General features: G+C 29.9%; 4 protein-coding genes across 4 annotated transcripts; 2 read left to right on the top strand and 2 right to left on the bottom strand.

The window, feature by feature from the left end:
* The first annotated feature begins 4,644 nt into the window (after window positions 1-4,644).
* Window positions 4,645-95,426, top strand: qsm (Zona pelucida superfamily protein qsm). Its single transcript, XM_065513500.1, has 7 exons — window positions 4,645-4,790; window positions 5,210-5,301; window positions 87,132-87,421; window positions 87,609-87,826; window positions 92,872-93,102; window positions 93,174-93,472; window positions 94,401-95,426. The coding sequence occupies exons 2-7, from the start codon at window positions 5,217-5,219 to the stop codon at window positions 94,646-94,648; spliced, it is 1,371 nt and encodes a 456-aa protein (XP_065369572.1). The 5' UTR covers window positions 4,645-4,790; window positions 5,210-5,216; the 3' UTR covers window positions 94,649-95,426.
* On the bottom strand, window positions 29,961-32,023 carry LOC135960816 (2-succinylbenzoate--CoA ligase-like). The gene is made up of 4 exons (XM_065512212.1): window positions 31,653-32,023; window positions 31,390-31,588; window positions 31,205-31,324; window positions 29,961-31,076 (listed from the first exon to the last, which is right to left on the bottom strand). The coding sequence occupies exons 1-4, from the start codon at window positions 32,011-32,013 to the stop codon at window positions 30,086-30,088; spliced, it is 1,671 nt and encodes a 556-aa protein (XP_065368284.1). The 5' UTR covers window positions 32,014-32,023; the 3' UTR covers window positions 29,961-30,085.
* Window positions 95,427-98,431: 3,005 nt separating the features above from the next.
* On the top strand, window positions 98,432-105,962 carry Mgat1 (alpha-1,3-mannosyl-glycoprotein 2-beta-N-acetylglucosaminyltransferase). The gene is made up of 6 exons (XM_065511590.1): window positions 98,432-100,356; window positions 100,417-100,566; window positions 100,634-100,738; window positions 105,338-105,428; window positions 105,554-105,724; window positions 105,789-105,962. Exons 1-6 carry the CDS (start codon window positions 99,560-99,562, stop codon window positions 105,900-105,902), a joined length of 1,428 nt encoding a protein of 475 aa, XP_065367662.1. The 5' UTR covers window positions 98,432-99,559; the 3' UTR covers window positions 105,903-105,962.
* Window positions 105,963-109,618: 3,656 nt separating this feature from the next.
* On the bottom strand, window positions 109,619-118,439 carry lms (lateral muscles scarcer). The gene is made up of 3 exons (XM_065512105.1): window positions 118,144-118,439; window positions 112,117-112,265; window positions 109,619-110,604 (listed from the first exon to the last, which is right to left on the bottom strand). The coding sequence occupies exons 1-3, from the start codon at window positions 118,415-118,417 to the stop codon at window positions 109,837-109,839; spliced, it is 1,191 nt and encodes a 396-aa protein (XP_065368177.1). The 5' UTR covers window positions 118,418-118,439; the 3' UTR covers window positions 109,619-109,836.
* Window positions 118,440-124,822: the final 6,383 nt, after the last annotated feature.

The following is a 124,822-nucleotide window of genomic DNA, read 5'->3' as shown; positions in this document are numbered from 1 at the left end:
CAGAAATTCATGCCAAACATTCATTCATTCCTACCTTTAAATAGAGTGTAATTATTTGCTGTTTTACTTTAGTGGCTGAAGAAGAAATAAACTTAAAAAGGAAGAAATTCTTTCAGCCATAAAAATTTCATATGAAGATCTCTTAATTTATTGCCATGTTATGGTCAGTTAAATTGTAATTAACCCATGCCAAACACCACCAACCATGTTTGACAGCCTTAAACTATTGAAACAGTTTCTTGGAAAATATCAGGAAACTACCTAGAAATACATAACAGTTTCATAACAAATCAAGTTAATAATGTAGACTTAAGGGCGTTTTATTAATACTTAATAACCACGCCCTTTCTTTAAGGGTTAATGTACTGTATGGATACGGTAAACATTGTAAACAAATCATTAACTGCATTAAAGAATCAAACACAGAAGTGAAAAACTGCTGGTTACTACCATTTTATTGTTGGGTCTGTCTATTCACTCGTATGTTTTAAAAAATGTATGGGGTCTTATCTAACGGCATATCACGTGCTATTTTTACACAAAATATAGAAAAAATTATTAAAAAAAAAACACATTTTAATTATTGCACTGATTGTATCAATTATGCTGGTTGGCTGGCTGGTTTGGTGCTTGTGTTAATCAGCACATAAATCAAATCACCATTAACTATGAAATTAAGTATAATTTGATTTTAAAATTTTTTTTTTTTTTGTTATTTTGTGGCAAGATAATTAAAATTTAATACAACTTGTGTTTCTAACAGATTGATCTTTAATTCAATGTTGCAAAATATTAAATTTTATGGAGTATTTTGTACTGCTTAATATTAAGAATCTGTTTAAGATGCTGTTATTAATGGCTAATCTAATTAATTATTTTAAGGAAATTTTATTTGTTACAATAAGGTGTTTATCAATGCTTCGATTTAATTAATTTAATTTAAGCTGTATTCCATATAATCTTATATCACACAGAGAAAACAGATTCGTAATGGCAACCGAATTTGTTGCACTACAATGGGTCAAAATCAGGAAAAATATATTTTAAGCTGATTTTTTTTTTAATAAAATTTTTTTTTGTCATAAATTCTTTCCAATTTTTTTTTTAATTTTTTAAAAATTAAAAAAAAATTTAAAAAATTAAAAAAAAAAATTTTAAAAAAATGGAAAAAAAATTTAAAAAATTAAAAAAAAAAAATTGGAAAAAACTTTCAAAAAGGGTATATAAGATTTGGCACAGCCAAATATAGCTCTCCTACTTGTTTTTCACTAACAATTTAAAAAAATTAAAAAAAAAACAATTTAGAAAAATTTTTTTTTTTTAAATTTTAAAAAGGAATAGCCTAACACCGATAATTATACCGATAGACTCAGAATCACTTTATGAGTCGATTAATTTTAAAGACATTTCGATAAAATGTGGTAAATAAAATTTTTTAGGCCCAAGGACGAGGCCTATTGAAACTAGCTGAAATCGGTCCATTATTTCCCCTAGCTCCCATACAAATGTTCTCCCGAAATACTTTATACTATGGAAATCATGTCACCTAATTTCATGCCAATCGGTTTTTAATTAATCATAGCTCCCATATAGGGCCCTCTTCCCAAATATAAACATTTTAATAAATCTTAAAAATGTTTATATATACAAAAAACTCAATGCAAATAACTTTGATGGCGATCGGTCTATAATTAGTCATAGCTCCAAAATAAGACCCTCTTCCGAAAATAACTTTTTTAAATTTTAAATGAAAAATAATTTTGTTCATTTACTTAGTGTAGGGTATTAAATGGTTGGGCTTGACCGACCATTTTTTCTTACTTGTTTTAATACATACATTGAACAATTTGACAGAAATGGTGAAAGTGTACTTTTTATAAGGACTTAGAGCTTTTTCTTGTGATAAATTGGACTAAGCGCTTTTGCTCATCACTACAAAACAACAACAAAAAGGGAGATAACTCCAATTTTTTTCTTTGTAATCAATGTATTTTTACTTATTGTACATTACTGCATTAAAATCTCAATTTCTAAAAAGAGTGGATAGAGCCTTTGCATGTTAAGCCAGCGATATGTATTCATTTTAGTATAAATTTGTATCCAGTTTTTGCTTTCATCAAATTCAGTGAATGTAAAATTTAATCTGAAAAAATAAAAAAATTAAAACTTTTTGGGGAATCTATGATTTCGTTTTACCTTTTTAATAAATAATATATTAAAATATTTGTATTATTCTGCATTCTCGAATTTACCATAAATATCCCAATTATCATAATCTTCATTATCATCATTATCTTCATCATCATTATTTTAATCTTCTTCATCAATATCATCATCACCATCTTCATCATTGTTATCATTTACTGGTCTTGTTCAATAAATGACAACCAGGGATTTTACTCAAAAATAAAAAAAGGGCCGGGCATTGTCTGAACTTTTTTCAAAAAATAAAAGCAGTTATCCTATACTTATCTAAAGTCCATAAAACTAATTCCAATTTTTACTAACTTAATACTTGTGGCTCATTAAATGCGGAAATTATCCCAATTTTTGACCTTTTTTAAAAAAATTATTAAAAATATTTTCACATAATTTATATATTTTCACATAATAATAAAAAGAATTACTATATACTCTAATACCTGATATTTAAGGTTCCATTATAAAATATTTACTTTTAATAGATTTAATACTAACAATAATAGATTGAATTTTAACGCTTTGACCACTCACTGAAAGGAAAGTAAACAACTTAGTTGATTGATTTTTACAGCTAGTGATGCAGAATTTTATCTACTTTTACCTTTACCGAAATTTATTATAAAAACTTTATTAACTTTATTAATTATAATTTAATTGATAAGTTATATATAGATAAGTTCTTTTCGTTTATTCTGTCAGGTTATTCATTATTGGGTGCATAACTTAATAATGCGAAATTTTTTTCAAATGTTTTGCTTTTATTTTGAAACATTTGTACAATATAAGTTTATTTAAAGTACTGGCCATTGATAGCTGTGACCTATAGTGGAACACGGCACGGTCTGGACTATAAAGCGGGTGAGGCAAATATTCCCAACCACTTCATTCTAAATACTTTTAAGAGGTATTGCATCATTACAGTTTCATGTCTGGCCGCATATTTTGGGCGTTTTTCGGCAAATGCTTGCTTCAAACGAATCAGTTGCATTTATTACAGGTTCCTGTGATGGCCTGGCCAGATTTTATCAGCTCGTAATAGATAGGAACCTTTTGCTCCCAACAAATACAGAGAATTAACTTAGCGCCATTGATAATTGGCTTTGGTGTAGATTCGGCAGGTGGCCAGGCTTCACGTACGATCTCTTACGCTTCGGGTTATTGTAATGGATCCATTTTTCATCGCCAGTAATGATTCGGTGCAAAAATGATTTTCTTTTATAGCGTTCAAATATCATTTCAGACATGCAAAATCGACTTTCAAGGTCTCTCGGTTTCAATTTGTATGGTAACCAATTTCCCTGCTTTTGGATGAATCTTGCTGCTAGCAACCATTTTAAAATTCCTGCTTGAGTAGCTCCCAATGATTTTGCCAGCTCTTGCTGAGTTTACAACAATATTCATGGAGGTATACCTCACATTCTTATAAGTAAACAGCACTAAGTAGAGTTTATGTTCTTTACCTATAAGCACTTTCGATTTATTGCCTAAAAATTCAGTGGTAAACAACACTACTATACTTATTTACCTTTACACAAGTTGGATTTGGTGTTGTTTTTAACTTTTCTATCTCACAAACTATATTAGATAGGACTTATTGGAATTCACCTATCGAAAAAGGAAAAAATTCTGATTCCAAAAGTATAAAAAAAATATTTTGAAAAAAATTTGGCTTTTTGTAGTTTATCTCCCACCAAAACAATTATAGTTTCATTTAAATTATTTTTTTTTTTTTTTTGAAAAGATTAAAATTAAAATTTTTATTTATGAAAATTAAAATTGCAATTAATGCAAAATACTTTCATAATTGCTACAATTATCCATCCATTACTAATGACTACTTTTCATCTACTGTCTTGACTTTAACATAAAACTAAAATTAGTAAAACTGTTTAATTCTTTTCCCATTTTACTTAAAGAAATTTAAAATTTCTCATACACTGGAAACACCATACAAAACAAAAGAGTTGAGACACAAACGCGCTTAATTTAAACAATTTGAAATTCACGTGTTTCGTTAATATTTTCCTTTAACAACAAAAAACCAACAAACTAATTAACAAATTTACAACTGGCAACATTATCTAACACACACACATACTCACTTTTAGATTAACAATAAATTGCAATATTTCATTGAATTTTCTCCCACTTTATTAACACAAATTCACCACGGTTTAAGGTTTAAACTTAAGAAAAAAAATAAACAAACTTTAAACGTTAGCAGAGAGGGAGAGAGAAACAAAGAAAGAGAACAGTAGAAATAACAATAAAAATGTGAATCATCAGCTGTGCAATTAAAACTAGTTTCAAACCAAGAGTTGAATAAAAAGATTTACTAAACGGACAAAGGCAAACACACAACACACGCTCATAAACCAAACAGAGACGTTTGCTATGAGTTGGCTTTTTTCACAAACGTTTCACATTTAGTTGGCGTAAAACAGGCAACAGCTAAAGACGTGTTGTTGGCAGCTTACAACGGAACGCGTTAAACGGTCTACAGTCTAAGTCTTGAAATAAATAAAAATAAGCAGAGAAGAAATACAAAAAAAATATAATTTATATTTATAATATAACAAAAAAGAAATGTACGTTCAATTTTAAATATAATAAATACAGGGGAAAAAGTGTGCTTCATTTTTTTCTAAAAGTGTGTGGCTTTTGTTTTCAATAGAAAACTTAACTTTTAAATGAAATACAGAAAAAATAAATAAAATATGAAGGTGTTAAACACAATACAAAGTTACATAAAACGAAAAATAAAAATAACAACACATAAAGGAAATTAAAAGAAGAAAGAAAAAATAAATACCAGAAGTGGTAAAAAAATTAAATAAAATTTACCAAAAAATACAACAAAAAAAATTTCCGGTGTTAAGAAAAAAAACCAAAAGAAAGAAATCATATAACAGTTTTCAATTTCTTATAAATATTCATTAATTTCTCTTATTGTTTATTAAAGAAAAATAAGTTTTCTTAATTATTATATATTTTTTTTCCTTTGTAGTAAAATCATGTTTAGTTTAAACTTTTGGCGTTTATTTTTAAATATTTCCTTAATTGGATTAACATTTTTTAATGGATTAACTCATGCAAAAGGTAAGTCAGTTTGTTATTTATTTTTTCTGCTGCTGCTTTCTTAAGAAAACCCCGGTGTTTTTTTATGACTCTATTGTACAATTTATATGAAGTTCTGTTGCTTTTTTTTTGATAAATAAAAAACATTTTTATTATGAAATATGATGTCATATTTTATACACAATCAACGTAGTGAATAAAAATAAAATAAAATTGCCCAATTCACAACTGGTGTTGTAGCGTTGTATCGTTGTATGTCGTAAATATTTTTCAAACAAATTTTTCGAAACAAAAACAAAACATTAATAAAAAAAATTACGACATACAACGATACAACGCTACAACACCAGTTGTGAATTGGGCAAATATAAAAAATATATTTGTATAGATGTATCGTATAGATACTTGTACTAGCATAACCTTGTTTCTGGCTTTGTATTTCTCTTTATTTAAAGTTTTTTTTTCATACAATCCGATAAGTGTGGAGTTGAGCAAAAAAAAAGAATACTACAAGCAACAGTTTATATGTGGGCAATATGAATTGATAAATTACCCTATGAACAAAAAGGGGTGGATATATTGAAAAGTTATCCAAATATTCAGAAATAAGTCAAAATCCTAAAATATTCTTAAGAAATTTGTATTTTTTTGTAGTACTTTATAGTACTTTAATTGACTTATATTATTGGGTATCTGACTTAAAAATGCGGTATTTGTTTAAATTTTTAGCTTTTGTTTTGAACCAATATAATGCGGGTGAGGTAGAAGTTTCTAACTACTTCACCATACACAGAAAAAAATGACGACAAATTAATTGTCATATTAATTACCAAATTCGTCAATACAATTAATTTTTTAATTAAAAAGGCACCAAATATCATTTTTGTTAATACAAAAAATATATTTGTTACTTAAAAATGCTAACACTCAACAATTTTTTTTAACCAAGGCGTATCTAATAAGGTGACGTCAAAAAGCCAGCTGACTATTTTTTGCTCGATTTGTTTTTTCACTTCTAGCTGTCAAAGTTTGTTTACATTTCTTGATTAATTTAAATTAACGTTTTTGTTTCTTTTAATAAAAAATATAAAATAGTAGAAAAGTGAATAATTGATAATATAAAAGTGAATGGAGTACTTATTGAAAGTAAATTTCACATATTTATTTATTTTCACCCTTGTTTTTGATTTTTGCAGTCTGCTGTTGTTTAGCTGTTTGACAGCTAGCAAATAATTTTACAAAAACAAAGTACATGTTGTTTTTGGTAAAGTTGTATTTGTTGTAGAATTGGGTATACCTGTAAATAAATTTGCCTTGTTTTTAACAATGATTTTGTAATATTGAATAAAAAAGTAAATAAATCAACTAATTATATTTTAACAATGATTTCGTCATATTGAACAATTATATTGTTATTTGTTAATAACACGGTGCTACGATGAAAAAAAAACTTGGAAAACGACCTAGCGTGGGTTATAGGTTTTGCTAAGTACACTACAAATTATGTCTAAAAATTTCAGAAACACCCTCAAATTCAGAAGTTATTCAGTGATGTTCGTCGACTTATCGACCAGTATAAACTGGATAAATTGCAGTTGTAAGAGCTGACCAGCAGCAAAGCTGCTAGCAGACTTATGATTACCATCAACATATTAAATAATTTGCTGCCATTACGAATATAATCACTGTCAGATAAACCAATAACAATAGCCAAAGTCTTTAATAAAGAACTTTGTTGACATAAGATACTCTGCCTGTTATTGCTATAGTAAATTACACAAAATATAACTAAAGCTATAAAAACCACAATAAACCAAACTTCTATATTAAAGGATTTGGTTAAATATAGACTATTATGTATCCCCTGGGCAGTGGGAACGATTAAATTACGATAAATTATCCACAAGGCATCGCTGGCGGTATAAAAAATATCTCCAAACATGATATTGGCTATGAAATGAAAACCATTTTTCATTAGTATCTTCATACCTTCCATTTCGGTCATATTAACTGCCCACATATCAACGTCATAAATATTCAATGTGCCATTATGATAAAGTAGAAATAATTCAACGATTTTATAGAAAGAACCGCTGCCCATTAATTTGCCCCAACGATCAGTGTAGCTGAAAACTCGAGGATAAAATTCAGTGAAAGGTAAACTCCAGGCATAGTGATGGAAATTTCTCAAATATGATCTCTCAGCAACCATGGAGAAATTCTGTAATTCTAATGTCTTAATGTGAGAAAAAGGATTATAGGTGAATAACTGCAATTTATGCCACAGCATTACATTAATGAAACCTTTTTGCCAGCAATGTTGAAAAATTGCTTCCAAAGAACTTATGTTGTCTGCCTTAGAATTCCATATTATCAATATATGTGACAAATGTAGTTTCCATAATAATTTATCCATTAATTCAAATGTTTCTTTAAAGTTACTTTTGAATAAATAAACCACTGTTAGAGAGTAGCCATTTGTAAATTCACGAATTGCCTTGATATCCGCTTTCAAATCGTTTAACGCTATCATGGGCATTTCAGTAATTTGCAGCATTTCCAGATATTCCTCTTCATATACCTTTGAATTAATTTTTAGGAAGATATTTAAGTTAAATGTATAGTGTTGATTAAATAGCAGCAGAGCTTCCTTAGCAGAATACATTTCCGCCTGTATGCTTACCAAGTTAAGCATTAGTAGAAAAGGCTTCAAGCTTATGAAAACAACTGGAAATGTTAATACCTTCACTGTTTATAGAAAACTGTCAATCATTATAGAAATATATTCAGCTAATGAATTAATATTTTTAGTAAAGGATTATTTATGCAGTTAAACAGCCACTTAGGTCGAAATAAATTTTATTAAATTAATAATAAATTATAGTCCTTGTCCTTTTTATTTATTACTAGTTAATGAATTAATAAAACATATTGATATATTATTTATTTATATATTGAAATATTGAATGAAAGCTTTTAATATAATAAATTAGTTTGGTTTAAGTCTTTATTAAATAAAAATAATAAATTTCATTTGAATTTGTAATTCATTAAATTACAGGGTGCTACGATGGAAAAAAACTTGGAAAACGGCCTAGCGTAGATTATAGGTCTTGTTAAGTACACTACAAATTGTGTCTAAAAATTTCAGAAACACCCTCAAATTCAGAAGTTATTCAGTGATGTTCGTCGACTTATCGACCAGTAGCTTAGTCAGTTTTTTTCCGACTTTAAATTTTTTAAGGGGTTTGGAAAGAAAACTGATTACGCTTTAAAACTTTACGTGCAGTTTTTTTATACATTTGTAAGTTATGAATATTGTTTTTCTTAAGAATATCTAAAAGACAAACAAAATTTATCAACTTTTTTGACTTTAGTCGCTTTTCATTGCTTATTTTGATATGAAAGTTTATAAAACTTTATACCAACATATAAAGGAAATTTAGTTCTTAATAAAACATGGTTTTAATTATTCAAATCGGATTAAAGTTGTAAAAGTAAAACTTTTAATTAACACCATTTTTAGTATTTTCTCCCCCAGCGCATATGAATAAAACAAAAAACTGTAGAAAAAAAAAATATTTGTAAAATTTTGAATTTACAAGGTAAATTTTTTCGAACTTTTTTCAAAAAAGTTTAATAACTTTTGCAAATATAAACCGATTTTAACAAGTAATATCTCATTTTTCCCCATATAAAGTTGTCTTTAAAACTCTGTGCAAAAAAGAATAGGTTTTTATAGAAAAAAATTAAAATAACTATTGTTGAATTTGAAAACTTACGCAATTTTTTCGATATACATTTTATGCATACATTTTATGAAAGCTTAATTCCTTGTCTAAAACTAAAACCGTTTATTAGGTCGCTTATCAAGTTCTGACAAAAAGTGTCATTTTGTAGCAGAGTGTAATTTTTTCTGTATGTTTTCAGCCCTTAAATACTAAAATAATGCAATTAACATTTTGTTTGACCTGTTGAAAAAAATTTTTTCATGCCCAAATTGTACACGTTATAAAAAAAAACTCATTTGAGGAGTTTAATTTTTCCCGTCAAAAATTAAAACTCATTTTATGTAAATTGACACCTAAAGCTTGCTGCAGGTCAGATCATTACAATTTGTAATGCACCATGCATTGCAATTGAATAAATCGTTATTAAAATAAAATTGTTGGTTCTTATTATCAATTTCTTAAACAAATAAATTACTACAAAAATTTTATCAGATAGACTCAATAAAGAAAGATACTGAAAAAATAAAAATAAACAAAAAGAGTTTTATTTTCCGATGGAAAAAATAAAACTCCTAAAATGATTTTTTTTTATAAAACTCTTTTTTTAAGAGTTTCATGCGAACTTTTATTATTACGTCGAAAAATAACTGTTAACTGTGGACTAGAGATCATTTTTGTAATATAGATTCTGAAAGAGCCCTATTGGTATATAACAGTATAGGACTCCGTTGACTATAACATAGAGAGTTTTTGATTTCAAAGTTTCGGGCTAACCGTTATTTACTGTCCAAAATCGCCTTCAACAGATACTCCATTTAATGTAATTCAAAGTGCATATTTATGTGCATTTTATCCCAATCTATATATATAAAAATGAAATGGTCCATGTATGTAATGTCATCACGTGAGAACGGCTGGAGCCATTTGGCTAAATTTTTTTTATTCGATTCGAAATTTTCAGAAGATGGTTTGTAAAGAAAAAAAGTTAAAAAATTACGGCTAAAACCGGCTTTTTTGAGTCCAGTAAACTGTAATATAAAAGCTCCCTAAAGTATGCAGTACAAATTTATATATTTTATATGCAAATAAATAAGAACAGAGAAACTTGAAGAACTAAAATTAGTAAATGCTACCGTGCGAAGCCAGGGCGGTCAACTAGTTGTTAATAAAAATATTATTTGTTGTCGTCAATGGACAATATTGTTATAGAAATAGCATCACATGTGGTCGACTAATATATTTCGACAACGTGAAACTGGCAGTAAGTCTTCTTCACTTCACTATTAGCAATTGAAAATAATGATTTCAAAATATTTTGCTTCAACAAGGTTTAGAGATTTACATACATATTTTAAAGTATAAAATATTCATTAATTGTATTAAAAACGAACCGTCATACTATGCTCACTTTTTCATTTATGATCAGTATACTCAGGAAAATAATAAAGAATTGATTGACGCTTGAACAATGCTACCTTAACCCTTGATACATGCAACATTTTTTTATTGTAAATTTTTTTAAACTCCCTAAGTTTTAAGCTATTTTTTGATAAAAATATATTCATACTGCAATTTTATTTGTATTATTCTTTTAAATACTTTGAAATTTATATTGTTTTTATGTTTTCGAAATAAAAAATGAAGAGATTATTTTCAAACGCGCCTATCTCTTATTGATATCAATTTGATACATTGCGACTAGTCTCGATTGAAAATGATTGCGACTAACGGAGGGTTAATTATTAAAAAATGAATCCGGAGCTCACGATGCTGTCAATGGAGAGCGTTACCGCACCATGATCAATGATATTTTGTTTGAAAATATTGATAATATTGATCCGGGCGATATGTGGTTTCATATATGTACATCGATTTATTGAAATCAACAATTTATTGAAATTGATTTCGAGAAATGGTCCTGTCAATTGGCCTCCAAGGTCGTGCGATTTGACATCTCCCGATTATTTCCTGTGGGGCCACATAAAGTCACTGGCTTATGCTGATGAACCAGCAACAATTGATGCCACGGAAGCCAATATTGTTCGTGACATACGGACAGCAATGCTAGAAAAAGTGGCAAAAAATTGGACGTCCAGAATTCGCATGTATTGATTTTTCGCTTATGTTCCAATAATAAATGCATGAAAGTCTGCCCCCTCCTATATAGTAATTTGAATTTATCTTAGAAATATACATAAGGGGGATTATTTCTTGTCAAGTGACCCAACTTTTGAAATCGATGTCTTCCGATTTGCATCAAGGTTAGTCCTATTGGATAGTAATTCGAAAAAAATTTAATTTTTTTTCCAAAATCAAAAACTTGTTTGACATTTTTTTCAAAAGTTTTTGATTTTGCAAAAAAATCAAAAATTGTTTTGATACAAAATTACAAAATATTTGTTTGGATAGATATCTCACTAATCGACCAAAAAGGTCTTAAAGGAAAAGACCTAAGGTTTCATTTGAGCAAAAAAGGGTACGATTTCGAAAAAAAGTAAAAAAAATTTTGATTTTGGAAAAAAAATTTAAATTTTTTTAATTTTTTTTTCGAAAGATTGAAGAAATAGCTATCTAAACTATTTGGTACACATTTTGCCAATAAGTTACATGGATGAGAAAAAACACGTGTTAGGACAAAATGTCAAATTTTGACCCCTCTAACTCAAAGAGTTCTTGACTGATCTTGTTGAAAATTTGAGCCTGAGTTACTATAATAGGATAGTCCTTGGTGCATCTTGGTTTCATCCCGATCGGAAGACATGAGATTTCAGAAGTTGGTTCACTTGATATGAAATATTATTATGTAAAAGGTGATGTTTTTGAAAACATAAATTACGGAATATACATAGTTTTCAAAAAAGCTTTCATTGCAATGTCACTCAATGAAAATCACTGTCAAATATCAAATCACTGTCAAATATCTAGTTAAAAGAGTTTATCGATTACTATTTACTTAATAGTTTATTATAATTAATTAATTTAGGGCTGTCGCACATGAACCATTACCTAATATTCCCCTTTTACATTCTCTATTTTGAAATAAAACACAAACTATGTGCTACAAACCCCTTAACCAACTTAATATAACCCCCTTTTTTATAAAATGGCAGGCTATAAAACATTTAGAAGAAGCAGCAATAGATAACAACAAAAACAACAACAACTAAAATAAACTAAACTAAAAGCTAGACATGCATGAAGAGCATTTAACTGTTTATTAAGTATTATGCAAATCAAATCAAATGCGGCTGTTTTTTTTATTCTCTCCAGTTTTTTTTTCTTCTCAATTTGTGTTGCTGTTGTTGTTTAATTCATGTTAAACTTCTATTGTTGTATTGTAATTAGTAAATCTGTTTTATGTGTTGTTGTTATGTTGATGTATTACAGTGGATTTTATTTTAGTTTTTTTTTTTGTTGTTTTTCACTATAAAACAAAACAGAGAAGAAGAAAAAAAACATATTCATTCATTTGAATTTCGAATGAAATTCGTTATACAACAATTTGGCCAAAAGCAATTTAATTGTAATTTTTTTCTTTTGTTTCTTCATTTTATGTTTAAATAGCTGCTAGTAGCTGAATAAACAATTCAAGTAGAAACTAAATAATAATATTAAAGATTTAGTAGTTGGTTTAAACAAAACAAAAATTACAGTTGGACTTCCGTTAGCCGAATGTAAAGTTATTTATTTAGAATGTATGATTACACACTCATGATTCGTATATGATCCGCTGTAAACAACAAAAAAAAATTAATACATGAAACAAAATTTATGCGTTACGGGCCACAAAGCGATTTAATTTGTGTGCAATGCAATTATTTGGAGTTACTAGGTACTTATGTCATGTGATTATTGAAGAATACCTAGTATATTTTCTTTTAGTTTTAAACTCAGGGTTAAATGACAATGAAAATGTATATGTAAATGCACAAAACTTTTAATCAACAAAAAATTAATACAAATATTGGGTGTATGACTTAAAAGTTCAGGATTTTTCATATTTTTTGCCTTAATTTTGAAACATTTGTACAATATAAATTTAATAAAAGTATTGGCCATCGTCAACTATCTTTCTGGCATCATATGGATTCCGCACCAAAAGAAATGCTCATCTTTTAGGGTCAAGAATGAATCAAGCCAATTTCGCTTACTCTGTTCTGAAGTGAAGTGTATCCCAGAAAGAGCGTTCGATCGAAACAAAATAGTATTTGGACGGGACAAGGTCTGGACTATAAGGAGGGTGAGGCAAAACTTCCAAACCACTTCTTTCTAAATAGTTTTTAACAGCAACATGTGGCCTAGCGTTGTCATGAGTTAATATTACGGTTTTCTGTCTGGACTCATATTCTAGGCGTTTTTCGGCCACTGCACGCTTAAAACGAATCAGTTGCGTTCGATACAGGTTCCCTGTGACGGTCTGGCCAGATTTCAGCAGTTTATATTAGATAGGAAATGTTTGGTCCCGTCAAGTATAGAGTCGATTCGATTGGTTGGCCAGCCTTCACATACGATCTCTTACGCTTCGGGTTATCGTAATGGATCCATATTTCATCGCAAAAAAGTATTCGGCGCAAAAATAATTTTCTTTTATAGCGTTGAGGCGTCATTTCAGACATGCAAAAGGCATCTCTACTTCAATTCGTATGGTAAGCTATTTCCTTGTTTTTGAATGAATCCTGCTGCACACAAACATTTTGAAATTGATGATTGAGTAGTGATTTTGCAAGCTCTTTTTGAGTTTGACAACAATCTTCATGGTGTAATGCCTCCAATTCTTGGTCTTCAAAATTTGTTTGGCTGGCCTGGGAGATGTTTATCTTACGAGTCAAAATCTCCACTTCTGAGCCGAACAATCGGTCTTAGTCTTAGTCTTAGTCTTAGTCTTAGTCTTAGTCTTAGTCTTAGTCTTAGTCTTAGTCTTAGTCTTAGTCTTAGTCTTAGTCTTAGTCTTAGTCTTAGTCTTAGTCTTAGTCTTAGTCTTAGTCTTAGTCTTAGTCTTAGTCTTAGTCTTAGTCTTAGTCTTAGTCTTAGTCTTAGTCTTAGTCTTAGTCTTAGTCTTAGTCTTAGTCTTAGTCTTAGTCTTAGTCTTAGTCTTAGTCTTAGTCTTAGTCTTAGTCTTAGTCTTAGTCTTAGTCTTAGTCTTAGTCTTAGTCTTAGTCTTAGTCTTAGTCTTAGTCTTAGTCTTAGTCTTAGTCTTAGTCTTAGTCTTAGTCTTAGTCTTAGTCTTAGTCTTAGTCTTAGTCTTAGTCTTAGTCTTAGTCTTAGTCTTAGTCTTAGTCTTAGTCTTAGTCTTAGTCTTAGTCTTAGTCTTAGTCTTAGTCTTAGTCTTAGTCTTAGTCTTAGTCTTAGTCTTAGTCTTAGTCTTAGTCTTAGTCTTAGTCTTAGTCTTAGTCTTAGTCTTAGTCTTAGTCTTAGTCTTAGTCTTAGTCTTAGTCTTAGTCTTAGTCTTAGTCTTAGTCTTAGTCTTAGTCTTAGTCTTAGTCTTAGTCTTAGTCTTAGTCTTAGTCTTAGTCTTAGTCTTAGTCTTAGTCTTAGTCTTAGTCTTAGTCTTAGTCTTAGTCTTAGTCTTAGTCTTAGTCTTAGTCTTAGTCTTAGTCTTAGTCTTAGTCTTAGTCTTAGTCTTAGTCTTAGTCTTAGTCTTAGTCTTAGTCTTAGTCTTAGTCTTAGTCTTAGTCTTAGTCTTAGTCTTAGTCTTAGTCTTAGTCTTAGTCTTAGTCTTAGTCTTAGTCTTAGTCTTAGTCTTAGTCTTAGTCTTAGTCTTAGTCTTAGTCTTAGTCTTAGTCTTAGTCTTAGTCTTAGTCTTAGTCTTAGTCTTAGTCTTAGTCTTAGTCTTAGTCTTAGTCTTAGTCTTAGTCTTAGTCTTAGTCTTAGTCTTAGTCTTAGTCTTAGTCTTAGTCTTAGTCTTAGTCTTAGTCTTAGTCTTAGTCTTAGTCTTAGTCTTAGTCTTAGTCTTAGTCTTAGTCTTAGTCTTAGTCTTAGTCTTAGTCTTAGTCTTAGTCTTAGTCTTAGTCTTAGTCTTAGTCTTAGTCTTAGTCTTAGTCTTAGTCTTAGTCTTAGTCTTAGTCTTAGTCTTAGTCTTAGTCTTAGTCTTAGTCTTAGTCTTAGTCTTAGTCTTAGTCTTAGTCTTAGTCTTAGTCTTAGTCTTAGTCTTAGTCTTAGTCTTAGTCTTAGTCTTAGTCTTAGTCTTAGTCTTAGTCTTAGTCTTAGTCTTAGTCTTAGTCTTAGTCTTAGTCTTAGTCTTAGTCTTAGTCTTAGTCTTAGTCTTAGTCTTAGTCTTAGTCTTAGTCTTAGTCTTAGTCTTAGTCTTAGTCTTAGTCTTAGTCTTAGTCTTAGTCTTAGTCTTAGTCTTAGTCTTAGTCTTAGTCTTAGTCTTAGTCTTAGTCTTAGTCTTAGTCTTAGTCTTAGTCTTAGTCTTAGTCTTAGTCTTAGTCTTAGTCTTAGTCTTAGTCTTAGTCTTAGTCTTAGTCTTAGTCTTAGTCTTAGTCTTAGTCTTAGTCTTAGTCTTAGTCTTAGTCTTAGTCTTAGTCTTAGTCTTAGTCTTAGTCTTAGTCTTAGTCTTAGTCTTAGTCTTAGTCTTAGTCTTAGTCTTAGTCTTAGTCTTAGTCTTAGTCTTAGTCTTAGTCTTAGTCTTAGTCTTAGTCTTAGTCTTAGTCTTAGTCTTAGTCTTAGTCTTAGTCTTAGTCTTAGTCTTAGTCTTAGTCTTAGTCTTAGTCTTAGTCTTAGTCTTAGTCTTAGTCTTAGTCTTAGTCTTAGTCTTAGTCTTAGTCTTAGTCTTAGTCTTAGTCTTAGTCTTAGTCTTAGTCTTAGTCTTAGTCTTAGTCTTAGTCTTAGTCTTAGTCTTAGTCTTAGTCTTAGTCTTAGTCTTAGTCTTAGTCTTAGTCTTAGTCTTAGTCTTAGTCTTAGTCTTAGTCTTAGTCTTAGTCTTAGTCTTAGTCTTAGTCTTAGTCTTAGTCTTAGTCTTAGTCTTAGTCTTAGTCTTAGTCTTAGTCTTAGTCTTAGTCTTAGTCTTAGTCTTAGTCTTAGTCTTAGTCTTAGTCTTAGTCTTAGTCTTAGTCTTAGTCTTAGTCTTAGTCTTAGTCTTAGTCTTAGTCTTAGTCTTAGTCTTAGTCTTAGTCTTAGTCTTAGTCTTAGTCTTAGTCTTAGTCTTAGTCTTAGTCTTAGTCTTAGTCTTAGTCTTAGTCTTAGTCTTAGTCTTAGTCTTAGTCTTAGTCTTAGTCTTAGTCTTAGTCTTAGTCTTAGTCTTAGTCTTAGTCTTAGTCTTAGTCTTAGTCTTAGTCTTAGTCTTAGTCTTAGTCTTAGTCTTAGTCTTAGTCTTAGTCTTAGTCTTAGTCTTAGTCTTAGTCTTAGTCTTAGTCTTAGTCTTAGTCTTAGTCTTAGTCTTAGTCTTAGTCTTAGTCTTAGTCTTAGTCTTAGTCTTAGTCTTAGTCTTAGTCTTAGTCTTAGTCTTAGTCTTAGTCTTAGTCTTAGTCTTAGTCTTAGTCTTAGTCTTAGTCATAGTCTTAGTCTTATTAACCTTAGTCTTAGTCTTATTAACCTTAAGATGTGATGAGCAATCGGTTTGCTTTCGCTGCACTTTTTTTCAAATTAAAGAAGTACAACAAAACTTCCCCCAAATGACGCTTTGTTGCCACAAAATTCTACATTTTGGAAGCAAAAAAAAAAACTTTGTCATTTACACAATAATTTTCAATAACTAAATGCGAATAAATGACATACATATGTATACCCCTGCCACTCATGGTGAAGGGTATAAAAACTACTTAAACTTTTTCTTAAGGCGGTTCTCCTTAGGACTCTAGAAGTCATATAAATACAATTACAGAAATTATTAAAAGTATTTATTATATACTGGCAGCTGGGCAAACAGAAACATTAAATCAAATTCTCTAAAATTTACTTTTTTTATTCCTCAAATAATTTTTTTTTCCTAAAGCAAGAATCATGTTTTTTCAAATTTCATGCCTTCACTGATTCTATGGAATTTTTTAATTTATATTTGTAAACACATGAGGCTGCTTATAATGATAAATTAAATATTTGAATAATGATCGAATACAACTTTAACCTTGTGGTTATTTGTAAATGATTTAAGAAAACAAAGAATCTCATATGTTTTAGAACAAACAATAATTAGCGAGTTAACACAAAATGACCCTGTAAAATAGCAAAAGTAATTAAAAAAAAAATTCTAAAAATTTTAAAATAACGCAAAAATTATGTTTTTATGTATTTCGCATTTAAAAACAATTCATATCAAATTCAATATTTTTTTGTTCTTCTTGTACTTCAAATACGTTCAAACGATATGACTGCAATAAATAACAAAAACCTAAAACGAAACAACCTTTAGGGTCTGAACTTTAACGTCAAAGAGCTTTGAAGAGGTAAAATGAAATAAAATATAAAAAAAAACAACAAAGGAGGATGAAGAAAAATTGTTTAAAATTGCCGCCAGACCGTGTCCGTCTAGCTGTCTGTTAGTATGTCTGGGCCAAAACAAAAGCGTGTTTGTCTTTTCTTGGCTGCTTGGCCAAGAATGATTTTTAATGTAAAATGTAAATACACATTTAGGTATTGAAGTATGGAAGTATGTAAATATGTATGGGCTAAGAAGTTATAAAGTGATGTTTTGTCTATCAGCCAGATAGAGAGACGTATGGACAGACGCACCACCAATTGAGGCAAAAATATCCATTGGCCTAATCATACATACCACACACAAGATAAATAATCATTTGGCAACTGTTTGTATATACTTACTTATATTGTAGTTATGTACGAATATGTTTCGCTTTTGTGGCATTTTAATGCTGTGCTATTGTCCAGTTTCTTTAAGGTATTTAAAATAGTTGTCTGTACCTTCTTTGATGTGTCTTGAGGAACAAACATGATGCCTTTAAGGTTCTAGCCACATCAACAATTGTATGAGGCTACAAGCATGTGTGTTGCATTTTCAGTATTTTACAAAAGTGGGTAAGGCCAAAGCCTTGTGGCAAACTATCTACATAAGTATGTGTTTCAATAAAAGGATGATCCAAGTTTGGTTTAAAAAAAAAAAACAGAAAATTTTAATGTTAAAAAAATTGTGTTTTAAACTAAGTCAATGAATTTATTGATATTTATAAGCTAGAATCTAAAGATACCAATCTATAAAGGCAGATATTTGAAGTCCTATGAATATTATGCAACACCACAATACTGCAACTACAAAATTACGACTCTCCCAAAAATGATGTGCCATCAGAATACGAGTAATTTAACAACTAAAAATGCTATATTCGACTGTGACACATATTATATACCATTCACCAAAGTGTTCATTAAAATAAAAATATAATGCAATTTCTGGTTAAAAAAATAGTAATGAAAAAATTTTTTGGGTGAAAAATATGGGTTTAAAAAAATATTTTTGAATGTGCCCATTGTAAAGTCCTATTTTTTATGGCGTAATCCAATCCCGACCATTTTCAGCCAAAATGATAGAGAGCAATTCGGACAATGTTTTTACAAGATATTTAGTAATAACTATTTTCTTTGAATAGAAGGTCACTCTCTCCCTGTTCCATTTCCTCAAATTTTTGTTTAGAACTCATGCACTGATAAGAAATTGAATCATGTAAAGTTTAAAGACCTTCACAATTATAGTTCTACAGATATTAAAAAATAAATATTTACTTTGTATCTATAAGTGGTGCCACGCCCATTTTAATTAGTGGGTGTATGACTTAAAAATGCAGGATTTTCAATAGATCGTGTATCTTTTAAACGCAGTTTTTGTCACAAAGTATACAGAGGCGTCAAATTTGACAGTTCAAAAACACTAAAATCAGCTTTTTTTGAAATTGTTTCGATAGAAAGAGAAAACAAATTTGCGGTTTAATACAGACAGTGCGTTAAAACAAACAACTATATAAATAAGCACAAAACCAAACCAGTTGAAATTGTTTCGAACGAAAGAGACAAATATATTTTTTTTGCCGTGTCGCCTCTGTATACTTTGTGGTTTTTGTTTCTAGTAATTTATATGACATTTTGAAGGGTACATAACTGTCATTTATTCTTACTTAGTTATTGAACATTATAGTTTAAATGACAAAGTATTTTCGTGCTTTAAATATGTCGAATTTTGGTGAATAAGACTAAGACTAAGACTAAGACTAAGACTAAGACTAAGACTAAGACTAAGACTAAGACTAAGACTAAGACTAAGACTAAGACTAAGACTAAGACTAAGACTTAGACTAAGACTAAGACTAAGACTAAGACTAAGACTAAGACTAAGACTAAGACTAAGACTAAGACTAAGACTAAGACTAAGACTAAGACTAAGACTAAGACTAAGACTAAGACTAAGACTAAGACTAAGACTAAGACTAAGACTAAGACTAAGACTAAGACTAAGACTAAGACTAAGACTAAGACTAAGACTAAGACTAAGACTAAGACTAAGACTAAGACTAAGACTAAGACTAAGACTAAGACTAAGACTAAGACTAAGACTAAGACTAAGACTAAGACTAAGACTAAGACTAAGACTAAGACTAAGACTAAGACTAAGACTAAGACTAAGACTAAGACTAAGACTAAGACTAAGACTAAGACTAAGACTAAGACTAAGACTAAGACTAAGACTAAGACTAAGACTAAGACTAAGACTAAGACTAAGACTAAGACTAAGACTAAGACTAAGACTAAGACTAAGACTAAGACTAAGACTAAGACTAAGACTAAGACTAAGACTAAGACTAAGACTAAGACTAAGACTAAGACTAAGACTAAGACTAAGACTAAGACTAAGACTAAGACTAAGACTAAGACTAAGACTAAGACTAAGACTAAGACTAAGACTAAGACTAAGACTAAGACTAAGACTAAGACTAAGACTAAGACTAAGACTAAGACTAAGACTAAGACTAAGACTAAGACTAAGACTAAGACTAAGACTAAGACTAAGACTAAGACTAAGACTAAGACTAAGACTAAGACTAAGACTAAGACTAAGACTAAGACTAAGACTAAGACTAAGACTAAGACTAAGACTAAGACTAAGACTAAGACTAAGACTAAGACTAAGACTAAGACTAAGACTAAGACTAAGACTAAGACTAAGACTAAGACTAAGACTAAGACTAAGACTAAGACTAAGACTAAGACTAAGACTAAGACTAAGACTAAGACTAAGACTAAGACTAAGACTAAGACTAAGACTAAGACTAAGACTAAGACTAAGACTAAGACTAAGACTAAGACTAAGACTAAGACTAAGACTAAGACTAAGACTAAGACTAAGACTAAGACTAAGACTAAGACTAAGACTAAGACTAAGACTAAGACTAAGACTAAGACTAAGACTAAGACTAAGACTAAGACTAAGACTAAGACTAAGACTAAGACTAAGACTAAGACTAAGACTAAGACTAAGACTAAGACTAAGACTAAGACTAAGACTAAGACTAAGACTAAGACTAAGACTAAGACTAAGACTAAGACTAAGACTAAGACTAAGACTAAGACTAAGACTAAGACTAAGACTAAGACTAAGACTAAGACTAAGACTAAGACTAAGACTAAGACTAAGACTAAGACTAAGACTAAGACTAAGACTAAGACTAAGACTAAGACTAAGACTAAGACTAAGACTAAGACTAAGACTAAGACTAAGACTAAGACTAAGACTAAGACTAAGACTAAGACTAAGACTAAGACTAAGACTAAGACTAAGACTAAGACTAAGACTAAGACTAAGACTAAGACTAAGACTAAGACTAAGACTAAGACTAAGACTAAGACTAAGACTAAGACTAAGACTAAGACTAAGACTAAGACTAAGACTAAGACTAAGACTAAGACTAAGACTAAGACTAAGACTAAGACTAAGACTAAGACTAAGACTAAGACTAAGACTAAGACTAAGACTAAGACTAAGACTAAGACTAAGACTAAGACTAAGACTAAGACTAAGACTAAGACTAAGACTAAGACTAAGACTAAGACTAAGACTAAGACTAAGACTAAGACTAAGACTAAGACTAAGACTAAGACTAAGACTAAGACTAAGACTAAGACTAAGACTAAGACTAAGACTAAGACTAAGACTAAGACTAAGACTAAGACTAAGACTAAGACTAAGACTAAGACTAAGACTAAGACTAAGACTAAGACTAAGACTAAGACTAAGACTAAGACTAAGACTAAGACTAAGACTAAGACTAAGACTAAGACTAAGACTAAGACTAAGACTAAGACTAAGACTAAGACTAAGACTAAGGGTCGTTTTCTCATTAGGTGATTATCTTTTTTCCCAACGAAAAACTGCAGATTAAAGAAATTTGGTTTTCTCAATGTCTCATTTGCTTCTATTCTGTCGCAAAGCTAACCCGACCTCATCTGCCAATTATCTATTTATCGTACAGATAAATTCAATCAGCTGACTGCTGTTCATAGTTTGTATGTGTTTGTGTTTTTGTAAACGAAATTAAATAGATTTTATAAAAAAAAAGTTTAATAGAGGAATAAACATTAATTTGATGGAGGATGAACACGAAGAACATGAGTTCCAAGTGAATGCTGAAAAATTTTATCATGCCAGGCCTAACTACCTGGCAGACATGGAGGATAATGAATATTTCAAAAGATTCCGGCTGTCGATGGCCATGTTAAACAGCTGATTTATGTAAACATGTTGTCAATTGAAGGCAGGGTTCCCAACTTTCACATCTATTTTGAGAGGTATTGCCAACTGAAAATAATCTTTTTTGTCGGTATATTGAGAAAAACAAAATTGTTAACGAACAGTTTGTCGGCCTAATAAATTTATGTCGACATTTAGTAACAGGCAGTTTGTCGATACATTGAGAAAACGGGCCTAAGACTAAGACTAAGACAAGGACTTGGACTCTAACACGTTGAAACCGTTTGTTAGGATGTTAGGCGTTACTCCATGACGATTGTTGTCAAACACAACAAGAGCCTGCAGAATCATTAGGAGCCACTCAGTCAGCAGTTTCAAAAAGTTTGCAAATAATACATTGGGTGTAATACGAATTGAAGCCGAGAGTCCTTGAAATACAATTTTGCATGTCCGAAATTGTGTTTCAACGCTTTTAAAGAAAATCAGTTTTGCACCGAATCATTAATTGCGATGAAAAATGTATCCATTACGATAACCCGAAGCGTAAGACATCTCATGTGATTCCCAGCCAAGCAGCCGAATCAACACCAAATCCAAATATCCATGGCACTCAGGTAATTCTCAGTATTTGGTGATAGCAAAAGTGTCGTATCTATTATCTTGTTAAAAAGTGTTTAAAATGAAGTAGTTGGGAAGTTTTGCCTCTCGAACGCTCTCTCTGGGATACGATTCTCTTTGGAACAGAATATCCGAAATTCAAAAATTCATGATCAAATACGAAAGAATTCATCAATAATAAGCTAGATTACAACATGAAAGTGTACAAGAATGAAAGTGCATAATATGTTATTCTCTTTGTGCCTACCACTGATTTCCTAATTTTTCGCATAACAAATTTGTAACAGCATTATTTTTGATCACTCAAACAAAAGTATTTTTTCTGCTAAAAACCTTTTGGAAATGATGAATTATACATAATATGATTTTCAAAGTAAAAAATTCTTATAACAAAATCATATTATAAAACCATTTATTTTCTTAATTAATTACTTGGCATTTAGCCTTCATTTAGTTATGAAACTCAACTTATTATTTGTATTTTTTCCGCCATGATTCACTTTACACTTTACATAACTATTTACCTTATATAGCCAACGTTCAATAATTAAATGTAGCAAAACTTTAATAATAAAAAACCCACAATATTTATACATTAAATACAACCCACATATTTTGTTTCCTATTTTTTCACTCTTCTAGTTATTTTCTTAACATTTACACTTTATCTCTATACTTTTTTTAATATTTTTTTTTCAAAGCCATCAGAGAAGCTTATTAAATTCAATTTTTTTTTACTCTAGTCTCAAGTATTTATAATAAGAGTGAAATAAAACAAACAATCATGGATGATGAAAAAAAAACCGAGATACCATTCAGTTATCTCGGCTTATTAGGCAACAATCATTCTAAAATATCAACGCCAACTGACACACTACATCATGAGATCATGGTTAGAAGAAAGAAAAAAAAAGCTGGAAATAAACTGTAATACTCGTATTAACAAAGTGAGCGTATGAAAAAAAAAATAAACTTTTTTTCAGCTGGCATCAGAGTAATGACAAGAAAATGAGAAGAAAAAAAGTTGAAAAAGTTACTTTTTTAGTCGATTTATAAAGACTCTAAATTGAGCTGCATGAATTTATAGGGAATCATGTCGCGTTCATGACAATATTTGGAATGTTCGCAGTAAAAACGTTCATTACCTAGTAATGAGTTAAAATGGTCCAAATCCGAGTAACAAAAATTTAAACAAAACAAAACACATGTAAAATTTAGACTCAAAGTACACGCTTGTAAGCACATACAATTTTCTAAAAATGAGCGAATTCATTTAATTGTGAATAAATTCGACAAGAATTCATCGATTTTTATGATCGATATTTCATTTTGTTGCTATTATATGTGGCTTTGCAGTATAAAATAAACCTGAACAATTTCTGCAGTTTTCGATTTTTCATGATTTTTTTAAAACAAAAAAAATTTATATTTTCACGTGAAAAATATATTTTTTGCTTCAATTTATTATCATAACTCCGAAACTACTGAGCTGATTATAACGCAATATATTTAAGAAAATTTGTACATTGCATAGGGTAAATGTTTTCAATATTCAATCAATAAAAAGGCAAACATTAACTACTCAATTTTATGTATATCAAACAAAAAAGTTAAATTTTGTGAAAATGAGCGAATTCACTTAATTGTGAATAAATTCGACAAAAATCCATCGATTTTTATGATCGATATCTCATTTTGTTGCTATTATACGTGGCTTTGCTATAAATAATAAACCTGAACAATTTCTGCTGTGTTCGATTTTTTATGATTTTTTTAAAACAAAAAAAATTGCTATTTTCACGTAAAAAAAAATATATTTTTGCTTAAATTTATTATAACTCCAAAACTACTGAGCCGATTTAAAAGCAATATAAATGCGAAAATTTGTATATAATATATGGAAAATGTTTTTAAAATTCAATCATTTAAAAGAAGAACATTAACTACTCAATTTTATATATATCAAACAAAAAACTAAAATTTTGTGAAAATGGGCGAATTCGCTTAATTGTGAATAAATTCAAAACGAATCAATGGATTTTTATGATCAATATCTCGTTTTGTTGATATTATATGTGGCTTTGTGATAAAGCAATAACCTTAAACAATTTCTGCCGTTTTCGATTTTTTATGATTTTTTAAAAAAAAAATTGCTATTTTCATGTAAAAAATATATTTTTTGTTTCAATTATAACTCCGAAACTACTGAGTCGATTGAAACACAATATATAAACGGATTTAAAGGCTATGTAAATCCTAATTTGTTTAAGTTTATTTTAATAATATTGGACTAAACCTTTTTGAGTTAACATTAATTATGTGGAGAAATGTCTAACAAAATTTATAATTTTACTTCAAAAATTTAAAAAAAAAATTTTCATAGAATTGAAAAATTTTAACATTTTTGTACTTATGTTGCCATTACGAATCAAATCTGTATAATGATTAGTCAAGCTTTTCTTGCTGTTGACCTGAGTAATTGGTCAGAGCTTCCAAAAGTCACTCACAAAAATAAATTATTGAAATCTTAAAAGAAAGTTTTATTTCTACTTTACTCAGTGTAGGGTATTATATGAAAGGGCTTGACCGACTATACTTTCTTACTTGTTAATCCTCATTTTATTATTAGAATGGAAAACATTTCTTTTTAAATTTTTTGAAATTTCCTTAAAAAGAAGGTTTCAAAAATGTAAAACTTGGGATTTGAGAATTTTTTTGGTATCAGTTTTTTTTTTTGGATTTTATATTTATATTTCAAATGAAATGTGCAACCTCTAAACGTTATTCAAGTTTGCAAAAATATTCAGTATTTGTGTTTTAGATGATGGAGAACAATTTTAGTTCTGGGGAGCATCGAACATCCAAATCCACTAACTACAAGTATTTCCTTCGCAAACGTAGCGTACCATTCCGATATTAAAACAAACAAAGCTCCAAACAAGCCAAGAAACACCATTAATGTTGTCGTTTAACCAGACTTACCACAAAACAAGTTCAAATAAATACTTTAAATCAACAATAATTGCAAAAAAATCGAAGGAAAAAAACGCACAAACTCTCAGAAAAGATAAAATAAATCTGAATTAAAAGCTCTCTCTCTCTCATACACACAGATACTCTTCTATACACTGACATTTTCGGTCAGTTAAATGACAATGACACAACGTTAATGAAGCTCAAATGAATTTCGAACAAAAAAAAAAAACTAACAAAAAAAAGAGGTAAAATGTTTAAAAGTCTTACAAATCAAGCAACAAATTAAAATCAACCAATGATTATATATTTTTTTACGTGATAACGACAGCTAAAGTTGTTTTTAATTATATGCAATTACTGTCAAAGCAATAAAGAATGTTAAATAATTACAATATATTTTTTGCTTTTTAAGTATAGAAAAATAAAATATTTGAAAAATATATTTATAACTACATATTACCTGAAAATAAAAAAATAGTAAAGATAACTATATATTTTACTTAGAAATAATAAACTGCAACAATTTTTTATTATTAATTTTACTGAAACACAAATTTTATTTAAAAAACAAGCTTGTTATTGGTTGAAAAACTTTAAATTTATTTGGGTTAATAACCAGGTTAAATGGAAAATAATACAAAAATTAAAATTTTTTAACTAAATTCCAATTAGTGCAAAATGATAAATGTAAATGTTGAATTTGAAGGCAATTGATGTGAATTGAGAGGCAAATAGGGAGAAAAACAGAAAAATATTAATTATGTTTTAAGAGATTGGAAATATCGATATCACTATAATTTTTGTTTTTAAAAGCAGTTATCTCCATTTTTTCATTAACTTATCTAATAATGCCATCTCGTTACATTTGTTAAATGCTTGTGGTTAGTCAATATAACAATATCAAATCGGGTCAAAAATTTAACGATTAAAATAAAGACAGCAATGTTATTGCAGATAGTAACATTTAATTTCTTCTCATTTTGATGAATAATATTAGTTTGTACATATCATACCAACTTCCCAAACAAATTGATCTCTTCTGATTGTGATCATATTCGGAAAACTCATACTATTTAGAGTAATTTGGACATTTCTATTTTTACTTTTTTTAATTACTAAAAAATCGAGATTTGAATTTCTTCTCGAATTTTGGTCGTAGACTGATAAAGTATATGGGTGATTTCATTTTGTGTTTTCAACAGACAGACGGACATACGGACGGACATAACTAGATTGTGTTAGAATCTTATAAGGAGCCAGGAATATATATGGGCGATTTCACGTCAAGTGAACCAACTTTTAAAATCGATGTCTTCCGATCGGGATGAATTACTATCCAATAGTTCTAACCTTAGTGCAAATCGGAAGACATCGATTTTTAAAGTTGGTTCACTTGACGTGAAATCGCCCATATATATTCCTGGCTCCTTATAAGATTCTAACACAATCTAGTTATGTCCGTCCGTATGTCCGTCTGTCTGTTGAAAACACAATAGGGCCCAAACGAAAGCTAGCTGGCTGAAATTTTCCACAAATACTCTCTGTTGATAAGGTGTGTTTAGTATTGAAAATGGACAATAGCAATTCATGATTTAACCTAGCAAATATCCTATCGGAAAATTTTTCACAAACTAGTTCAAAGTACACTGAAATTATACTGTAAAGTATGGCGAAAATCGGGCAACATTTGTCTCTTGTCCTCTCACAAGGTCCCCCTCAGAAAATGACTTGAACATTGATAATTAATTTATAGTAATTAATATCGTGATAAAATTGGACATAAACTAGTTTTATATTAACCTACCAACTTTTGTGAGGATCGGTCCATAATTGACCCTAACCCCCATATAACCTCTATATCAGGAAAATATGTATGCTTACTAGGATATCCATTCGAATAAAGATACTTCGATTAATCGATTAATTTCTTACGAATAATTATTTACAAAACTCAAAAATTACCATTTTCGAATAACGAATAAGTCGAACAATTTTATGAAGAATAATAAGAATAAAACGATTTTTATAAAAAAATTGTATTAATTGATCATAACTTTTTAAAAAAATTCGTAATTCTGAATTTAAATAAGTAAAAACAAATGTATTTGAGGTTTTTCAATACAATTTGCAGATTTGTTTTATTCGATTCACAAATACCCGGAGATGGTTTGTAAAGAAAAAAATTTCAAAATTTTAATTTTTAATATATTGCCTCCTTTTCACTTCTCATTTTTCGTAATAAGAGAAATTTTTTGGAGAAATTTGAAGAACTAACATTGGTAAATAGCGAAAAAAAATAAAAATTTTAAATATTTTTACGTAAACAATATTATAAAAAATAAAAATTTTAATTTATTAGAGAAAATATTTTATGATGAAAATTTTTTTTCCTTATATCCCAGCCAATTGCCGGCCTAGTTTCTCGATTTTAAATAGTAACCGAACCGGGTTTATAACGGATATATTGATGTCTGAATCATGTTTGTAAGTTATTTGAAGGCTACGAAAGTTGATTTCAAAATAAACACGATCAGACGGATATGGCTAAATCGACTCCGTTATCTATAACGATCCATTTGATCTTTGTGGGGTCTCAAATTAGTAATTTAGAAATTACAAGCGGAATGACAAACTTATACATATATAATCTGCCACTCATGGTGTAGGTTATATTAATTGGTTTTATGTTATTCCGGATTTTATTTTGAATCAGAAATTGTAGGATGCAGATACGACGTAGAACAAGGGAGGTGAAAACAGGAAATTGACCAACAATTTCAAATATGCTACTTTTATTACAATCACAATTTTGGTTCAGAAGATATAGCCCTTCAAAGTGGACTGATGTTCAGTTTTCAAAAAAAAACAGAAAATTTCAGATACAATATCTCGAAAACTACATAACAGATCGTCATTATTTTTGATTCTATTAATAGATAGATCTATTTATTAAGAAAAAAATAAAATAAAATTGTACTGTTTGCTATGTTTTTGTCATGGTAAATCGATATTTACTAACTATCCATTTTTTTCAATATTTCTAAAATTCGAAGAAAAACGAAGAAAACTATTTCTATATTTGCCATATTTTCAAAATAAATTCTTTGTTTATTCCTTTAGCTAATGCCAAAAATGTCCAGCTGCCCGTCCTAGCTCCATTTTTTGCTAGAGGTAAAATTTTGAAAAAAGAAATGGTTCCAAAAATGTGTTGCATGCATTTTTGGGCAATTTGTGACAAATAACCGTAAAAACCCATTAGATATACCCTTTTTACGGATTGAGAGCAATATTTTATAATAAAAATTATTAATAAATTAAAAAATATTTAAATCTTTTCTGGAATATTTGAAAAATAATTTAAAAAAAAATCAAATTTTTTCTGGAAACATTTTAAACCATAAAATGAAATATAAAAAATTTTAGAAAAATATTTTATTTTACTTTCCATAAAATTGATTTTTCCACAAATTTCAACTTTGCTAACCCATAAGTAGGCACCTATAAGGCGTAGAACCCTTTTCAAACACTCATTTCATAGGTTGATCAATTATTTAACATATGCCTTTTACATTTTTAAATTGTCTCATTTCGTTCAAAAGTTATAATTTTTGCAACGAAAAAACTCAAATGGCGCCACTGTGCGATGGCGTAATGCAAAAGTATAATGGTGAAATATTGACAGAATCGCAATAATATATATTAAACTCCCTATATAAGTGCGACTTGACGAAGAAAAAATTTCTTATTTTACATTTTTCTAACAAGTTGTAATCGAATTATTAGTTTTATTCGAACAAAAGCAAATTCGAATAAATTGTTTACCCACATTTTGATGGTGGGTACAGAAGATTCGCACAGCCAAATATAAAACTCTTACTTATCATTACTTTTTTGTGTATTTATACGGAAAAACATTTAATTTTTTTTTAATAAAAGTTTTGAACGCGATTCAAAAAAGTCGTTTGAAACTAATAAATGTTCTATAGAACTAGTGATTTCGAATCACAATAACGTTCCACTGAACCGGTTCCAGAAATAATTGCTGTCATTAAAGAATCTTTAAAATATGCTCTTTTAATCCTCATTTAGCATTCATTAAAATCGAAAACAATTTTTATATTTTATTGCAATTTCGTTTAGAACAAATTTTGCAAATGTAAAATTTTGAAATTTTATGATTTTTCTTTTTGCTATCAAGTTAGAATGGTTTAAAGATGTCAAACACCATTTATATTTAATTTTTAAACATATATGGAGAAATAAAATATCAAAACTATTTTTTTCAATATTTTATTTTAAAAATATCTACGTTGACCCAACACCGAAACATCAAATTAAATGTTTAACTTATAACGTTATCCTATTTTGCTTAAATATTAAGGTCATGCGAGAACAACATTATTTTTTATGTCCAATCTATCAGATTGGCATAATAGCAAGTTGTAATCGTATACCATCGTAAACTTCAAGTTATTAATTTCAATAAATTTTGATATTAAAGCGGATACAATTTCATTTCTGCAAATATAAAATACGTTTGTTCTTCAACAAATATTTATTTTTTTATTTGTTTACTGCTACAAATTTGAAATCTACAACTTAAAATTAAAAAACCTGTTTGCTAATTGAAATATTTATTTAATTAGTGGATTTCTAACAAATTTGGAAATACCCACAAATCATTATGAAAGTTACACTCTAAAAGCAAAATACAAAACATCAAATTTTTCTAAATAAAAAAATATATTTATTAAAAAAATACACCTTCGCTATGAAAACAAATAACAAATCTACTTTCATACAAGAATACAAACGTAAAATAAAATAAAAATCTAAACTAAAAATTACTTCACTCAAAATCCACATTCATATCTTTAATAACAATATCACGTATATGATTTCTCTTAATTTTATCCGAACCCGTCTTGGGTAGAGTATCAAAGAAATAAACACCACCAGACAAATGATAGAACGAAGGTAATTCCTCACTAACAATTTTCTTAATTAAATCTTCGGTTAAATTATCACCCTCCTGAGTTTTGGCACGCACCACAGCACAGGCCGAAACATTGGCATACATGACATCGGGTATGCCGAACACACAGACCTCTTGAATACCGGGAATTCTTAAAATAACATTTTCGATTTTCTCAGGATATATATGCAAATTGAAGGACTTGTAGACATCTTTGTCACGAGCACAGATATGCAAAAAACCCAACTCATCAAAGTAGCCAATGTCACCGGTAGAGAACCATTGATCCTTGAATACCTTCTCAAAAGCCTCTTTGTTGTTCATGTAACCCAGCCATTTATAACGGAATTTAATTTGAATTTCACCATGCTCATTGATGCCCAATGCCTTGCCTTCTTTATCGAGAATTTTAACCTCTTTGTTGGGCATTAATTTGCCATCGGCACCCTTAAGACCACGACCCAGCAGAACATAGTTATTGGCGAGCAAAGCAGACAATTCAGTCATGCCATAGGCCACCACAAAACCGGGTTTTTTTGTATTATCAGCCACAAGATTATTAATATTTTCACAAGTTATTTGCGGCACCTTGGAACCACCACACAGAATAGTGTCTATGGATTTCATGCAATCCTTCCATTCGGGTTTGTTTAGAAGCGCGATTTCGGTCATATGCATGGTACTGTTAACCATGTGGGTAACCTGATGACGTTTAACCACATCCATAAAGTAGTCGGGTGTAAAGGGTTTGGTGGTGACGATACGCAGGCAACCACGCAATAGGGATTCTTTTAAAGTCCAAAATCCCGACACCCAATAAAGAGAGCTAAAGGAAAAGGCCACCGAGTCGGCACGAAGGGTGTGACTAAAATTTGAAAAGAGCGAAAGGATTAAAGTTATAATTTTTGTTTAGCATGATTGTAGGCCCAAAAATGTTACCAGGAATTCCACAGAAATCCTTCAAATTGTTTTTTTTATCCTACAAATACTTACTAAAGTTTTTGATTCAAGGCCGCCTTGTGGGACATGAACACACCTTTGGGTGGCCCAGTTGTACCCGAAGAACACATAATAGCAGCACTATAATCACCATCTATAGATGAGCAGGGAGGTCTGAAATATATTTTCACCAAATTAAAAAACAAAACTTTCCAAAAAAAATTATCCTTGAAACTCACACAAATTGCTCCAATTCCTCATCACTATAATCAGCCAATAGATCTTTAACTTTAAGGAAATTTTCCATTTCTCCATTCACAATACAAATACTGGCTTTCAAATTCAAATTTTCATTAACAGTTACAGCATGATGGTAATTTTCCATATCGCAAAATATGAATTTAGGGCGGGTGACCTTGTAAATTACCTGCAATTCAGCTTGAAATAAAATTAAAAATAAAATTAATTTGTTATATAACTTCCCATATTTTTGTTCACTTACCTGCATCAAACAAATCATAGACAGCATTCGTGGCTGCACCACTCAGCCAAATGGCCAATACAATCGATGACAAGTAATGGCTATTGGTGGCATATAAACCCATTACATCACCCGGCTGCACCCCCAGTTTCACAAATGTTTTACAAATGCTCAAGGCATTTTTCAACATCTGCTCTCCCGTTAACTCTTGCTTGGTGGCGTCATCAAACTGTAAGACCTTGTTGCGATTCTGTTGCAACACTGTCATAATGGCATCACCCAAAGTCATGTCATCACCATAAAAGTCCTTTTGCTTAGGACCATACCAGATCTTGTTCTTTTCATCGTAGTAGGTTTCACATACAACAGCGGACAGAGACATTTTAATGCTGACAGTGTTTAAGTACAACTAAATGACAGAATTTGGGTTTATGAAAGAAATGTTGTTATCACGAATAGAAAACAGAATAAAAGAAAGAAATTTATAACGTATTAGAATTAGTTTTCGTTTTTAGATTAAGTAAATATTAGTGAAGTACTAGCAACAAAGTATTTAGTTGATTCAGATAAACACTCAAACGAAAATGTTAGTAGTTGAAATAAGTTTGAAATGTTCACTTGTATAGAGATATACACATTTAGCGGAAACTCCAATTTATATGGATGACTCCAACTTTTATTTTTGGGGTAATTTAAAACGTATGTGCTCTTTGTATTGCATAAAGAAGTCAATTGATTACTTCACATTACCCAGGTAATCTGGTGAGTAATTACTTTAGTCTCTTTAAATCATGTAGAATTTAGTAATTTAATAATTTTCTTACTGCCTAAGTTGGCGAAAACTTCAATTTATATTATTATATCATTAGCGACCCCACAAAGTATATATATTCTGGATCGACCGTTTGTTCGTCTGTATGTCGAAATCCTTAGCCTTAAAATAACTTATATAAATAATTCATACATCAGTATATCCGCTATAGACCCGGTTGCTATTCAAAATCGAGAAAATCGCCCAACAAATGGCTGAGATACAAGGAAAAAACAGGACAACCTCGATTTTTGATCTATATCTGGATTATAAAGTCATTATAATCCAGGTCAACCATTTGGGGGGGGGGGGGGCGAAAAAATTTAAATTTGTTCTAAATTTCTCTTTTTATTCCTTTTTTTATATGAAAACTTTTTGGTTTTGGGGATCCGTGCTTGATATTGACAATATGGATATCTAATGGTAGATATTTCAAAGGCCTTTGCAACGGCGAATATATAGTAAGTCGAACCTACAATGGGTCAAAATCGGGAATAATATTTCTTAGTCCGAATTTTTTCTTAAGCTAAAAAATTATTTTGTCATAAATTTTGTCCACTAATAAATTCAAAATTTTTTTTTTACAATTTAAAAAAAATTTAAAATTTTTTTTTTAAATTTTGGAATTTATTTTAAAGTATAATTTGGTGAAGGGTAGATAAGATTCGGTACAGCCTCTGTCTTAGTTGTTTTTAGATCACTTGATACGTATATGAGCTTTGTTATACAAATATAAATCAACTGATTACTTTATATTACCCAGGTAATCTAGCGTGTAGTCAATTGTCGATTTAGTTTGTCTAAGCAATCTAGGATATAGTAATTTTGAATTTTTTTTTGTTGTTCTAAACATTAGAAAGTATTCTTTTTACCCACCAGAATTAACCTATTGTAGAGTAGATTTTCAATCAGTGTCCTTTTGTAATCTGAAAGTATGTTTAAATTTGTATACACTTGATGGTGGGTGTCTATTGATTTTATCATTCCTTTTATAACACATAAAAGTATTTGTCGCATACCCTCATTAGTATATATAATCTAGGTCCTTATAAGATTCTAAGATGATCTACACCATTTCCAATTGTATTTCAGAAATTTCTAATTATATTTCAGAAAATTCCAATTGAATTTCAGAAATTTCCAATTATATTTCAGAATTTTCCATTTATATTTCAGAATTTTCCAATTATATTTCAGAAATTTCCATTTATATTTCAGAATTTTCCAATTATATTTCAGAATATTCCAATTATATTTCAGAATTTTCCAATTATATTTCAGAAATTTCCATTTATATTTCAGAAATTTCTAATTGTATTTCAGAAATTTCCAATTGTATTTCAGAATTTTCCAATTGTATTTCAGAAATTTCCATTTGTATTTCAGAATTTTTAATTTATACTTAAAAAGTTTCTAATTGTATTTCAGAATTTTCCAATTGTATTTCAGAAATTTCTATTTGTATTTCAGAAATTTTCTTTTGTATTGCTATTAGAATTTTCTGAAATACAAATGGAAATTTCTGAAATACAATTGGAAAATTCTGAAATACAATTAGAAACTTTTTAAGTATAAATTAAAAATTCTGAAATACAAATGGAAATTTCTGAAATACAATTGGAAAATTCTGAAATACAATTGGAAATTTCTGAAATACAATTAGAAATTTCTGAAATATAAATGGAAATTTCTGAAATATAATTGGAAAATTCTGAAATATAAATGGAAAATTCTGAAATATAATTGGAAATTTCTGAACTTCAATTGGAATTTTCTGAAATATAATTAGAAATTTCTGAAATACAATTAGAAATTTCTGAAATACAATTGGAAATGGTGTAGTTATGTCCGTCCTTCTCTCTGTAAGTTGAAAACACAATAGGGCCTAAACGAAAGGAACTAGCTGGCTGAAATTTTACACGATAGGTCCCAAACTAAAGCAGATAGCACCCACACAAATGTCCCATCGGAATACTGTTTGATCAGTCATAAATATATTGATTATGAAGCAATCCAGATAAAATGTTTAAGTTGTTGAGTTTATGACATCAAAATGCGGAATTTACAATAGACGACATGACTTTTGAACGATGATTTTGTTGTTAATAACCTATACGTCAATTTGAAGGGAACATATCTGTCATTTATTCTCACTTAGTTATTGAATATTATAGTTATATTAAAGTCATTGAATATACAGTTTTTTTTGCTTTGAAAATATCGAATTTTGTTCCAACAAAGCGTCATATGCGGGAAGTTTTGCTTTACTTCCTTAATTTGAAAAAAAGCACACCGATTGCTAACCAAAGCAATCACGGTGAATATGTTTCATCGGTTTCCACATGCGAGAGATGGTTTGTTCGGTTCAGAAGTGGTGATTTTGACAGGGAAGACAAAGATTACCCAGGCCAGCCAAAAAAGTTTGAAGACTAAGAATTTGAAGCATTACTCCATGAAAATTGTTGTCAAACTCAACTAGAGCTTGCAAAATTATTGGGAGCTAGGCAAAATCACAGGATTCATCTAAAAGCAGGAAAATTGGGTGCCATACGAATTGTAGCCGAGAGTCTTTAAAAGACGATTTTGCATGTCTTTTGCACTCTTTAAAAGAAAATCATTTTTGCATCGAATAATTACTTGCAATTGGATTCATTACGATAACAAGCGAAGCGTAAGAGATCGTATGTGAAGCTCGGCCAACCAGCCGAATCGACACCAAGGACAAATATCCATGGCGCTAAGGTAATGTTTTTGAAGGGTCCTATCTATTGTGAGCTGCTGAAATCTGGCCAATCACAGGGAACCTGTATCGATCGCAACTGAGTCGTTTTGAAGTTGGCATTGGCCGAAAAACGCCCATAATGTGCAACCAGACATGAAACCGTAATATTCCATCCTGCCAAAGCTAGGCCATATGTTGCAATACCTATTAAAAAGTATATAGAATGAAGTGGTTGGGAAGTTTTTCCTCATCCGCCTTATAGTCCTGACCTTGTCCCGTCCGATTACTATTTGTTTCGATCGATGAAGAACGCGCTCTCTGGGATAAGCTTCACTTCAGAACAGAGTATCCGAAATTGGCTTGATTCGTTCTTAGCCTTAACAGTTCTATTGGCTCGAAATCCATATGTTGCCAGGAAGATGGGAAAAGCTCATAGCTTACAACATGTGTGCGCTCTGTTTTGTAATTTAATTTATTAATTTGTATCTTTTAGTTTTAAAATTATAGCAAAAATTGTGACTCAAGTGAATATTTTCCAAAAAATAAAAAATTCACTTAAAAGACAAACAAAATTGAATGTATTTTTTCGTCCCCTTAATAAAACAATAGTGTATAATTTTGTTGCCATTTCGGAATAATTGAGTTTAAAATTTTTGTGTTAGTCCCCTTTACAATGCAGAAATTGAAAGACAGACAGACAAAGTTTGAGGGCGCGGGGTCGAAGAGGTAGAGTGTATAGTACACAGGTTTAGGTTAGTTCAAAAGAGAATGAGAAAAATGTCTGCCTTTCAATTTCTGCATTGTAAAAGGGGACTTAATATACATCTAGAACAAAAGTAATATTTCAATTGATCTTTTGACCCACTTTGTTGAAGTAGAATTTCGAAATATTTTGACCAGTATCTACATAACTGATTATCTAGTTATTTAGATACTTATTATGCAATAAAAAATAATGGTGTATGTACTTATACACTATTGTTTTATTGAGGGGACATTTTATTGTTTCTTAACAAACAAAATAAAAATATATTAATATTATAGATTCCCTGAATTAATCGTCGACAAAAACTCATTGTATGAATCACAGATAATATAGATTCGAATCAGCTGGTTCCAGTAATATGACAATAGAAAACAAACAAAAGAAAATGTCAAAATGCTTATGGTTTGGAAAGAGGGACAAATCACACTCGTTGCCTATTGAAAATTGTATTTTTTTCTCTCGCTCTGTAGAACTTCAAAATAACCATATGGTTAGATATAACCTTTTTGAGAACTATCATTTGTTTCGTATCTGTATAATCTTTGGGAATTTAAACAAGATGGTGGAAAATTTGAGATAATTCATTAATTTTGTATGTGTGGAGTGTGACATATATCAATATTGAGCCAATTGTTTTGAATGTCAAACTCAAATTATTATTAAAAAATAATTCCAGGCGTTTCAGTCTTAAGGAATCGTTTCCAAAGTTAGGCATTTTAAATCATATTTTTTCCCATTTTCATTTATTACTATTTTTCCTTGAGTGTTTTTTTATTGTTTGTTTATATTTATTGTATTATTTCCTCTTATTTGTTATCAATTTTAATGGAAACTTTCAAATTCTGTTTTCGAATTTAACCTGATAAGCTACCTAAATGTGTTTTGGTTGTTCCATTTACACTTGTCACGATTTCTTTTTAGAAGATTGTGTTTTCTTTAGATTATTAAAATTAAACTTTATATAAACAATTATTGTCTAAAGTAATTAAAATACAAAAATGTTGAGGTAGGTACTCAGAATTGGAGTATCTACTCAGAGATAAACACTAAGTTTTTATTATCAACAGTTCACGTGGAGAACAAAAAAAAACATGATTAAGCTAATTTAACAATTTTCTTATCAGTTACAAAATAGTTTTGGAAAATTAAATGAATTTAGGTTTAAGATAAGTATTTGTACTAAATAAAAGGAAAAACTATAAGATTATAAGCTTAAGAGGTGTGGTGGTCTGATCTGATTTGTTAAGTAGAAATATGAATGAACTTTGAAATTATTTTATAGTTTTTTTTTTAATTCGATCAATAAAATTTACTTATTAATGAAATGATTTTAAACTGGTTTAAAGCAAATATTTATGCTTAAAATGACAAGCAAAAATAATATTAAATTTTAATCACTCCTAATCGTAATAATGTTCTCTAATTTGTGTGACGTTAAGAAAGTAATCCCTACATATTTCAATATCAAGTACTGTTTTACCCCTCAATTTTGATCAATATCTAGTAGGCGCCTTTGCTGTTGCTGCTTAGATCATTGGCCGGCATAAAGAGACTGCACTTTCTTTCTCTGTTGTAATCTGAACTGCTATTTACTTTCAATTTTTTTTTTTTAGGGCAAATAACCGATCATTAACGTCCCCTGGTGTTTAAGAGAGCCGGCCACTGATTTAAAGATTTATTTTTAAAGTATCCATTGCAATTTGTTTAAATAATGAATTAGTTAGATTTTGAAAAGCAAATCTGTTGAGAGATCTTTCAAACATGTATAAATTCAATTCAGCGGAAAATTTCCCCTCAACAAAAAACCTTCAAACTCTTTTCAATTCATTTCACTTGACATTAATAGCCCTACATTTCATTTCCCTATTAATTATAAAGAAATATAAAACTTTTTCAAAAAAAAAAAAACAGTTTCACATTGCATTAGTAACACACTGTGCTACTGCATTCAAATACAAGATCTTCCAAGAAATACGGTTAAACGTGCAACAAGGCGTAAATCTTTTGTTGTATGTTAATTATGTAGTACGTTATTTGTTTATGTTTATTTAAAACAAACACTGAGAAAAACATGTTGCATCTACATAGATACAACTGGCATGAAATGAAAACAAAGACATAATAAAAAATAAAAATAACATTAACATTAACAACAAGTTAATATTTCAAACTAGTCATATCAACTTCAAAGATACAACACACGGTAGACATCTAGAATGTCTTTTTAAAATATGAAAAATGAAAACGCTTCCGCATTTAGTTTACTGGAAAAAGAAAACGTCAGTATATTAATACGTTTATATCATTTGGTAGTTTATATTTCAAAAGATTCTTTTAAATGTGCAGACAAATTAAGAAACCATGACAGATTAAGTGCTGGTGGAAACGAATTGAAAGTGATCTAAACTACGAATGATTTTAAAAAATTTCCAAGATAATCATTGATGAAATAACAGTAACATAAATCTTACTGCCTTCTAATATAAATATTGATCAAGAAATCCTTGTTTGTTGAAAGTTTTACACATTGATGTTGCAGCTTGCAATTGTCGGGTAATTATGGTTAATAGTTTATTTTCAAATAAAGATCGTAAAAAATGTAAATTTGAAACTAAACAAAAATTAGCTGCTATAAAAACTTACTTGTACTTGAAGAAAAAACTATTTTTTTTTACCTTTTAAAAACGGTGGTTTATTACCTTTGAATAAACCTAATTCTTTTGATTCCAAATAAAAGCGATCAGTGGTTTAAAATTTGTACAACAACAGTTTAAATAGTCTCTCTGTTTTAATACACATATTTATATTACACACTTTATAATGTCCAAGAATACACTAGTAATACAGTTGATATTAATTCTAACAGCCCTTATAGTGCCATCTTCCAACAGTTTCATGAATTATAACAAACAAATCTGGAATGCTCTATTTCCACAGCATCCAGTCGCTTTAACAGTTAATGCTGCCATACACAAACAATTTTAATTACAGCGTGTTGATTGTTGATGAGTAGAAGTTTCTACCGATAGAAATGTTTATAAACATAATGAATGTTGCCAACAGTCGTTACAGACCGTTAAATTCAAATCGTTAATTAAACTTCGTAACAATATTCTGACGATAAAGGAATTTGATATTTCCCAATAATCACCAAAGCCCCAAAAATTCAAGCACTTGAACAATATGTTGGAATTTGACTTGAATGCAAATGTAATAATGTTTTAACTTGAAAAATATTTGAAAAAAAAATTAAATATTTTTCAAACAAAAAACATATGTCTTGAATTTATGTTTCCTTTTTACTGGAGAATGCTATTGAAATAATGTGTAATACAACTGTAATTCAATTGCTGGACTATAATTCAAGGCTTGAATTACACTTGCTTTCAACTTTTGCTGTAGTATCGACATTTTTTAAGATACATTCAGCTTAATATTAAACTCCTATATCTATCTATATTATTGGGTGTATGACTTAAAAATGCTGATTTTTTTTAAATTTTTAAGGCCTTATCCAAAGCCTTATAAATCAAATTTTGTTTAGAAAATTTGTTTTATAAACATTTGATTTATTTAAAAATTGTCTATGAGCTTTTATTTTGTAACATTTATGCAATATAAATTTATCCAAGTCATTGGCCATTGTTAGCTATGACCTTTTCATATCTTTCTGGCAACCTATGGATTCCCAGCCAAAAGAACTGCTCATCTTTTGAAGCTAAGAATACATCAAGCAAATATTGACTACTCTGTTCTGAAGTGAAGGTTATCCCAGAGAGAGCGTTCTGCATCGATCGGAACAAATAATAGTTGGACAGGTCAAGGTCTGGAATATAAAGCGGCTAAGGCAAAATTTCCCAACCACTTATTTCTAAATACTTTTTAACAGGTATTGCAAAATGTGGCCGAGATTTGTCATGATGGAATATTAAGGTTTCATGTCTGGCCGCATATTCTGATCGTTTTTTAGTCAATACTCGCTTCAAACGAATCAGTTGCGTTCAGTACGGGTTGCCTGTTATAGTCTGGACATATATCAGCACCTCATAACAGATAGGACCCTTTTGGTACTACCAAATACAGAACATTACCTTAGTGCCATGGATATTTGGCTTTAGTGTCTATTTGCCTGGTTAGCCGGGTTTCATATACGATCACTTATTCATCGCAAGTAATGATATCAGACATACAAATCGTCTTTCAAGGTCACTCGACTGCAATTCGTATGGTACCCAATTTCCCTGCTTTTGTATGAATCTTTCTGCTTTCAGACATCCCTGCTATTGGGTAAATCCTGCTGCTTGCAAAGATTTTGAAATTGCCAATTGAGTAGCTCCCAATGAATTTGCTCCTGTTCAGCTTGATAACAATCGTCATGGAGTAATGCCTTCAAGTCTTGGTCTTCATACTTCTTTGGCTGGCCTGGGCGATTTTTGTCTCCATGTTAAAATCGTACATTGAAGCCACATTTTCACCATAAAATTTGGTGAGCAATCGGCGTATTCAGCGGCACTTTTTTTTCAAATTAAAGCAGCAAAGCATAACTTCCCGCATATGACGCTTTGTTGACACGAATTCAACATTTTTGAAGCAAAAAAACTTTGTTGCTAAGTGGGAATAAATGACAGATAAGTATCCTTCAAAATGGCATATATGTTATTAAAAACAAAAATCGCGTTCTAAAGATGTGCCAAATATTGTAATGAACTTTAAATATCGACTTTCGTTGAAATTTTGTTTTTTTAATAAACATTTTTGTGATTGCAGAAGAATAAAACAGAAATATTTCCCCTTCAGAAAAAAATATAAAAAAGTTTCTAAAATAGTACCAAACTACAAATTTTTAATTTTACCCTTCACCTTAACATTATGTGGTTCCCAAAGATAAATGGTATTTTATAAACTGGCGTGCCTAAAAATCTAGATTTCAAATTTGAAATCTGTAGATTATTAAATTAAAAGAAATCAAAGTTCCCCTTTTACCCTCTAATGACAAAAGTACCTTTAAAATACACATTTATGTGAGATTTTTTATCGATTTAGAACAAAGCTTCAAAAAAGTATCAAAAACACAGACATTTACCCTTGTTTACCCATTTATGTTGAATTTTCTAAATGTATGTTATTGATGAGTTTTTTTGTCTTTTAACATATCGGTATTTAAAATTTAAAGTCTGTAGACAATTTATTAAAAATAAGCCCCAAATTACTTGACTTTCGTAAAGGTAGAAGTACCTTTACCTACTAAGTACATATTTTCGTGATTACAGGAAACTAAAATAAAAATTTTGTCAAGACATAACATTTTCATGTTAAAAAACATTTATATTGATAGATATCTCACTAAGCGACCAAAAAGCTCTTAAATGAAAACACCCATGATTTCTTTTGAGCAGAACAAAAAGTAAAAAAATGGTCCATTTTGAAAAAACAAATCAAAAAAAAATAGATTTTGTTACAAAACATTTATTTTGATAGATATCCAACTCGCAACCAAAAAAGCTCTTCAAAGAAAAGACCTAAGCTTTCATCTGAGGAAAAAAGGGCCCATTTAGAAAAAAGTTTAAAAAATTTTCGAATTTCGAAATTGAAGATCTGGAGAACTTCAAATTTTATATGGTCATGGAAACATTTATACCACATATTATTGAATTCAGAAGAGTAAAGTTTCAAAAATAATTTCTTTGGTAGAAATTTTTCATTTCACACCAGTTATTACTAATTTTACAATTCCCCTGTAACACATTCAAACGACATAATAAACAAAATATATCATCTAGCTTTCAAATATTTCTTTCATAATTTACCCACCATGTAACTATTTGCAATAGCTTAGTGCAGTGGTCTACAACTTTAGTAAATATGAGCCATTATAAACAATTTTGAAAATGTAAACGATATACCTCAGACTGCAGAGAAAAAAAAAACTAATACAAAAATCATAAACTTAAGTTTATTTAGTTAGTTAGTCAGACAAAAGAAAAGTGCAATAAAAACAACTAACTACCAACTTCAAAGACCAAATATTATTAGGTATGTACATCAAGTGTACATCACAGCATTAGTTGTTTTTAGCCAATCCAAAGAAAGGGAGATTCAAAAATATATGAAATTAATTTAGATACTTCTTTCACAACAAAACAAACTCTTTAAGGAACATGTCTTTTACCAACTAAATATCTTGCTTAAATGTCGAAATATTTACCTGAGTGTTGGTTTCTCTTTCAAGCTTAAAGCTCACAACACTGAAATATTTCTATGGTTTTGAAATACCCTAGAGAAGTACGCAAAGAGCGAAAACTTGGAAAAAACTGGAACAAAGAAACACAGATTTTTTTACTAATACCATCTCTTCACTTATATTTTTTACAACTGAGTTAGGTATTTGAGAGGGGAGTTTCCGATCTATGTGTATTTATCCATTTCAAATATTTTTGTAACTGAATCAATTACTTAATTAATAGAGAAATAGATTAGTTTAAGAGAACAATATATGTTTTAGAATCATTTTATGTCTAAAGAGTAATATATGCCATTAAACCCTAAACCGAATCCAAATTATTTAAATATATTTGGTCAATTCGAAAGGTCTCTTATCAGTCATATTGTCATAATGTCTTAATATGTATATATCGACTCGGCAGCTCGGCTTAACCGACACTTATACACAACACGATAACACAATAAACATAGCATACAGAGTACTATTATTTTAGGACACTTTTTACTTGAAAAACAATAAAACCCATTGTGAAATATTAGGACAATATGACATGATAAGAGACCTTGTGAATTGACCAATTATTGCATATTTTTATTGCTCTCATAATTAGATTCTCCTATCTCTGGAAATAAAACCATATTTTGTCTTTCCTAAAACACGGCCCATAGGATACACCTTTTAATCCTCCAATTGTAATACCCTGTACCCTATTGTTTATTACGAATGTTTGCAATAGCGTGACGTAACAGTTAAACAAAACTCCAAACAAACTCTCATGAATATTTCACATAAACAAAAAACTAAGTAATAAAACAAAAGAATGCATATATTTCATTAAAAATTTCTCTGTTCGTTTATGAATTAGAGTGGTAAAACTATCAAATACATATTTGGTTATTCAGTACCCAAATCTTCAATAGCAAAAATCAACTATTCAATATTTTTTTACAAAAAGTAGAATTTTGAAAAATTTTAATTAAGAATATTATTTAATTCCACCAGTAATTGAGTTATTGTTTTAATTATGAAAGTTTTTGAATATTTAAAGAAATTAAAAATGAATACAAAATTTCTTAAATTTTACGTCTTAAATAAGCTGTTTTTCATTTAATAAAACAAATTGATTAAATTGAACATATTTTCTATAATTTTGAAATTCAAAAAAAAACAAGTAAGAAAGTATGGTCGGTCAAGCCCATAAAAGATCAAAAAAAATTTTTCTTTTAAAATTTCAATAATTTATATTTTTGAGTGATTTTCGAAAGTGGCGTTATATGGGGGCTATGACCAATTATGGACCGATCACCATGAAATTAGGTCGTGTGATTTATGTCTATATTAAAGTTAACTATGTTGAATTTTGTGAGTATACCAAAATTTTTAAGAGATTTATGCACATTAAAGTGATTTTCGGAAGCGGGTCTATATGGGAGCTATGACTAATTATGGACCGATCGTAACAAAATTTGGTGACATGAATTTTGTGTATATAAAACTTATTTGAAGCGGAATTTGTGGAGATACATATATAAATTAAACATTTATGACCGATAAAGTCCAATTTCGGGAGGACATTTGTATGGGGGCTAGGTGAAATAGTGGACCGATTTCAGCCAGTTTCAATAGGTTTGGTCCTTGAGCCGAAAAAATAATATGTACCAAATTTGATCGAAATATCTTCAAAATTGCGACCTGTACTCTGCGCACAAGGTTTACATGCCCAGCCAGCCAGCCGACCAGACGGACGGACGGACATCGCTTAATCGACTCTGAAAGTGATTCTAAGTCGATCGGTATACTTTAAGGTGGGTGTTAGACTAATATTTTTGGGCGTTACAAACATCTGCACAAACGCATTATACCCTCCCCACTATGGTGGTGTAGGTTATAAAAATTATTAACGAGTACTCAATAAAAAAACATTTAATGTATTCAGTATTCAAAAGTAACCATAATTTACAACACTCTTATGAATTTCATAAAATTTAAAAAATATGCACATAGTTTAAGCAACAAATAATAAAATACATATGAGGCAAACTAATACCAAATAAACAAATATTAAATAGATTAGTTGAAAATTGTAAAAACGTTTATTTTGTAACTAAAATTCCTTTCTACCTTAACTAACCAAGCTAGGGCAGACTAAGCTGAAACTTTTAACTTGATTCGGCTGTACCGAATCTTATACACTCTTCACCAATTAGAACTTTATAATAAAAATTAAAAATATTTTTAGGTAAAACAAGTAAGAGAGATATATTCGGCTGTACCGAATCTTATACTCCCTTCACCAAATTATACTTTAAAATAAAATTTTTAAATATTTTTAGATAAACAAAATTAATTTTTTTTTTTTTAAAGTTGCTTTTCATTTTTTTTTTTATTTTCAAAATAGTTTTTTAATTTATTTTAAAACATTTTTTCCAATTTTTTTTTTTTTTTTATTTATTTTAAAAAAATTTTTTCCAAATTTTTTTTTTTAAATTTATTAAAAAAAAATTATGACAAAAAAACTTTTTGGTGAAAAAAAATTGATTTCAACATACAGACTGACAGATTTTTTTTTTTTGGTGAAAAAAAAACTCAAGTTAAAAAATATTTTTCCCGATTTTGAGCCATTACTACACAGAGAAAACATATTCGTAATAGCAACCGAATTTGTTGCCAATCGAATGATTCGGTTGTACACATAGAATTTTTCGATTCTATCAACAGAAAGTCAGTTGATAGAGAAGAATTTCGATTGAAGCAACCAAACTTTTGTTACCCCTTCTAAAGATTTGTAGCCACAACTGTAAAATTCGGTCACTAAGGTAGAATGATTCGATTGGCAACAAATTCGGTTGCTATCACGAATCTGTTTTCTCTGTGTAGGCGTAATATACATCGTTCCAAAAGTCTTTGAAATATCTGTCATTAGATATCCATATTGTCTATATTAATGACTCAGTAATCCAGATAGATCAAAAATAGGTGGAAAAGTGAGATTTTTCCTTATATCTCAGTTATTTGTGTGAGGATTTCCTCGATTTTAAATAACAACCGAACTGGGTCTATATTGATGTATGAATCATGTATGTATGTAAGATATTTGAAGGTTACGGAACGTTGATTTCATCATACAGACAGATATGCCAAAAATAAGTGAATAGGTGTGTGGTACTTTTTGATGGTTGTACTTTTAAGGGGTTTTATCCCCTTAAAAAAAAGAGAAAAAGCCAAATTTTGGTACCTTTTTGTATTCCATATCTCAGAAATTAAATTTAAATGGAATTGTTGTCCTTCTAAAAAAATGCCAAATGGATTTTGTCAAAAATTGCTTGGTCATAGCTGAATGTAATTGCTGATTGGTAAAAAGCAGCTGATTTCTTCATGATAATTTGCTTACGAATTTCCCAGCTGATAATTGAATTGTATCAAAAAATATATCAAGCTTTATTACAATAGACCTGCGACTTAAGAAAACTCCACAAGAAAAACTCTAACGGGGTCAAATCGGTGGACAGTTCAGATCACCTTCCACATGTCATTGGTGTCCATAACATTCAATTCAGGTCATAATAAGTTTGAAATCTATATCGCTCACCATTGAGGGTGATGGCCTGGACGACTTTGTTCTCAAAGAAATATAGACCAGGGTCATCGGCCAGTCCAAAATCCACACCAGACAGTGACTTTTCGGCCAAGCTCGACCATATTTTAGGAAGAGGGCATTATATGGAAGCTATGATTAATTATGGACATATCGCCATGAGATTAGGTCGTGTGATTTACGTCTATGTGGAAGTTATTTGTGTTGAATTTTGTGTTTATACCAAAATTTTTAAGAGATTTATGCTCGTTAAAGTGATTTTTGGGTGGCCCTTAATACACAAAAGTTGGATTTTGGCCATTCTCACCCTCCACTTTGGTGAACATTAGTAAAAAAATCATCCTGAAAAAATTTTAGGTAAATCGGTTGGGTTTAAGACGTGCCGCAAGCCCTCTGAAATTTTGAGATGCATTTACAAGGGGAAAAAAGTATTTTTTCAGTTTTTGTAAAAATTTTGCCATTAAAAAAATTATTTTTCAATTTAATTTAAAACAATGGAAATGTGTACGTAATTGTCGTTCTAATGAGACATAAAAAACACAAATTGGTCAAAAAATTTTGAAGTTATTAAAAAATCGCCAGGCCATTAACATATCTCAGGCAACTAGAACAAGAAATGTAGGAACAAAATTAACATATTTTGATAAATATTAAAATAAAAGCTAATTTTTACTTAAAATATATCCATACTTACTTGTACATGAGTTTTTTTCTTCGTAGGATACCGTTAACCTATTCTTATGTATGAACAAAAAAATAAAAAAAATTTAACTGCAGTTTCAAAACTCCATTTTCAAATTTTTAAAAATTTTGTTAAACAAATTTCAGAATTTTTTGATCATCTCATTGGGATTTATTGAGAATATAATAGGGAATAAAAATGTGAAAAAATTATGAAAATATCTCTTATAGTGTTTTCGTACCTGCGATTTAAATTTCGAAATTTTCGAGAAAAACAAATTATTTGGCCATATTTTGGCGAATGAGCTCTATTTCCTTAAAAGCGCCATCCTGTTGAAAACACATCTCGCGCGTGTCAATGTCATCAGTATTATCAAACAAAAAATCATTGATCATGTTGCGGTAATGATCTGCATTGATCGTAAAGTGAGCTCCGTCTTAATTCTTGAAGAAATAAGGTAATTTCTGGATGTAATGCAGTCTGTAGGGTGTGTTGTGTGTTTTGGATTGCTCTCGGGAATTTGGTTTGTTTACAAGCCCGTTAATTCAAAAATAAGCTTGATCCTGAACACAATTTGGTGATAAAACAGTCGTCTATAAGCTGCGCGAATCGATAACTGATTTCCAAAGTAAATTTGGATAGTTTGGTAGCGTTGTTCAAGCGTCAATCCATTCATGATGATTGCCAGAGTATACTGATCATAAATTTCAAAAAGTGATCGCAGTATGACAGTCTCGGTCTTAAAGAAACACCGTTTACAAAAACTAATTTTAATTGCATTTTTTTTTAATTTTTTGACAACATAAGAAATCTCGAAATTTCAAACATTATCCAATTTTGCTAAAATTTTCATAATTTGTGTTTTAGACGACGGAGAAACTTAACTATTATACGAGTAACAAAAATGATTCCATTATGTTTATTTCAAAATTTAGTGAACGTTTTTTTTAACACCGCCCTCTAGAAAATTAATGTATTGTAGTAAAATTACATTATTTCTTTCAAATATATATTTACTTAAGTTCCTAAGTATTATCAAAATCTTTTCCTTGAAGCCATAACAATACTGTTCCTATATACTTATTATAAACATCAACAAAGAAAACCAAACACAAAATAGTAATTATATTTCTTACTAACAATTAATTTGTATTTTTTTTGGATTTTAAGACTGTTTAGTTTTGGTCTGGTTATTATTTATAATGAAAAATCATTGCGTTAATCAGCTTTAACGCCTTCATGTTTTATTTACTTATGTTTTTGTTGTTGTTCCTTTTATTGGCTTCACCTTCTTTCTGCCTCCGTAAACAATGAGATTTTCTATGTTTTACAAACTTCTTTTTTTTTTGTATTTGTTGCTAACAAGATTGTGATTAATGATATCAAGTGGTTACCACATAGATATACGTAGATATGTAGTGTACAATAGTTATATTCATACTAGAATCGAACTCTACATCATAGAATACTGTTGCGGCTGCAAGTTTTTTTTAAGTAATTTATATCAATATTCCAGTATTCATTGAATATTTTTTTTAACAGAATAAAATCTGTAAAAACTACATGAGTTTTTATCGCTCTGTTACAAATCTCTAGAAAACGATCAATAAGTCTGATGATTTATCAAAACAAGCTTGTTTTTTTAATGCCAATAATTGATATGATTAATTGAGTTTGGTTTTTGGGAGTCAGAAAATAACAATCAATTGGATTAATTGTGTTCTCCATAATTGGGGTCAATCACCAGCAGTAAATATAAAAATATTTTTAAAAAATTCTTAGAAAAGATTGGTGGGGTTTCTAAAAAAAAATTAAGTAAATAATTTCAATGACTTTGATTTTATACAAATAATGGTATTTGTGGAAATAATTTGAAGATAGTTAATATTTCAAGATTTATTAAATTATGTAAATAAAATGATTGGTATATTTGATATGTAATTAAAAGTTTTGAAATTGATTAGTTTTAAATAAAATTTGTCCATATTATGTTATTTTTACTGTATTATAAAATCTTTTGATATAAATATTTATAAGAGTTTTGTTGTTTAAAATAAAATTATTAATAAATTTTTAAATTTTTTTAATTTCAGGTAAATTTTTAAATCTCTGCTCCTAAACTTTTAAAATTTTGGTAAATATTATTTAACATATTAAAAACTAGCAAGAATAAATATTTTTTTTTAATAAAAAAAACAATTTTTTTGTTAAAATTGTTTTTTTTAATTTTTTCCGGAAATTGACCTGGCATAGATCGGAATTTCTAAGCCCTGCAATATATCGCCGGATAAGTCTTTAATAGGATTTGTAAACTAATTTTATCGTAAGCGACACACAGTGGTAAAAAAAGAGGGAAATAAATCTGTAACTTCTAAATGTTTAGATTAGTTTGAATGAAATTTCACATGCGCAACGAAGAAGGGCTGTCGAGTTTAAGTTTTGAACGTGGAGCTCATGGGCCCACCAGGGGCGCGACCAAGGGCCCTTAAAGTAGGACACCTCGGGTATGTTACATTTTTAAAACGATATTATTTCTTTGTTTGATTTCCGATTTCCAAAAAATTATACATATAGAATCTCATCGAGCACTACAAAAAACCTCGTCGTAGCTATCAATTATCTATTATACCTTAGGAGATATTCGCAATTGAAAATTAAATTTTCAACATTTTTACCCACCCTACTGCAGTTTTTTGATAACAGCGTATTTTACCAAATATTTCCCGATTTTCTCCAGTTTTCCTTTATTGGACTAACAACAATTGTCTAGATATATAAAAACCAATAATAAAGAAATATTTCTAAAAATTCCATTCCGTAAAAATTAAAAAAAAAGTATTTCGGCAATTTTTTTCCAAAGACATTCCCAAGAAGTTTCTTTAAATGATGTATATAGTCATTGGACGGGTTTCGACGGTCTTTTTTTTTGGCAAGCTATATAACATTCTTAGAAAAAAAAATATCAGTATATTTGAGAACCAGGTTTAAAGGACTATAACAGGAAAATGGAGAGGCCCATAAGTATAAGATATACATTTAATAAAAGCCTATATCAATGTTTATCTATGTTTTGAAGTATGAATTTCTATATGGTAAAACCATTGAGATATATCTAATTTAGTAAAGCAGTAAAATATTAAAAAAAATTAACGAAAATATGATTCAAAATTTGTTGAACTTCTGGCGCTTCTGTCGAGAAAACGAAATGTCCAATTGAAAAACCCATTTGTATTGGAGGAGAGCAGATTGTCAGCTTCCGAAAAAACTTAGTTTTTCCAAATTCTGAAGATACCGATTTTCATAATTTTGTCCACCTAGATTTTGATTTGGAACCACAGTGCAATGGCCAATACTTTGAATAAATTTATTTTGTACAAAGTTTCAAAATAAAAGCTAAATATTTTAAAATATATCGTATTTTTAAGTCATATACCCAATAGTTTCAATAGGGTTTATTTATTTGCAAAGTTTATCGAAATGTAATTAAAATTGCGATCTGTATTTTAGGCACAAGTCTACATGGACATCCAACCAGCCAGCAATTCGGACAGACGGACGGACATCGTTTGAGGTTTTTAGTCTTTTTTTTAGAGGTGTAGAGTATAAAAATATATTAATTTTGTAGTAGCTATGGTATATTGAGACTTTGCAACAGAACTCTTAATCTATATATATAAAAGAGTAACGTTACTGACTGACTGACTGACTGACTGATTCATCATCGCACAGCCCAAACGGCTGAAGCTAGAATCACGAAATTTTAACTGTGGGTTCCTCCCTCCCCAAAACGATCCGATAAGAAGGGATTTTTGGAAATTCGAACGTTTAGGGGGTAAAAAAGGGTAAAAACGGGTAAATTCGGTAACCTTATATCTTCAAAACTAATAAAGATACAAAAAAACTTAAAATAGCATGTTACTCCATTTAAAAAATAAGCTGACAGGTGTTTCGTACTTTTTGGAAATTCGAAACTTTTAGGGGAGAAAACGGGTAAAAACTGTATTTTGGTACTTTTTTTTGCACCCTATGTATCTTTTAAACCAATAAACATAGAAACAAATTTTAAATCGTATTCTTTAATTAACAAAAAATAAAAAATATAAGTTTGGTACTTTTTGGAAATTCGAACCTTTAAGGGATAAAAATTGTGTTAATTTTTGGTACTTTTTCATAAAATATGTTTTTCTATAATTTGACATAGACATACGAATATTTTATTATGAGCTCCCACCACGTTACAGAAATTTATTTGAATGAAATTGTACCACCTCAATGGGGATAAAAAAAGGTACCAAAAAGGGGATAAAATCGGGAAAATACATTATATTTGAAATTATTAAGCCAATTTTGATAATTGTTTTTAACGTTTGTTCCTGGATTCATACAAAAATTAACTAACATGGTGTTATTTGGAACTCGAGTACCAAGGTGTATATTGGGCCAAATCCGGGTAAACAGTTTGGTACTTTTTTTAAAACATATTTATTCTTGGGCACATTAACACAGATTTTAATATTTTGATACATGCCTATAGCATAAACAATTTTGGCAAAATGGAATATTTTTAAATTTCAAACTTGAGGGGTGTTCAAGTAAGAAAAGGGAAATTGGTACTTTTCTCCTAATGGTACTTTTTTAAAATTTTAAATTATTTCAGTTATCGACATTAAAGTTAGCTGATATGTATTTGAGTGAAGTTAGTGTTAGGAATAGGGGATAATATTTAGGTACCAAAATGTGTGAACTGTACTATAGGTACTTTTTTGTTCATCTAATGGTACTTTTTGAAATTTCTATAATAATGGACTTAGAAACATGAAATTAAACATATATGGTCCTAAGTGAGTGAGAATTCTAGCGGTAGACTTTTTGGTACTTTTTCTTTATTGGAATGGTACTTTTTGTAATTTCTTCACCAATGAACCTACAAACATGAAATAAAGCTTATATATAAACCGAGTGAGTGGAAAACCACAAGTGTGGGTTTTTTGGTACTTTTTCTATATTCTAATGGTACTTTTTTGAATTTTCTATAACTATGGACTTAGAAACATGAAATTAAGCATATATGGTCCTAAGTGAGTGAGAATTCTAGGGGGAGACTTTTTGGTACTTTTTGTTTATTTTAATAGTACTTTTTTGAATTTTCTATAACAATGAACTTAGAAACATGAAATTAAGCATATATGGTCCTAAGTAAGTGAGAATTCTATGGGGAGACTTTGTGGTACTTTTTCTTTATTCGATTAGTACTTTTTGTAATTTCTTCACCAATGAACCTAGAAACATGAAATAAAGCTTATATGGAACCGAGTGAGTGGGAAACTACAAGTGGGTGCTTTTTGGTACTTTTTCTATATTCTAAGGTACTTTTTGAATTTTCTATAACAATGGACTTAGAGACATGAAATTAAGCATATATGGTCCTAAGTGAGTGAGAATTCTAGGGGGAGACTTTTTGGTACTTTTTGTTTATTTTAATAGTACTTTTTTGAATTTTCTATAACAATGGACTTAGAAACACGAAATTAAACATATATGGTCCTAAGTGAGTGAGAAGTCTAGGGGGAGAATTTTTGGTACTTATTCTTTATTCAAATGGTACTTTTTGTAATTTCTTCACCAATGAACCTAGAAACATTAAATAAAGGTTATACGGACCCGAGTGGGTGAGCAACTACAAGTGGGTGCTTTTTGGTACTTTTTGGATACCTCATGGTACCTTTTGTTTATTCTAATGGTACTTTTTTTTTAATTTTCTATAGCAATGGACTTATAAACATGAAATTAAACATATATGGTCCTAAGTGAGTGAGAATTCTAAGGGGAGACTTTTTGGTACTTTTTCTTTATTCGAATGGTACTTTTTGTAATTTCTTCACCAATGAACCTAGAATCATGAAATAAAGCTTTATGAACCCGAGTGACTGGAAAACCACAAGTGTATACTTTTTAGTACTTTTTCTATATTATAATGGTACCTTCTTGAATTTTCTATAACAATGGACTTAGAAACACGAAATTAAACATATATGGTCCTAAGTGAGTGAGAAGTCTAGGGGGAGAATTTTTGGTACTTATTCTTTATTCAAATGGTACTTTTTGTAATTTCTTCACCAATGAACCTAGAAACATTAAATAAAGGTTATACGGACCCGAGTGGGTGAGCAACTACAAGTGGGTGCTTTTTGGTACTTTTTGGATACCTCATGGTACCTTTTGTTTATTCTAATGGTACTTTTTTTTTAATTTTCTATAGCAATGGACTTATAAACATGAAATTAAACATATATGGTCCTAAGTGAGTGAGAATTCTAAGGGGAGACTTTTTGGTACTTTTTCTTTATTCGAATGGTACTTTTTGTAATTTCTTCACCAATGAACCTAGAATCATGAAATAAAGCTTTATGAACCCGAGTGACTGGAAAACCACAAGTGTATACTTTTTAGTACTTTTTCTATATTATAATGGTACCTTCTTGAATTTTCTATAACAATGGACTTAGAAACACGAAATTAAACATATATGGTCCTAAGTGAGTGAGAAGTCTAGGGGGAGAATTTTTGGTACTTATTATTTATTCAAATGGTACTTTTTGTAATTTCTTCACCAATGAACCTAGAAACATTAAATAAAGGTTATACGGACCCGAGTGGGTGAGCAACTACAAGTGGGTGCTTTTTGGTACTTTTTCTATATTCTACTGGTACTTTTTGAATTTTCTATAACATAATGGACCTAGAAATATGAAATTAAGCGTATATGGTCCTAAGTGATTGAAAATTCAAGCGGATACCTCATGGTACCTTTTGTTTATTCTAATGGTACTTTTTTTAATTTTCTATAGCAATGGACTTAGAAACATGAAATTAAGCATACATGGTCCTAAGTGAGTTAGAATTCTAGGGGAGACTTTTTGGTACTTTTTCTTTATTCGAATGGTACTTTTTGCAATTTCTACACCAATGAACCTAAAGCCATGAAATTAAGCTTATATGGACCCGAGTGAGTGGGAAACCACAAGTGGGGGATTTTTGGTACTTTTTATATATTCTAATGGTACTTTTTTGAATTTCCTATAATAATGGACCTAGACTTTCCAAAAAATCGGTTTCGGTTTTGTGATAATTTATTAAATCTTAAGTATTATAGAAACAAAATTAGTTGATAATATAGGAAAAGATATACAAATCTAAAATTCAAGCTTGACGGGTTATTGTTTAGTGAATGCGAATTTAAAAGTGATAATCAATGGTACTATTTCCTTATTGCAATGGTACTTTTTGAATATTTTATAATAATAAACATAAAAATTTAAAATTAGGAACACATTTTGCATTTTCTATAATAATGGACCCAGAAATATGAAATTAGACATTTACAATTAGATTCACAAAGTGAGACTTGATAGTACTATTTCTTTCTTCTAATTGGGGTGGCGAAGCGCACCGGGTCAGCTAGTTTCAAATAAAATAAACAATCTCGAAACGTTATTCGATTTTGCTCAAATTTTCAGCATTTGCTATAGATGATAGAGAACAATCTCGAACCTTGGGAGAACCGAAAATCTTAAAAATTTGCAAAATAAGGAACATCCTAGCGGAGATGACTTAATAAAATCATTCAGGTTAAACATTTAGTTTTCCCTTTCATTTTATATCCATGCTGTTTATATACATGACTTAGTAACCGAGATATAGGCCAAAATAAATACAAAATTCATGGTAACAAGTTTGTTTTCAGAAATTCTCCCATTGTCTTCCCAAATGTCTAAGACATCATTGAAAAGGTCTTTGAGATGCCTTTCATTGTATATCAATATTGTCTATGTACATGACTTTGTAATCGAGATATAGGCAAAAATAAATCAAACAAATCAATATAGTCGTTCGATTTTTTTTTTTTTGGCTTATACCTTAGCTATTTGTGAGCCGGTTTTCCCGATTTTAAATAGCAGCCAAACTAGGACCGTTCCCGAAATAGCTATCTATCTATAATGATTTCAGATTATTTCGGGGCTTCGGAAAAGTCTATAATATATATAAGCAGCTCTCTAAGGTATAACCTAACCACTCATGATGAAGGATATTAACATATTATATCGTTGAAATTCTCAGCCATTTATAATTTTTGTTCAGTACTCTGCTAAGTTGATTACTTACCAAAAATCATTAATTAGTTTAAAAAAAAACATTAATCAATAAAAACTTACAAGGTTATAAATCTAGCTAAATAATACCACAAAAACACAAATGTTCCAGTATTGACTTTGTTATAAAATCCCCTAAATCAAATGTACTTAAAAGCAACTAAAAATAAATAAATAAAAAACAAACAAATAAAAGCAACAACCTATTGAATAATGTTAACAACTGAATGACCATGAGATGCACGCATATCGATACGGCAAACAACAAACTGACTACATACCACAACTTCCGTTCCACAGTAAGTGCATTCGAAAACCTACATAACTACGTACCTATGAATGCAAGCAGGCAGGTACATAAAGACAACGAAAAATTAATTGCAAAAGTGGCACCAAAACTAAATTTAAAACCTAGCAACATTAAGGCGACACATACTTAAAATTTGCCAGAAATCAACAGACATTTAAATTGACACATTCAGCTCTGATCCACCCTAATTTTTTACTTTACACACACTGCTTTAACATAAATTTCTCATTTGCAAAATGACAATTAAACACAAAATTAAAAACCGATTCGAGTATGAAAAAAGTAGGAAAAACTGAAAATTACTTGTAGACACGATCATTTGCAATAAATGCAACACAATAAACAACACAGGGGCAACCTTTAAAGGCCTTCTTCACATGAAAATTAGAGACAGACAGACAGCCAGAGAATTATTTTATGATCACTTTTGAATTCGTGCTGGTATGTAAATATGTATGAATGTATTCTTCTCTCAACCAAGTACCTGCCTGACATTCGCAGAAATTACAAATGGCATTTTAGTCTTTTCTTTTTTAGGTTTCCAAATAAATGTGGTAAATTACTGTGTTAATTGGCCTAAGGCCATTCAGTTTCAAAAGTTGGAAAAAAATATAAGAAACGCCACAGTAAAATCCATTAACATGTATAAAAGTAAGAATAGGGAAAAAAAAGACTCACTCTTGTCTAATATTGTGATAAATTAAAGTTAAAAATGGTTTTTAGAAGAAAATGTGAATTTAATTACAGAAAAGGCGGCATACGAAAATGAAACAATTAATTTTCATATCGCTCTTTTTGTGGTTTTTGTTTGTATTTCGAAAAAAAAGTTTTTTGGTATTATCGCCACGATTATAGGGTGTAAATAAATTGAGTGTGCTGGTGTTAACCCTTTAATTGGTAAAATTTGAATTACTAGCCTCCAATCTAACACTTCTTCTAACTAAAAAAAAATCCTCAAAAGATACGATCTTGAAGATCTTGATTCATCATGAAACATGCATACTAGGGTGGTCCTTATATCGCACTTTTTCTAATTTTCCGTGATTCAAAGTTCTAAAATTATAGCCTGTTTTCTAAAAACTAAGTGCAGAAATTCCGAGTTTTGGGTCAAAATAGAAAAATTAAATGTTGAAAAATTGTTTTTTCAATTAAATATTGCTTTGTATCTACAATAGGTGTTTAAACAAAAGTTCGTAAGCATTAAATCTTAATTAAATTTTCAAAATAATATTTAATATATCGTTAGAAAGGCCCTAACTTGTATTTTTTTTAATTCGAGATTTTTGGCTAAATTTTTTTCGAAATAAACGAATTTCATGTCAAAAGGTCAAAGGGAATCCCGCAATTCCTAAAAATTGTAGTGAAATTCCCAAAAAAGGTATTTGTTACAATTTTGCACATAGGGTCCACATTTCCTTCAAGGCTGAGAAAATACTTTGGGGATAAATAGGAAACACATCAGGATATCCAAAGCTGCTTTCCATTTTCTAATTCCAGCTTTAGAATTTTAGAATATGTTGCCCAAAGTTGAAGTTTTGATAAAAAAAAAATTGTTCAAATTCCGAAGGGCGTAACGGCGACATACATATTTCAATAATAGGACATGTGTTTTGCACCAAAATGTTCTCCGGAAAAATACCTTACAGAAAAACATAAAATTGTTATATGTTCTTAAAGGAAGTTTTTTTTAATAAAACAAGTAAGAGTGCTATATTCGGCTGTGCCGCATCTTATATACCCTTCACCAAATTATACTTCAAAATTTAAAATATTTTTAGGTAAACAAACATTTCTTTTCAAGTTGTTTTTTTTTAATTTTTTGGAAAAAAAAATTTTCGATTGTTATTTTAATTATTTTTTTTAAATTTTAAAAAATTTGTTTTTGTTTTTTAAAATTTTTTTTTTATGAAAAAAAAAATTCGGGTTAAAAACTATTTTTTTTCCGATTTTGTAGGTCCAACTTACTATGGTATATATACGTCGTTGCAAATGTCTTTGAAATATCTATCATTAGACATCCATATTGTCTATATTAATGTCTTAGTAATTCAGATATAGGTCAAAACAAGTAAGAAAGTATGGTCGGTCAAGCCCGACCATATAATACCCTACACTAAGTAAAAGAGCAAAAACATTTTTCTTTTAAAATTTCAATAATTTATATTTTTGAGTGATTTTCGGAAGTGGGCCTTATATGGGGCTATGACCAATTATGGACCGATCACCATGAAATTAGGTCGTGTGATTTATGTCTATATGAAAGTTTACTATGTTGAATTTTGTGAGTATACCAAAATTTTTAAGCGATTTATGCACGCTAAAGTGATTTTCGGAAGCGGGTCTATATGGGAGCTATGACTAATTATGGACCGATCGTAACAAAATTTGGTGACATGAATTTTTTGTATATAAAACTTATTTGGAGCGGAATTTGTGGAGATACATATATAAATTAAACATTTATGACCGATAAAGTCCAATTTCGGGAGGACATTTGTATGGGGGCTAGGTGAAATAATGGACCGATTTCAGCCAGTTTCAACAGGCTTGGTCCTTGAGCCGAAAAAATAATATGTACCAAATTTGATCGAAATATCTTCAAAATTGCGACCTGTACTCTGCGCACAAAGTTTACATTGACAGCCAGCCAGCCGACCAGACGGACGGACGGACATCGTTTAATCGACTCAGAAAGAGATTCTAAGTCGATCGGTATACTCTAAGGTGGGTGTTGGACTAATATTTTTGGGCGTTACAAACATCTGCACAAACGCATTATACCCTCCCTACTATGGTGGTGTAGGGTATAAATAGGTAAAAAATCGAGGTTGTCCTGGTTTTTTCCTCATATCTCATCCATTTGTGGACCGATTTTGCTGATTTTAAATAGCAAACTTCTCGAAAGCATGTCTGACAGAATTATTAAAGATTTGGATCCCGAAGATATCTGGGGTCTTCAGAAAATTGATGTCAACAGACAGACAGACGGACATGGCTTAATCGACTCCGCTATCTATAAGGATCCAGAATATATATACTTTATAGGGTCGGAAATGAAAAATGTAGAAATTACAAACGGAATGTCAAACTTATATATACCCTTCTCACGAAGGTGAAGGGTATAAAAACGGTTAAGTCACCAAAAAATACAATTTTTTAAATTTTATACCCTTCACCATGAGTGGCAATATATAAGTTTGTCATTCCGTTTGTAATTTCTACATTTTTCATTTTCGACCCCACAAAGTATATATATTCTGAATAGTTATAGATAGCGGAGTCGATATAGCCATGTCCGTCTGTCCGTCTGTGTGTTGAAATCAACTTTCTGAAGCCCCCAAATAACTTACATACACGAATGATACATCAATATCTCCGAAATTCTTCCGGCTCGGTTGCTATTTAAAATCGAGAAAATCGGTCCACAAATGGCTGAGATATAAGGAAAAAACCAGGACAACCTCGATTTTTGACCTATTTTTGACCCATATCTGGATTACTAAATCATTATTATAGACAATATGGATATCTAATGATAGATAATTCAAAGACCTGTGCAACGACGTATATAAAACCATAGTAAGTTGGACCTACAATGGGTCAAAATCGGAAAAAATATTTTTTAACCCGAATTTTTTTTTCACCTAAATTTTTTTCACTAAATATTAAAAAATTAAAAACTAAAAAAAAAAATTTTTAAAATTAAAAAAAAAATTATAAAATTTAAAAAAAAAAATTTTAAATTTAAAAAACAATTTCGAAAAAAAAACTGGAAAAAAATGTTAATTTTGTTTACCTAAATAGCACAAGACCAAGCCGAGCAAGTATAAAAATCTTTGAAATTGGAAGGGGGAAATTTTACATGTCGAAGGTATGTACCCTACTTTGAATCCCAATAGGACTTTTTTTAATAACTTAAACTCGAATACTCCTTGACTACGCCCGCATCAAATTGTATTCCGATCGGAGAAGCCGTTTAGAAATGACAGATTTATTTCCAAAAAATTTTGATTCTGCCCCACTGTGCATTGTCATGATAGAATATTATGGCATGTCTGCCAGCATATTCTGGGCGTTTTTCGGCTAATACTCGCTCAAACTAATCAGTTGCATTCGGTACAGGTTCCCTGTGATGGTCTAGGCAGATTTCAGCTGCTCGTAATAGATAGGACACTTTCGCTCCCACCAAATGCAGATATTTGCCTTAGCGCCATGAATATTTGGATTTGTTACCGATTCGGCTATTTGGCCGGGCTTCACATAATATATCATACGCTTCAAGTAATGTTTCAATTCAAATATAATTTGATTGCGTTCAAGCAGCATTTCGAACTAGCAAAATCATGTTTCAAGGTCGTCTTTCAAGGCTTCAATATTCATGCCTTTGGATGAATCCTTCTGCTTACAAACTTTTTGAAATTGTTGCTTGAGTAGCTCCCAATAAATTTACAAGGTCTTGTTGAGTTTTACAACAATCTTCATGGAGTAATGGCTACAATTCTTGTGCTTCAAACTTTTTTTTGCTGGTCTAGTCGATCGTTGTCTTCCGCGTAGAAATCTCCACTTCTCAACCGAACAAACCATCTCTTGCAGGTTGAAACCTATGAAACACATTCTCCATAAGCTTCGGTGAGCAATCGGAGTGCTTTAGCGTAATTAAAGAAGTAAAGAAAAACTTCCCCTATATGATGCTTTTTTGACGAAAAATTTAACCAAAAACTGTGTTGTTTAAACTATAATGTTCAATAACTAAGTGCGAATGAATGACAAGTATGTATCCTTCAAAATGACATATAAGTTATTAAGAACCGCGTCCAAAAGACACACCATCTATTGTAAATCTCGCATTTTGAAGTCATACATCCAATATTTAAATAAAAGCCTTTGAATGAAGCTAAGGATTTCGTTTTTGGGAATGAATTTATGGAATGAATTGCTGATATTTTTTAATTCCGAATTAAGATTTTAGTAAATTAAGTTCAAATTGAATCAACTAGTTCGAAGCTCTGAATATAAAATACATTTCTTACCATATATTTCCCAGTCATAACCACTGTGCACTATTTAAACGTTTTTAAATAGAAAATTCTCTATTCTCTGGCCCCAACAATGTTTAACTTCATGCACATCCTACCAATTAAAGGTTAAAATTATATTTATCACAAATATATAAATAAATAAAGAATGAAAGGGTTTTGCTTATTTATTTAACCATAGTAATATGAAGCAACTCCCTTAAGTAACGCCTCACCTAAACACATGCTGTACATATATAAAAACGTTTATCTAAACGTTAAAACGCCAAAGAACGCATAGCACAGCAAAGCAATTTACAAAGTGGATTTAAACGTAATGTTGGTTGAGCAACAACTCTAGACAGTATGAAAAAAGTAAGTAAGAAATACCACTTACATAAATTTGCACTTAATGTTGGATTAGTTGTGCTTGAATGCAGCGCCAGTGGGCGCTTTATATTTTACCTTAAAGTTAATAAAACTTAAACTAAAAAAAATTATATTTATAAGTAACATTATACAACTAAATAAAAAGGTTTAACATAAAACCAAACCTATTATAAAGTCATAATAAAAGTTGTCCGGCCACAACAACTAAAAACTAAACCAATGAAGAAGATTCTCTTTAGAAGTTTAAATACTATGGAATGGTTGTCTATATCAGGCTGGCTGGCTAGCTGTGGTGCATAGATTTCCCTTTTTTATTATTTTTTATATATAAAAATATTGTTTTTGCCTTTAGTCTAAGTAAGTATTGGAAAATAACAATAATTGAATTTTAAACATTGTCTGCCATTTAAGGTATTGTTGCACATACAGCCACAATCACAGCAATAACAATGTTGTATGGAAACTCAGCTCAACTCAGTAAAGTCGTTTGGCTTTTGCCATGACATACCAATGGTCTTTAAGTATGTCCGTCCGTCCCTCCGTCTGTCTGTCTTTCTTTGTGTGCTTGTGTTTTAAACTCTTTAGTATTAACTTTAACAGGTTTGTCGCTTAACTCTTTTGTTTTCGATATCACAACATTAATGCAGTTTTTGTGTTAAATTTAGTTCTAAACCGCCTTTCAATACCATCCATGAGTATTACACAGCTTTTGGTCAACAACGAACGAACAAAAAAAATAAAGAATATCAAATAATAACGCAATCAATTGAATTAAGTGTTTATTTTATATATAGTTTCATTGTTTCTTTTTGATGTCGCAGTTGTTGCTGCGAAACTCAGGGAAAATGCTCTTAAATAGAACATTATAATTTATTTAATAATATTGATGTTAAACGGCAATTGTCTGTAAGCGAAAAACATCAGTGTTATTAAAGAAATTTGAATTGTTGACAATTTATTGAACTCAATACACAAATAAATACATATGGGGAAAATCAAAAATTGTTTCAGAATAGTTGGAAATGAATTCAGATGGATTGTATTTCTTTTGGGTTTCGAAATGAAAAAAAATTAGTAGACATATAGGAAGACCATAGAAAATAACCTGTGAATCCAAAATCTTAGGTTATTAATATTTCAGCTCCTAAAGTTATGTATCTTAAAATTTGCGGAAAGTTTTCTCATACCCAAGTGAAAAAATTGAAACCACTGAGCCATGTGAGATGGCAACGGCTTCCACAATCTCTCGCACTTTCAATCTCTGATCTCCCAACATGTTACTCACTGGAAGGCCTTTGAACAAGTTCTACGGACTATTGCGATACTGATTACAGGCTCTGTAAGGTCTACCTCCTCTAATGCACTTTCTACTACAAATGGCTCTCAATTCTACTGTGAGACTGAATGCTGGCTAGCTGAAACCTGTCCGCATGGCTGGCACTTATAAAGTATCGATGTTCGAGCTCGATTTTAATATACAGTGTCGGACAAAACTAAAGCACGGATTCCCACGATCTGACTTCGCTCCCGACACACTTCTTATATGTAGCCAGATGACGGCGGATGAGGTGTAGCAACGATTGGCCTTGTGCTTTGTTAATGGTTATAGCAAAGACAAGAAGTAAGGGGAACTGCAGCCGCTTGAATTCAAATGGTAAAACTTTGGATATCATGGGTATGCGTAAATTAGTACGTCGCACATTGGTTGAAGCTCATACAACGAGCGGCTAAAAATAGAAGAAGTTGTCCAAGGACAATGAAACTTGGCACATAGGCATATTTGTTTGAATTAAGAAAAAATTGAAAAATCAAAATGATCCGCCCACTTTTACACCCACCTCCCATACAAAGTGAAAATTAAATTTTGACCTACGGCATTGATTTTTGGCACATAGCATTTATAAATACTCAGAATCATTTGTGTGAAATTTTTAAAATATCCGCCCACTTTTACGCCCATCTCCCATAGAAAAAACATGAATAAGTAATTTAAGCATAGTCTTTTAATAATTTTTTTACATCATTATCGTACTCCAATTTTTTGATTTGCAGCTTTGAGCGAAATCTATTTATAAATGGGTATGAAGACAATAAAAGATTATGCATTACGTCTTCATTAGTGGCTACACGTCGAATTCTTCGCGAATGATGTAATCTATAGGCTCTATAGTCTTTATTCCTCCAACTCTCAGCGAGTTGTTTAGTTTTCCCTAATTTATTTGACACGTAAAAAACATAAGGTAGACATCTTATATATCAATGGATAGAGGATTTTGTCTACTTTTCAAAAATGTATATAACTTTCGACAATTAAAAAATTCATGGAATACTTTTTTGAAAAATATGACAAAAAAAGCTTTTTATTGAATTTTGCATAGATAAGTACAAATTTTTCAAATTGAAATAAAATTTTTATTTATGAATATTTTTCAATGAAATTTCACAGTTATGTAGATTTTTCTATTTAAAATGGAAAACTAAAAACAAATTTTGAAATTTGTTATCAAGTATCCCGCAATTCCTAAAAAAATCTTGAAAAATCCCAAAAATGGGATTTTTTCGTTTTTTAGCTATAATATCCATAATAGGGGCGGGGTTATCGGAACCCTTTACAAAATAATTATGAACTTATTGGGCCATCTAAAATAGGTTACTATATTTTGATATCGAGTATGCGATTTGAGAATTTTTTCCCTAAAGTTGAATTTTATATAAAAAATAGGCATTTTTTGAATGGACCTGATCCCGTCGGTATCAAAAATTATAAATGTTTTTTCATCTAAAATATTTGGCGTAAAGTTGTCTTTTCAAAAAGTACGAATTCATTATACATCCTCTTAGAAATTTTTTAGATAACTTAAAAAGAATAAAAGTACTTTTTTCCCAAAAAAATTGCGAAAAATCGCCTTTTTTAATTTTTTTATATTCAAATGCATGTAACTTTGGACACAGTCATGATTTTTAAACACTTCTTTCTTTATTTGATATATAGATCTATTGTTAATCCTATAAAAGAAAAATGAATAAAATCGGAGAACATTTGGAACCGCGTTCACCAAAAAACTGGTGTAGGGTGGGTAAAAATGTTGAAAATTAAATTTTCAAATGCGAATATCTCCTAAGCTATAAGAGATAATTGATAGCTATGACAAGGTTTTATATATTGCTCGAAGAGCAGATTATATATGTGTAATTTGTTTTTAAATCGGAACACAAACGAAGAAATAGGATCATTTTAAAAATTGAACATACCCGAGGTGTCCTACTTTGGAAACCCCTGCTCCCGCTCCTGGTGGGGTCATGAGGTCCAAATTCAAAACTTAAACTCGACTACACTTCCTCTTTGCGCATGTGAAGTCAAAATCGGGAAAAATATATTTTCGTTCAAATCAGCGTAAGGGTTTAGAAGTTACATATTTATTTCCCTCTTTTTTTATTCTCATATCACTGTGCGATGTCCGTCTGGCTGGCTGGCTGTCCATGTCAATCTTGTGCGCAGAGTACAGCAATTTTGAAGATATTTCGATCAAATTTGGTGCATATTATTTTTTCGGACCAAGGACGAAGCCTATTAAAACTGGCAGAAATCGGTCCAATATTTCACCTAGCCCCCATACAAATGTCCTCCCGAAATTGGACTTTATCGGTTATAAATGTTTAATTTATATCTATCTACACAAATTTAGCTCCAAATAAGTTTTATATATACAAAATTCATGTCACCAAATTTTATTATGATCGGTCCATAATTAGTCATAGCTCCCATATAAGACCCGCATCCGTGCATAAATCACCTAAAAATATTGGTATACACATAAAACTCAACATAAATAACTTCAATACAGACACGAATCACACGACCTAATTTCATTATGATCGGTCCATAATTGGTCATAGCTCCCATATAAGGCCCACTTCCGAAAATAGCTTTAACGGGTATAAATCTCTTAAAAGTGTTGGTATATACATAAAATTCAACACAAATAACTTTCATATAGACATAAATAACACAACCAAATTTCATGGCGATCGGTTCATAATTAGTCATATCTCCCATATAAGGCCCATTTCCGAAAATCACTTTAACGAGCATAAATCTCTTAAAAATGTTGGTATACACATAAAATTAATAGCTTTCATATAGACTTAAAAATAATATGATATAATTTCATGGCGATCAGTCCATAATTAGTCATAGCTCCCATCATAGCACTCTTCCGAAATTCATTCACGAAAATAAATTATTGAAATTTTAAAAGAAAAATTATTTTGCTCATTTACTTAGTGTAGGGTATTATGTGGTCGGGCTTGACCGACCATACTTTCTTACTTGTTTTGATTTATATCTGGATTACTAAGTCATTAATATAGACAATATGGATATCTAATGATAGATATTTAAAAGTCCATTGCAACGATGTATATCAGGCTATAGTAATTTGGACCTACAATGGGACAAAATCGGGAAAAATATTTTTTAAACTGATTTTTTTTAACAAAAAAAATTTCATAAATTTATTTTCACTAATAAATTTACAAAAAAAAATTTGAAAAAAAAATTAAAAAAAAAAACAATTTCGAAAATTTTTTTTTAAATTTAAAAAAAAAAATTTTTTTTTCAAAAACAATTTTTTTTAAGTTTAGTTTGATCAATGGTATATAAGATTCGCCAGAGCCGATTATCATACTCTTACTTGTTTTTAACCAGGTGGTAATCCAACATAACACTTTTACTAATCAATTTCAACAAAAAGTTTCCATTGTTCTACATTTTAAATAAAACTTTGCAAAATACAAAACATGATTTCATTTAATGATTTAATATAGAGATTTTTGCTCTGAATTTCGCTTATTTATCACCTCAACTAAAAACCCATAAATTATAGCAAAACTAAAGCATTCTTTCTAATCGTTTATCTCTTATTTTATTTAGTTATTTTTAAAATCACTAAACCATAAAACACACTCCACTTAAAAGTTGTACAAAACTAATTTTTTTATTTTTTATATTCTTAACACAAAACATTTTCAAAATATCTGTTCAACGATTTGCTCTACATATAAAGAAATAAATAAATATTTGCAAAAAAAAAAAAAGAACAAAAATTGTTTCCACCATTTGCTCTACATATAAAGAAACATTGATGGATATCTATTTATCTCTAATACTTAAAATGCAAACAATAGAATGAAAAAAAAGAAAAATAAATGTTTATTTTATTAGAAAAGGCCATTAAAAGATCACTGATATCTTCAAAGACATTTGTATGGTTTAAAAAAGAGCATTTTAATATAGTGTTTAAATGGGAATTATGTTAAGCCATTTACATCCATGACTAAATAATGCTTCCAATGGCCTTATAAGGTTGGTGTTAATGCCAATTGAATTTGAAATGAATTTTAATTTGCCTGTTAAAAATTCTCCGTTTAAGGTATTAGCCAGTTTGGTTGTTATCAGGGTTTGGTTGACCATCGATCACCTGTGAGATCCATTCGAAATAACAATTCTTTTTCTATTTATTACGAATGCTTAACACATATTTCTGTAAATAATAGTTTGATTTTCTGTATAGTTTTCTAACTTGTACAAGTTGTGCATAAACTTAAAGTTAATAACTATTTTTTTTGGAATTTTAAACACATTATTTTCACACAGTTCATTATTTCGTTTGTTTTTTTTTTATTCTTTCTAAGTTTTTTTTTCTATTCTTTCTTTACTGTTTGTTTTTATAACTGAATAAATTAAGGCTTGATTTAAAAAGAATTAAAACTGAAAAGCTAGAATAATTTATAAACAAAACTGTTTAAACAGTAAGCAGCATGAATTAAACTGTTATTTGTTGATGTGTTTTTTTCGTTTTGATATGTCAGAATATTTGTTAGTTTTTATATGAGAAAATCACGCAAAATTTTGTTATAAAAGATTAAATTGTTTAAATAATTAGTTAACGTGTGTTGGCAATGAACACTTTTACACAATTATAAATAAATAAAACATGTAAAATACAATATTGCAGGCGAGATAAACAAAAGACTTTAGAATCATAGATTGTGGTGGGGTGAGTAAAATCTTTGTTATTAAACGCAAAGTATTATGGATTCGTTTTAAATTAAACTTAACATTACATAGCAGAGATATAAACGAGCTAAAGTTTTGCATTTTGTCATTGCAATCTTATCGATCATCCAAAATTAGGCCATCTCGGTTATATGATATTCTTAACTGTGGCCTTATATTGGACTTATTCGATGCTCCCAAGGTCTAAAAATGTTGTCAATCGAAACAAATAGTAGTCGGAATGGTCAAGGTCTGGCCTATAACGTAAAATTTCCCAGCCACTTTTTATACCCTCCACCACCACAAGTGGTGAATGAGGGTATAGATATATATAACATTGAGAAATATTCATCTGAGACCCAACAAAGTATATATTTTCTTGATCCTTATGAAATTCTAAGTCGATTGAGCCATATCCGTCTGTCTGTCCGTCTGTGTAAAACACGCCCACGTCCAAAATACGCAAACAAAATTGGTAGACTTCCAAAAAATATGTTTATGGTTGTCCTAAACAGTTTAGTATTGAAAATCAGCAAAATCGGTTCAGTAGAACCAGAGCTATGAACCAAAATGTGAGACAACCTAAAAAAAATTTACAATTTTCACATATTTTTGGTTATTTGTGTAAACTTTACACACTTTATTTTTATAATAAAAGGATTAACTCTAGTGAAAACAAGTAAGAAAGTATGGTCGGTCAAGCCCCACCATATAATACCCTACACTAAGTAAAAGAGCAAAAAAAATTTTTCTTTTAAAATTTCAATAATTTATATTTTTGAGTGATTTTCGGAAGTGGGGTTATATGGGGGCTATGACCAATTATGGACCGATCACCATGAAATTAGGTCGTGTGATTTATGTCTATATTAAAGTTAACTATGTTGAATTTTGTGTGTTTACCAACATTTTTAAGAGATTTATGCACGTTAAAGTGATTTTCTGAAGCGGGTCTATATGGGAGCTATGACTAATTATGGACCGATCGTAACAAAATTTGGTGACATGAATTTTGGGTATATAAAACTTATTTGGAGCGGAATTTGTGGAGATACATTTATAATTTAAACATTTATGACCGATAAAGTCCAATTTCGAGAGGACATTTGTATGGGGGCTAGGTGAAATAATGGACCGATTTCAGCCAGTTTCAATAGGCTTGGTCCTTGAGCCGAAAAATAATATGTATCAAATTTCATCGAAATATCTTCAAAATTGCGACCTGTACTCTGCGCACAAGGTTTACATGAACAGACAGCCAGCCAGCCGACCAGACGGACGGACGGACATCGTTTAATCGACTCAGAAAGTGATTCTAAGTCGATCGGTATGCTTTAAGGTGGGTGTTAGACCAATATTTTTGGGCGTTACAAACATCTGCACAAACGCATAATACCCTCTCCACTATGGTGGTGCAGGGTATAAATATAATTTCTATTTGAAAAATTTGTATCTATGCAAAAACTCAATAGGTTAATTCTGAGTTGTTAAGTTTTCCCTAATTAATTTGCCACGTAAAAAACATAAGGTAGACATCTTATATATCAATGGATAGAGGATTTTGTCTACTCTTCAAAAATGTATATAACTTTTGACAATTGAAAAATTCATGGAATACTTTTTTGAAAAATATGACAAAAAATGCTTTTTATTGAGTTTTTGCATAGATACAAATTTTTCCAATTGAAATTAAAGTTTTATTTATGAATATTTTTTAATGAAATTTCACACTTATGTAGATTTTTCTATTTAAAATGGCAAAATAAAAACAAATTTTGAAATTTGTTATCAAGTATTCCGCAAAAAAGTCTTGAAAAATCCCAAAAATGGGATTTTTTCGTTTTTTGCCTATAATATCCATACCAGGGGCGGGGTTATCGGAACCCTTTACAAAATATTTAAGAACATATTGGGCCATCTAAATCAGGTTACTGTATTTTGATATCGACTATGCGATTTGAGAATTTTTGCACTAAAGTTGAATTTTACATAAAAAAATAGCAGTTTTTTGAATGGACATGGTCCCCTGGGTATCAAAAATTATAAATTTTTTTTCATTTCAAATATTTGATGTACAGTTAGCTTTTGAAACAGTACAAATTCATTATACATCCTCTTAGAAATTTTTTAGATAACTTAAAAAGAATAAAAGTACTTTTTTCCCAAAAAAAATAGCGAAAAATCTCTTTTAATTTTTTTAAATTCAAATGCATTTAACTTTGGATTCACTTTGGATTTCAGATTTTTAAACAATTCTTTCTTTGTTTCATATATACATCTGTTGGTAATCCTACAAAGGAAATATAGAGAAAATCGGAAAATATTTGGAACCGCGATCATCAAAAAACTGGAGTAGGGTGGGTAAAAATGTTGAAAATTTAATTTTCAAATGCGAATATCTCCTAAGCTGTAAGAGATAATTGATAGCAAGAAGATTCTATATGTGTAATTTTTTGAAATCGGAACACAAACGAAGAAAAAAGATAATTTTTAAAATTGAATATACCCGAGGTGTCCTATTTTGGGGACCCCTGGTCCCGCTCCTGTTAGGCGCAATTCAAAACTTAAACTTAACTACACTTTCTCTTTGCAGATTTAAAATTTCATTCAAATCCGACTAAGGGTTTAGAAGTTACAGATTTATTTCCGTCTTTTATTTAATACTTTTATATTTAGGATCATATTCAGTGTTGCCATTTTAGAAATGAGGAAAAGCGTCAAGTGTATAGTAAAAACGGGTAAAAAGGGTAAAAAAATACAAAAAAGAGTAAAAAGCGCCAAGAGAAAAAAAGTAAAATTTTAACCAACAAATTTTAAAAATTATTTTTTCGCTTTGCAAATAAAGGCCCAACTATAATATGCTTAAGCTAGCTTAAGGTAATGTCAAAACCGAACGAAAAGTCTGTCAAATGCTTAAGGAAATTCAAAGAAACTTTTAGGTGGCTATAATGTACTTACGTGCATTCAAAACTATTTAGCCCCATTTGAACATTTATGTGCAACTTGCAATTAAAAAAATACGTATTTCTTATTATTTTATCAAAATATATAAATTTTCTTTATCCTTTTCATTTATTTCTTTATTTTCTTTGTATAAAATAAATAAACAGCTGATTCCGTACGGAATGTGCGACCAGCTTCGCACTTTGCTTAAGCTAATAAAATTCGACGAAACTTGACGAAACTCTTTTAAGTACATTATAGTTTGTCACATACGTTTTATATGTATTCGCACATTTGCTTAAGCTGACTTAAGCTAGTGTATGCATATTATAGTTGGGCCTTAACGCTTTCAAAACGGGTAAAATTGGCACTCAAAAGAAGGACAAAAAGCAAAAAACTTTAAATATAAAAAGCATGTTTACATTTTTAATTAAATTATTTATTTTATTATTTTCTTAGGAGTAAACAAAACCTTCAAATAGAAAAACAATTTCATTTTCGAAATCTTTTTAATAATCATCATAAACACCGGGTCACAAAACGATTTTAATGAAATACTCAGGGGGCAAATTGTCCCACTCGTAATCGAAATAAATTTCGAACGCAATCATAATTTTATATACATTTTATTCGATATCAAAAAAGATAATACCAAAATCGATCGTGTTCGACTGCGGTAATTAGCCCCCAGATCTTTTATAAGTTTGATTTGTTACAAAATCACATGGTTTTAAGAAAAAGCACCAAAAGCGCCACAAAATATGGAAAAGGCGTCAAAAAATACCCTTTTTTAAAAAAGGGTATTTGGAAAAATATAAGGGTAACGAGACCAAAAAAGGGTCATAAAATACTCGAAAAGCGTCAAAATGGCAACACTGATCATATTCAACTAGTTAACATTTTTTAAAGCATAGCTCCAAAGCGGAAACTAAAGGTTTTGCAATTCAATTGTTTTGTAGATTGTTCGGAAGGGAATCTGATCAGAATATTTCTGATGAAAATTTAATGTTGGACTTTGTTTTCTAAGGTTTTTTAACATTATCAATACTTGAATTGTTAACTTTAACGTTATTTTTTTTACAATAAAATATAAAAAAACCTTATTCTTAAACTTCATTCTTTAATTTTTTTTAAAAAATTTAAATTATTCGAATAATTCGATTAATTTTAAATGTGTTGTCGAATTATTCAAACAAATTAAAATCTAAAATTAAATATTCGAACAAGAGAAATTTCGAATAATTTGAATATCCTTCAAAATGACGCCATCTATTGTAATTTATGCAAAGTTCAGCAAAACTGAATTTTTTCTAAAAACTTATGAAATATGCAAAAGCTTACTTTCAAGCATAAATCTTGAAAAAGGGTGCTATTGAACAAAATTTTATTTAATTCGAGTTTTATGTAATTTTATTATTTTTATTAATGCTGGCTGGTTTTAGAAGCTGTATATTACACTGTTTTTTATCATACAAAAAAACTCATTGAGATTTCAATCATCAACTTCTGCACTTAACTGCAAGTAACAGCTATAAATCAAAATCCATTTAATTACTGGCCATTTATCAATGTCCCAGCCCACTGTGTTTAGCTCGCTGTCTGGCATTTAAACGGAAGTCGAAATTGTTTTTGTTCTTCATCTCCAAACAATATCTTTTCCTTTTCTATCATTACGATGCGATCGTGCAGCAAACAAGTTTCCCTTTTTTCAAAACAAGATGATAATATGTTATCATCTTGGATTTCTTTTCTCTTTACTTAAGATTACAAACTTCTGCTTTTTGTTTAGGTTTAATTTCTTGTTTCGCATAAAATGCCTTCAACCCAAAATTGTTAGTTGAAAGTTATGTGAGGGAAAATGTCAGACGATAGAATGAATTAAAACAGAGAAATTGCTTTAACGTAAAGGAACTTTGCAAATTGTCTCCGCTGGGCTTAAGAAAAAAATGCCGAAGTTTGAATTTTTTTTTTTTTTTTTGGATTTTATGATTTATATGAAGTTGTAGGGAAGGAAGCCTTAAGATGTTAAACAATAAGATGGGCCAGCAAAAAGAAACCTTAAGAAAATAATACAAATCTAAGAAATGTAAATGTATGAGAATGAATGTTTCAAGATCAAGCATACAAGATCACATGTATGTACGAGTATTTGCTGAAGATCGAAACGAGTAGTAGAGAATTTTGAAGTATGTGCTAAATACACTGAAAGAAATGGAATAAATATGAAAATAAAAATGAAAGAAATATAATCTAAATGATGTTATCATTAAAAACCAAATGACGATCGTTTTTTGTCAGAGATTGTTGAAGAAATTTATTTTTGTGGGGAATATCAATTAAAACTTACTAAAATTGAGTCTTTAGACAAACTTGGAGTATAAGTTTCCCTACATCTTCAATGTCTGCTTTTAATACAACTGATTTTAGATCATCAAGATCAGTAAAAACGATCATATGAAATAATATTGTTGATGGGTTGATAAAACTGTAATTTTGTTTAAGTGTAAACTCCAGCCTCCATGACTTTAAGAAGAGATATTTCACAACAAATACCACACAAACCAAAAAATATAAGAAAAAAAGACGATACATAAAAAGTATCTAAACAATTTTGTGATGAATGTGGTGTTTCTGTTTCTGTTACTGTCTTCTTGTTCATCTTTTTCTCCATCTCCATCTCCATCTCCAAACGATTTCCTTTTCTTTCAAAAACTCTTAACCCACTCATTTTTGTGTTGGCTGGCAAAAAAAAAAGATGCAACATTGACTTTAAGCGGCTGCCACAAAAAAGAAAAATACCTCAAAAAAAAAAAAAACAATGTTAGCTGGCAATTGTTGCTTTCAATTTTCATGTTTATTTCATTCTTCCACCAAGTGTTTATAATTATATAGAAAGAGATTCTGCCGAAGTTGGTTTTTGTACTTTTTTCTTATTTTTTTTTTTGGTATAAAATGTTGCATCATTGTTGTTGGCAAGCGAATGAATGCAACAAATACCTTCTACTTTTAACCATATTGGTTAACAACAACAACAATAACTAAAGTGAAATTATATGGCATCAAAACTCATTATATTATAGACTCCCAAGTAATTTCACTTTTTTCCAATTTTTTTTTTTTCTTCTTTTTCTAAAAAAAACTTTATTGTATTCCAGATCATTAAATTGGCAGCAAAAAAAAATAGTTAGCAATGCATTGGCACAAAAAAGACCAACATGTCAGAATTCCTAGGAATTCGTTTGCAATTGTTTTCAAAACAAAAAAAAAATAATGTTGAAAATCAATTTAAAAATTATTCTCATTTATTGGCTCATTTTCATGGAAATTGTGGAATCATTAGCAAACATGATGCAAACACAAAAAACAAAAAAAAACAACTTAGTTTATGATAATGTTTCTAATCGGTTAAAATTATTAGTTCGGCCAATTATGGAGGCTGCAACAGAAGTTTTACAATTTATCTCATACACTTTTATTTTAAAACAAGTAAGAGAGCTATATTTGGCTGTGGCGAATCTTATAGACCCTTCACTAAATTATACTATAAAATAAAAATTAAAAATTTTTTCAGTTAAAAAAATATTTTTTTTTCAATTTTTTTTTCAAAATTTTTGCTGAAAATTAAAATTTGTTTTTCGATTTTGAACCAATATAACCAAAATCGTAAACAATATTTTTTAATCTGAATTTTTAAAAAAAAAAACTTAAAGTTTAAAAAAAATTTGAAAAAAAATTATTATTTGAACCAATATAACCAAAATCGTAAAAAATATTTTTTAATCTAAATTTTTTAAAAAAAAAATTTTAAAGTTTTTAAAAAATTTTCAGCAAAAATTTTTAAAAAAAATTATCAAAAAATTTGAAAAAAAAAATAATTTTTTTAACAAAAAAAATTTTTAATTTTTATTTTAAAGTATAATTTAGTGAAGGGTATATAAGATTCGGGCCATAGGGCCATATACTATGGTCTTATATAAGTCACACAGTGGTATAGACAAAAAATAGGGATATAAATCCGTAACTTCAAAGCTCTTAGTCCGATTTGAATGAAATTTGACATCCTCAAAGAATATGTGTTGTTGAGTTTATGTTTTGAATTTTGACTGCATAGGCCTACCAAGGGTGCGCAGGGGTCCCCAAAGTAGGACACCTCAGATATGTTCAATTTTTAAAATGATCCTATTTCTAAGTCTGTGTTCCGATTTCAAAAAAAATATATAAAATCTCCTCGTCATAGCTATCAATTATCTCCTATAACTCAGGAGATATTCGCATTTGAAGCTTTTTGATAACAGCGGGTCCAAATATTTCCCAATTTTCTCCATATTTTTTCTTTTATTGAACTAACAATAAATGTATATGTCAAACAAAAAAAGAATTGTTTCAAAATAGTGACTGACTCCAAAGTTTGAATTTAAATATTTTAAAAAAGGCGTTTTTTTGCTAGTTTTTGGGAAAAAAGTACTTTTTTTCTTTTTAAGTTATCAAAAAAAATGTCTAAGAAGATATATTAGGAATTTATACTTTATGAAAAGCTATCTTTACACTGTGGTTCCAAATCAAAATCTAGGTGCACAAAATTATTTGGCGATCTTTTTATATAGAATTGGTATCTCCAATTCTATATATATTTATATACATATTTATATACATATAAAACACATTAATAAAAAATTAAAAAAATACGTTTTCATGTCTTTCTGAAACTAAATTTTTAAAAACATCTGTATTTACTATATTTCAAGTTACAGTAGGGTCTAGATATTCTTACGAAATTGTACTTGAATTCAAATATAACGATTTTAAGGGCTGATTTAAAAGTAGCATAATGCTTTCAAATAACATTGCTGTAATAGCAAACTGTAACATATCTGTGGGCATTATTAAATAAAGGCTTTCAGGTGACCATTGATCGTAAGTTGGCAACGCTGTTTGAATTCGAATATTCAGTTAAAGAACATTGTAGAAAGTACACCACAGATGGCGTATGATCTAGAATATTCGAACTTTGACAGTTAAAGAGCAATCTAGAGTGCAGATGGCAGCGTTATAAATAGTGGCAGAGGTTGCAGTCGTTAGTGAGTTTATCAGAGACGCTTTTCGAATAAAATTCAACTAGTGCCTTAAGCTGGCCACACACGGAATGATTTGTTCGCCTGATTTGTGATTGAAAATTTTCAATTACTTGTGATTTTGTTCGCGCACAGCCCCATTAACAAGTTGAACATGAACAAATCGGACTCACAAATCATCCGTGTGTGGCCAGCTTTAAAGTGTGTTGTGTTTTTCAAGTAAATTCGTGTACATTATAAATTGTGTCTGTATTTCTGCGAATTTGCAAACGTGTATAAAAAAACATTGAGTGACTATTTAATTCTGTTGTATATTTGAATAAATAAAGAGTTGTTACCATTTTCAAACCACTAAACGGCTTTTATTTGCAATCAAAAGTATCCGGTTTATTTAAAGGAAATAAACCAGCGTTTTGAAAAGGTTAAAACGTAACAATATATAAAAATCAATAATAAATAAAGAAATATTTCTAAAAACTCCATTCCGTAAAAATTAAAAAAAAAATATTTCGGCGGGTGCTGGCGGCTACAATTTTTTTACAGAGACATTCCCCAGAAGTTTCTTTAAATGATGCATATAGTCTTTGGACGGGCTTCGACGGTCTTCTTAGAAGAAAAAAAATATCAGTATATTTGAGAACCAAGTTTAAAGGACTATAACAGGAAAATGGTGAGGCCCATAAATATAAGATATACATTTAATAAAAGCCTATACCAATGTTTATCTATGTTTTGAAGTATGAATTTCTATATGGTAAAACTATTGAGATATATCTAATGTAGTAAAGCAGTAAAATATTTAAAAAAATTAACGAAAATATGATTCAAAATTTGTTGAACTTCTGGCGCTTCTGTCGAGAAAACGAAATGTCCAATTGAAAAACCCATTTGTATTGGAGAAGAGCAGATTGTCAGCTTCCGAAAAAACTTAGTTTTTCCAAATTCTGAAGATACCGATTTTCATAATTTTGTCCACCTAGATTTTAATTTGGAACCACAGTGCTTTACATTGAATGTTTTAAATGAAAACAAATTTTAAAATTGTTGATATCGAGGACCAGGTCCATCCTAAAAAACTCCTATTTTTTATGAAATATTCAACTTTGGGGCAAAAATTCTCAAATCGCATATTCGATATCAAAATATAGTAACCCATTTTAGATGACAAAATATGTTTTTAGTTATTTTCTAAAGGGTTTCGATAACCCCTCCCCTGGTATGGATATTATAGCCAAAAAAATAAAAAATCCCATTTTTGGGTTTTTTCAACACTTTTTTGGGAATTTGTTTTTATTTTTCCATTTTCAATCGAAAAATCTATATAACAGTAAAATTTCATTAATAAATATTCATAGTTAAATAAAAATTTTATTTCAATTTGAAAAATTAGTATCTTTGCATCATTAGATATCCATGTTATATATATTAATAAATTAGTAATCCAGATATAGATAAAAAATAGGTCATAAATCGAGGTTGTCTTGGTCTTTTCCTTATATATTAGCCATTTGTGGGCCAATTATATCGATTTTAAATAGCAACTTCTTATTTCCTTTAGAAAATAGTTGCTCTGTTTACAGAGCTTCTTATTTCCTTTAGAAAATATTTGCTTTGTTTACAGAGCTTTTTATTTACTTTAGAAAATAGTTGCTCTGTTAACAGAGCTTCTTATTTTCTTTAGAAAATAGTTGCTCTAGAGCAAATGTTGGTTGCTCTAGAGCAACTATTTTCTAAAGAAAATAAGAAGCTCTGTTAACAGAGCAACTATTTGCTAAAGAAAATAAGAAGCTCTGTTAACAGAGCAACTATTTTCTATTTTCTTATTTTCTTTAGAAAATAGTTGCTCTGTTAACAGAGCTTCTTATTTTCTTTAGAAAATAGTTGCTCTGTTAACAGAGCTTCTTATTTCCTTTAGAAAATAGTTGCTCTGTTAACAGAGCTTCTTATTTTCTTTAGAAAATTTTTTATTATTTACAGAGCTTCTTTTTTTATTATAAAATAATTGCTCTCTTTACAGAGCATCTTATTTTCTTTAGAAAATAGTTGCTCTATTTACACAGCTTCTTATTTTCTTAAGAAATATTTGCTCTCTTTACAGAGCTTCTTATTTTCTTTAGAAAATAGTTGCTCTATTTACACACCTTCCTATTTTCTTTAGAAAACAATTGCTCTCTTTACAGAGTTTCACATTTTCTTTAGAAAAACGTTTCTCTGTTTACACATCTAATTGTTTTCTTTAGAGAAAGTTGCTCTGTTTACAGAGCTTCTTGATTCCTTTACCAAAAAAAAGTTGCTCTGTTTACACATCTACTTGATTTCTTAGTTTAAATAAATTGTTGCAGTTTGCTAAGTTGCTTTACAAATGTTCCAATTCCTGCTGCCTTATATAATACCATTTCATGCCACACTACCTGCATAATAATGAGTTCGAGGTCATCGTGAATTTCATATTTAATGGAAGCTGTTTTTTTTTCTTCTCTATTATATTGCCTATATTACCTTTAATGGCTTTAAATTTATTTATTATGGCCATTTAGTTTAGTTTGTTACTCATTTCTTTTATTTCTTCTCCATATCTTTCATTAATGAGATCTCTTTAATTGGTTTTAAAATTGCAATTAAAAGTTTTTACTTACACTAAAGTGGCAAATAGAAATATGTCATTTGATTTATTTATTTCAGATTATTTGTATTTAGTACAGACACACTTGAAGATCGGTTAAATCTACAAAAGACCAGCCCAGTTATTGCTATTTGTCATAATTGCAAACATTTATTAGTTGATATTTCAAATCATTTAGTTTAGCTGGTGATTACGGTTAAAATAAATCAACAGATGTTGTTTAATAATTACAAACATGTTTAGTCTGCTATGAATTAGTTTCAATATTGCAAAGTGTTTAGAATTGAAAATGTTAAGGAAAAAGTGTTTTCTTTTGGATTGTTTATTTGATTTGCTGGATATTATGTAATTGTGATTATTTTCTTGGGGATAATTAAACTGAATTTGTGGTTGAAATGATTACCAGTATTTCTATAATTTAATTATGTCATTTATATAAATGTGATTGTCTTTATAAAATTTCATTTTAAACAAGTTTGTGGTTTAAGTGTTGTGTTTTTCTAGTTAGAATCATTTATTGTGTTGAGTTTTTGAACAGGTCATTTGTTTAATTGACAAAATTCCTTTGAATATTCTTGAAAAATCATTAAAACAAACATTATTTGAACGGTTAATTTTCAAACAAATTTTTTATTATTCGATTAATCGTTAAGGAGATGACAATATTTATAGTGGCTTTAAACACAATTATTATGCATCACAATTTAGCAAAGTGTTGCAACACATGCGAAAGAAATACTTAAGCCAACAATGTTACGCAAATTGTACATTAGGGAGGCCAATAAATTGCAATATCTAAAAATATTCTCCGTCACCTCAAAAACAAATGCTGAGAATTTGAGCAAAATCGGAAAACGTTTGCGGGCATTCTCGAATAAAGTATAAAATAAATGTTGGTCCAGCATAGGGTTTCTAATTTAATAGTGGCATTTTATCGGTATTGTCGCAGTCATAGTTTTAATCAGTATAAAATCCATAAATTCTTTGTCTAATTAAACAACTTAAGAATTTCGACTATGTTAAATCTATAAAATATGTTTATCTATATATCTGATTGTAGATAAACAAATTTGAACCACTATTATCTCTAAATATAAATAATATTCATATTGAATGTCCCTAAAAGTTAGGCATCTTAGTAATTCCTTTAAGAGTATAAACTTTGAATTAGATTCATTATTAATAACCAAATTTTTCTGCTGTGGCTTAAGTTGAGTGAAAAAAAAATTTGGCCATCGAAACGAATCTGAAAATTGTAACTTTTAGAAGAAAACTTATGAAGAAATTCCCGAAAATTTCCGACAAACATTTCCCGAAAATTATCAAAAAAAAAATATTCCCGGAAATATTCCCGGTAAATTTTTCTCGCGTAGGAACCATTAGAGCCATGGTAGGCGTTCATATTGTTCAGGTTACGATGATTTTCGTCAAACAACCCGAATGTGAACAAAAGAGCGTAATAGAGCATAAAAATACACACATTTCATTCAGTTGCTTGATGTTGTTGTAGATATTTTATTTTTTACCCAAAAAAGCACACAAATTAAATGCCTCTTTTTGCCTACCAATGGTTTAGAGGCATAGAGAATTGACTAGGAAACAATAGGAAATTATATTGTCAAATACCTAACTCAGTTGTCAGAAACCTAAGTGGTGAGAATGTATTAGTAGAATAAACTATACCCTTTTAAACATAAATTGTTCTTCTTCATCTCAAATGCTGAACATTTTAGCAAAATCGGAAAACGTTTGCGGGCATATAGAAATACACATAGAACAGAAACTAAAAAAAAAAAAAAAACAACAGAAAAATTCCTCAAATTCATCACACATACGAGTGTTATCTTTGTTTTCACATATATTATTTTAACTAACACATTCTCACCACTTAGGTTTTTCACAACTGAGTTAGGTCTTTAACAGTTTCCGATCTATGTGTATTTATCTTTGTTTAGAGGTTGCACACTTTATTTTACGTTTCGAAATCAAAATAAAAAAAATTAAATATTGAACAAAAATTTTGTACAATATAAATTTATTCAAAGTACTGGCCATTGTTAGCTATGAACTTTTCTTCCTGGCAACATATGGATTCCAAGCCAAAAGAACTGCTCATCTTTTGAGGCCAAGCCAATTTTGGATGCGTAATTCTTAAGTGAAGCGTGTCTCATAGAGAACGATCTGCATTGATCGGACGGATCCAAAAATCGCCTTTTCTAATTTTATTAAATTAAAATGCATATAACTTTGTAATCAGTACGAATATTTCAACAATTCTTATTTGGGAAATATTTGGATCCACTGTTATCAAAAAAACTGTAGTAGGGAGGGAAAAAATTTTGCAAATTAATTTTCAAATGCGAATATCTCTTAAACTATAAGAATTTGATAGGTTTTCTGTGGTGCTCTATGAGGAGATTTTAATTATCTGCGAGAAGTTAAATTAGACATGTTATATATCAATGGATCAAAAATATATATAACTTTTGACAATTAAAAAAATCATGGAATATTTTTATGAAAAATATGAAAAAAAAAATACTTTTTATTGAGTTTTTAAAAACATACAAATTTTTCAAATAGAAATTAAATTTTATTTATAAATATTTTTTAATGAAATTTTACAGTTATAGAGTTTTTTCTATTAAAAATTAAAAAATAAAAACAAATTTTGAAATTTTTTATCAGCAATCCCGCAATTCCCAAAAAAGTTTTGAAAAATCCCAAAAATGGGTATTTTTTAGCTGTTTGGCTATAATATCCACACCAGAGGCGGGGTTATCGAAACACTTTACAAACAAATTAAAAACATATTGGGCCATCCAAAATGGGTTACCATATTTTTATATCAAGTATGCAATTTGAGAATTTTTGCCCTAAATTTGAATTTTATATAAAAAATAGGCGTTTTTTGAATGGACCTGGTGCCTTCGGTATCAATAATTTAAATTTTTTTTTTCATTTAAAATATATAATGTAATGTTAGCTTTTCAAAAAGTATAAATTTCTTATACATTTTCTTAGAATTTTTTTAGATAACTTGAAAAGAAAAATATAACTTTTTTCCCAAAAACGAGCGAAAAATCGCTTTTTAAATTTTTAAATTCAAATGCATATAACTTAGGCCTCAGTCATGATTTTTAAAAAATTCTTTTTATGTTTGATATATACATTTGTTCTTGGTGCAATAAAATAAACATGGAGAAAATCGGGTAATACTGGGACCCGCTGTTATCAAAAAACTGAAGTAAGGTGGGTAAAAATGTTGAACATTTTATTTACAAATGAGAATATCTCCTAAGCTTTAAGATATAATTGATAGCTACGACAAGTGCTCGACGAGGAGATTCTATATATGTAATTTATTTGAAATCGCAATACAGACGAAGATAAAATCGTTTTAAAAATTTGACACACCCGAGGTGTTCTACTTTGGGGACCCCTGACCATGCCCCTGGTGGGACCATAAGATCCAAATTCAAAACTTAAACTCGACAACACTTGCTCTCTGGGAATATACAATATCATTCAAATCGGAATAACCATTTAGAAGTTACAGCATTGCTAGCTTCAAACGAATGAGTTACGATCGGTACAAGTTCCATGTGATGGTCTGGCCTGCATTTCATTCTTTTGCTCCCACCAAATACAGATAATTACCTTAGCGCCATTGATATTTGGCTTTAGTGTCGATTCGGCTGATTGGCAGGGTTTTACGTACGATCTCTTAAGCTTCGGGTTATCGTAATGGATCCATTTTTCATCGCAAATAATGATTCGGTGCAAAAATGATTTGCGTTGATGATTATCTGACTTACAAAATCGTCTTTCAATATTTCTCAGTTTAAATTCGTATGATATTCAATTTCTCTGCTCCCAATGATTTTGCAAGCTCTTGTTGACTTAGACAACAATCTTCATGGAGTAATGTCTACTCAAAGGTTGCTGATGACAGACAACAATTCGACCTAAATCTAAAAAGTCCATTACAGGGACCAGCCTATTGTAAATAGTTGAAAGTAATACAAAATCCTTAAGACATAAACTTTGTTTTAGTTGTTTTTTTTTTAGTTTTTTGTTCAGCTGCTGTGTGAAAAATAAAACTTTATTTTTTGTTACACAATCTATTTTCTTTTTCAACTTAAAATCTGTATAAAAAGTATGCAAATTGTAATTTCTTTGGTTTTTTTTCGTAACCAAAACAAAAAAATCTCCATAATCCTGTTCTTCAGCTTGACCGTTATTTAGTAACGCTCCACATAATTTAAACATTTTGCCAGCTCCAAGTAAGTATAATGTACATTGTACATAGATACATATATGCAAATAACTTGGAAGTTAATGTCAAAGACGCTCGCTCATCCATAGACGGCCACAAAACAAGTGCGTATTTTATGCATTTGAATTTTAGCCATTTTAGCCATAAGCTTTATGCGTTCATTGGTCTCATACTCAGCGGGTATATGCAGAATTTATGAGGTTGCTTTACAAGATTAAAAGAATTTGATAAAATTTCTAATAAATTGTTTATAAGAAGAACAACAAAAAAAATTGCTAAAAAAAAAACTAGCAAAATGACGGCCATAAGAAGAAGCTTGACTTTGTTTGAGATGTGTTTGGCTAAAAGTTTCTCTTAGCTGGGGTAAGATGGCGTGTAGTATAATTTCATGTACATAAGGGTAATTAAGAACAATTTATTAATATATTTTTTTACATTTTATTTTTCTACTCCAAATGATTTGACAAATAATAGTGGTAGTGGCTGTATATTTTATAGGTTTTTAATTCAAATTAATGATGTTGTTTGCTTTGAGAGCTGCAGCAAAATGGTTACTAAAGTTAACAGAGACGATTTTTTGCAGGAAGTCTTGTTGAAAAGATCTTAGAAATCAGTTGATATAGATTAAAAATGATAATAATTTATGATGTGGGCAATTTATAAAACACTTGAGATATTTTTGTTTAAAAAAAATACTAAATTTAGGACAAACTACGGTAAAATAAAATTAATTTAAAATTTCATTAAATAAAAATTTAAGGCTTTATCCCTCCCATATTCATAAACAGTTATTATATCCACCATGAAAAAAGGTGATTTTGTCATTCCGTTTGTAGCATCGAAATATTGATCGTAGGACCAAAAAGTATATACTTTCTGGGTCCTCATAAGGTTCTAAGAAGATCCAGCTATATCCGCCCATCTGTCTGTCTGTTGAATACACGATAGGGCGCAAACGAATACTCTCTGCATATAAGGTTTGTTTGGTATTGAAAATGGGCAATATCGGTTCATTATTGGAAATTGGTTGCCATACGAATTGAAGTCGAGAGGCCTTGAAAGACGGCATAAAGGATCCATTACAATAACCCGAAGCATAATAGATCGTATGTGAAGTCCTGTGAACCAGCCGAATACACACCAAAGTTAAATATCCATGGCACTAAGGAAATTCTCTGTATTTGGTGAGACAAAAAAGGTTACTATAATAGATACTGAGACAAGCTGCATGATAATATGAAATTTAAACAAAAAATAAAACTTTATGCATTATTTCAAAAAAGTAATCGGTAATCATATAATTTTAATAAAGTAACCGTTTGAAATTTAATAATAAAATTTATGTTAAATAATTTCCTTTGTAAAAACAATAATTTTAAGAAATTTTTGGAAAAAAGTAACCGGTTACTTTGATCGTTTAACCGAATAATTCCCAGAAATGACTTATAAAAGTTGGAAAAAAATATATTTTAAGCATTTTAATATGAAATTTTAACAAACAATTGTAAATTATTCAATATTCAAATAAAGTAATCGGTAACCGATTAATATTAATTGAGTAACCATTTCAAATTTAATTATAAAATGTTACTTAAATAATTTGTTTTATGAAAACAATACTTTTAAAAAATTTCTGAAAAAAGTAATCGGTTACTTTTAACCGGGTAATTAAATATTGGTTAAAAATTAAAATAAAAAATTCCTAAAATTTAGTTTAAGAATTTTAATATTAAATTTAAGGAACAAATTTTAATTGATGCAATATTTTAGAAAAGTAATCAGTAACCGAATACAATTTAATCAAATTTCTAAAAAAAAACAAGAAGTAATCGGTAACCGTTTATTTTTAGCAAAGTAATCGATTATCATAGTGTTTAATATATTTAAAAATAATTATTATCAGAAATTTTCGGAAAAAGTAATCGGTTACTTTGATCGTGTAACCGAATAATTCCCAGAAATGACTTATAACTGTTGGAAAAAATCTATTATAAGCATTTTAATATGAAATTTTTACAAACATTTGATAATTATTCAATATTTAAAGAAAGTAATCGGTAACCGAATTATATTAATTGAGTAACCATTTCAAATTTAATGATAAAATGTTACTTAAATAATTTGCTTTATGAAAAGAATACCTTTAAAAAATTTCTGAAAAAAGTAATCGGTTACTTTTAATCGGATAATGAAATAATTGCCTAAAATTAAAGTAAACAATTGCAAAAATGTTGTTTAAGAATCTCAATATTAAATTTAATGATCAAATTTTAATTGATGCAATAGTTTAGAAAAGTAATCAGTAACCGAATACAATTTAATCATATTTCTAAAAAAAAAACAGGAAGTAATCGGTAACCGTTTATTTTTAGCAAAGTAATCGATTATCATAGTGTTTAATATATTTAAAAATAATTATTATCAGAAATTTTCGGAAAAAGTAATCGGTTACTTTGATCGTATAACTGAATAATTCCCATAAATGACTTATAAAAGTTGGAAAAAATCTATTATAAACATTATAATATGAAATTTTAACAAACATTTGGAAATTATTCAATATTTAAAGAAAGTAATCGGTAACCGAATAATATTTATTGAGTAACCATTTCAAATTTAATGATAAAATTTAACTTAAATAATTTATTTTATGAAAACAACATTTTTAAAAAATGTCAGAAAAAAGTAATCGGTTACTTTTAATCGGGTAATCAATTAATGGCTAAAAATTAAAATATATAATTGCAAAAATTTTGTTTAAGAATCTTAATATTAATTTTATGGAACAAATTTTAATTGATGCAGTAGTTTACGAAAGTAATCAGTATCGGAATACAATTTAACCAAATTTCTAAAAAAAAATAAAAATCGAAAAGTAATCTGTAACCGTTTAGTTTTAGTAAAGTAATCGATTGTCATAGTGTTTAATATGTTTAAAAATATGTAAAAACAATTATTTTAAGAAATTTTTGGAAAAAAGTAACCGGTTACTTTGATCGTGTAACCGAATAATTAACAGAAATGACTTATAAAAGTTGGAAAAAATGTATTATAAGCATTTTAATATGAAATTTTAACAAACATTTGAAAATTATTCAATATTTAAAGAAAGTAATCGGTAACCGAATAATTTAAATTGAGTAACCATTTCAAATTTAATGATAAAATGTTACTTAAATAATTTGTTTTATGAAAACAATACTTTTAAAAAATTTCAGAAAAAAGTAATCGGTTACTTTTAATCGGGTAATCAAATATTGGTTAAAAATTAAAATAAACAATTCCTAAAATTTAGTTTAAAAATTTTAATATTAAATTTAAGGAACGAATTTGATGCAATATTTTAGAAAAGTAATCAGTAACCGAATACAATTTAATCAAATTTCTAAAAAAAAAAACAAGAAGTAATCGGTAAACGTTTATTTTTAGCAAAGTAATCGATTATCATAGTGTTTAATATATTTAAAAATAATTATTATCAGAAATTTTCGGAAAAAGTAATCGGTTACTTTGATCGTATAACTGAATAATTCCCATAAATGACTTATAAATGTTGGAAAAAATCTATTATAAGCATTTTAATATGAAATTTTTACAAACATTTGAAAATTATTCAATATTTAAAGAAAGTAATCGGTAACCGAATTATATTAATTGAGTAACCATTTCAAATTTAATGATCAAATTTAACTTAAATAATTTATTTTATGAAAACAATACTTTTAAAAAATTTCAGAAAAAAGTAATCGGTTACTTTTAATCGGATAATGAAATAATTGCCTAAAATTAAAGTAAACAATTGCAACAATTTTGTTTAAGAATCTTAATATTAAATTTAATGAACAAATTTTAATTGATGCAATAGTTTAGAAAAGTAATCAGTATCGGAATATAATTTAACCAAATTTCTAAAAAAAAAAAACAAGAAGTAATCGGTAACCATTTATTTTTAGTAAAATAATCGATTATCTTAGTGTTTAAAAATATGTAAAAACAATTATTTTAAGAAATTTTTGGAAAAAAGTAACCGGTTACTTTGACCATGAAACCGAATAATTTCCAGAAATGACTTATACAAGTTGAAAAAAATCTATTATAAGCATTTTAATATGAAATTTTAACAAACATTTGAAAATTATTCAATGTTTAAAGAAAGTAATCGGTAACCGAATAAATTTAATTTAGTAACCAGTTAAAATTTAATGATAAAATGTTACTTAAATAATTTATTTTGTGAAAACAACACTTTTAAAAAATTTCAGAAAAAAGTAATCGGTTACTTTTAATCGGGTAAACAATTAATGGCCAAAAATTAAAATAAAAAATTGCAAAAATTTCGTCTAAGAATCTTAATATTAAATTTAAGGAACAAATTTTAATTGATGCAATATTTTAGAAAAGTAATTAGTTTCGAAATACAATTTAACCAAATTTCTAAAAAAACAACACCAAGAAGTAATTGGTAACCATTTATTATAAATAATTTTTTTTATGAAAAAAATACTTTTAAAAAATTTCAGAAAAAAGTAATCGGTTACTTTTAATCGTGTGATTACCTGAAATAATGGCCAAAAATTAAAATAAAAAATTGCAAAAATTTCGTTTAAGAATCTTAATATTAAATTTAAGTAACAAATTTTAATTGATGCAATATTTTAGAAAATTAACCAGTAACCGAATACAATTTAACCAAGAAATAATCGTTAACCTTTTATGTTTTGTAAAGTAATCGATTATCATAATGTTTAAAATGTTTAAAAATATAAAGCCAGTTTAAAGATCAGCCATAAAATTGTATGTATCTAAAAATATAAAAAAAATCCTATAAATTAATAAACCTGTACCGAACGCAACTGATTCGTTAGAAGCTAGCATTTGCCGAAAATCGCCCAGAATAAGTGACTAGTCACGAAACTCTAATATTCCACCATAACAACGCTCAGCCACATGTTGCAATACCTGTTAAAAAGTATTTAAATTGAAGTGATTGGTATGTTTTGCCCTACCCATTAGTCCTACTTCTAAACTGTCTAGTTCTGGTTCTCGCTACCACTATTTATTCCAGCATTATCTAGCGAAGACACTCTAATGTTCTAAATCTGCAATGCTTTGAAAACTGCTTTACATTTTATGTTGTCATACTCCGCAACAATGTTAATAACAGCATTGTTGTCAACATTGTTTATAGGTAGAAGTATCTACTAATGGAAATGTTGATAAACATGAATGAATGTTGAAATGCAATTTCGTAACAATAAACAATAACATATTAGAAAAATAAACTATTAAGGCGACTGTAAACTAAACTTGGTACTAGTTAGTAATTAAATGCTAATGAAGTATCGGGTTATAATTAAAACTTTCTAAATTGTTAGCACAACTGAAAATCGCCGGCAGTTTATATTTTGTTTGTTATTAATTATGTAATAGAAAGTAAATGAATGAAAGAAAAAAACATGAATGTGTCAAAAGTATTTTGTAGTTTTTTATGTGAGACGATCGCTGGCTGCTACCCACAACTAATAATTCTTGCACGTCTTTTGTTTCACAGACCGTCTTTGTTTTTCACTTTGCAAGTTTGTAGCTATATGGAGTCTTACGTCTGTTTGTCATTATTATTCTTGACGTTTTTTGCAGAGGAGGGGTCTTTTCTTGTCTTTTCATATTCATACATTGTTATTTAAATTAACACTTATGCAATCATTTCTTGGTTGTTATAAAATAAATAAAATACAAATATTATTTGTTTGCTTTAAAAAAAAAAACAAGTTTCTTAAAAAAATAATAAATAAATTTTATTCATAATTATATGTATTTTTGTTAACATATTCTTCTTCTGCTCGTCTTATTATTTATTCTAGGCACTCACAAAGTTCATTGTAGTGAAGATTTAATGCGCGTGGAAATTGGCCTACCTGAACCTATAACAACCACAACAGACAGCAGCAGCAGCAGTAGCAGTAGCTCAAGCAGTGCTACTAGTAGCAGTGGCAGTAGTAATAATGAAAAACCACAAATCTATTTGGAAGGCCTTAAGGGCTATCCAGATGAACGGTGTCATCCTGAAATCAACGGTTCTTTGGCCGTCTTTCGTTTATCGTTAAGCGATTTCTATGAGTGCGGCGTAACACGTATGGTTAATCAGTTAACGGTATGTAAATTACAAAAAACCAAACCGCCATAACACACTTTTTGGCTTTAAGTCAGGCTTTGTGTAACCATAACTATGGTAATAACCTGACCACACGCATTAATTTTATTTTTAGAATTTTTATTTAATATATTTTTGCGATTTTATTGATATTCTGTTATTTTGCTTTGGCGTTTTTCTTTTTTAGGGTAAAAAAGTTTATTACCACAAAATCATTATTGAGTCCACAAATGGCAAAGAGATTGTTAGTGTTAAATGCATTACCAGTGGTCCGGTTTTTAATTTAATGATGAATGAAACAAGCCAGGAGCAACCACGTTTTGTATACCAACAACAGCAGCAGCAGCAGCAACATCATGTCATTGTTAGACGCGATGTTTTGCCTGCTGGATTTCAAGAACCAGAGTAAGTTTTTTTTTATGTTGTTTTCCTCTTCTCAAATTTGTTTAATAAAAAAAACTTGATTTTATTATGTTGCCGTTTTTTATTAACCAAAAATATTTTCAAATCTTAAGAAATAAACAGCAAATGACATCATGAGTTTTTGTTTTGATGAGCAACCCAGCTAAAAGCATTTAAATGTCATTCCCAGAAAGGAATGTTTGCGAGAAAAATGTCTAAATAAATTTTTTCGCTACATTTTTATCTTATTAGTTAATCTAACGTTAGCAGATATGTGTATTCAAATGACAGCTGGGTGTAATTTTTAATTAATCATCAGCTGGCCAGATTTCTAAAGATAAACAAAATGGATTTATTTATCTTGATAGTAATTTGAAACTGGATAGTACGAAAACTACATGAAGATTATGCTTTTTAATTGCATTTACATTTTATATATTTTGATTTCTAGAACAATAAAATTAGCAGAGTAACCAAGACTATATGCTCGTTAAACTAAAACAAACCAAAGTCTATGGCTAACAATTAAACCCTCAATCCCCAATCACCACTAATTGATAAACATTTTACCAACTACACCATTTCAAGTTGCAATTGAGAAAATACAAACTGATATTGAGACAAACATATTGATATTGAGAAAATACAAACTAAAATCAAGAAATCCAAATTAATATTGAGAAAATATTGAAATTGAAATTCAGAAAAGCTAATTAATATTGAGTAAAATAGAATTAAAATTGAGAATTCGAAATTAATATTTCCAAATCAAGAAATCAAAATTAATATTGAAAAAAATACAAATTCAGAATAGCAAATAAATATTGAGAAAATTCGTATTGAAATTGAGAATTCGAAATTAATGACTTAAAAATGCTGGATTTTTTCAAATATTTAGCAATTATTTTGAAACATTTGCAAAATATAAATTTATTCAAACTATTGGCCACGTATGGATTCAGTACTTTGCTCTAAAGTGAATCGTATCCCAGAGCGAGAGTTCTGCATTGATCGAAACAAATAAATAGTAGTCGTACGGGGCACGGTCGTGCCTATAAAGCGGGTGAGGCAAAACTTCCCAAGCATTTCATTCTAAATAGATTTTATAAGGTATTGCATCATGTGTCTTACCGTTGTCATAACCCCCTGTCTATACTTGATCAATTTTTATCATGATAAACGTCAAAATGGTAGTTAAGATAAAAAATTATCAGGTATAGTCTCCATTTATTAATATTATTGCTTTGTTATGACAAAATTGTAAGTGCTTTTGATCAGACAACTTTGTCTTGACAACAAACGTCATTTATTATTATGATAAATATTTGACAAGTATATGGGTAATGGAATATTACGGTTTCAAATCTGGCCTCATATTCTGGGCGTTGCATTCGGTACAGATTCCCTGTGATGGTCTGGTCAGATTTCAGCTGTTCATAAAAGATAGGACCATTTTGCTCCCACCAAATTTGTTATTCATTATAAAGGTGCTATTCTCAATTACAATTTGGCGCTACGAACTAAGTCATCAAACCGAAAATGAATAAAATATGGGACTTAATTCATTATGAATTAAAGCCCTAAATATTCTAAATGAAATAAGCCCCCAACGAAGAGAACTAAACACCCAAATTAAAAATTAGAGAAGTCCTTAATTTTTAAATAGTTTGTAGTATAAAAACTGGCTTCGCTTAGTAAAGACTTCTTACATTGCCGGCAGTCAGCCGGCCCCAACGAAGAGAACTAAACACCCAAATTAAAAATTAGAGAAGTCCTTAATTTTTAAATAGTTTGTAGTATAAAAACTGGCTTCGCTTAGTAAAGACTTCTTACATTGCCGGCAGTCAGCCGGGCGCAAAGTTTTTCTTCTCTGGGGTGTATCAAAAACCGGCTTCGCCTAGTACATATTTATTTTACTGCAGATACATATATTTCGAAATACCTTAGAAAACCTTTTCACCTGTCAATGCAAGAAATGTTCACTAATTAAAGTCAGTTTTTGATACTTTAAAATAAAAAATTTAAATATTTTTAGATAAAAATTCTTTGAAATTTTATAACTACATAATTACTTTTTTTTAAAAATAAAATTCAGGTAAAAAATATTTTTCCCGATTTTGAACAATTGTAGGTCCGACTTACTTTGGCCATATATACGCCTTTGCAAATGTCTTTAAAATATCTATTATTGGAATATTTGTCTATATTGTCTATATTAATGTCTCGATTTTTAATAGCAACCGAGTCTGTATAATGAATCATGTATGTGTAAGTTATTTGAGGGCTGCGGAAATCGACTCCGCTATCTATAACGATCCAGAATATATCGAGCCCTTAGCGCCAAATTATCGTAAGCGACAAAACACAAATTTTATAGGAGAAGGTTTTTTTTTGATTATTTTAAAATTTATACATAAAATTAAAAATGTTATGATGCGATATAATATAATTTCGTTCAAGCTAGTTGCTAAAATTTAATTTTACATAAAAATAGGTGTTTTTTGAATGGACCTGGTCCCCTCGATAACAAAATTTTTTTAATTTTTTTTCATTTAAAATATTTTATGAAAACTTAGCTTTCAGAAAGTATAAATTCCTTATACATCCTCTTAGAAATTTTTTGCGATAATTTAAAAAGAAAAAAAGTACTTTTTTTCCCAGAAAATTAGCGAAAAATCGTCTTTTTAAATTTTTTTAAATTCGAATGCATATAACTTTGGACTTAGTCGTTATTTTTAAACAATTCTTTTTATATTTGACACATAAATGTATTGTTACACCAAAAAACGAAAATTGGAGAAAATCGGAAATTATTTGGGCACGCTGTTATAAAAAAACTGGAGTGTGGTGGGTAATTTTTAAAATTTATGTTTCAAATGCGAATATCTCCTAAGCTATAAGAGATATTTGACAGATAGGACAAGGTTTTTTATAGTCGATGAGAAGATTGAGATGAGAATTTTTTTTTAAATCGGAACACAAACGAAGAAATTGGATCGTTTTAAAAATATAATATGCCCGAGGTGTCCTACTTTGAGGATCCTTGGTCGCGCACCTGGTGGGCCCATGAAGTCAAGGTTCAAAACTTAAACTCGACAACACTTTTTCTTTGCGCATATGAAATTTCATTCAAACCAATCTAACCATTTAGAAGTTACAGATTTATTTCCGTCTTTTTTTCGATACCACTGTGTGTCGCTTACGATAAAATTCGTTTTCTGTAAAATATAAACATTGACTTACGATAAAATCTTACGCCCTATAATTTTTAAGTTATTAACAATATCGAAATTCTGAGAACGCTAAAACATCAGTCGGTCCATAAAATTTTAATTTTTGCAATAAAAAAAGTTTGGAAAATGTCGCTTACGATATTTTGGCGCTAAGGGCTCGATATATACTTCGTGGGGTCGCAAATAAAAAATGTAGAAATTACAAACGAAATGACAAACTTGTATATACAACTGCCACTCAAGGTGAAGGGTATAAAAATAAAAGAGGGATATTTTAACCGATCTTAATATCAGGATTAAAATAAATTTGAGTTTTTAATAAAATAAATCTGGAGAAGATTTTTGACCATTATGAAAATAAGGAAAAGAAGTGGTAGTCCAATATTGAATAAACATTTATATTATACATATCCGAACACTTTTCCTAATTTCCATAATGGTCACAAATACTCTCCAGATTTATTTTATTAAAAAATATCAAATTTATTGGAACGCTGATATTAAAATCGGTTCAAATATCCCTGTGTTATTTTGAAATCAATATTTTTACAATTATATATCAGTTATTGTATATTTAAATTTGTTTATGATGATTGTTAAGTGATTAACATTGGTATGTTAACTGCAAAATCGGCTATCCTAAAAAATGTGGTTTATGTCTGTGCTAGTTAAAGTTAAAAGCCAAAATCAGTTTCCTAGGGTGTGCTCTCATGGAAAAGAAAGATACAAAAATGTAAAAGTAAATCGCTTTTTGTTACATCCAGCAAAAATATAAACGAAAGTCAGTTCTGAAAGAAAGATCAAAATATGAGGCTTGGTTATCTTCTGTCTTGTGAAACCTCTGTATACATTGTGGTCTCGCACTAGCTCTCATACAAGAATGTTGTGTTAAGCTTGTTTTTCACCAATTTTTTATAACTTTTGTTACCAAAATTTATTTTTTTGATTTTTTTCACCAAAAATTATTTTTAATATTTATTTTATTAAAATCGGACTATCAGTTTAGAAGTTATAGATTTATTTTCACTTTTAGGTCGCCCAGTTCAACGTCGCTCCACTGTGCGTTGAAGCTAGTCATTTGACACATTTAGACGCTATTTGACAGTTCTCAGAGTCGTATATTTTTTAGTAATATTCAATATTAAATATTGTTACACATGTCCTGAGAAAAGTAAATTTTTTGAGTACAAACTTTGCCAACTATCGTGTTCAAGTTAAACTACGAGAAAAAATTCAAATCTATATTTTTTTCAAAATTCACAAAAGATTCAAAAGTTATGTATAAGTTACAAGAGAAAATACAAAATGTTTATCTACTTTACCTCAGTTATAATGATCTTTTGTTTACAAAATTACGTCATATACTAGAAACTGCTTCGGTTCCAACAGCCATATTGTGTAATATGTATCTGCATGTGTTTTTCCTAAACACACATAATTGAAACCTTTAATAATTACATGAATGCCACAGTGATCGATAATTGCCAGCAAATGACCATAATACGTGTACAATTTAATATTAAATTACAACGTTCGGATGCATTTATAAGATCATTTCCTTTTAGTGCTACAATCATAATAAACTTGTACTAGTATTTAGTGTATTATTGCTATAAAACTCATACGTAGATATGATAATTATGGGTTTGAAAGACTATTTGGTTTTCTCATGCTTAAAGAGACACAAAAAAAAAGGGTTAAAGTCATTAATATGCAGCAGTTAGGGGGTTCACAAGAAACTACAGAATATTAAATTTCTAAAAATTCTCTCTTTATTATTTCTAATTTCCCATTTTCTTTGTTTATACTTTGCAGAGATATAGAAATCACCACCTATTTAACCAAAAATGCTCCCGAGCCCCGCCTGGCCATTGGTGTTAGCCAAAATGGCAAACGTGTTACCGGTGATCTGACTGTAACACCTGGCACTCCTCTCACCATGGAAATCACTTTGGATGGTGAGTCCGCACCCGTTTATGGGTTGGGTGTTAATTATCTGGAAGTTACCGATACCAGACTGTTGTCGGAAACCATTATTTTCAAAGGGTAAATAAATTAATAGAAATATCTGTAAAAATACAAATCTTTTATCCACTTTTTTATGATTTTCTTTACAGCTGCACTGTAGATCCTTATCTTTTTGAGAATTTCAATACCATAGATGGTGATACTTTGAGTGCTAAATTTAAGGCTTTCAAATTCCCCGACTCTTCGTATGTTCAATTCCGTGCCACCGTTAATGTGTGCTTGGACAAATGTCTGGGCACTCAGTGTTCAAATGGTCAAATTGGTTATGGCCGCAGAAGACGTGATACCTCCGATGCCATGATGACGCCACTGATGGATACAAATAAAGTCTATGAGATTTCGTTGGCCATGTTTATTAAGATTAATGATTTGGAGGGTGTTAATAGAAGTGAGTAGAAAATTTAAATTTATCTAGTCCTTATAATAAGTTAAACGCATCAAAATTCGGTATATCTATTATTATGTACTCATTAGACTAGACAAGCCATAAATTTGTTTACTTAGCTGACAATTTCTTGTCCACACATGAATTTGTCTGGTGTGGACAGGACAAAAGGTGTCCGAACAAGACAAATTCATGTACATTCATATTGTTACGTTTTTACCTTTTAAAAATGGTGGTTTATTTACTTTAAATAAACCATATTCTTTTAATTGAAAATAAAAGTCCACACATGAATTTGTCTGGTGTGGTGAGGAACATAACATTGACAAAAGGTGTCCAAACAAGACAAATTCATGTACATTCATATTGCTACATTTTTACCTTTTAAAAATGGTGGTTTATTTACTTTAAATAAACCGTATTCTTTTAATTGCAAATAAAAGCGATCAGTAGTTTAAAAATTGTAACAAATCTTTATTAATTTAACAATTTAAATATTCACTCTTTTAATACACAGACTGGTAATACAGTTCATGTTAACTCTAACAACGTCCATGATATTCTGACTGCTCAGCAACTCACTGTAACTATTTACATATATACATAGTGCCATCGCCTAGTAGTTTCACGAATTATCTAACGGACAAAACCAGAATGATTTATTTCTAGAGCTTTTAGCAGCTATAATGTTAATGTAAAATTTGTTAACAGTTAATGTTGTCATACTTATAAACAATGTTAATAACAGCGTGTTATTGAAATTGTTGATAAGTAGAAGTTTTAACTGATATAAGCAGTTATTACAGACTGTTAATCTCAAATTGATCTTGCAATTTCGTACAAAAAATTTAATGTAACGAAATAAATTTATTTAATTTGAATCAACTGTAAACTTTGTTTAATAATATTGCAATATTTTAATTTATTCCAGACGAAGTCTTACGCCTTGAAGAAAAACTACGTGAATTGAAATTGGCCAACCAACGTTTGGCACGCAATAGTCGCGGCCATTTCGAAGAGCCCTTGGTGAAAACTTTTGAACAACTGCCCCTATCGGTGCCAGCTTTTGTGGTCGACGAAAGAGAATTGGAAGATGCCAGAAATGGTGTCAATGCAAATACTTCAACCGGAGCCGTGATATTGTCCGTAATCTTAACAGTTTTATGTAAATTTTTGTAAATATTTAAAAAAAAAATCAAGAAAAACAAAATGAACAAAAAACTGACAAACATAAATAATATTGTACTTGTAAAGTAACACATTTCCCCCTTAAAAAAATAAAGTCTTAATTTAATGAAAATATTTTATAAAACGAAACATTAAAATAAATTTTTAAAATATTTTTGTTAAATTGACACACAAAAGTAAATTTAAACAAAAAAAAAAAACAAGAAATCGATAAAATATTGTAAAGTATATAGTTTATTATCTAATCAGTTTTAAAACATATTATAATATCTTTTAAAGACCTTAAGTTTGAATATTATTACATTTAAAAACGAAAACGTAACAAAAAATTTAACATTTAACTGCCATTTTTCGAATAATTGCTTTTTTTATTTTAATAATAACTTGTCTTTAATAATTATAATAAAAACTAATTTGTATTCATTTATTTAGTATGTGTATTAGTTCATTATTATTAAGTTGTGGCAGATTATTTTATATATGTATTAATCCTTATTATTTTCAAAATAGTTTTTATTAATAATATTGTAAAATGCTGAATATTGAAAAAATAATAGAAAACAAAAACAATGTCTCTTAATTAATATTGTTTACAAAAAAAAAAAAGAAAACGAACATAAAAATCTTAATTAAGCATTACTAGTCTACTAAGTTTAAATGTTAAGTAAGTTTTAAAATAAACCCTTGATTATATTAACTAATTATAACAAACAAATATAATATATGATAAATAAATAATAATAAAAAGTAATGCCTAACGACAATTAAATGTGTATCTATTTATTTTATATGTTTTACGGACTTAAAAAAGGTTGAATAATTTAAAAATATTGCAAAAATAATGATTTTGTTTTAAAAATGTTGGAGCTGTCAATAATTCGACTTATAGAACATTACTACTGACTTTGCAGTTATCGATGTCAAATCAGTTCGAATTGTGTGCCAGGTTCTTTAATAAATTTGGTGTTTTCGGTATTTCTAATAGCATTACATTGACTGACGTTCATGCCAGGATTTTGGAGCGTGAAGGACAGGAGACAATTTGATGTTGATGGTGTTCTGAGATTGTTGAAAGTCTCCTTTGTTGAAACTTGGGTCACTCAGTAGTTGGACGAGATGGATCTGCATGCTGACGATGAGCACGATATCACTGTGATATCTGCTCAGGGTCAGATGGCAGAGACATCACCTCCTACTGACAGGGGGAACCGAGAGCCGATCGGTAGAGGGTTGTCTACATGGCGCTAAAGCCGCCAATCTTGTTCGGAAGGTCACCGTGTAGGAAACGCCTAGTGCCCCTCCACGAGTTACTGTAAACACCGGACGAACAAAAGAGGATATGGCCAAAAATGGCACCAAGAAATCTCTGACCTTTCTGGCTAAGATGAAAGAGAGAGTTTTATTTACCGCAAAGGAGAAGGACCTTCTCAAGAAACAAGGCCAGATGTAGCCAGATTCGAAAGAATCTACGGCTCCGTAAGTGTAATCTTGGGAGAGTCTTCTTCTGGGGATCAGCAGGGGTCGTTGCGGTCGACCTCGCAAATACTCGTAGGGGTATAAGGTCGTTCGGAAAAACAAGGAGGGTGACTCCTCTACCACCGAACAGCGGTTAGAGCTGCGGGTGGTACTAGTAAATTGCATATCAGGTGTGAAGGGCGCAAAGAACCTTCCAACCTATGGGTTGCCATATGGGTAACATTATAGGAAACGGATATGGAGGTTACCAGTCCTCTACAACAAGGAACCTCGCCATAATAAAGCGTTTCTCAGAAGGCGAACATTAAGAGCGCTAGATCTGGAGATGACCTTCAGGCAAATGTCATCGATCGAAATGATCCGGATGTACCGACCAATGACAGCTGATTGAAACCAGGCTCATGGATGAGATCACCGTCTATAGTGGTAATTCGGATGATGTATCCTTCAAAGGTGCTGTCTGGAGGGGCTAAGGGAGTCAAGATTGTCAACTGTGGCAATACAACTTATTTAACATTTTTTAAAACCACAGTTGGGAAGCTCTGTGATCTTAATCCAGCCTCAAAACTGGAAATCATACACGCCTCGAAATTAGCACTAAGGTCCAATAGTAATAGTGTGGATTCCTCCCCCCGTAAGACCGGTAGAAACCAGTGGTTCACAGTGGATAGGAAATCCCTGGAAGTCTTGGATAAAATGAGAGGTGTTATCATTTTTAGCCTTGGCGAAACGGAATTCATGGAGGTCTTATTGTGAATCCGTTAATACATTAACTCATTAATGTATTAACGGTTTCGGCAAATGTTATCCAAATACCCTGAAGTAATATAATATATTCAATGAAAGAACAGCTCATGGAAGGAATCCAGCTCGGAGACACTCTCTTTGCTTATGGAAACACACATTCCTGGTTGTGTAGGGCATAATCAAAAAAATTTGATTTTGGAAATACATCTGGTATTTCTAAACGGCTTGTCCGATCGGGTTAAAATTTGACGTGGGCGTAACCAAGGAGTATTCAAGTGCTCCATGGGCGGCGCTATGGGTGCTCAAAGTAGAGTACCTTCGACATGTAACATTTTTAAACACGTGCAATTTTTTTTATTTCCCATCCGACCCCGCTCTAGGCTAGGTCTTGCTATTTATGTCTTATAATTTCCTTGGTCCCCTTTTTTAAAAAATATAGGGAGTGCTTTTGTAGATTTTTAGCTTTTTTTATTAAAAAAAAATAACTTTCTTTATGAACATAAAGTATGTATGAATTTAAGGTTTGTTTACGGAGAGCATTTTTGTATAAAAAACATGTTTGGAATTTGACCCATTTTTTATCAAAATTTCAAATTTGGGCCACATGTTTTAAGATCCTAAAGTTGGGATCAGAAAACGGAAAGCAGCTTTAGAAACTTTGATGTGTTCTCTATTTATCCCCAAAGTATTTTCCCAGCCCCAAAGGAAATTTTGACCCTTTGGGCAAAATTGTAAAAACTACCATTTTTGGGATATTCGCTCCAATTTTTAGGAATTGCGGGACTTCTTTTGACTATTTGACAAGTTTTTTTAAACTTTGTTATTTAGCATGGAAAATTTAAAAAACTTTGAAAATTTCATTGAGTTTTGTTGACAATTAAGATTTTATTACATATTTATTGAGTTTCTAAAACTACAATTTTTTTCAAAATTTTAATAGGATTGCAAATATTAGGAACAATTTTGTTTTTTTGTTTAGATAAAAAAAGTGTCAAGTCAATATCTGAATTAGATTCAACAAGTAAGAGAGCTGTATTCGGATGTGCCGAATCTTATGTACCCTTCACCAAATTATACTTTAAAATAAAATTTTGAAATATTTTTAGGTAAACAAAATTAAATTTTTGGTTTTTTCGAAATTGTTTTTTAAATTTTTTCAAATTTTTTTTCTTAATTTATTAGTGAAAAAAATTCGGTTTTAAAAAAAAATATGTTTCCCGATTTTGACCCATTGTAGGTCCAACTTACGAAAGCCTTATATACATCGTTAGAGTACTTCATTTAAGCCCAATAATCTATTAATTTAACGATAATTTTAATCTAAAAGTGATTTTGTATTTATTTTTATTCATTATTCAATTTAACGGTTATTTAGAGAGCAACAATCATATGGCAACTCGTTTTTATATCATGCACTGCCTTACCATTGTGACATTTACTCAACTGACATTAAACCAAAACAATTATCGATAACAAAACAGCTGATCAACACATACACAAAAATACAAAATAAAAAAACTATATTTTTACACACATTTGACATTTTTCACTCGCGTATTTTTTTTGTCGAACACACAAGAAATATTTTTTTTGCATTTCTCCAGAGAAAACAAAGATTTTTAACAATTTATTGAATAAAACACGTATAAAAAACAACAAATAATTGTTATAACAGAGAAAACAAAGTAGTAGAGGAAAAGATTAAATAAATAGTGGAGTGCAAAAAAATACTGGGAGGAATTTAATATTTTTTTTTTCCATTAATTAGCAAGTGACGGGAAAAAATTTATAAAAAACAATAGAAACAACTACAATAATAAATAAAAAATAGAGACAAAATAACTAATTAAAGAGCAAGGGCATATTGATACAATTAAAATGATAAGAAACATTTTGTAACCAACAACACGGCAAAAAACTATTTAGGGCTGCTTGGGCTGACTGACTCTTCTTCAATAGTTAGCAGCGACAGCATCGCTAGCTAAAAACAACAACACAACTACTAACGGCGGTGTATTAATTAAAGTGTTTACGTGTAGTTCTCTGTTGATTATTGTAATTATTGCTATTATTGGTGCGGATGACGGTGCTGGTGAAGGTGGCTTTTTGGAATCATTAGAAATAGATCACACACATGCACAGGGGGTGCACGAAACAGCAAGAGCAACAAATTATATGTAGCGTTTTCTAAATGTTTCATATTTATAGGGAGACTGAATGAAACCTTATGGGAATTACTATAATTAAGTATCTACGTCAACCATAACATTTGTTGGAAAACTCACAAACAGTTCTTCATTCACTGGAGTAGTGCTAGAATTCGTGCTGATTGACGTGTATTATTGAAGAAGAATTTTTAAAAGCAAAAGTTTAAAAAAAATTATTGGAAATGTCATAAAACTAATGAAACGCCAGCACAACATGTTGAAAACTGGGTTACACTATAACTTGCCGTAAAATTAAGACTTTAATTCCACAATGCTGTGATAAATTGAAATCGAATAGTTAGAAATTTGGAATTGTCTCGAATTATCAAGTTGCCACTTTAAATGACCAAACATTAACAAAAGAAAATCTCAACTAAACAAAACTCCCGCTCCCTCCCACCTTACAAATCAACAACAACCAAGAGAAATCATTGTACATTGCCAAACAAACAAACAAACAAAACAGAAAAACATGCGTTCAAAGAAATTCCTAATTATAGCCGGTTTTCTAGTAACATGGACATTTATAGTTTTCTATTTTGTGCCCCGTACAAATACGAAATTTCCTCTAGTACCCAATAGATTGCAAAAACTAGAACAAGATGCCCGCCAAGAGTATCGCAAAAGTGACAAATTAATGGTCAATCTGTTGGGCATACTGAAAACAAAATATCCCAATGACAATGAACCAGCTACAGAAAAAGATATTGCCATTATAGCCTTACCCAATAATCAACCCATACAGCAGCCTCCTGCCTCTAATGAAAAACAGGAAAACATATTGGAGCAACCCAATGATACCGAAACGAATTTAGCCCTAAATACCCAGCAGCCAGTAACGCCACCCACAAAAACTCATCTCAGCAATGGCCAACCCATTATACCCGTTTTGGTATTTGCCTGCAATCGTGTTTCCATTTCCAAATGTCTGGATAATCTCATTAAATATCGTCCTAGCATGGAACAATTTCCCATTATCGTGTCCCAAGACTGTGGCGATGAGGCCACTAGAAATGTTATCTTATCCTATAAAGAGCAGGTGTCACTAATACAACAGCCCGATCAATCGGATATATTTGTACCGCCAAAAGAGAAGAAATTCAAGGGTTATTATAAAATCGCCCGACACTATGGCTGGGCCTTGAATAATACTTTTGGCAAGGGCTATGATTATGTTATAATTGTAGAGGATGATCTCAATGTGGCTCCTGACTTTTATGAGTATTTCTCGGGTACTCATCATTTATTAAAACAGGATCCTTCTTTGTGGTAAATTAGAATACAAATTAATTATTATTTCCAATTAATATTTTTATTAACACTTAATAGGTGTGTTTCTGCCTGGAACGATAATGGCAAAGCTAATTTAATTGATGCCTCGCATGCGGAATTGTTATATCGTACGGATTTCTTTCCCGGCTTGGGTTGGATGTTAACCAGGGATCTGTGGCATGAGTTGTCACTTAAATGGCCAAAATCGTATGTTATGAATAAGTAATTTTTGCTATTTTTTAATTTGTATTTTCTTTTTTTTTTTGTATTATAGATTTTGGGATGATTGGATTCGTCATCCGGAACAAAGAAAAAATCGTGTTTGCATACGTCCGGAAATATCAAGAACTCGTACGTTTGGCAAAGTTGGTGTATCAAAGTAAGTTTTAATTTGATTGTGTTAATATTTATAAAGTTATTTTTATATCCTTCACCTTGAGTGGCAGGGTTATATATAAGATTGTCATTCCGTTTGTAATTTCCTCAAATTACAAATTACTTAAATAAAAGCTCAGCTTGATAAATACAAATGGAACTCTGCCGTACAAATACGTAAAATGCCGAACGTTCTGGACGACCAGTTATGATCTCTACATCCGTAACAATTGAAAAAAATCATAATATCGTGTTGACCGATCGAAGATTGAAAGTACGAGAGAATGTCGAAGCCGTCATCTCACATGGCTCAGTGGTTTTAATTTTGAATAATCACTTCGGTATTAGAAAGCTTTTCGCAAGATGGCAACCGCAACAACTTTTTTGGTCAACATTTGTATACCGTGATTCCCCCAATCAATCCTGAAATAGTAGGAATAGTAGTGTCCAAAGACTTATGTCGAAAACTGGATGCAAAATTAAACAAAACACTAATTGGGTGGGATAGGTATAGTCTCAGAATTCTAGTAGGAGTAATAACCGGTCACCGCTCAATTGGGGCCTTCATAGTAAATGGGATAATAGCACACAGGATTTTTGTAGATTGTGTGGGGATGTAGAGACAGGAGTTATGTGCAACTGCCCGAGAATACAGAGTGATAGATTTAAGTGGCTAGGTAAAAGATTTCTAGGTTTTATCAGGGGAATAGCTCGGCTATTTAAAGGATATCATACAGTGAATTAAAATCCGTAATCAGTTTTTTCTCTTTTTGCAGATTTGGATTTTTCTTTTTGTTTCTCATTTTGCTATCTCTAAAGGTAATCACAGAACTCCATTCCAATCTATAGTGGAATTAATTCCGTATTTCGCTTCATCAGACAAAGTAAAATGAAAATTTCTTTCGGAATGAAACCACTTTTAATTTTCAAAATGGAATTATATTTCTTTGTATTTATTTGTTGTTGTAGCAGCATGAAAAATTTTACAATAATCAATCTGGATGTTCTGGTGGTTCTGCATGTTGTTCAAGTCCAAGAAATTGTGCTACTTCAACCGGACGAGTCCATAAATCCATAGGACTTAGTGAAGTAGGATTGGCTGAACAGTTAAATATGTGGAGGGTGTCATGAGGACCCTGACCACATGCTGGGCATAAGTTAAGGACGGCCCGGTCTATGCGGGACCAAAAGGCATTAAATCTGTTGCTCCATCCTGATCTAAGTTGTGCCAGAACGATTCTTGTTCCACGCGGCGTCTGCTATCGGTGGTTTGTTTTTCTATTCGGTGTATGACTTAAAAATAGCTGATTTTTTAAAATTGTTAGCGTTTATTTTGAGACATTTGGACAATATAAATTTATTGAAAGTATTGGCTATTGTCAGCTACGGCTTTTTCAGAACAGCTCATCTTTTGAGGCCAAGAACGAATAAAGCCAATATCGGATACTCTGTTTCAAAGTGAAGCGTATCCCAGAGGCAAAACTTCCCAACCATTTCATTCTGAATACTTTTTAACAGATATTGCAACATGCGGCCGAGCATTGTCATGATGGAATATTACGGTTTCATGTCTGGCCGTATATTCTTTCGTTTTTCGGCCAATGCTTGCTTCAAATGAATCAGTTGCGTTAGGTACAGGTTCTCTGTGATGGTCTGGTCAGATTTCAGCAGCTCATTATAGATAACAGCGTTTTGCTCCCACCAAATACAGAGCATTACCTTAGCGGCTTGTTGGTCGGGCTTCACGTACGATCTCTTACGCTTCGGGTTATAGTAATGGATCCATTTTTCATGGCTAGTAATGATTCGGTGTAAAAATGATTTTCTTTTATAGCGTTGAAGCATCATTTCGGACATACAAAATCGTCTTTAGGCTTCAATTCGTATGGTACGCAATTTCGCTGCTTCTGAATGAATACTGCTGCTTGCAAACATTTTGAAATAAATGCTTGAGTAGCTACCGTCTTCATGGAGTATTGCATCCAATTCTTTGACTTCCTTGATAAAATCATTACTTCTAAAGTGCTCAAACTATCTCTCGTACATTGAAACCGATGAAACACATTCACCATAAGCTTCAGTGAGTAATCGGTGTGATTCAGCGGCACTTTTTTTTAAAATTAAAGAAGTAAACCAAAACTTCCCGCTTATGACGCTTTGTTGACACAAAATTCGACATTTTCGAAGCAAAAATAAACTTTGTTGTTTATTTGACAAGTTCGACACAAGTTAATAAAAAACAAGTAAGAGTGCTATATTCGGCTGTGCCGAATCTTATATACCCTTCACCAAATTATACTTCAAAATTTTAAATATTTTTAGGTAAACAAAATTTTATTTTTTTTCCAGTTCTTTTTTTCATTTTTTGGAAAAAAAAATTTTTCGATTGTTATTTTAAATTTTTCTTTTTAAATTTAAATTTTTTTTTTTGTTTTTTCAATTTTTTTTTTGTGAAAAAAAAAATTCGGGTTAAAATTTTTTTCCGATTTTGACCCATTGTAGGTCCAACTTACTATGGTCTTATATACGTCGTTGCAAATGTTTTTTGAAATATCTATCATTAGATATCCATATTGTCTATATTAATGTCTTATTATCCAGATATAGGTCAAAAATAGGTAAAAAATCGAGGTTGTTTTTCCTCATATCTCAGCCATTTGTGGACCGATTTTGCTAATTTTAAATAGCAAAATTCTCGAAAGCATGTCAACAGACAGACAGACGGATCCAGAATATATATGCTTTATAGGGTCGGAAATGAAAAATGTAGAAATTACAAACGGAATGACAAACTTATAAATACCCTTCTCACGAAGGTGAAGGGTATAAAAAACGGCATTCAAAAGATAAGCCATCTATTGTAAATCCAGCTTTTTTAAGTCATACACCGAATAAAATTTTTAAACGATTTCTTTACCAATTTAAAAAAAAAAACGCTGTCGATTTAAAATCAGAAATACAGAATTAATAAATATTTTTGGAATTGATTAAACATGATTCACACATCAATATAATAGACCCGCTTGATATTTAAAATTGTGAAAATCGGCTGATAAATGGCTGAGATATAATGAAAAAATCAGGACACCTCGATTTTTTATCTATATCGGTATTACTAGCCAGTAATATAGACAATATGGATATCCAATAATAGATATTTCAAAGACCTTTGCAATGGTGTAAATAAGCCCAAAGTAGGTCGGACCTACAATGCGTCAAAATCGAGAAAAATATTTTTTATTCTGAATTTTTTTGTACCTGATTTTTTAATTAAATTAATTAATTAATTAAAAAAAATGTTTAAATTATAAAAAAAAAAATTTCAAAAAATTTTTTGAAATGAAATATTTTCTCTAATAAATTAAGAAAATTTTTTAATTTGCTTTATCTAAAAATATTTAAAATTTTTGTTTTAAAGTATAATTTGGTTAGGAGCAAAGTATACCAAGTAGTCCAACTCTCAATTTTTTAAAATTACTCTCCCACATATACGGGTACCGTGTGAATTCAACACCCTTGTGAGAGAATTAAACACATCAAAATACTTGAAATTTTAACTACTATTTTCCGACTAAATAAAGACCGAACCACGTTATTACACTTCTACACAATATTTTACGAATTTTTTGAACACTTTGCTGGACACTTTTATTCCCGAAACCAGTTAATTTTGCTCAAATGAAAAACTTATTTTTTTATTAATTTTTGACACATAATTTTATTTGTGGTGAATTTAATTTATAGAACAGAGTTTCAATTTTTGGTATTGGAAATAGAAGAAAATTTAAATAAATTAAAATTTAAACATTTTTATAGAACTCTGTTTGTCTGGTGAAAATTAAAAAGGCACCAACTAAAGTATAACAAGTAGTCCAACTCTTTGACAGCAGTACCTAACTCTAAGCATGTGTTAGTGAAAAAGTACCTAAGTCTAAATATGTGTTAGTAACAAAAATGTACATTGTTGGTGCCTTTTTAATTTTCACCAGACAAACAGAGTTCTATAAAAATGTTTAAATTTTAATTTATTTAAATTTTCTTCTATTTCCAATACCAAAAATTGAAACTCTGTTCTATAAATTAAATTCACCACAAATAAAATTATGTGTCAAAAATTAATAAAAAAATAAGTTTTTCATTTGAGCAAAATTAACTGGTTTCGGGAATAAAAGTGTCCAGCAAAGTGTTCAAAAAATTCGTAAAATATTGTGTAGAAGTGTAATAACGTGGTTCGGTCTTTATTTAGTCGGAAAATAGTAGTTAAAATTTCAAGTATTTTGATGTGTTTAATTCTCTCACAAGGGTGTTGAATTCACACGGTACCCGTATATGTGGGAGAGTAATTTTAAAAAATTGAGAGTTGGACTACTTGGTATACTTTGGCACCAACAATGTACATTTTTGTTACTAACACATATTTAGACTTAGGTACTTTTTCACTAACACATGCTTAGAGTTAGGTACTGCTGTCAAAGAGTTGGACTACTTGTTATACTTTGGTTAGGAGTATGTAAGTTTAATATTTTTTCATTCAGGGTTTAAGGTTCTTATTTAAATTACTTTACTTAAAAAATCTAATGAGTTTTACTATTTTCTTTTGCAGCGGTCTGTTTTTCGATAAATATCTACGTTACATTAAATTGAGTGAGGAATTTGTACCATTTACAAAAATGAACTTAAGTTATTTATTAAAGGTAAGTAAAATTACAAACTATCCTATCCTAAATCCCTATATTTATAAAAAAATTTTAAATTTATAAAACACAATTTTATGAATAAGACTAAAATATATATATCTCTAATATATTCTTCATTGCAGGACAACTACGATAAAACATTTGTAAAAGAAATCTATACGTATCCCATAGTAACGTATGATGAATTGCGACGTGAATTAATAAAACGTGATGGACCCGTTAGAATACAATACAATACCAGAGATCAGTACAAAAGAACAGCCAAAATGCTGGGTCTAATGGACGACTTAAAGGTGGGTTCAAAGATTCTTAATAATTACTTTTTAGTTAATAACGTATTCTTTTCATTAATTATAGAGTGGTGTACCACGTACTGCCTATCATGGTATTGTTTCGTTTTTCTTTAATAAACGACGTGTCTATTTGGCACCGAATGTCAATTGGAAGGGTTATGATTTATCGTGGAGCTAACAGAATTTTATCATTTTAAGTTTATCTTAGTTTTAGTTTAGTTTTCTATTGTATTTATTATTAAAACTAAAACACAACAAACTGTTTCCTTTCTCTCAATATTTATTTCTGTAATTTAAGTAGGTTTTTCAGTTTTCTATTCTATTTTCTAATTTTAAATTAAATGACCAACCAAATATTTATTACAAATTTAATAGTTTTAAACTAATTAAGAAAGTTACTTCTCCTCAACTTTGTTTTTTTTTTTGTATATTTGTTTCATTTAGTTTTATTATTTCTGAATTATTAAATGGACCACCTATAATTACTATGAGTGTATTGTATGTTGTATTTAAAAAAAACAAAAGTTTTAAGAAAACAAATCCAACCAGAATTTGTAATACAAAGCAATAGTTTATATACTACTTATATAGTTTATTTCTTATATTATATTGATATTAGCTTTTGTAAATGTCTTAATTAATTCTAACTACTATTAGTTTAATGCTGACTTAAATTAGTTAAACAATATAAACATACAAATCATTCCTTTTGATTTTGTTTTAGAGTCTCATGTAGTGATAATTTAACACAATGCTGTTTTATGTTTATTTAATTAAAATGATATCTAAGTAATGCAACATTTTTTTAAACAAAAAAGTTTGGTTTTTCTTTCAGTTCATTTTGCAAATCTGTAATCATTCATAAATTTGTTTATCAATTTAAATTATATCAATTTCATCATGATATGGTGCAGTCGAATAATTAATAAAAACTGGCTGATAAGTTTTCTTTAGAAAACCGAAAAATTTGCATTGCAAAACTGATCAACAAGTTTTCTACCTAAAACCTAGATAATTTTCTTACGATTTAAAATTTCAATTTATTTATTATTTATTTACCCACTTTCTTCTTAACATCATAACTTACAATTCAAATTACACTTCTTAGTATTGTTGACATCAGGGTATTTCTTATATATACAACTTTGTTTAACTAATAAATCTAAATTAATAATAAATAACAATTCAAAATTTCCAAGAAATAAGTTGCATCAGTTTAGAGGTTTATATTAAATAGGTTTTTAATAAGAAACATAAAATATTTCAACCAGTTTTGTGTTTTTGTAATCTATTTTGTATGTATTGTAATAAAATGAATGAAAAAAAATGTAAAATGTAAAAAAAAATTCGTAATTAATAATTGCTGTGTCTATTCTTAAATTAGCGCTAATTCATATTTATAATGAAAAATTAAACAATTCAATACAAAAAAAAAACTTTTTTCCAAATGACTTGTAAATAAATAAAAGAAACATGTTCATAACATTTCCAAATAACCAAGGTGTGTTTTTTTTATTGAATGAAAGAACAAACATTTGGTCGAATCTTATATAGCCTTCACCAAATTAAACTATATAAAGATGAAAAAAAATTGGTTGTAAAAATGTTTATTATGTTAAAAACAAATCTTGGGAACAAAATTGTAAATATTTTTAATTTTTTTTTCAAAACTGTTTATTTAATTTTTTTTAAAAAATTTTGTTCATCAGAAATGTTTTTAATTTTGTTAAATTTTTTTATTTTTAAATTTATTGAAAAAAGAAATTATAAAAAAAATTCGGGTTCAAAAATATTTTTCCCGATTTTTACCCATTGTTGGTCCGATTTACTATGGCATTATATGCGACTTTGCAAGGACTTTGAAATATCTATCATTAGATATCCATATTGTCTATATTAATGACATAGTAATCCAGATATATGTAGATCAAAAATCGAGCTTGTCCATTTGTCAATTTTCTTGATTTTAAATAGCAACCGAACCGGGTCCATAGCGTGTATATTGATGTATGAATCATGTATGTAAGTTATTTGGAGATTTCAACATACACGTGGTTGTCATAGAATCCAATCATTGTCGAAATCGTTTTTGAAAACGACAGAAAAAGTATAGAGGTCTCGTGAAATCGAAAGTTATCGGTTTTATATTCAATCTAGAACTAAATTCTTTATCGATTAAACATAAAATTACATTGGATTTCTTAAGACAAATATACCTTTTTTGTCGTTTTCAAAACCGATTCCGACAAAGATTGCATTCTATGACAACCCCGACGGACGGAAATGGCTATATCGATTTCCAGAATATATATATATACAGTAACATCGTCTCCTATGCCTGGATATCATGGGCGATTAACAGTTTCTCGCCAAAGATGCTGCTAAGAGCAAAAAAGCATATCATCCGGCGGCTTCATAGAATATTTACGCTCTGTATCTCTCTCAATCATGTTCCGGTTAACTGGAGGAGGGTCAAGGTCGTTTTTATTCCCAAAATTGGCAAAAGAAGTCATGAGATTGCGAAGGACTTTGGCCCGATTAGTCTTTCGTCTTTCCAGCTTAAAACGTTGAAAAGACACATTGACGCTCATATAAGGCATCAACTTGAGGGTACAACACGGCTCTCTAATAGTCAACACGCCTACTAAGAGTTATACAGAGATCTCTCGAATTTAAATAATACACAATGACAGCCTTTCTGGATATAGAAGGTGCTTTCAATAATGTAACTACTCTTGCAATTCAGCAAGCTCTTACTAACCTAGACGTTGAAGAATATATCAACGACTGGTTAGTAACAATGTTGAAATCAAGAATAGTTACAGCAACTCTTGTCGTAGAATGTTTGGTAAAAAATGGCGACTTAGTCCCAGCATAGTTAAATGGATGTATACGGCTATAGTACGTCCAATTCTTACTTATGGGTCACTTGTATGGTGGACTGCAACTAGAAGGAAGTATAGGCCTTTTCGGAAATGCATCACTGCGCTACATCTGTGATTAGTTTGCGATGCTAATGCAAATCAGCTGATGCTGATGCGCAGACAATACATCAGCCATTTTTGTGATGCTTGTTTGATGGTTTTTTGCGCATCATCTGTTTAACTGTTGCTTTTTAGAACTCAAGACATTTGCAGTGTTGCCTACTTTTGCATTTTAGAACGTATTGCGCATCAGATACAACGCAGTGATGCATTTCCGAAAAGGCCCTATGTGGTAGACCACCTATACAAAGTCCAGAGAATGGCCTGTATTGATATAACCGGCGCACTACGAGCTAGTCCTTCAGAGGCACTGAACACTATACTGCACCTTGTGCAAATTGACCTTCACATAATGGCCACCTCTGCCTGCAGCGCAGCGAGGCTTCATGCATCTGCTTGTTGGAGATCGAGAACATATGGCCATGCGGGGATTCTAAGCTTATTGCCTTCAATCGTTCTCCAGCCTTCTATCTATATTACTCCATACATAGATTTTGATTGGGTGTTCAAGGTATTAATTCCCCACAGGAGTAAGCGAGGTTGGTTCAGGCGTCTTCTGTGACGAACTTGGGGAAGGCATCTCATATCGTCTTCCGAATGAGTGGAGTGTTTTACAGTGTAGTGTTTTTAATACTCGCGGCAATATAGGTATCTTTGTCGACAGTCTGGCGGCACTTCTCTCACTGAAGGCATACACAACTTCATCTTCACTAGTCAGGCAATGTAAGAATTCTCTGTCAAGGCTAGATCACCTATCTGAAATTACTTTGGGTCGCAAATGTAGAAATGACGAACGGATTGACAAACTTATAAACCATTGCCACTAATGGTAAAGGATATAAAAATCGGGTTAAAAATATTTTCCCCGGATTTGACGTTAATAATTACGTTAATGCAAACAAAAATTAAATTCATATACTTATGAGAGACACTGTATGTATTTATTTCCCATTTATTTATTTTTATTACTTAAACATTTTTAGGAACATTATTTTAAAATTTATTTATGTATTTCTAATTTAAGTAAGACAAAGACTTTTTTCAATTGACCTGTTTACAATAAATAATTAATTTTCTTTGGTACATAGTTTAATTTATAAAAAAACAATTAATCTTAAATAATAGCAGCTATTCTTCATCATCAATTTGCTCACAATCGATGTCACTGCACTCGGAGTCCGTTTCCTGGCCCGTCTTAACCGAACGTTGCGTTACCGCCAAACCATTAAAACCAAAATCCGTCTTACCTCCTCCCTTTTCTCCATTTAGCGATTTATGCTCCAAAAAGTTGGCATTCGTATCACCAAATACTCGTTCCAATTCGGCCAGACCATTCGAACTGGTCGATGTTTCTGCCTCTGGCATTGCTAAATTATTCAAAACATTGTATTTCATTTGTAAATAGGAATCCGAAGGAGCTGCTGCATTCTGATAAAGATTTGCGGCAGTTGCATAATCCAAATATCTGGGAGATGAGGACAGATTTGAGGTGGATGAGCTGGCAGGTGAGCGTGGCGTTAGATATGGTGGTAAGGCATAATTTAAAGGTTGCCCGCTGGAGAGTATGGCATTGCGGGCACTTTCTATGACACTGGCATTGGCCACATGCGGCTGCATGATTGCCGAACCGGGGTAGGCTCTCAGCTGGCTGGCGGCTAAGGGTGCTATTGCTGAGGCAGGTGCATTTGCTGGTGGCGGACTATTTAGCATTATGGATTGTAGGGGAGCCGGACCGGCTGGAGTTTGACTAAATAACCACAGACGATCGCCCACCACCATTGGTCGGGCCAAACCGCCAATGCCCAATTGGGCATAGTAGTGTGAAGCTAGGGTTTCAACATCGGCAGTGTATTTACGTTTCCACTTAGTGCGGCGATTTTGGAACCATATTTTGATCTGTAATTAAAAAAGAAATAAAAAAACGTTACTACATTATTGTTACAAGAAAATGATAATGTAATCACAGCTTCAAATTAATTCAATTTGAGCTTAATTCAGAACCATTCCCAAAATCTAATTCTTCAGCTTCATTAATAGGCTTTTATTTAAATAGAATTTAAACTTTTATTTAATAGAAATCACTAACTTAATTCATAATAGAATTCATTTAAGATTTGAATAATTTAAATTTTTGTTAATTCAATATTAAATAGCTATCGAACCAGGACTATACCCGATATATTAATTTATCAGTCATGTTTGCAAGTAAATTATTTGGGGCTTCCAAAAGTTGATTTCAACAGTCAGATAACGATTCAGATATATCTTTTATAGGGTCGCAAATTAAAAATGTTGAAATTACAACTCATGGTGAAGGGTGTAAAAAATACATAAAATATGTTTGGGGTCTGCGAAAGCTGTAAAAACAATTATCGCAAAGCTCAAAAAAGCCCAAAAAAGTAACCTGACTTAATATGAGCTGATTCTAGCATTGACACAAACCAATATATTATTGCAAAGCTTTTAGTGTCTGTGGTAGGGTTGTCATAACATGTTTATACCCACCATCAAAAAAGCTGGGGGTATATTGTGTTTGTCATTCCGTATGTAACAATAATCATTGCACAAATTAGTTCTAAATACTCTGAAGTTATATTGAAAAGTATAATCCAAAAATCGGGCAACATTTGTTCCTAGTCCCCATACAAGGCCCCCCTCAGAAATGACTTGAACATTCAAAATTGTCTTATAATAACAAATAACCTGAGAAAATTGGACATAAACATGTTTTATATGACACTAAAACTTTCTACCAACTTTTGCGAGGATCGCACCATAAATGGCACTACCCCCCATCTAATCCATATTTTATTCTCACATATTGGCATATTCTAACTCATATTTTAGAGTTCTTTCAATATTTTCTTTTAATTTGATAATTTCTTTTTGTAATTTACTAGAGTCATGATTTGCGAGGATTTAAAAACCCAAAATAATACAAAAAATTAATAAATTATTGAATCAAAAAACTTCCTTTGAGGTTATCAATAATCTAAAATTGGAAATTAGTTCCCGAACTGTTGGCAGAGCAAATGAGGATAGTTGTCGTTGCTATCGTCTAGCGAAAAAAAACTCTTGTTTCTAAAAAACCCTGGTCGAGACAGAAATGGAATACTGTTCTCTTTTCCGATGAAAGGGAAAATATTGGACCCCAAGTACACAAGAAAGTGACAATATTATGGTTTGGGACTGCTTTTCTTGTCAAGTTATGGGTCATATCATAAAATAAACTATGGCTGGAATCGGATACAGATCCCTTTTAAACGATGTTATGTATTTATACGCTTTGGAGACTGTGCTTGGATGGATTTTAAAAATGTTTTCTTAAAAAATTAACTTGAATAAATTTTGAATACCTCATGATGATTTAGTTAATAAAAACACTTAGTAAATATATAGTATAACTACCTGAGTTTCAGTTAAATGCAATTGTTTAGCTAAAGCTGTCCTTTTAGCAACAGATAAATATTTGCCTCTTTCAAATTCCGTTTCCAAAGCTTTAATTTGAGAGGCTGAAAATGCAGTGCGTGGACGTTTTTTACGATCGTCATTGGAACCTAAAAAGACAAAAGTTTAAGAAAAATTATAAATACACATACTTTTAAATAAAATTCCAATTAAACACATTTTTACAAAACTCAGACTATCTAAGGAACACACTATTTGTACATATTGTACAAATGCAATTAATTATTTCATTTAAAATATGTTAAACTATTAAAAAATTCCCTATTTAAATGTTCTTTATGTCAACACCATAAAATTTCTTCTTTAAAAAAAAGATCCTACAGCTAAATGGCCAATTGTATTAGTTTAATAGTTTAAATTCTACATCAACCAATGAATTTGAGTTTAAACATTAATTTGTTTTTTTGGCAATAATTAGGCCCGCCATGTTTTATTTGTGTGTATGTTTTAGATTTCTTCGTTCTTCATTAATAAAATTTATTTCGCAATTGTTTCGTTGCCAATTTTAAACACATTGAATAATTTGCTTTAAATTATGTAGAATTAACGCACATTTTATTTGAATTCCTTTTTTTTGTGGCACTTTATTGTTTAATTTGTATTTATTTTTACAAATTACTTTTAATGTGAGGAAAGAAACTATTTTAATTAATGCTACATGATGGTTTAATTAGCAATTTGTCGTAGTAAATTTGTTGAAAATCGAATGGATGCCAATATAATTGTTTAGCTAAATTATATTTTTCTTAGTTGTAGTTTAAATTCAAAGGATTTGGAGGACAAAAAGTGAATAGTGAAGGTATAGAAATATATAATTAATTAAGTAATGATGCTATTTTAAAATTGTTCAAGGTATATATACATATTATATATCATTAACATCTTAATTTTCACTAATTTTCAATTAAATCTCAATTCAAAATTATAAAATACCTATTTAACTTTAATTACTTTGATATTCATAAATTTCCTTATAAAAACAAATAATTCTTCACCAATTTTCATTTCCTTTTAAATTCCACAATACTTCCCCACTTCCTATTTGACTATCCCAACTTACAGGCAACTTGCTAAAAATACACCCCTGCATTTGTAAGCTTTTGTTTATTTACATTCTCTAGTTTTTACGTGATTTTTAAGTCGGCTGGATGTTTAACAAAAATGCTGTGTATGAAATTAATTGTTTTAATAAAAAATAGAAGTGTATCAATCAAAATATTGCTAAATAATTGTTAATAAAGTATTTATTAAGTCATGTGCTAAAAAAGTAAACAAATTTAACGAAGAAAATACAAATAAATCGTGATAAAAAAATCTTTGCTTGGCGAACAAGTGAGTGAGTTAAAAAAAGTAGTTAGTGCCGCCATGTTTTTTTTTCGGCAGAGAACAACAACAATGGTAATAAAGCAAATATGAATTCGCCTTTGACGGCGAATTTAAAAGGAAGTTAAAATTGGTGTGGCCAATTTGTGGGTAATTATCAACAATAAAAATGAGACAACTGATATTTGCTTGGATAATTGAATAATAGTGTATTTTTTTGTGTAATTACATCTCAAAAAATCATGAATATGAATTTAAATAAAAAAATTCAAGAAAAATTACATGTGTTGACAATTTAAATACTCGTATTTTATGAAACTAATGTTGGAGTTGATTGATTTAAGATGCTTTTTAATAACCTTTTAAAACTACGTAATTAAAAAAAATATTTGTAATTTTTTGTAAAACCAATTATCTGAATTATAGTTTTTTTTTAAATTTTTGTTTAAACTGTGACTTTAGTTACAGATTTGTTGACATTTCCCTCAAAGGTCGAAAGCATTCTGACTTTTAGTTTTTGTTCTGTCAGCTATTTTGTGAGTGATGTCATAATTTTAGCACGTGAAATTTTGTGTTTTTTTTAAATCAAATTTTTACTAACTTTTAGTCGCCCGATCCATTCGAAATAGTTTTTATTAGTTCTTTTTCATTAGTTTTTTAATAAAATCGTATCATAATTATTGTTTTTTATACCTAAACCGGCAACAATGCCCTGAGGCACTCTTCACCTTTTTGCACCTGGTTCCTAAACTTAATTTGCAAATTAGTTTCTGATGGCTGTTCTGAGTTGATTGGATCATAATTACACTAAAAAAAATTATTCAACAACTTTTTTTTTGCTTTTTAAAGTTTGCGGGTTAATGATTTGTATTAGTTCCAGAACTCATACACATGTCCAGTACTCATTTTAGGTTGTTGTTGAGATAAACTAATTTGGTTTGAAGTTGAAAGACTTAAAACAGCGGGATTTTTTAATATTTTTAGCTTTTATTTTGAACCATTTGTACAATATAAATTTATTCAAAGTACTGGCCAATGTTAGCTATGACCTTTTCTCATCTTTCTGGCAACATATGGATTCCAAGCTAAAGGAACTGCCTAACTTTTGAGACCAAGAATGAATCAAGCCAATATCGGATACTCTGTTCAAAAGTGAAGCGTATCCGAGAGAGTGTGTTCTTCATCGATCGAAACAAAGCGGGTGAGGCAAAACTTCTCAACCACTTCATTCTAAATAGTTGTTAACAGGTATTGCAACATGTGTCCGAGCGTTGTCAAGATGGAATATTACAGTATCATGTCTGGCCGCGTATTCTGGGTGTTTTTCAGCCAATGCTCGCTTCAAACGAATCAGTTGCATTCGATGTGATGGTCTGGTGAGATTTCAGCGGCTCATAATAGATAGGACACTTTTGCTCCCAAGATATACAGAGAATTACCTTAGCGCCATGGTGACCATTGGCTTTGGTGTCAATTCGGCTGGTTGACCGGGTTTCACATACGATATCTTACTCTTCGGGTTATCGTAATCGATAAATTTGTAATGAAATTGTGAAAAAATTTGTTTTTCAAGGTCTCTCGGCTTCAACTCGTATGGTACTCATTTTCCCTGTTTTTTGATGAATCCTGCTGCTTGCAAATGTTTTGAAATTACTGCTTGAGTAGCTCCCAATAATCTTGCAAGCTCTTGTTGAGTTTTACAACATTCTTCATGTAATAATGCCCCCAATTCTTGGTCTTCAAACTCTTTTTGGCTTTCCTGGACGATCTTTATCTTCCGTGTAAAACTCACCACTTCCGAACCGTAGAAACTATTTATTACACGTGGAAACTGATGGAACACATTACCATAAGCTTTGATGAGCAATCAGTGTGCTTCAGCGACATTTTTTTTAAATTAAAGAAGTAAGGCAAAACTTCTCGCATATGACGCATTGTTGGCACAAAATTTGATTTTTTCAAAGCTAAAAAAACTTTGTTGTTTACACTATAATATTCAATAACTAAGTGAGAATAAATGACAGATATGTACCCATCAAAATGACGTAAGTTTTAATAAACAAAAACCACGTTCAAAAGTTACGTCATCTATTGTAAATCCCGCATTTTTAACTCATACACCTAATAGTTCTAGAGATGCGTTGCGGAGCAAGCACACAAAAGCAAATATATTAGTTCTGGAACTAGTTCTGTAATCAATAATTCGTTCTTAGGAACAGTTTTGGAACTAGTTTTTCCATCACCGATTTTTATATGAAATAATCACAGATGTCTTAAATGCCTCGCAGTTACTAAATTATATCCAGTTACTAAAAATATCATAATATCCCTCCCGCTTTACGAGAAACATGCCTAAAAAATACAACCCATCAGCCAGGCTTTTGTTTATTTACATACATATGTACATACGTATCAGTCGTTTTTACGAGATTTCTTAAATCTTTTTTACATCATAAAAAAAATATTATTTTATGTTAAATATCCTTAAAACAATTGACAAACAATATTTTTATACTGCTAACCCCCAGTAACACGAAGTCTGGTTATGTGTTAACTAATAGTTATACTGACAGTTTTCATATAAAAATAATTTTAACCGACAGTATAACTGTTAGTTAACGTTTAACCAGGTTTCGTGTTAATGGGGGCAGTGTTGCCAGTTTAGCCTTTTTGAGGCTAAATTTAGCCTTTTTATTTACTCTTTAGCCTCGAAATTTTGGTTTTAGCTTCGTGGCTTGTTTCTAGCCTTTTCTTAATTTCAAAATAGCCTTTTTTGAAATTAAAAAAGGCTAAAAATTTCGAGACTAAAGAGTAAATAAAAAGGCTAAATTTATATTTGTGAACCATTTTCATTTTAATTCATTACTGATTTTCATTTAGCTTTTCAACATACTCAAGAATTGTGCAGTATTAAAAGAACAAATAACAATTGCCAATATCAAGTGGTTCAAAATTAAATAGAGTATTTTATATCTGAAAGCTTAAATGTCTAGCAAATTCTCTTTCAAGACAAAATTGTTATTACACATTATACAATGGACAAGAGCCCCACAAACTCTTGAAGGCTTGTGATACTCGATGGCGATCAATAGCCGTTAAACGTCTTGTGGATCTATGCTTCGAGTTAAAACCCATTTTGTTTTAATTTCGTCAAACCAGCAATTCTAAAAAGCCAAACTTTTAAGTAATTAATACACTGATTATAATTTGGCGTACCATTTTTTTTAAAACCAGTATTGCACAAAGTACAAAAAGTAAATAAATCATTTGCTGTTTTCTGATTTAAAATTCAAGGAATTTGATCCATTATCGTCGCCAATTGAAAATTGTTTAATGTTTTTGACACATTTTTCATACTAGTTTGATGAATGAGAGATAAAATAAAGAACGTTTTAATTAGTGAAGATTATGACAAAAATAATACGACAAATTAAACTAATTGAGCAATTGCGACAAAGATTACCATATGAAAACTCTACGCAAAATCAATTTTTTTCCCGTTGATAATAAAGTAGTAAAACCAAAAAAAATATATTATGTCATATTGATAGTGAAAAATTAAAGTGCTAATAAAATTACGAAGCTTAAGGCTCAGGGGCAGAATATATTAAACTACAAATGGACAAATATAGAACCAACAATGTCCATTTTCTGACATGGTTAATCTAGTATTTAACTTTTTAGTACTTCCTTTAAGTAAAGCTGATGAATTTTATGAACATATTTTCTAATTTTTTATTTAAAAATAAATATAAACCAAAATTCTTAATTTATAATATTTTAGCTTTTTTTGGCTTTTTTTCTAAAGCGGTTTAGCATTTTCTGGCCTTTTTTGAAGCCAATATAGCTTCTTTTTTCGCCAGCTCCTGGCAACACTGAATGGGGGTAAATTCATAAATTTAATTGAAATAAGTTGCAAAATTTAAAGTAAACTTTGTCAAAAAATGGGATTAGTAATTGTCGCCATTGTTGTTATTGTTATTGTTTTTGTTATTATTATGATTACTATTGTTGTTCTCTTTCGTTAAATGAGAGTTAAAAGAAGTAACGGTAAATATTAGTTTAAAGAGAGTCATAGAGATAAAGAGATTTTAAACGATGGAGAACATTTAAGTAGTGATAAAAATATAATTAAATATTTAATTAAAATAGAAATAAAGTGCAATATATAATAAAAATAAAAGTAATATTATCATAGTAAATTTAAAAAAGTGAAATAAAAGCAAAAATATTAAACAATGAAATAAAATATAAAACATTTACAATTAATTTAATTAAAAATTCAAAAATTTATCACAGCCAAAACTTAATACCAGTTAAAACTAGACGATTTCAAGCGAATTTTCAAAATCGTTTGCAGTATTCCCAAGGTATGTTACAATTTAAATTTACCTTTTAATATTTTGGAACAAATATAAATTTTTATAAATAAGATTTTAAAAAATGGAAATCCAAAATTTTCTAATATTCTTAATTTTCTAACAAAATTTCCATACGTAATTTGCTTTACAAACCTTTGATAAATTTAAAAAATTAATTATGAATAAGACCTTTAAAATATATATTTTTTTCTTAAACAGTTGCAAATAAATATCTGTTACTTTTACATAAAATACTCCCTAATCCCATTTTCCCATTCCTTACCATGATCATCTTCTGAGGTAACATCACTTTTAGCATCATCTAAATTATCCTCATTGAAACTCGATTCAGGACTTGAAGCTCTCATTTCACCACCAACACTTTGTAATTTATCACGATCACCATTTAAATATTCAGTACAGTGATCATGTACTGTTATATTTAAATCATAGTTATTTTTATGATTGATTTCACCACTAACCGGTCTTGGTTTTGATAGAATATTTTCTATAGAAAAACTATTGCGATAACGATGAACTGCCGAAGGGGTTTCCATTTTCAGAACGTTACGTCTTTATTAATTTTTTTTAATCTTTTTTTTTGTTTAATATTTATATATTTTTCCGAAATATTAACTTCCCGCTAAACAACCGTTTGTTATTGAAAATATTTTAAAACTAAATTTTAAATTCCAACACAAGTGAATAAGAAGTTTTTTGAAAATCTTCAAAAAAGAAAATCAACCAATATGAAAATATCCAATTGTAACAAGATTTATATTTAGACTAAGAAGAGAAGGATAGAACTAACAGATCTCTGCTCTTTCTAACATCTGCAAAATCCAAGCTATATGCAACATGTGTGAAATGTGTAACACCCCAATCATGAGCACGATCTGTGATACTGTGGCATACAAAAAGATGATCACAGCCACTTGAACACATAAATCGGTTTGTTGGGAAGGCGTATCCCTTAAATAATTATGTATGTTCCTCTGTGTTATTGTTGGTGTTGTTGTCTTTTGACAACAGCAAAATATGTTCGTAATAATCGTATATAATTGAAACTTGATGTCTCTATTAAGAATCATTTAAAGCCAAATAAACATCATAATTTTTCAACTAATGAGCAACAAGCAGCTTCATTAAGCAAAAATACAACAAAACAAAAAATTGCACCTCACATTCCCAAAGCACTAAATGTTTTCAAATTTTTGTGGTAAATGCTTAATTTAGCACTTTGTTCAAAACAATTTGTCAATTATACATTTATTCAAATTGTGTTGTTTTTTTTTCATTTTCGTTTCGCCTCCGTCGTTGGTTTTTGAGAATTTATTTGAAATAATTTTGTTTTTAAGTTGATTCTAATATATTTTATATTTTTTTTCGCTACACGAAAGTTGCTTGAAATTAATTGTGCATATTTTGTTTAAATTTGTCACAATTAATTAGGATTTTTATTTAAATTTGTAATAATTAATATTGAAAATAATGCTTTTAATTATTTAAATTTAAGTGAAATTTCTCACGAATTAAATTTGTTATGTGGTACTTGAGGGACAAATTTTAATAAAAAGTTTACTTCTTTTAATTTTAAAATATATGACTACTTTTTATCATTAAATATCGAATTCTGCAGTTGTGGCTGCAACATTTTAGATAAGGTTACAAAGTTTTGGTTGAAACAAGTAATCACAGATTATTGTCCTGTTTCCTCTAGGACCTCTTGTTAACGATCTATGAGCGATTTTAGATTTTTCATATAAAAATCGATATTTGGTGGAAAATATGAGTGATCACAGATTTTTGTCCTTTTTCCTATAAAACCTCTTGTTTACGATCTATGAGGGATTTTAAATGTTTCATATAAAAATCGATATTTGGTGGACCAAATTAACGATCTATGAGTGATTTTAGATTTTTCATATAAAAATTGATATTTGGTGGGAAATATGAGTGATCACAGATTTTTGTCCTTTTTCCTCTAGGACCTCTTGTTAACGATCTATGAGAGATTTTAGATTTTTCATATAAAAATCGATATTTGATGGGAAATATGAGTGATCACAGATTTTTGTCCTTTTTCCTCTAGGTCCTCTTGTTACTGATATATGAGTGATTTTAGATTTTTTATATAAAAATTGATATTTGGTGGGAAATATGAGTGATCACAGATTTTTGTCCGTTTTCCTCTAGGACCTCTTGTTAACGATCTATGAGTGATTTTAGATTTTTCATATAAAAATCGATATTTGATGGGAAATATGAGTGATCACAGATTTTTGTCCTTTTTCCTCTAGGACTTCTTGTTAACGATCTATGAGTGATTTTAGATTTTTCATATAAAATTCGATATTTGCTGGGAAATATGAGTGATCACTCGATATTTGGTGGGAAATATGAGTGATCACAGATTTTTGTCCGTTTTCCTCTAGGACCTCTTGTTAACGATCTATGAGTGATTTTAGATTTTTCATATAAAAATCGATATTTTGTGGGAAATATGAGTGATCACAGATTTTTGTCCTTTTTCCTCTAGGACCTCTTGTTAACGATGTATGAATAATTTTAGATTTTTCATATAAAAATCGATATTTGGTGGGAAATATGAGTGATCACAGATTTTTGTCCTTTTTCCTCTAGGACCTCTTGCTAACGATCTATGAGTAATTTTAGATCTTTTTATATAAAAATCGATATTTGGTGGGAAATATGAGTGATCACTCGATATTTGGTGGGAAATATCAGTGATCACAGATTTTTATCCTTTTTCCTCTAGGACCTCTTGTTAACGATCTATGAGTGATTTTAGATTTTTCATATAAAAATCAATATTTGGTGGGAAATATAAGTGATCACAGATTTTTGTCCTTCTTCATCTAGGACCTGTTATTAACGATCTGTGAGTGATTTTAGATTTTTCATATAAAAATCGATATTTGGTGGGGAATATAAGTGATCACAGATTTGTGTCCTTTTTCCTCTAGGACCTCTTGTTAACGATCTATGAATGATTTTAGATTTTTCATATAAAAATCAATATTTGGTGGGAGTGATCACAGATTTTTGTCCTTCTTCATCTAGGACCTGTTATTAACGATCTGTGAGTGATTTTAGATTTTTCATATAAAACTCGATATTTGGTGGGAAATACACAGATTTTTGTCCTTTTTCCTCTAGGACCTCTTGTTAACGATCTATGAATAATTTTAGATTTTTCATATAAAAATTTGTATTTGGTGGGAAATATGGGTGATCACATATTTTTGTCCTTTTTCCTCTAGGACCTCTTGTTAACGATCTATGAGAGATTTTAGATTTTTCATATAAAAATCGATATTTGATGGGAAATATGAGTGATCACAGATTTTTGTCCTTTTTCCTCTAGGTCCTCTTGTTACCGATATATGAGCGATTTTAGATTTTTCATATAAAAATCGATATTTGGTGGGAAATATGAGTGATCACATATTTTGGTCCTTTTTCCTATAGAACCTCTTGTTAACGATCTATGAGAGATTTTAGATTTTTCATATAAAAATCGATATTTGGTGGGAAATATGAGTGATCACAGATTTTTGTCCTTTTTCCTCTAGGACCTCTTGTTAACGATTTATGAGTGATTTTAGATTTTTCATATAAAAATCGATATTTGGTTTGATCACAGATTCTTGTTGTTTTTCCTCTAGGACCTCTTGTTAACGATTTATGCGTGATTTTAGATTTTTCATATAAAAATCGATATTTGGTGGGAAATATGAGTGATCACAGATTTTTGGCCTTTTTCCTCTAGGACCTCTTGTTAACGATCTATGAGAGATTTTAGATTTTTCATATAAAAATCGATATTTGATGGGAAATATGAGTGATCACAGATTTTTGTCCTTTTTCCTCTAGGTCCTCTTGTTACTGATATATGAGTGATTTTAGATTTTTTATATAAAAATTGATATTTGGTGGGAAATATGAGTGATCACAGATTTTTGTCCGTTTTCCTCTAGGACCTCTTGTTAACGATCTATGAGTGATTTTAGATTTTTCATATAAAAATCGATATTTGATGGGAAATATGAGTGATCACAGATTTTTGTCCTTTTTCCTCTAGGACTTCTTGTTAACGATCTATGAGTGATTTTAGATTTTTCATATAAAATTCGATATTTGCTGGGAAATATGAGTGATCACTCGATATTTGGTGGGAAATATGAGTGATCACAGATTTTTGTCCGTTTTCCTCTAGGACCTCTTGTTAACGATCTATGAGTGATTTTAGATTTTTCATATAAAAATCGATATTTTGTGGGAAATATGAGTGATCACAGATTTTTGTCCTTTTTCCTCTAGGACCTCTTGTTAACGATGTATGAATAATTTTAGATTTTTCATATAAAAATCGATATTTGGTGGGAAATATGAGTGATCACAGATTTTTGTCCTTTTTCCTCTAGGACCTCTTGCTAACGATCTATGAGTAATTTTAGATCTTTTTATATAAAAATCGATATTTGGTGGGAAATATGAGTGATCACTCGATATTTGGTGGGAAATATCAGTGATCACAGATTTTTATCCTTTTTCCTCTAGGACCTCTTGTTAACGATCTATGAGTGATTTTAGATTTTTCATATAAAAATCAATATTTGGTGGGAAATATAAGTGATCACAGATTTTTGTCCTTCTTCATCTAGGACCTGTTATTAACGATCTGTGAGTGATTTTAGATTTTTCATATAAAAATCGATATTTGGTGGGGAATATAAGTGATCACAGATTTGTGTCCTTTTTCCTCTAGGACCTCTTGTTAACGATCTATGAATGATTTTAGATTTTTCATATAAAAATCAATATTTGGTGGGAGTGATCACAGATTTTTGTCCTTCTTCATCTAGGACCTGTTATTAACGATCTGTGAGTGATTTTAGATTTTTCATATAAAACTCGATATTTGGTGGGAAATACACAGATTTTTGTCCTTTTTCCTCTAGGACCTCTTGTTAACGATCTATGAATAATTTTAGATTTTTCATATAAAAATTTGTATTTGGTGGGAAATATGGGTGATCACATATTTTTGTCCTTTTTCCTCTAGGACCTCTTGTTAACGATCTATGAGAGATTTTAGATTTTTCATATAAAAATCGATATTTGATGGGAAATATGAGTGATCACAGATTTTTGTCCTTTTTCCTCTAGGTCCTCTTGTTACCGATATATGAGCGATTTTAGATTTTTCATATAAAAATCGATATTTGGTGGGAAATATGAGTGATCACATATTTTGGTCCTTTTTCCTATAGAACCTCTTGTTAACGATCTATGAGAGATTTTAGATTTTTCATATAAAAATCGATATTTGGTGGGAAATATGAGTGATCACAGATTTTTGTCCTTTTTCCTCTAGGACCTCTTGTTAACGATCTATGAGCGATTTTAGATTTTTCATATAAAAATCGATATTTGGTGGGAAATATGAGTGATCACAGATTTTTGTCCTTTTTCCTCTAGGACCTCTTGTTAACGATCTATGAGCGATTTTAGATTTTTCATATAAAAATCGATATTTGCTGGGAAATATGAGTGATCACAGGTTTTTGACCTTTTTCATCTAGGACCTCTTGTTAACGATTTATGAGTGATTTTAGATTTTTCATATAAAAATCGATATTTGGTTTGATCACAGATTCTTGTTGTTTTTCCTCTAGGACCTCTTGTTAACGATTTATGCGTGATTTTAGATTTTTCATATAAAAATCGATATTTGGTGGGAAATATGAGTGATCACAGATTTTTGGCCTTTTTCCTCTAGGACCTCTCGTTAACGATCTGTGAGCGATTTTAGATTTTTCATATAGAAATCGATATTTGGTGGGAAATATGAGTGATCACAGATTTTTGTCCTTTTTCCTATAGAACCTCTTGTTAACGATCTATGAGTGATTTTAGATTTTTCATATAAAAATCAGTATTTGGTGGGAAATATGAGTGATCACAGATTCTTGTTGTTTTTCCTCTAGGACCTCTTGTTAACGATTTATGAGTGATTTTAGATTTTTCATATAAAAATCGATATTTGGTGGGAAAAATGAGTGATCACAGGTTTTTGACCTCTTGTTAACGATCTATGAGCGATTTTAGATTTTTCATATAAAAATCGATATTTGGTGGGAAATATGAGTGATCACAGATTTTTGTCCTTTTTCCTCTAGGACCTCTTGTTAACGATCTATGAGGGATTTTAGTTTTTTCATATAAAAATCGATATTTGGTGGGAAATATGAGTGATCACAGATTTTTTTCCTTTTTCCTCTAGGAGCTCTTATTAACGATCTATGAGCTATTTTAGATTTTTCATATAAAAATCGATATTTGCTGGGAAATATGAGTGATCACAGATTTTTGTCCTTTTTCCTCTAGGACCTCTTGTTAACGATCTATGAGCGATTTTAGATTTTTCATATAAAAATCGATATTTGCTGGGAAATTTGAGTGATCACAGAATTTTGTCCTTTTCCCCCAAGGACCTCTCGTTAACGATCTGTGAGCGATTTTAGATTTTTCATATAAAAATCGATATTTGGTGGGAAAAATGAGTGATCACAGTTTTTTTACCTCTTGTTAACGATCTATGAGGGATTTTCGATTTTTCATATAAAAATCGATATTTGGTGGGAAATATGAGTGATCGCAGATTTTTGTCCTTTTTCCTCCAGGACCTCTTGTTAACGATCTATGAGTGATTTTAGATTTTTCATATAAAAATCGATATTTGGTGGGAAATATGACTGATCACATATTTTTGTCCTTTTTCCTCTAGGACCTCTTGTTAACGATATATGAGTGATTTTAGATTTTTCATAAAAAAATCGATATTTGGTTGGAAATATGAGTGATCACAGATTTTTGTCCATTTTCTCTTGTTATTAACGATCATGAGTAATTTTAGATTTTTCATATAAAAATTT

Source organism: Calliphora vicina, chromosome 5, assembly GCF_958450345.1.
Source record: "Calliphora vicina chromosome 5, idCalVici1.1, whole genome shotgun sequence".
Classification (NCBI taxonomy): Eukaryota; Metazoa; Arthropoda; class Insecta; order Diptera; family Calliphoridae; genus Calliphora; species Calliphora vicina.
This window is presented reverse-complemented; position numbering and strand designations above follow the sequence as displayed.

What these genes read in the sequence shown, in the direction of transcription:
- qsm (XM_065513500.1), top strand. Translation starts at nt 5,217, where the DNA reads ATGTTTAGTTTAAACTTTTGGCGTTTATTTTTAAATATTTCCTTAATT. An exon ending in TGGATTAACTCATGCAAAAG is followed by an intron (nt 5,302 to 87,131) that starts GTAAGTCAGTTT and finishes TATTTATTCTAG; the next exon opens with GCACTCACAAAGTTCATTGT. An exon ending in GCTGGATTTCAAGAACCAGA is followed by an intron (nt 87,827 to 92,871) that starts GTAAGTTTTTTT and finishes TATACTTTGCAG; the next exon opens with AGATATAGAAATCACCACCT.
- LOC135960816 (XM_065512212.1), bottom strand. Translation starts at nt 32,013, where the DNA reads ATGTCTCTGTCCGCTGTTGTATGTGAAACCTACTACGATGAAAAGAAC. An exon ending in CTATGATTTGTTTGATGCAG is followed by an intron (nt 31,589 to 31,652) that starts GTAAGTGAACAA and finishes TTTTATTTCAAG; the next exon opens with CTGAATTGCAGGTAATTTAC. An exon ending in GCCTTGAATCAAAAACTTTA is followed by an intron (nt 31,077 to 31,204) that starts GTAAGTATTTGT and finishes TTCAAATTTTAG; the next exon opens with TCACACCCTTCGTGCCGACT.
- Mgat1 (XM_065511590.1), top strand. Translation starts at nt 99,560, where the DNA reads ATGCGTTCAAAGAAATTCCTAATTATAGCCGGTTTTCTAGTAACATGG. An exon ending in TCACTTAAATGGCCAAAATC is followed by an intron (nt 100,567 to 100,633) that starts GTATGTTATGAA and finishes TTTGTATTATAG; the next exon opens with ATTTTGGGATGATTGGATTC. An exon ending in ACTTAAGTTATTTATTAAAG is followed by an intron (nt 105,429 to 105,553) that starts GTAAGTAAAATT and finishes TCTTCATTGCAG; the next exon opens with GACAACTACGATAAAACATT.
- lms (XM_065512105.1), bottom strand. Translation starts at nt 118,417, where the DNA reads ATGGAAACCCCTTCGGCAGTTCATCGTTATCGCAATAGTTTTTCTATA. An exon ending in TACCTCAGAAGATGATCATG is followed by an intron (nt 112,266 to 118,143) that starts GTAAGGAATGGG and finishes TTGTCTTTTTAG; the next exon opens with GTTCCAATGACGATCGTAAA. An exon ending in TGCATTTAACTGAAACTCAG is followed by an intron (nt 110,605 to 112,116) that starts GTAGTTATACTA and finishes TTTTAATTACAG; the next exon opens with ATCAAAATATGGTTCCAAAA.